Raw genomic sequence first — 144,179 nt, forward strand, 5'->3', positions numbered from 1 at the left:
GCCTCTTCCCACTTCCCTGTCCTGTTTCCCCCATTCCCTTGCTGATTTCTCGTGGGAGTACTTCCATTGTAAGTCACTTGCACATGAATCTTCTTCCTAGGCTGTTTCTGGGGAACCCAACCTAAAAGTGTAGGAAAGCATTTTGAAAACTTGCAAGTAAAACATACACTTCTAAAGAACTACCATGTGGAGCAATTGCAGGACTGACTGTACGAATATTATATCTCTGAATTACTAGGTTCAGGATGGAACAAGAGGTCAAAAGGTGCCCCAAAGCCAGTTGTTTCATGACATCCTCTGTGTACTCAGCCTCCGTGACCACTACACCCCAACTTTGTGTGTGCCGCCTGTCCCCACGTCAACTGGGAGCTGTGATTAATCTTCCGGGGCCTCTGGGGCCTCCACGGAGCTCCATCTGTTCAGCCTGCACCGCTTTCCACCCAGGGGTCGCCAGCTTATTCCCACTGCGCTCCCCATGTGACCTTTCTCAGGGCTCTAGGAAAGAGGGAGAATCCCAAGTACAGGACACTGGCCCAAGCTGTATTCATCCGAGGGCTGTGCGAGGAAGGCACATGCTTTTGGAAATTGTCAAGGGGACAAATCATGAACCCAGATTTTTGATCAACAAAATTTAAATAGAAACAAAGGCTCTTCATTATACCACCAGATTTAGGACTTTTAACAAGAAATACACACCTGCTTCAGCAACAGGCCCTCAAAATTCAGTCTTGTTTTGGTCTCTACTGTGGCTGATGAGTTTCCATATTTCCATGACACCCATGTGAGCCTGGGGACGGGATGAACCCACCAGCATGTTCAAATTTTCAGTGTTCATCTTCCTAATTTAGTGGGTACGTTTCAACTCTCTTTCAAAACTAGGTCACTTTAAAGACATTAGTAGATAATCAAACTTACATCATGAAACCCAGCAGCCTAGCTTTTCTTTTTTTCCTTCCTTCCTTCCCTCTTTCCTTCCTTCCTTCCTTTCTCTTTCTTTTTTTCTTTCTTTCCTTCTTTCTTTCTTTTTTCTTTCTCTCTCTCTCTCTTCCTTTCTTTTCTTTCTCTTTCTTTCTTTCTCTTTCCTTCTTTCTTTCTTTCTTTTTTTTTTCAGAGTTTTGCTCTTGTTGCCCAAGCTGGAGTGCAGTGGCATGATCTTAGCTCACTGCAACCTCCACCTCCTGGGTTAAAGTTATTCTCCTGCCTCAGCCTCCCAAGTAGCTGGGATTATAGGCACCTGCCACCATGCCCGGCTAATTTTTGTATTTTTAGTAGGTATGGGGTTTCGCCATGTTGGCCAAGCTGGTCTTGAACTCCTGACCTCAAGTGATCCACCTGCCTCGGCCTTCCAAATTGCTGGGATTACAGGCATGAGACACCACGCCCGGCCCAGCCTTGCTTTTCTAATGGCCAAATTCTCACATCCTGTTCCATCGATTCTCATACCTGTGTTTGCATGTGTGTGTATGCACAGTACTCCTGTGAATCACGTGTGCCCAGCCTGGCCCCTTCATTTCAGTAAGACAGGGTAGCCTTACTCTGAAACTGGGCCCACCCAAGGGCTGTCAGGTGATGGAAGGTGGGGAAGAGGGTTGGTGGGTGTGATGGTTCATACTGAGTGTCAGCTTGATTGGATTGAAGAATACAAAGTATTGATCCTGAGTGTGTCTGTGAGGGTATTGCCAAAGGAGATTAACATTTAAGTCAGTTGGCTGGGAAAGGCAGACCCACCCTTAATCTGGGTGGGCTCAAGCTAATCAGCTGCCAGCGCAGCTAGAATATAAGCAGGCAGAAAAATGTGAAAAGAGAGACTGGCCTGGCCTCCCAGCCTACATCATTCTCCCATGCTGGATGCTTCCTGTCCTCGAACAATGGATTCCAGGTTCTTCAGTTTTGGAACTCAGGCTGGCTCTCCTTGCTCCTCAGCCTGCAGGCGGCCTATTGTGGGACCTTGTGATCATGTGAGTTAATACTTAATAAACTCCTATATATATATCATATATACATAATATATATTATGTATATATATATACAGTGGGAGTAGGAGGTGGGAGGGAGACCTAGCTGAGACTGGGAGGGAAGCCAGAGAGAGGTTTAGTTTGGGGAATTGAATGTACACAGACATGTAGAATCAGAACCACCAGGCACTTCACCCCAGCCAAGGCCAGGTGAGCTTTCAGCACTGGAGGGGTGTATTAGTCTGTTCTCATGCTGCTAATAAAGACATACCTGAGACTGGGTAATTTCTAAAGGAAAGAGGTTTAATGGACTCACAGCTCCACATGGCTGGGGAGGCCTCACAATCATGGCCGAAGGCAAAGGAGAAGCAAAGGCATGTCTTACATGGTGGCAGGCAAGAGAGATTGCGCAGGGGAACTCCCCTTTATAAAACCATCAGATCTCATGAGACTTATTCACTACCACAAGAACAGTATGGGGGAAACCATCCCCCATGATTCAATTATCTCCACCTGGCCCTGCCTTTGACACGTGGGGATTATTAAAATTCAAGGTGAGAGTTGGGTGGGGACACAGCCAAACCATATCAAGGGTCTAGCCCAGCATGGTCATATGTCCCAAGAGGTGGTCAGGGCAGTGACAGAGAGTCCAGGACCAAGCACTGGGGAAGTCCGTCATAGAAAGGGTTATGGGGGAGAAAGTGAGTGAATGAGTTTGCAGGGAAAAACAAAACTCAGAACCTGTTGATGATGATGCCATGGCAGGTCACCCCTCAGGTGCAGAAGAACAGAGTGTAGACACCAACCTGGGAAATGAGAGGCTGGCTGGACTTAAAGCTGAGAGCCCAGGGCTGGAGCTCCTTAAACCCCCTGGCTTCTGCAGGCCAGGCCAGGTGTAAGCCTTTCCAAAGAAACCAGGCAGGGATTGCACAGGCAGGTGCTCAAACCCAGGTCTCCTGACTTTTGATTCAATGGCCCTGTCAAGTGAAGCCCTCAGGACCAAATGCCAGAAAACTCTCATCCTAATTCTGCTACCCCTGGTCAATCCGCCTCAAGAGACCAAAAAGTATTTGTCATGTGGGTTCTTTCCGGGGGTGAAGAAGCAGGAGAAATGGGCTGGATGTTTATGGAACATTTACGGAGTGTGAATTTGGTAAGGGAGTACAAAACACTCACTGTGGGTGACCTAAATCAACAGATAGCCTTGTCACATAGAGAAAAGTCAAAAATTGTCTTTTTCCAGTTGAACACATCAAGTCACATGAATGCAGATTTCAAAATCTCTAGGTTCTGCTGGAATTTTGTCGTAGCAAATATTGACTGAAGTTGGTGGGCCATCGGCAGGGTCTTGTCAATGTTTTGGTTATCTGGAAACTCAGACGGGCTGTAGTGGAAAGAATTATGGTCATAGGGAGTTAGGAGACCTGGTTGGGTTCTGGCCCTGTCTCTGTTACCAACCAGCAGCATGTCCTTTGATGACCCTCTTCAACTCGCTGCTCTCCCCACCTTTCCTCATTTGTAGGATGAGGAGATTGGGCTCAAAGATCTCCAAGATCCTTTCCAGCTTGGAAAATGTGATTTTATAACATAAATGGGGGTGTCTTGGCTAGTCATCTGATATTAATTTGAACTTCAAATCATTCTGATAAACATTTTCAGGCTCCGGAGGTGGACTGAGGTGCATTTATGAAATCCAAAGTGACCTCTTCCAAACCCCAAGTCTACACAAGGTTCGTGGCCTTGGGGAGCTATTTGGAGTCTCCAGCCAGGGTGATGATCCAGATTTTGGTGCCACTGACAATGAAAGTAGGCTCATATCTGGCTGGATCCTGCAGTAAAGAGCACATGGAGTATTTCATTTCCCTTTTTAGCTGGACGGAGTTCAGTTCAAACAGAGAGCTGGGAACTCCAAATGAGGACATGGTGATTTGACTGATGATCTGTCAGGAACATTAAAACTTTTCCAAGGGATGCTCCGGACCTTAAACTGTACCAGCACAGGCCCGAGTCTAAGCCATCAGAACGGACTCCGAGACCCTGATTTGGTGGTGTTGGGAAGAAATAGGACAACTCCTACGTGGGACCCTCTTGTAGGAAAGCTGGTCTACAGCAGTCTCTGACCCCATCTCCAACATCTGCTGCTGCTGTTTAAAGAAAAGCTCGGGGGGTGGCGGATAAAGTGAGAAAGTTTTTCTTGTAAGAGAATATCATCAAAGCAGCCATGACAATGGATAGCCTTCCTTCTCTTGACTGTAGAGCGAATTCTTCTTTAAGAAAACAGTGTTCACAAAGATTTCAATTCACAAAAGGAAGGGTGAGGGGGAAAGGGGACTCTTCACTCCCCGAAAGGATTTACTGTTAAGTTCATTTAAGTCAGGTGGGGCGTCCTAACTGGCTGCTCACAGGCTGAAAGGAAGCCTATCTGTCTGGTTGCCGCAATGGGCAGCTGTCTGGATTCTTAATTAATTAAATTTGTTTATCTATTTTAGAAACAGGTTATCGTTCTGTTGCCCAGGCTGTAGTGCAGTGTCATGATGATAGCTCACTGCAGTCTCGAATTCCTAGGCTCAAGCGATCCTCCCATGTCAGCCTCCCAAGTAGCTGGAACTACTACTCTGCCCAGCATATCACAATTTTTTTTTTAAAGGGAGGGGAACAGATTAGTCTTTTCATTCTAAAAATGTGTGAGTCTATAATGGAACTCTAAGAACAATATAAGAGAATAATGTAAGTGCCAAATATAAATTATTTTTTGACTATTTGTGGTTTTGAGATATCAAGGTTACTCACTCTTCACGATCATCATCATGGATGAGAAAGACACCTCATTTAATGAGGTGTCTGAGTGTTTCATGAGCCCATTTTTAGCCTTGGGACCTTTGGTACACTGTATACATCATTTTTACTGCTGAGAAAAAAAGTCTTCCCCTTGTCATGAATGTATTGCACACGGTAAACACAGTAAGGGGGCAGCCTCACATTGGAAGTGTTGGAGAAAACAGTTTTATCAGGTGAAGATTGCAGGGTTTTTACTGCACTGAACATTGACTATGAGCAAACTGCTGCAGAAATACAAGATGCCAAGGGAAGGTGGGGGAGCTAGAATGGTCCCTGCCTTTGTTACCTGAAGTCTCCTTTTAGAGAGAGAAAATGTTTCCACCCAGAAATGTCTAGTAACAGGAGGCAGGAAGTGGCCTATGGGGATGAGGAGTGCTTCCAGGAAGGAAAAATCCCTATCAGTTGATGCTTGGGAGAGACAATGAATAGTGAGTCCGGCAGGGTGTGGTGGCTCACATCTGTAATTCCACCACTTTAGGAGGCCAAGGCAGGAGGATTGTTTGAGGCCAGGAGTTCCAGACAAGCCTGGGCAACATAGAGAGGCCCTGCCTCTACTAAAAATAAAATACCTAGCCACATTTGGTGGCACATGCCTATTGTCCTAGCTACTTAGGAGGATGAGGAGGGAGAATCACTTGAGCTCCTTGGGAGGCTGAGGAGGGAGGATTGCTTGCTGGGCAACAGAGCAAGACCCTGTCTCTAAAAAAAAAAAAAAAAATAGCGCGTCTGTAAAAGTTCTCAAAGAGATGTGATTTCAGGGTTTGTGAGCTCAGGGATAGAGGTTCTGAAGGTGAGAGGGCTGGAGAGGATGTGAGGATGATGGTTTTCAAAGCCAATCTCAGAATAGCTGGGGATTCCGGGAGGTCACCTGTTAGGGCTTCCTGACCTCAGGAAGATGCTGGGAGTGCAGGGTCAGGTTACCCAGGATGGGATGCATGTCAGTCTCAGTCCATCCAAAGCCACGTTCAGAAGCATAATGAGAAGGAGGAAATGCCTCTGGGTTCTGATAGATGTTTTTATAGATGGCTATGAAATTGATCTGGAGTACGTTTTTTTAAAAAAAAATGTGTAAATGTTCTCAAACTTCTACAATTCCTTGCCTTGCTAAACTCTTTTATTTATTGAAACACCTTAATAAAGTCATCTTTTAAAAAAAATGTGCAAAGATGGGGCCTTAGGAAATATTGAGAACAAATCTTTTGTCATTATTGAGTGAGATAGATTGTAAATTTTCTCTTGATGAGTAAGGAAACGGGAGCTTGGGGACCCTCAAACACAGAGAGAAGGGTCCTGGTGGAGAGGGCCCCATGGAGAAAAAAAGGCAGGGAGAGATCCCAGGAATGGGAATGGATGCGTCAAGGAAGTGATACCTGATGTTGCATTATTACCGATTCCTGTGCTGTACTCCAGCCCATTACCAAACCCTCGGTAAAATTACATTGCTGTGTCCATGGTGCTGTGGGGGACAGAGGAGGAGAGGTAGGGACTGATGTGGGGCAGACACAGAGAGCAGCAACAGGAGCAGGTCAGCAGCCAGAAGGGGAGTAGGGGAGATGGTGAGTGGGCAAGCCCCTTGGAAGTGCCAGGAAGTTTGAGGATGGTGCTGGGCTTCACGCTGGGAGATGGATACATTTTGTTCCGTCATTTAAGGAAAGGGCCTCCAGAAGGTTGAAGGAGACACGGTCCCTGCCTCTAAAGCTGGCAATAACCCAGTTAAGGGGAGGAGGCATGCGTGTGCATAGAAGCACACACACGAAATGTACCTGGTAACTCAGGCAGCAAATGCGAAATGCCCATTCACTGAGCAGAAAAGATAGGAGGGCTATGAAAGTTTAGATTACTTTGGCTGGGGCCAGTGGCAGTGCTGGTAAATGTTTAACAACTGCCTGGAAAGAAAATAAAAACTCCAATTTGTAGCATTTGCCAGTTTTCACGGTGTAAATACCATACTTCTACCATGGTCAATTTCAAGTTGCCAGGTTGACTCATTAAACATGGAGTTGGGGAGAGACGCACAAGAGTGCCTTGTCACAGAGTAGTTCCACTTTAAAGGTGCAATAGATGTAAATGAACCTGAGCATAGATTATAGCAAAATGTATTATAATTCAGAGGTGATGAGTTCTGGACATTTCCTACCTTAGTTTTTAATACAATTTATTTACTTGTGAGTTTACATAACTTAACTTTTAGTAATGCCTGTGTTCCATAACCAGCTCACAAAATTCATGAAATATTAACAATTGGTTCTTGTGAGCTGGTGTGAGCCATCTCTAGTACATTGCTGGCTGAAATGTCAGGGCAGGCTTTCTGGAGAAGATGGACTTAAAACTGGGCTTTGAAGGATGAAGAGGAGTTTAACAGGCTTGACAGAAGTCACTCTAAGCAAAATAAACACATGGCAAATGAGTGGCCAGAAAGGCAGAAGGCATGAATAACAAGGATGAAGTTTTCTCCTATTTCTGTAATATTTTAAGGTTAATAAAGTACTTTTTAAACAAACAAAAAAGGGATGGAGAGACCAAGTATGCATTAAATACACTTGTTAGGCATTTAAAATACATAAACAAAGCACCAAATATTCACGATATGCTAAATATACACATGATATGAGGCACTCACTATTCATGAGGTCTAAAAATGGTCCCTTTGCTCACACCTCAACTCTGGTCCTCAGAATCCCTGCCATCAGTGGGGAAGGCTGGTGAGGCAGGGAGAGAAACTGGATAGATATACGAATATTGCAAAATCCAGGGCTCAGCTTATGTTGTCCTTCACTCTGCTTACATCTGAACCCATCTCTTTCCTCTTGTTTCTTGCTTTTTAAGTTGATTTAATAAGCTGTATTAGTTATCTATGGCTGTGTAACAATTATCCCCAAACTTAGTGGCTTAAAATAGCAAACATTTATTATGTCAAAATTCCTGACTGTGTCCAGATTCCTGACCCCCAGAAATTATGACATAATGACACAAAGTCTGTCCCAAGGCTCTAGTCAAGGTCTTGGCCAGGGCTGCAGTGATCTCAGGGCTAACTGGGAGTGATCTGCTTCTAAGCTCACTTAAGTGGTTACTGACAGGATCCACCAATTTCTCACGGGCTTTGGCCAGGGGCCTCCCTCCATTCCTTGCTATGTGGCCTCTCCATAGAGCAGCTCACAACGTGGCAGCTGCTTCCCTCCCAGTGAGAGAGAGACACAGCAGCAGAGGGTGAGCAGGACTGAAGCCAGAGACTCTGTAGAACCCCATCTCAGAAGTGACACCCTATCACTTTTGCCAGATTCATTAGAAGTAAATTGTTAGGTCCAGGCCGGGCACAGTGGCTCACGCCTGCAATCCCAACACTTTGGGAGGCCGTAGCGACCTCCTCACTTGAGGTCGGGAGTTTGAGACCTGGCCAACATGGCAAAACCCGGTTTCTACTAAAAAAACATGGTGGTGCATGCCTGTTGTCCCAGCTACTTGGGAGGCTGAGGCAGGAGAATCACTTGAACTGGTGATGCGGAGGCTGCAGTGAGCCAAGATCGCACTACTGCACTCCAGCCTGGGCGACAGAGCAGTGAGACTCTGTCTCAGGAGAAAAAAAAAAAAAAAAAAAAGAAATCATTAGGTCCAGGCAGTACTCAAGGGGAGGGGATTACACAGGGTGTGAATACCAAGAGGTGACCGCTGGGAGCTGTCCTAGAAGCTGCCTACCACACGATGCTCTGTGACCTTTGATTGAGCCTGCTCACTAGTGAACTTGAAAGTAGTCATTGAATCTAGATAATTCCCATACCACAGATCTCAGTCTTTCTCACTCTAAGTCTCACAACAAGCTTGATATGTAGGTATCATCATTATCATCATTTCCATTTTTTTAGCTGAAGATACTGAAGCATTGAGAGTTGAAGTGCTTTCTCCAACCCTACACAGCTAGTAAGTCAAAGACCCAAACCTTGAACCCAGATCTCCTCACCTCCAGGCTGTGGCCTTTGCCTTTTGCCATATTGTCCTGGGTTGAAGTGTCCTCTCACCAAATTCACGTGTCCCCAGAACCTCAGAATATGACCTTATTTGGAGCTAGGGTCTTTGCAGATCCAATTAGTTAAATAAAGACAACGTCCTACTGGATTAGGGGTGGGCCCTAAATCCAATGACTGTCCTTATAAGAAGGCTGGCCAGGCACAGTGGCTCACACCTGTAATCCCAACATTTTGGGAGGCTGAGGCGGGCAGATCACTGAGGTCAGGAGCTTGAGACCAGCCTGCCCAACATGGTGAAAGCCCATCTCTACTAAAAATACAAAAATTAGCCAGGTGTGGTGGTGCATGCTTGTAATCCCAGTTACTCCAGAGGCTAAGGCAGAGGAATCATTTGAACCCGGGAGGCAGAGGCTGCAGTGAGCCAAGATTGCACCACTGCACTCCAGCCTGGGTGACAGAACAAGACTCCATCTCAAAAAAAAAAAAAAAAAAAGAAGGCCATGTGAACACACAGAGACACGTTCGCTGGGAGAGCACCATGTGAAGAGGGAGACAGAAACTGGAGGGATGCCACAGCAAGCCGAGGAATGCCACGGTTGGCCCACAACCACCAGGAGCCAGAAACAGTCATGGAAGTGTTCTTTCTTAGAGCCTTCTGAGGGGGTGTGGCCACACCTTGATTTCAGACTTCCAGCCTCCAGAATATGAGAGAATAAATCTGTGTCGTTTTAAGTAATCTAATTTGTACTAATTTGTCATACCATCCCTGGAAAATCCATACATGTATTATCTCTAAAAAGAGATTCCAGCTATAGACTGCCTCAATATCTACAGTGTTGAGGGAGGACACTGTTCAACCCAGGACAAGATGGCAGAAGGCGAAGGCCACAGCCTAGTGGTTGCGGGCCATCCGTGGCAATCCTTGCGGTGGCATCACTGTAGTTTCTGTCTCCCTCCTCACATGGTGCTCTCCCTGGGTACCTGTCTCCGTGTGTGTTCACATGGCCTTCTTTTTTTTTTTTGAGACAGAGTCTCGCTCTGTCGCCCAGGCTAGAGTGCAGTGGCGCGATCTCGGCTCACTGCAAGCTCCGCCTCCCTGCGCCATCCTCCTGCCTCCCTGCGCCATTCTCCTACGCCATTCTCCTGCCTCAGCCTCCCGAGTAGCTGGGCCTACAGGCACCTGCCACCACGCCCAGCTAATTTTTTTTTGCATTTTTAGTAGAGACGGGGTTTCACCGTGTTAGTCAGGATGGTCTCCATCTCCTGACCTCGTGATCTGCCCGCCTCGGCCTCCCACACATGGCCTTCTTATAAGGACAGTCATTGGATTTAGGACCCACCCCTAATCCAGTAGAACTTCTTCTTTACTTAACTACATCTGCAAAGACATAAAAAATTAAGACAGAATTTCTAGTGGGTCAAAATGCACAGATACCCTAGGTTAGGCCCCATCTTCTAGCCCCTGAGGCTCCATCTAGAACTCAGTCTTCGCTTTTCCTCTCCTGGTCAGCACATATCCTGTCTTCTCTAATTCCAATCCAGCATCCCCAATCCAGGGCTGGGGGAGGAAAGGGGACACAGGGAGGAGATTTGTTGCCTGTGATCTCAGACGATAAACATAACAGGACACAGGCATGAGGATGTGATATTTTCTTTCTTCTCCCATGTGACAGGCCAAAGATTAAAATCTCTCTCCCCTTCTCCCACTCATGCTCTTGAACTTGAATGCACTTGAACAGTTTGTTCACAGCAGCTTCATGTCTGTGTGTGAGTGCGAGAGCATGTGTGTAGTTTTTGGTAGTCTCTGCTGCTTGTAATTATGCTGGCTTATAACAAGAAGCAAAGGTCAGGGTTCTGCTGGAAAAGGAGTGGGTGTAGTGGGACCGCTGTGGGACGTGTCCTTCTGTGCATCCAAGTTGGTAGGCTCACACAGAGGAATCAGCAACATTCTACAAAAGAAGAGGGAGGCCAGGTGCGGTGGCTCATGCCTGTAATCTCAGCACTTTGGGAGGCTGAGGCAGGTGCATCACTTGAGGCCAGGAGTTAGAGACCAGCCTTGCCAACATAGTGAAACCTCATCTCTACCAAAAATACAAAAATTAGCAGGGATTGGTGGTGCATGCCTGTCATCCCTGCTACTTGGGAGGCTGAAGCAGGAGAATCACTTGAATCTGGGAGATGGAGGTTGCAGTGAGCTGAGATCACACCATTGCGCTCCAGGCTGGTGACAGAAAGAGACTTTATTTCAAAGCAAAACAAAACAAAGAAAGAAAAGAAAAGAAAAAAGAAGAGGGAGGCAGAAAGGATGCTCTTCAGATTCAATGCCATGGCAAGGGGTTTGTGCTCAAATTGCAGTTTTTGAAATGCAAGAATTCCCTCTTGTGGGAGCTCAAATAGCTTACCATGTGAAATTATGATTAAGGTTTAAGTATTTTTCTTAAAATGGGACTCAAAAATGCCTGCCACTGTTTGGCTGATCTGGTGAAAGCAGCCATACCACTTAACTTTCACAGGGCCCAGTGACTAGTAATTCACAATTTGTGGTCCAGTGGGCTCTCAAGCTGGAAGGGACCTTAGAGATGATCCAAACCCACTCCCTTGGCAAACACAGAAGCAAAGGCACAGAGATCCACTTCAGTCCCTTCTCTGTCCTCTCCCTGTCCCAACTAAGTGGACAAAGAGCTCTGCTCTCCATTTCTCTCCCTATTTGCTTCTCTGCTATCTTCTCCATAAATCCACTTTTCTGCCTGCACAGTCTCTGACCCTACATCACTCAGAGTTTAAGTTGTGCGCTCCCGTGCAGTGTAACCATCCATCCATCCATCCTTCCATCCATCCTTCCATCCAGTCTCCTGTTACAATGTATCTAGGTTTGGAAGGGTGACACCCTCAACCATGTGTTAGCTACTTCTTCATCAATTACTTGAAGCCCTGCTTTGGACCAGATCCTACATAGGTGACACAAAGCTGCATAAAGGTGTCAAGGAGTGCTGGGCTGTTGGGCTGAACAGGAGGTGGAATATGATGAATATCACAAAATAGGCACCAACAAAATGCTCAGGGGGTATTCTCAGGGGAATTCAGAGCAAGTTTTGGGGATGAGTGGGAAGAAGCTTGGAGGGGATCCTGAGGGGCTGGGAGAGAGGATAAGAGACTCTTTGTTTTATTTTTGAGACAGAGTTTCACTCTGTCTCCCAGGCTGGAGTACAGTGGCAAATCTCGACTCACTGCAACCTCCGCCTCCCCAGTTCAAGCGATTCTCATGCCTCAGCCTCCTGAGTATTACAGGTGGGACTACAGGCATGCGCCACCATGTCCAGCTAATTTTTGTATTTTTAGTAGAGATGGGGTTTCACCATGTTGGCCAGGCTGGTTTCAAACTCCTGACCTCAAGTGATCCACCTGCCTCATTTGGCCTCTCAAAGTGCTGGGATTACAAGTGTGAGCCACTGTGCCCAGTCCAGAGACTCTTTCTTACCCTGTGTGAGCTCTGCTACACTGGAACTCAATGGCTGGGGACCTGAGACTCAAACCATTATAGGCAGAAAGAGTCTTTAAAGTCTTTGCATTTTAGCTTTATAGGTAAAGGCACCCTTACCCTCTCTTTCCCCAACAGCTTAAAGAAAAAATAAGTCAACATTTCTCTTTGGATTCATACAAATCCTTTCTCTCTATGTATGGAACTAAGTGGCTCACTGAGAGGCAAATACCCACTTCATCATGGACAAATTTAACCTGAAATTAAGAAGCATTCCAGGGAATGGCCTAAAGTTATCCAGAGCTTCACTTAGCCTTGTAACCCTGACCTATGTCCCTATGTTATCACAGATGTCTTTATTTCCTCAAAGACTTTGCCTTACTGATATCTCAATTCAAATTGTCAAGGTAATTTTAAAATATGTTATATAATATACATACTTGAAGTGCATATACAAGTTTAAAATAATTTTGTTACAAACAGACATTTTCTTTCAATAAAACTTACTTTGTTCATCCAAACACACTTTGGGGCACCAACTTATACCAAACATTAATGGGGCACAAATGCCAAGAGTCACTGGAATGAAGCATGGTGTACCAGTTTTCTGGAAATCAAGCAGAAACTGTGCCTTCTCCCTACTGGAGGTGTTTCCTTTTTAGAAACAAGTCTTTGAGACTTGAAACCTATTCTATAAATCAAGTAATCAATATAAGCTTTATGGCAAACTCCCTTAAATTCCATGACAAGGAACTCTGAGGCATGGTCCCAATGCTTTTCTTGATTGATATTGTCTGACATAAGGTTCAGTAAACCTTCAGCCTTGAAAATATTTTAACCTGAGGCATGTGGCCTGTATTTGCCTTTCCTCTGGTGCTTCCAGCACTTGGTGGGCTGTGTTCTCTCGTTCTTCAAGCTTGCCCATGCGTTATATGAACAACTTCAGAGCAAGGCCCAGAGAAGTTTGATGACCTTTTCTAAGCCAGGGAGTAAGATGGGATGCCTGAACCTGGCCTCCAACATCACAAGTTTATCAGGTGGTCATTCATACCATCTTGGGCTGCGACGGACCTAAGATGGCCTATTTTGTGCCAACGCTCTTGTTTTTCAGATAAGGAAACCAAGGCCCAGAGTGGCTTTTCTTGATCATCCAAAGCTATGGAATCTCAGATTCTTAGAGTCAGAAGGTACATTAAGCCTTTAGTTATCCAGTTTCACTTCATACCCAAAGGAGAAACACTTTCCACACACTCTCTGCCAGGTGATCATCTGGCCTCTCCTTGCACGCTTCTTGCACTGGGGAGTACATAATTTTTTTCTGACTTTTCTGTTTACGGACATGTCTAATTGTTGTCAAGTTCTTCTCTATAATCAGAGGAAATCCACTTTCCTGCTGCATCCACTGAAAGCTGCATTCCAGAGATTCCAGAACAAAACCTGGTGTCTTCTGGGTTCCAGAAGGGTTGCTCTCCCCCTGGCATCCCTTAGCCTGACTGAACCATTATGTTTCCTGGAGAGTTAGGGCCAGATTGGCTTTCAGTAGCATGGCTTAGCTAGCTATGTTTATTTATTTTGCTTTCATTTATTAATGATAACCATCACCTTCTATAAGTCCCACCCATTTCCCTTCCTTTTCTGATGTGCAGAAAGCTCTTATTAGAACATCAATGAGTTCACTGCACTCTTTAAAATCAAGGTTCAGAAAAAAGCTGGAGTGTGCTTCTCTTGACAAGGCTGCTTGAGTATAATCATAGCTCTGTCACAAAATATGCAGGCTTATAAGGGGTTGTCAAATTTTTTCCTGAAGTGGGAGATGTTTGGGAAAAATTTTTTTGAAAGTTGACTGAAAAAGAACAAAAAGAAAAAATCAAGGACCAAATGATTTTATGCAAGTTTTGCACAGCTACAATTTGCAAACTTTGCTTTGATTAATGAGAATGCAGAAGACTCCTGAAAAAGAGAAAAATGAAGTTCTGAGCTGCACACGTAGTCATGAGTCTTGACCTTTCCATTTGATGAGGTTTCTATTATCTTAACCTAGTGAGGAAGCAAGTGATATGAATGAACTGAAAGTATTAATTTTCAGCCATCCAGATTCAAACTTCTTGTTCTGAAAGGAAAGATATCCAAGGTGATCATTTAATAAACATGCAGGTTTCTTTAAGCAATGTTCTGCTCAAATGATTCCAGTTATTACATTACATTCCACACCATGACTTTGGAGGACTTCTGGATTCTTAAGCATTAAAGTTTTTTAAAAAGTTTCTTTTAAAACTATTTGGATTTATGTCTCAACATAAAGGAGAAAAATTCAGGTCTTTTTGAGTTCTGCAGATGGAATCAGTGAAAGGTGTCCTGGTTTTCTTCATTTCTCAGGCAAGCCTCTTGGATTTCCTGTGGACAGCTGCTTGTACCTCCGAATCCTAAATCAATTCGTCTCTGGCCTAAGCATCTGGTTTCTTCAAGGGCCCTCACAGACACAGCTCCACATCACATAGCCCTTGGAGGAGCAATTTTAAGGAGGACACACTGTAAGTAAACCTGGCACTGAGTGGTTTCTCTATGGCTCTCAGATTGTGACAGGGACAGTCCTGGAGTCCCTGGGGCATTACTATGTCCCTGGGGCATTAATGCATCACTCCCTTACTTTTGAAGTGGAATCTCCCATGCACTCCAGTGATGATTAAGCCTCCTGTGGCCGCTCAGCTTAAGATTTCAGATCTCTTCCTGGCTTAAAATGCACTTTTCGTTTTTCGCCAGCCCTCTTCTGTCACTCCTCTTTGCCCTGAATTAGAAGCATATCAGCAGACAGAGTCACAGAACCTTAAACTGCCCACATGGCAAATTTCTATCTTTTAGTTCTCCAGTTAACTTCTTCTTTCCCTTTCTTTTTCGCCAAACACCAAGGGTAAATGAGATCACTCTCTGGGAAGAGCATGAAAACCAGCTCACCCTTTCCTCCAAATGAGAATGCAATCCCACCCTTTAAATTTCCCAGCAATTGTAATGAGGATTATGAACAAGCACTGCAGACATCAATTTTCAAATGAAATGTAAGAAGAACCCTTTTAAGTTCCTAATCCTAATTGTAGACTAAGGCAGTATTATTGGAGTTGATTTTAAAAACCAGGTTGATGATGCCTCAAAATTAAGTTATATTGTACCTGCACATGCAAAAGAAAGGGACATCAAAGAGGGAGTCAATTTGGATGGCAAACAGAAATAAATGCCGGGCTGAGACATTGAAGACATCTGGCCTTTTTGGAGCCCGATGTTTATTTCTTAGGTGGGGACAGTTAGAAACTTTCGTGAGAGCTGGCTGTGGCTTTGTTATGTCCTCCTCTCACTACTGTGAGTTTATTTCTGTGGTTGTCTCATTTCCAGGGCTGAAATGATGTATTGCTTGTTTAATTTGTCACTCTCTGTAACTTTTTTTGTATTTTAATAAACAAAAGTAGTCTTTTAGGCAAGAAGTCAAGGTTGATCTAAATGCATGCAGTCAGAATTAGACTATTTTTTTTTGTATGTAAGTCTATGCACTCTTCACTTGGATGAAATCCCTAAAGAATAACATTTGGTGAAAATGAAATGGCAGAACAATAAAGTAACATTTTATGTATTCAAAAATATTTACATCAAGAGGATTTCGTTATAGCTTAAATTTAATAGAATTTTTAGCAAGTTAAGCAGAATTTAGGAAGTGTAGTTTCAGCAGTGGTAAGAATCAAATAGCTTTCCTAGATTATAAAATCTCTGACTATAAGTTTTATCCAAAGATTCATGTTTTCAATTTTAAGCAATTAAAGAGATCTTGGGGCTGGGTGCGGTGGCTCATGCCTGTAATCTCAGCACTTTGTGGGGCCAAGGTGGGCAAATCATGAGGTCAGGAGTTCGAGACCAGCCTGGTCAACATGGTGAAACCCCGTCTCTACTGAAGATACAAAAAATTAGCCGGGTGAGGTGGCACGGGCCTGTAATTCCAGCTACTCGGGAATCTGAGGCAAGAGAATCACTTGAACCCAGGAGGCAGAGGTTGCAGTGAGCCAAGACTGTACCATTGCACTCCAGCCTGAGTGACACGGTAGGACTCCGTCTCAAAAAAAAAAAAAAGGAGAGATCTTGGACATTTTAAAAGTCTAGTTTCTTCATCACGTAAAACTAAAGCCATAATTTTACACTTAGATAGTTCTTCGTAACAATTGAGCCACAGAATTAGACTATTTTAAAGGAAATGCAGTTTCATTACTTTCAACCTTGAGCAATAGAAAATTGCTCAGAAGAGGGAGTCATTTTGGGATTTGCTCAAATGGAGATATGACATTTGTAGTTAACATGTCATTTGTTTTATAGACTTTGAAGTGTTTTGAATTTATTCTCATATGTAATTTTAACACTGCCTCCTATCATCTTTTTATACTTTGATTTATCTCTATCCAAAATATGTCAGATCCTAAATTGATAACACTTGAATAAAAAGGGTTTTGTTGCCCATGATGAAGCAGTGTCAGTGGCTCTAGTGTTGGGCAGATCTGGGTTTGAGTCCTGGCTTGGCAGCACTGGCTGGGTGACTTTGGGTGTGCCGTTTACCCTCTCCTGGGCTCCGTTTTCTCAATGGTAAATGGGAATAATGACAGTCCTTACTTCCTGGTGATGTTGTGAAGATAAGATGACCTAATGCACATTGCCACTTACAACAGGCCTGGGAACGTACTGTAAAGAACAAGAGCTGTTATCCTGAGATTTCTGGGAAAATCAGAGAGTCCCTGATTCATCAGGCAAACACCTGAATCTGAAAAGTCTCTACGCGCTGTAGCACCCTTCCTAGGAGGACACCAGAGGGCAAGGGCACCTCCTGCTGTGCCCAGGTTTAAACTCTGGGTGAATAACAGATTTAATTTCATGAGAAGCAAGCTCATTTTGTTACAGGTATGGAAACATTTTATCAATCTTCAGACAAAGTGAACAGTAGATGAAAGGATGCCATTTTTTCCATTTTTTTCTGATGTGTAGGGTGAGAAAATTGCAGTGTGAGTTTCTGAGCAGTCTCAGAGGCCCCTATGTTACAATAAATAAGACCATGCTGGTGTTCATCACAAAGGAAGAGCCCTGGACTGGGCTTTCTCTACACGCGGGTTCTAAACCCAGTTCTGCTGCTGTCTTAGTCCGTTCAGGCAGCTGTAATGAAATATCTCACACTGGGTAATTTATAAACAACAGAAGCTTATTGCTTACAGTTCTGGAGGCGGGGAAGTCACCAGAAGATTTGGTGTTAGGTGAGAATGTGTTCATCATAGATGATGCCTTCTTGGAGCCTCCTTACATGGCAGAAGGGGCTAGGGCGCTCCCTCAAGCCTCTTTTATAAGGGCACTAATTCCATTCGTGAGGGTGGAGCCCTCATGACTTAATCACTTCCTCAAGGCCCAACTCTTAACACTATTGCATTAGGGATTTAGGTTGCAACATATGAAATTTGATGGGACACACATATTCAGACCATAGCAGCCACTAACAATACGGCAGTGGATAAATACCAAGCTCTATGGGCCTGACTCCCCAGAGCATATGATGGTTCCACTAGTCAGTCCCCATGGTCCCTTGGGCTTCTGAGTCCACAAAACAGCTCTCACAGGTGTAACTTCCCACTCTGGGGAGGAATAAAGGCATTAGATGACAACATGGGCCCGTCTAATGAAGCCTGCCTTACAAAAAGGTCTAGGGCAAGAGGTGGTTTACCTCCCAGATATGTAATCCAAGGGAGAGACCCGTCTTGGCTGTGCTCTGGGGTGCCACAAGGCAGGCCTGCCATCATCTAGTGCTGCTGCCCAATATCAGGCTGTTGGGCACTGTGGTTAAATTGGGGTGGAGGCAGGAGGTCCTCTACTTGGCAAAGAAACAACAGTGATTATTCAGATGGATGATAAGACTTACCTAATGCTTGATCAGAGTGATGGATGGTCTTCCAGGAACTTTCCATATTTAGTTCCAACAGGACATCCTTGTCTCCATGTTGCAAGCAGCAGCTATCTCTCAGTGGAAGCACGTGCTGCTGTTTCTTCCTGACATGGGTTTATGTGACACTGTTACACTTGCTCCACCTGAAAGCCAAGTCCACTTAAAATCAAACATTGATCTCTGTTACTTTTAGATGAGGGAGCTGCCTTTTGCAGCTCAAAAAGGAGGCCGAGCTAGGCGGATCGCCTGAGGTCAGGAGTTTGAGACCAGCCTGGCCAAGATGGAGAAACCCCGTCTCTACTAAAAGTACAAAAACTAGCTGGGTGTGGTGGTGCACACCTATAATCCCAGCTACATAAACCCAGCTGAGACAGGAGAATCGCGTGAACCTGAGAGGTGGAGGTTGCAGTGAGCTGAGATTGTGCCACTGCACTCCAGCCTGGGCGACAAAGCAAGGCTCCATCTAAAAAAAAAAAAAAAATTATATTCACCAATAACATGATCTTAAATACAGAAAATCCCAAGGAATCCACTAACAAACCATTAAAGCTAATAAAAGTTCAGCAAGGTTGTGGGATAAAGGATTAAGATACAAACATCAATTGTACTTGTGTACAATTGCAATAAACAATCAAAAAAAAAACTTAAAGAATTCCATTCCCAATAATTCCAAAAAAATCTTAGGAATAAATTTATCAAAAGAAGTACAAAACTTCTCCCTTGAAAATTACAAAACATCACTGAAAGAAATTAAAGACCTAAATTAAAGGAGAAACATGCCATAGTCATTATTATGATGGTAATATTTCCCAAACTGATCTATAGATGCAATACAATCCTTATCAAAATCCCAGCTGGCTTTTTAAATTGACCATAAACGTGACATTCATTTTTCGACTCTCAATTGTATTTCATTGATTCATATGTCTGGCTTTATGCCAGTACCATACTTCCTCGACTACCCTAACTGTAGTAATTTTTAAAATCAGGAAGTATCAGTCTTCTAACTTTGTTCTTTTTTTAAGATTGTTTTGGGCATTTTGAGTCCCCTGAATTTACACATGAATTTTAGGGTCAGTTTGTCAATTTCTGCAAAATAGAAGCCCTTATCTTTTTCCTGATCTTGGGGAAAAGTATTCAGTCTTTCACCATTAAGTACAGTGTTAGCTGTGTTCTTTTTCATAGGTGCCGTTATTGGGTTAAGTTTCTTCCTATTTCTAGTTTATTGAGTGTACTTATTATGAAAAGGTGTTAGATTTTGTAAAATGATTTTCTGCATCTACTGATATTACTATGTGATTTTTTCTTTTTGCTTTTTATTCCACCGATATGGTGTATTGCATTGATTAATTTTTGGATGTCAAACCAACCCTGCATTCCTGGAATTAATATCACTTGGTCATTATTCTGATACCAACTAGTGTGCTACATTTCATCTCTGGCACTAACCAGCCAAACTTGGTTCACATGCCACAAGTTAAAGGACATGGTCCACAACAAGATTGCCCTCACTTCAGATCAACTGACTACAAATTGGGGACTCACATGACCCCATTGGGTTAATTCACTAGAATGATTCACAGAACTCAGAAAAGCACTATACTTATTACAACCAAATATAGAGTCATGTAGGGTGAGGTTTGGGAGGGTCCTAAACACATAACTTCTGTGCTTTCTCCCTGTGGAATCAGGGTATGTCATTCTCCTGGCACATTGATGTGTTCACCAACCCAGGAAGCTCCATTGATTGTGTCCAGGGGTTTTACTGAGATTTTATTACATAGGCATGCTTTATTAAACATTGACCATGTGATTGAAGTCAATCTCCAGCCTCTTCCCAACCTGTCCTTGGAGGTTGGGAAGCCAGGCTAAAATCATATGGCTCCAAGCTCCACCCTTCTAATTACATGGTTGATCTTTGCAGCTCCCATCCTGAAGCTGTCTCGGGGCACACAGTGAGTCACTTCATTAGTACAAACTAAGGTGTGTTCTAAGGGGCTCATAAATAAAAAAAATACATTTTTATCACTCGGAATTCCAAGGGTTTTAGAATCTCCATACCAGGAACCCAGGGCAAGGACCAAAATCTTTATTAGACAACAGTCATAAATTTTTTAATGGTGGCTATTCCTCTTCCCCATACATCTCATCCCCCTTCCCTGCTTGTCAACTTTTTTTTTTTTTTTTTTTTTGAGACCGAGTCTCACTCTGTTGCGCAGACAGGAGTACAGTGGCTCCATCTCAGCTCATTGCAACCTCCACCTCCTGGGTTCAAGCGATTCTCCTGCCTCAGCCTTCCAAATAGCTGGGACTACAGGCACCCACCACCACAGCCAGCTCATTTTTGTAGTTTTTTAGTAGAGACGGGGTTTCACCATGTTGGCCAGGCTGGTCTCCAACTCCTGACCTGAAGTGATCTGCCCACTTCGGCCTCCTAAAGTGCTGGGATTACAGGCATGAGCCACTATGCCCGGCTAACAGTCATAATTTAAAAAATGTGTTACTAGATACAGCTTGCTAGTATTTTTCACTGAGGATTTCTGCATCTATATTCAAGCAATATTGGTTTGTAGTTTCCTTTTCTTGTGACGTCTTTATCTTGTTTTGGTATCAGGCTCATAGGATGAGTCGGAAGGTGTTCTGTTATTTTTTGGAAGAGTTTTGTGGAGAATTGGTATTACTTATTCTTTAAACATTTAGTAGAAGTTACCAGGGAAGCCATTTGTTCTTTTGTTTGTGGGATGTCTTAAAATTACTAATTCAATCTGTTTATGGGTCTATTCAGTTGTTCTATTTCTTCTTGAGTCATTTGCAGCCTTTTTGTCTTTATGGAATTTTAAAAATTTTTATCTAAGTTAAATTGTTCATAGTATTCATTTGTAGTCTTGTGAGGTCAGTTGTCATGCTCCCTTTTATTTCCGATTCTCTATGCCACTGTTCTGGAGATGGGAGTGAAGTCAGTGCCCTGCTATTTTTGGAGTGATACCTGTGTTTTGTGAGCAGGGCACTAGGTGGTGGTGGCAGCCTCTGGTCCTCTTTGCTTGCCTCTTGGTGTGAAATCGCTGTCCTGCCAGCGAGCTGAGATAAGGGTGTCCAAAGCTCCTGTAATCTCAGCTCGTCATGCCTGGGGAAGAAGCTCCACTTTGTGAGTGGGGGCTTAGTGAAGGGAGAGGACCCCTGGACTCAAGGCTGCCCTCACCTGGAGTTTAGCCTTTTCAACACACAGCTTGGGGAGAGGAAGACGCTGGCAGCCTGCCCCTCCTGGGGAACTCCTGTAGCCCTTTACTCGGAACTGGGGAAGGGGGAGTCCCACCTTCTTGGCCACAGCTGGAGTGGAGCTTCCATCACATTGTTCTGGGGCAGGGGGAGGGAAGGAATGGCTATGACTCTGGTGTCACAGATTCTCACAGTTCTTATCGAGGTTTAGATTTTCTTGAATAAATGTTTCATTAACTGCATGCCTTTGGGACAATTTCCAGAGACTTTAAATAGCTCTTTTAAAAATAATTTTTACCAGTTATGGTTGTTCACTGGAGTTCCTCGTGTGCCATTCAGGAATATACCTTCATCTCCACCATTGGCTGTCCTGTCCACAGAATGCATTAATTCTTGGCTTTATAATTCCAGGTGGCTGTGAACAGTTCAGGGAAGGCTGACAGAAAACATAAGACTGGGAAAGTAGATCTAGCAGGCATATGTGTGGGGAATTAATATTGAACTGAAGAAAATGTTAAAAATATGTAATGATTCACTTTGAAATGAGAAAGTTAAGGTTATAAAGAGCTAGGAAATATGTTCATTGAACAACAAGCGAGTGGAATGCTTACATCACAGAGCAGGGTACAGAGATTAGACACAAGGAATCATCTCCTGGCAGGGCTGTTAAATAAGAATATACTTCCCATAAAGTTTGCAGAATAGCATTTTAAAATAGGCTAGATCCTTATCTTCATATAGTTCATCTTATGAGTGGCTAACATGCAGCTTCTCTATCGCCTCACTGCTTGTGGTAAGTTTTGACAGAAGGGCTTTATTAACACAAATTATTAAAATGACTTCAGTGCTGTACCTTCCACCTACAACACTGAACCACAGCAAAAACACCCAAGGGTATCCTACAACTTATAACAGCAAGGTGCAAGGGAACCAAAGAAGGTTCTTGGCCATGTAGATGATTATCTTGTTCTTCCTCCAGAAAGTTACACAAATAAAAGCAGGTGTTTTTTTCTACTTGACTTTCTGCAAGGCTGACTTAAGTTTACTGTAATACTGCCCAAAGACGAGGGAACAGGGTAAACAGCCTCATTAGCTCCCATGCAACGCTAGGAATTTTAGGTCATGTTAGCTTCCTGAACATGGACAAGCTATTGTTCTTCCTTTTCCAGGATGGGCAGATAAACTATACTTCAAATATTTATCCTATCCTCCTTATCTTGCCTACTCTAATAAGGGACTTGGTTGTGATGTCATTTCCAATGAAATGCCAAATATAGAACCATGTCAATTTAAAGAGATAGATACTAATAAATGAGATGACTCCTTTCAAATGAAAACCCTAAACATCTTAGGAGAAATGCATGCTTCTCATGTGTTGGCAGCATTCCAGAACTCAGCCTTTCTTAGGCATCTCCCACTCTTCAATGGCAGTTCAGTGATTTCTTCAATAAGCGGAAGTAACAGCAGACACATTATACAGTGATAACCTGTTAGTTTCTCTGAGCAACTGAAATTAAAATATGCTTAACATATGCAATCCCAATTTTCAAAGTTTGATGAAAGTTACTACTTACTAAAATGATACCCTAAGATTGACTAGAATTGTGACTCTGGCGTCACAAAGCAGAAACTAGAAACTGCAACTGGTCAAATTCACAAGATATATATATATATATATATACACACACACACACACACACACACACAAAATGTTGGCATACATAATTTAGTATACAATTTGTGTATTGTATATCTCACAAGAGAGATATAAGCATGGTTTAAAAGTTGTGGAGATGGAAAATCAAGACCATCCTGGCTAACATGGTGAAACCCCGTCTCTACTAAAAATACAAAAAATTAGCCGGGAGAGGTGGCGGGCGCCTGTAGTCCCAGCTACGCGGGAGGCTGAGGCAGGAGAATGGCGTGAACCCCAGGGAGGGGAGCCTGCATTGAGCTGAGATCGCGCCACTGCACTCCAGCCTGGGTGAAAGAGCGAGACTCCTTCTCAAAGAAAAACAAAAAACAAAAAACAAAAAAACAAAAAAACAAAAGTTGTGGAGCTGTTTTTAAATAAAAAGCTAAATTATCTGAACTAAAATAAATTTAAAGTGGTTTGAGGAACAGCAAAATGGCCCACAGCAGTTAATGTGAAAACACTTTCTCATTTTAGTTTTATTAAAACTAACGATTTTAAAACTGACTTGAAGCAATTCCATTGCTTATTTTGAGGTGTTTATCTCCCTCTTGGAAAGTAACTAGCCAGCACTGACATGCTACTACATGTTGATGAAGGTTGCCTCACATACTAGAAGGCAGATTTCAAAGGGCAGGAGTGTGGAAATACAGTTGTCTGTCAGTTCGGTGATCTTCTTTGATAATTTCTGCTCCTTAGCAGCTGGCAAGATAAGAAAGGAACACAAAATATCATAAAGATCTAGATGTATTCCAGATGTCATGAAAAAAAAAAAATAAAGAACAGTATATTCCTTGGAAAACTGTTAACACTGAGGTCACAGATTTGTAAAATAGCTTGATTATTGTATGCTGAAAAGCCCATGATTTAAAAAAAAAAAACCCTTCATTTTAATGGAGTTTTAAAATAGCTTAAGTTTTATGTATATAAAGAGTTTTGTAAATATTTTTCATGAACTACTTGTACAGAAAAAAGGGAGGGGAGTGAATTTCACTTTTTTCCCTCAAAATCCTTTTAAGTCTTAAGTTTCTTACCTAGTTAAGAGTTTAAAATATAAATCGAATTAGCAAGATTAGAGTTACACAAAATTGTATCCATTAATAAAGTTGCGTTTGATTAAAAGCATTTTAAATAATTTTCTGAGCCCTATTAAAACTCTGTGTATCTGTAAAATGCACTATTACTTGAATTGGTTTGTAGTGTATGTCTCATTCCAAAAAGTATTATAAAATCTTAAGGCATAAATAACAAATTATTGTTTTGAAATAAAACGAAACAGATTTTTCCATAAATATCTCAAATCACGGTCTCTGAGAATGGCTCAGAACTTCAGGTCATCTGGTTCCATTTTTCCCGATGTGATAAATACTCCGATCAGCCACCTCCCAGACTCTATTTGAAGACATTCACTGGCAGAAAACTCACTCCTCTCCATGGCATGAATAATGCAATGATTTGAGCATTTAGTAGTTGTTAGTCACTGTGTTAAGTGCTTTTCTAACATTATCATAAAATAATTCTGGGGTGTTAATATCCAGATACAGATACGAAACTAAATGTCGATGGAGATGAAGCAATTCTGTTAAGTGACAGTGTCGGGTCAGCTGGCACAGAGTTGGTATCTTAGACACTGCACTAAGCTGTGGCATGCTTACTCTCATTTTATATTTTTCTCCCTATATTCTAAGATAAACATCATAGGTTTTTTCCCCAAACATTTATGTATTCAGCATTCTTATATTCTCATTACAATTCTGGTCACCTTTTCCAGAATGTACACAAAGCAAGCCTTGTGACTGTGAGAAACGGAAGCTATCTTCTTCCTACTTATTTTTTGTGGAGACAGGGTCTCCTTATGTTGCCCAGGCTGGTCTTGAACTCCTGGCCTCATGATCCTCCCACCTCAGCCACCTAAAGTACTAGGATTACAGGTGTGCACCACCACACCCAAACCCTTCTACTCAATTTTGTTCTAAAAACATTATTAATCTATGAAAATTCAAACAATAAAAAATATTGTAGGATCAATAAATACTAGTTCCTCCCTACCCCCTTCCCCAAATTCAACTCTATATTGTTAATTAGGAATTTGTTGTGTCCTACTATATTTCTTTTTTCTATTCCTTTATATATTTCCACAGATCTGTGTGTAGATGCACATATATACATATATCCTGCATATATATATGCAGGCAGTCTTTGCTTTGAACAATTCTGACAGGCACAATTTCAGTTACATGGTTTAAATAACACCAGTCCCCAAACAACACAGTTCAAATTTCATTTCCATGGCATATTAGCTGTAATTACTAAGTACAAACTTCACTGTTAGCTCTTCAACCCACAACTCACTAGTAACAGGTGTGTCCCATGATCAGTAACCAATAATGTCACTTATCTCAAAATCCATCAGTGACTGGTCACTATGCATCTGTTATGCACAGACAGCAACGTGTGTAGTTGTATTGCCTTTTTGTGTCCTGGTGATACAGGCACATGACATTTTACAAAACTGGAGAGTTAAAACAGGGAACTGGCCAAAAAAGACAAAAAAATACAGCAAAGAAATGAAAAGCGGTAACACTGGAAATAAAATTTGGGCTAACTGTGGGAATGCTGATACTGTGCTCTTTGATAGAGACTGTAGGTAAGAAGCCAGAGAAACTTAGTGAAAGGGAACTTAACATTTATCGACATAAGTGAAGATATTGGTTATAATGAAAAGATGATGTCCCGAAGGAAGTGATGCTGGCATAAATAGATCATAGAACTCTTAGAGATATTTTACAACTGAAAGGAATGTAACAATTTGCCAAGGCATAGAAAAGGTACTTGCTCTGTATTGCAAATTACGAGATGCAAGCAAGCCCTGTTCAAATGCTCTTGGTAAGTTTGACAACAACTTGAATTCTCAACATTTGCAATGTTTTAAATTATGGCATACTAAATAAATACTAGCTTTACTATGTCTTTCATTTCCCCATTCATTTATAACTGACAGAGAGCTTTTAATATTTTCACTAATGTTTTTAAAGGTCATGAAACAATCATCTTTTCCTTCATTGGTTGTTAAGATTGCTTTGCACAGCTTCAGCTTGCAAGGTTGGTCATGCATTACTGTGCAAAGCAAGGATGGTTTATAGATGTACATATGTGGATGTGTATAGAGCTTTTAAAAATAAGATTTACTTTTATTCAGAAACTTGTTTTTCACATAACATGTGAGTACAAGTAGATGTCTGATTATTTTTAATGGCTGCATTATATTCCATGGTATGGACAGACCATTGTTTACTTAATATGTTCCTATTGAGACATTCAGGTTATTTTCAGTTTTTCACTATTACAATGTTGATACACTTTTGTGCACATAAGTATTCTACTAAATCAATTTCTACAAGTGCAACTATTGGATCAGTGAGAAAATGTTCAGCTTCACTGGTGGTCATGGCAATGCAAACAAACACAATGACATACCATCTTCTATCTAAAGGGCAAAAATTCAAGTCTGACAATATAATGGCGAATACATGGATCCACTGGCTGTCACGTACTTGGCCAGTGTAATTGGTGGAATCCTTTTGGAAAACAAATGCCTACGTGGCCTCTGCACTTCCCGCAGGTGGGTGTGCATGACTTGGGCTTCTCTCATCATTCAAATTCATTTGTGAGGCCTGGACTCCCCTATTTACCTTATTATGGCATTTATCCTTTTTGTTTTATCCATTTTCTTGTCTCTCCCCTCAACTACAACAGTTCTAGAGCAGAGACCTTGTCTAACTTGTTCATCACTGGGCCTGGAATATGGCATAAAACAGGTGCTCAATAATAGCTGAATGAATGCATTTGCATTTCTTGATTTGGTGAGACTGAACATGTTTCATTATTGTATCTCTTTTGTGAATTGCATGCTCATATTCTTTGCCAATTCTCCAATTGGGACGTCTTCCTCTGATTAGTTCATAAGAGCTCTTCAGATACTACACATAGCAATCTTATGTCCATTTTGTGTCTTGAAAATATTTTCACAGTTTGCATTTCCTTTTTTCATTTTTGTTCTTTCATTATACAGATGGTTAAAATTTTTATGGGGTCACACATGTCAACTTTTCCAATCATGCTTTTGGGCTTCAGGTCACTCTCAGGAATGCCATCCTCACCCTCAACACTATAGGTCGTCTCCTTTATCTTCTTCTGGCGTTTCTGTAATTTTATTTTATTATTATTTTTAATTTTATTATTGTACTTTAAGTTTTAGGGTACATGTGCACAATGTGCAGGTTTGTTACATATGTATACATGTGCCATGTTGGTGTGCTGCACCCATTAACTCGTCATTTAACATTAGGTATATCTCCTAATGCTATCCCTCCCCCCACCCCACAACAGTCCCCGGAGTGTGATGTTCCCGTTCCTGTGTCCATGTGCTCTCATCGTCCAATTCCCACCTATGAGTGAGAACATGGCGGTGTTTGGTTTTTTGTCCTTGTGATAAGTTTGCTGTCATGTCATTAATTCCTTTCAAATTTGGTGTGCAGTGTTAGGTAGAGATCTAATTTCTGTTGTTCTTTTCAAATGTTCCCAGTATCATCTATTGAATAGATTACCCTTTCCCAATATATATATTAAAAATCTCTATAATTATGATTGCATGATTTGATCGAGGTATCTGCTTGCAGTTAAAAAAAATTTTTTTAAAACTAAATATTCTCCTTTTCATTTCCCCAAAAGCTCAAGTAAATCATGGCTTACAGGTTTCTAAGTAGTAGAGTTACCTCATGATATACTTAGAAAGCACATTAAAACAGAAACACAGTTTTAGAGAGAAAATATTTAATCTATTTCACGAAAAAAATGTACAAAGCTTTAGAAAAGAGGCATTAGGTTTCCATGTACAGTATAAACACATTCTCACCTTCTATGATGACTTGTATTACACTTCTCTTGACTAGTAAAGAAGCCACTGCACTCTCATTCCAAACAATCTTCTGTTAACACATGCACTTGAAAAAGTCACTGAAAAGTACAGTCTTGAAATAAATGTAGAAATACGATGTTGTACAAAAATATATTAATCTGTCTACATGAAACACTTAAAAATGCACACCAAGTACATTCTTTTAGAACTAGACTCTATCTAGAAATATCAATATATGAACTTGTAAATTGGATTTTCGCTGCATTTGTAATCACTGGAGAAAAAAATATAATCAAGCCTTTGGAATGAGAAACACGAAGTTATTAGCACAGCAGACCAATTCTATTCTCAGAAATGAAACCATAAACTTTATCCATACAAAAGATGGGAAAGAGTTTGAGTTTCTAAAACTGACATATTTATGAAATGTTATAATTTGAAACTGCAATCACACAGCAAACTTTCATTTGTTCATAATCCACATGTAAAGAGATGACGATTACAACATTTCTAATTGTCTCTCAATGCAACTTAACAGTGAGAATTTAAACTTAAAAAAATTAGCCTATATAAAATATAATTAGGAAGGTATACGTCAGAGTAAATTAATTTGAATTCACATGGGGTATTGTTCCCCTCCTTTGAAAACTGAGCTATTATTAAGAAATGCTACGGAAAAAATACTACAACAAAATTGTTCTGCCACATTGTTATTTATAAAATCATAATTTCTCACTGAAACTTCTACAGAAACTACTATTGTTTTTAGTAAGAGGGAGGCCTAAGGTGTGGAGAGGAAGCGGTAGTTTATTTTTTACAAGTATATTTCGATGATGAATATCACAGGCATGCATGAACAATACATTCCAACTCTATACAAACAAAAACTTGCTGGCATTTTGAAAAGTGTAATAAATACAACAGGGAGCCCATGCTGTACATGCTCAAAGAATGAATATATTTCCAGTGGCACTAAAAACAGTGACTACAAATTCTAAAAACAGAAGACAGTTGCAGGACAGAGTCCTTCTAAATGTTCAGGGGAACACGTCTGTTTTTCCCACTAATTAGCATAATTTAACTAATGTTTTGCCCTATTTACCTCAACATACATTTTTCATGAGCTTAGCGCACATTAGATAAAGAAGGAATAACAGGCCAGGTGTGGTGGTTTATGCTTGTAATCCTAGCACTTTGGGAGGCTGGTGGCTTGAGGCTGGGAGTTCGAGACCAGTCTGGGCAACATAGCAAGACCCCATCTCTACAAAAAATTTTTAAAAAATTAGCTAGGTGTGGTGGCACACACCTGTGGTCTTAGCTACTCAGGAGGCTGAAGCAGGAGTATCCTGAGCCCAGGAGTTCCAGGCTGCAGTGAACTATGATCATGTCACTGCTACACTCTAGCCTGGGCAACAGAGCAAGACCCTGTTTCTTAAACACAAAAAAATGGGAAGGGAAAAAAAAACTATTCAAATTGGGCAGATTTAAATCTGAGAGCTGATTTTGTCTACTTCTCAGCATCAGTTTGAGGTCTTTCATTTTATTTCAAATGGCAATAGATAACCAAGTATATTAAAAGCAAAAGGTAGTAAACTATGTCCATAATACTCACACTTTCAAGTTTTCAACATTAAAAAATAACTGACCATTTGCTTAATTCTACATTACTTAAAGCCACCAAGCCTGTGATAAGTTGCTGCTTAAAGAGGAAGGAATTCATACCATTTCCTGACAGTTACAAGAATGCTTTTTGGTATAAGGCTATTTAGTGTTCATTTGTGCTTGTTAATACTTTTTAGTATATGGCTGCTTGTATAGGTAGGGAAGTATGTTTGCAAATAGCTGCAATACTTTCCTTTTGGTCCTGTGGCTTTCAACAGAACAAAATGTCCTTTGGTACACTTGAAAGTGACATGCCAGTGAAGAAGAGGGACACACCAAAACAACCAGGCAAACATTCCACAGCAAGTGTCTAGGGTTTTCACTTTCCAACTCCAACCCTTGAAAAGAATTAAACCAAACCAACACACTCAGAAACAGGTGGGATGCAATCAGAAAAGCCGAGTGGGGCTGCCTCCTGTTCCACCTTACCCAGGCTCTGTGATTGGGGCAGCTTTCTGAAAGCCAGAGGCAACCAGGCAAACCTCCAGCGCTCATATGTGAAGGGGCCAGGTTTGTTAGTCATGGAATACATATAGGTAGATTAGTAAAGCCTCTGACTTTTAATACTATTCTTTATATTATCCTATTGCAAAGACATGGGAAAAAAAGCAAACTCTTAATTATTCAGGACAAAATAGTGACATGATTATTGCTAATACTTCATTTAAATAAACTGTGCCACAGGGGGAAGAAAAGGTAATCTTGGTGATTAACAGTGGATTCTACTTTTAAAATATGACGCTATTATCACTTTCTTATTATCAAATTTCCTTACAGATTTCAGGAGAAGGAGTTTATAACAAAATTAACAAAATTCCTTACTGCACCATACTACTACTTAATTAGCACACTAAGAATGAAAAGTTAAGTCTGCATTCTGTGTTTAGGTGATCATGAATCATAATCATTGGTACATAGCATTTTGCTTAATTCCTTTTAATAGTATTTAGTGCACTGGGCTCAGCGGCTCACGCCTGTAATCCCAGCACTTTGGAAGGCCAAGGCAGGCAGATGCCTGAGGTCAGGAGTTCAAGACCAGCCTGGCAGGCATGGCGAAACCCCATCTCCACTAAAAATACAAAAAGTCAGCTAAGCGTGGTGGCAGGCCTGTAATCCCAGCTACTCAGGAGGCTGAGGCAGGAGAATTGCTTGAACACAGGAAGCGGAGGCTGTGTTGCCATGGCACTCCAGCCTGGGCAACAAGAGCAAAACTCCATCTCAAGAAAAACAAAAACAAAACAAAACAAAAAAAAGTACCTAATGCTAGGCTGGGTACAGTGGCTCACGCCTGTAATCCCAGCACTTTGGGAGGCCAAGGCAGGCGCATCACATGAGGTCAGGAGTTTGAGACCAACCTGGCCAACAGAAGCCCTATTTCTACTAAAAATACAAAAATTAGCCGGGTATTGTGGTGGGCACCAGTAGTGGTGAGTGCCAGCTACTTGGGAGGCTGAGGCAGGAGGATCACTTGAACTCGGGAGGCGGAGCTTGCAGTGAGCTGAGATTGCACCCCTGCACTCCAGCCTGGGTGACAGAGTGAGACTCCATCTCAAAAACAAAACAAAACAAAACAAAACAAAACAACAACAAAAAGTACCTAATGCTGGAATAGGTTGACCATGGTGCAAACTTTACTGTAACAGAATTGCATATTAATATATTTGAGTCACGGGGAGGGGTCTACATACCAGTGTTATTTATGAAACAAGAAAGCAGAAGACTATATTTCTAGAGCTCACTTGGACTAATATTTAATACAACAAAATTTTCTTAAATATGAATAAGCTTCTTTGGGTTTGAGATAGTCCATGCAAAAGGCTCTTTATGATAAGGTCTTAATTACATTTTGAAGACCAACCGTTAGAACTTTTAAAACAACTTTTGAAACAGCATTGTTAGAACTAACATTGGAAAGCTATTTTTTTTAATACATCCATCTGCCAAGAAAAACTCTGGACAATATCTGAAATTAAGAAAAAGTAGTACATAAAATCTTTTGACAAATAATTACAGACTGTTCCAAGGTCTGAATAACAAATTATAATGCAAAGTTGTATAATTAAATGGATTTATTTAAATTGCAGGAACAATCATTGCTAGTACTTTTGGGGTTCTTTGGATTAAGTTACTATAAATATATAAAGTTATGAAAGATTTATGTTTTAAGAAAACCTACTTTAAGAGGCAATACAGCAGAGAGTTGAGCAGACTCCCATCCAGGCCCTGCCATTCCCTAAATTTGTGATTTTGGTTATGCTGGTGTATTTGATTATGCTTACCCTCTCTGTGTGTTTCTTCACCAATCAAATAGTATTTCTCACATAAGGTTGTTGTGAGGATTACATGAGTTAATACATAAAAGCACCTAATAGGTGAGTGCTGGCAAATAGTAAGAACTCAATAAATATCTACTCAATAAATATCTATTATTCTTGTTACTTTATGTGAAGGCTTAAGAAAGTGTCCACGGAAGAACTCTTAATTGAGCAATTTGTTTTCCCTCTGCATCTTGGAGTTAGGAACGAGGAGACCTGTGCCTGAATAAAGGCTCCACCACTCACTACTTCCCCTTGTTTGACAGAACTGAACATCTGCTGGCGCCAGGCACCACTTCAGGCATCGAGCACTATTCCGAGAGTTTTCTATTCTTCAGGTACGTCACCACTATTCCAAAGCTGTCTCCTCCTCTGTAAACTAACATCTACCTGCCCGATTTATAAGGTTATTTGAAGCTCAAATGAGGCAATATACATGAAAGCACTTTGAAGATTTTGTGAAGCACCACCATTGGAGTGAAACTTTTTGGTTAAGATATAAGTACTCTGGTGCAGGTTGCTGGGCATATGTTGTAGGAATGTGGTTCAGGATGAGTATGTCTGGACCCTCTCAAAGCAAGTTCATTACTTGTGGCTCCAGAGTCTTATAAAAAGTTTTTAATAACACTACAGGCATGCTTCTTTATAACTACAATGTTGTTTATAAAATAGTTATATGCTTCATTACAAAACATTTCTCTTCTTGAACCCAACTCTATGAAGAATATTAACATAACCAATAGTTAGTGGGAGATTTTCCTTCACAAATTGTAGTTGCAAAGAAAATGTAGGGTGATAAGTGTTTATGGTCCCAAATTATCATTATAGTAACTAAGCCAATAATTACCAGTTTCATTAATTACTAAGTGCTGTACACACAATATTTCATTGAATGAGGCAGCTATATCAGCCCCATTTTAAAGGATTAGAATCCAAGTTACTGCAAAATCCAAGCTCTTAACCACTATGCTACGTTACACAATAAAAATACCAGAACAAAAAAGCCATAACCATGGCTTTCTTCACAAAATCACGTACTTAAGAGAACCGGTAGATCAAAGGACTCCAAACAATGTTCTGAGCTTTGATAATAAAAATGACTTTTAAAAAGTTATTATTTAAGTGCTTACGATTCAATTAACTTTAACTCTTTAAACTTTATGGGTTTCCCCCCACCGTGATTTTAAAAGTAACAGATTGCTCACTAAAAATAAAAAAAAAAAAAGAAAAAGGAAAAGTAGAATTAAAATAAAAACATCCATAATTCCTTCATTCACAAGAACCATTGACATTTTCCCTCTGCATATATTCTTATCTAACTGTCAACTACAGAATTTAAGTAGATTTTGATGATTGTGGTTAAACATGATGCCAAATCTAACTATAGTATTTTTAACTGGTAGACATAAATTCATAGTAAACTTTGTGCAGGCAGAAAATTATTACATTATAGAGATATGTATTTTCAATACCTTCCTAAATTTTCCAACTACAGAAAAACAAGCAAAGAGTAACTTATCTCAGTTATATAAGCTCAAAAGTATATTGGCCATAAAAGAATCACGAATAATTCTTAATCTTTGTGTATACACACGCCTATATAAATATACACATAGTAATTTTTTTTTCTGGCTGTTAAGATTTATAGCTTTCTGAAGGTTTGATAATATTATAACTAAACATTATTAGAACAGTTAAGAAAAAAATTACTTTCCACAGTCATTGAATTTTGCTAAAGTTACACTTACAGGTGATTAAACTACAAAGTTTTCCCTTGTTAAATATTTGCTTAAGACAGAATGTTCAAGATAAGCTAAACTCTTTACAAGAATCATATCGAGAAATTCTACCATTTGTGAAATAATAAAGGAAGAGGAAAAAAATAGCAACAAACCAGCAGAATAATTTAGGGCAAAGATGCCAGGTATTATACAAAATATGTGCAATGCCACATTACTGGCACTTCAACTGAGGTGACTTACACTAAAATCTTGTTCTTTTTAAACTATCACTGGACATAATAATTTACGCAACAAAAGCAAAAGATAAAAAATATGCAGAAGTCCTTATAGAATATAGATCTACAAGTTTTAAAAATAAACTTTCTAGTGCTTCCTCTTATATGAGAGGTTTATCCTTGTCATAAATTCTAGGAACCTATTTATATTGCTTAAGTGTGATTTATTCAAAATCCTATTAGTCTACTATAAATAATACTTTTAATGTAAAAAACAATGCAGACTGGCAGTGGGTAAGAATAAGAATGTTCAATAAAACTGTATTTTGAAAGTCAAGAAAAGCATCAGCTAAGGCTAACCTAAAACTGTCTAGACAAATGAAGGGAAATAGATTCTAAAAAATGCCTTTGCATTTTCACTGTACATGAACATGTATAACAAACACTGTGTTTGTATATTATACTGAAAAATAAATTGTGAGATATTTCTAAATTAGCAAATTAAAATTGTATATACTTCTTTCAGAGTGTGAAATTGTTTATGTCCTTAAACAGAAAATGATTGGGCCAAAATATTCTCATCCTGTCCATCTAGAAATGAGAAATATAATAAGTCAAATGAGATTAAAAAATAACTAAGGCCGGTAGGGCACGGTAGCTCACCCCCTATAATCCCAGCACTTTGGAAGACAGAGGCAGGCGGATCACCTGAGACCAGGAGTTTGGGACCAGCCTGACCAACATGGTGAAACCCTGTCTCTACTAAAAATACAAAAAAATTAGCTGGGCATGGTGGCGTACGCCTGTAATCCCAGCTACTTGGGAGGCTGAGGCAGGAGAATCTCTTGAACCTGGGAGGTAGAGGTTGCAGTGAGCCAGGATCGCACCACTGTACTCCCAGCCTGGGCTACAGAGCCAGACTATGTCTCAAAAATAAAATAAAATAACTAAGGCCTATTCTCCATAAAAGAGAGTATGTTATACACCCTTTTATTACAGAACATTTCATTTTTTTGACTGCTTGTGGAGAGAAAAAGTTTATGAGGTAATCACATATAATTTTAAACAGGATTCCTTTTAATTTTATATCTATATTTCCCTTTAAAAGTAGCTTCAGTAGATGACTAATTAAATCAATGTCATGATTTATACATCCTTACTTCAGAGATTCAGCTAACCTTATGAATAAAACCAACTAATACTACATTTCAAAAAAAATTAAAAATAGACAATGATACTTAAAAAAAGATTACACTTCAAATTTAGCACTGTTTTTACAGGGAAGGGAAGCATATTATGCCATATTGCCTATAAATATTTATTGAATAAATAAACATGGTTCACCTGATGTTTTTAAAATCTTGTAAGCTGATTAAATCACAAACATGTTGAATAGGTATTAAGGAAAACAAGATTAGGCTTTTAAGTAGTTATAAATTATGACAATAGAAAAAAAAACCTTTCCAATATCTTTTTTTTAGGGTTAAAAAACAACAAAAATTAAAAAATAGTATCATTAAATCACTGTTTCGGCCTTAATATTTTGAAGAGTAATATATTAGGATATACTGTATCTATTAATAGCATGAAAGCACCTCACACTGAAAATTTCACTTTTAAGGCTTAAAAGTGATTTTTAAAAACATCACAATAAATGATCATAATTTAAATTCTGAATATGAGAACAAAAATACCTCAAAACCTAAACTCAACAAATCTGCATTTAATGCTTACAAGTGAAATGTACATTTCCAAAACAAGATACATAACCATCAGATTTAGCTGTCACAATAAATTATTTATCACAGACACTAAGTAATGTGTCCTGAAGTCCCTTTTTCCTTGAAAGTCATAATATTTCTGGGGACTCATTATCTGGTAATGTAGTCACTCATAAACAGGTAAAGGAGTCAGTCCTTAGAGATTCTATGTCCAACTTTATCTGTACAAAGGTTTAAGGCATTCATAATGGTATGTTAAATAACAAATAATTTATAATAAAAATAGATCAAAACTCTCTTTTACAAATATCTCAACTGAGAAAACCACAGAAGAGAATAAAGATCGTATTTACCACCGATGTACTCCTTAAGCTTCTACAGCGATGGAAAGACTTATTTTTGGCTTACAACAGACTTTATGCCTTGAATACTTGGTGTTATACAAATGTGGACTGGAGCTTAAGTTCTGCCTAAAGTTACTGTGAAATTTACATATTCAAGTGTGCTGATTGCTATTAATAAAGGTAGAAAAAGTTAGTTAAAATATCTGGTATTATAATTATCGGTATTTATTGCAAATTATCTTATAGTATTCTCTACTGTAGTGTGAACTTCAGTCTTGTGCCAAATAGCAGCATAGATTACAATATCATGGTTCCAATGATGATCAATGACTCAGCTAGTATCAGCAAAAGCAAAGGAATTTGTTTATAATAAAAGGAGCATAGCTTTATTTTAATATCAGTTGTTAGAACTGAGCAATGGGCATCTTGGTATCCAGAGGCAGAACTGAAGTTTTCTTTCCTTAAATTACAGTGATAGTCAGGATGGGGGACAGTAGGTGGTGGCAATGGGTTGCTAGCTAGCTGGCTGGCTAAAATACATACCTGAGCTCTACTGGAGCTATGCAACCTTGCTGTGTATCTGTTATTTGTAAAGGCTGACTGAACAAAATTGCCTTCATCATGCAAGCACTGCTGTCTGCACTACAGTAATAAAGAAACACGCTGATAGATACAATGGCTTCAAGTGATAAGCAATCATCAGGAATTTGTAGTGAAATTGTTGGTTGACTGGAAATGTTCTCTATATCTCCAGATGGTATCTGTCCTTGAAGTAGCCATTCATTGCCTAAAAATTAAAAATGAAATTATTAAGACTGTATAAGACAAGTAGAAAACTGGGAATATCTTATGAAGACTAGATAAACTCAATCAACAAATATTTATTAAAAAATCTCTAAGTGCCAGGCATTGTAGTCTGTGGGAAGGACATAAATATACATAATATATACTGACCACTCATCAGAAGTTCCCGGTCTGATGATCATTATATCTAATTATTATAGTTCTTCCTTTGTTTGGATACTATAAAATAAATTACACATTTATTCTTATTAAAATCAAGCTGAATATTGCAAATATGGCTATAAAGCCTTAATCTCTAAAGTTAAAAATAAAACCTATTAAATTTTAGAAATAGGGGTGGGGGGAGGGGGGAGTGACAGCATTGGGAGATATATCTAATGCTAAATGACGAGTTAATGGGTGCAGCAAAACAACATGGCACATGGATACATATGTACCAAACCTGCACATTGTGCACATGTACCCTAAAACCTAAAGTATAATAAATAAAAAAAAAAATTTAGAAATAAACATATGACACTTGAGAAAATGGATCATTTTTACCAAATAGATAAAAGTCTTCAGGGATATAAAAACTACAAAATAAAATTTTATCTAGGGAATACAAATGTATGTGCAACTCTCTAGTGACTTTCTGGTTAATAATGAATGATTGAATATCTAAAAATAATTTAAAAATACACACACGCTTTATTTAGAAACAGGTACCATTGCATATCTATTCTCTGTGGGCTTAAGTAATGTAAAAACCAAGAGATTTTGTATATCTTATTTTGATACGTAAAACTCTTCCTAGAAATAAACATTATCTATAACAAAAATCGAAAAAACTACTAACAAATTTTAAGCCCTCAAGAATTAAAATCATCTTTAAATGCTTTTATTCATCTCGACCTTCTCTTGGAACACACGTGTCATACTGGGGAAGCACAGACACATACAGACATTCAGCCTAAGAGGGTGGCAGCCTTCAAGAGCCAGCATTTGGGAAATATATGAAATGCTTTCCCGCCATGTAAATGGAGAACACTGAACATTTTCTAACGACTCCTCTGTACAAAAATTGGATCATCTACTGAGTGTGATGAAATGCTGTCTACTTTTTAGCTTTTCTATCTCTTTTGTTCTCAGGATAAGTCAAGCGACTCAGAGTACCTGCCTTTATCAGTCCTCTTGATGTCTCTTTTAGTTTATTGCTTTAGTTTACTGAAAAATCAAATTTGAGAAAAATATGTCAAATAAGAGTAAGAAGGTGAAAGATAAGTACAAAGCTTTTATGGTGAAGCTTTTAAAGAATTCTTTTTAAATTCTCTTTAAAATTCTTTGGCTTTCTTTGCTTATTCCTGGACTGGAGAGTATCTTTTATCTAATGCATGATTTTGCTAGAGAGATTAGAGAACTTCTTATATTTTATTTATTATTTTTTGAGACAGAGTCTCGCTCTGTCACCCAGGCTGGAGTGCAGTGGCGCGAGCTTGGCTCACTGAAGATCCGCCTCCCAGGTTCACACCATTCTCCTGCCTCAGCCTCCTGAGTAGCTGGGACTACTCTACGAACACACTCGGCTAATTTTTTGCATTTTTAGTAGAGACGGGTTTCACTGTGTTAGCCAGGATGGCCTCGATCTCCTGACCTCGTGATCCACCCGCCTCTGTCTCCCAAAGTGCTGGGATTACAGGCGTGAGCCACCACACCTGGCCAACTTCTTATATTTTAAGTCAAACAAAGAAAATAGTACTAAGCTATTTTAATGTCCAAATCTAGAAATAAAACAGAAAATGTTTCTTTAGATATTTTTCATATATATCACACACACAATTTGTGAAGTTACAATACATGTGGTGCTTTTATGCTGCTGTTCTGGCTTAAAACTTGCATATATTCTAACTTCTTTAAGATTATACAGACCAAAATTTGGCTAAAAATAAGTGTTTCTAAATAACAAGCTAAAAGAGAAAATGTCCTTTAAACATAAGTGTACAAATGTACTCTATAATATTCAAAAACCTTAAATTATTAGGATTATTGCCTGAAAATTATCTGCTACCATATAATAAAAATGGGGCCAATATCTTGGACAAATTAGATAAAGTATCTATAGACTACTTTATTTGAATACTATCTGTATTTTATATCCCGATGACTCAATATTAATTAGTGTGTCTGACAATGCAGACCAATGTTAATTTGTCAATATCCTATTTTAAAAATTAATACACTGCTCCTACAGTGACACCATTTAATACACTGCTCTTACAGTGACTGCTCTTACAGTTACACTGAGAAAAATTAATGATCTCCAACTGATGTAATACCTCCAGACTTAAATTGGCAGTCTAGGACTTGCTCTGAACCTACAGAAGGCTATGGAGTGGCCAGGGTTTGAGTATTCTTCTGTCTACAAAGCAAGCTCCAAAGGTCCTAGTACATGGTTAGCCTTCCCCTTGTGGGAAGTGACAAGGGGTGGTTTCCCTACAGACTCAATCACCCTAGAACCAGCCTCCCAAACACTAACCAGCAGTTCCTCCTAGCTAGTCTACCAAGATATCATTATCCTCTTGGTTTAGACAGTAAGTCGATATTATAATTGCAGGCCAGTGGCTGCTGCCCTGAGAAAGTTGAAGGTAAGAAGGCATGAATTACCCAGGATTTGAGTAATGTACAAAAGCAAAGTGTGTGAGAGGGTATGAAGGAGGAGGAGTTGGGAAGGAAATGGAAAATTGAGTGAGAAAGTGTGAAAGAGCGTGGGAGACCAGGACAGAAGAACATCAATCAGAGACAAGTTGTAATTTAGAAGTTCTGAACTACTAAAATTTCACTTTAAAATTTTTGTCCACCAGGTTAAGATATTGGAAAGCACTACTGCAAGGCAAGCAGTATACTGATTCCTTACCATAGATTAATGAAATAAGGAGCTAGCTCACACTGTGATGCACGAATAGAAGAAAGGGAGGAATGCCTAAGAGTGACTGAAAGGAAGAGTCACAGAAAAAGATGTTAAATAAGAAGGCTCCACTTTATTTCTCTGTTTCAGACTTTTTAACTCTAAGATTCTTTTCAGAACAAGAATAGAATGAAGAACAGGATCAGAATAAGGGATGAGGTATAGGAAAGCCCATATTCCGATAAATCATGCTAAGAACTGACTTGTAACTTTTGGTGAGTTACACTGTTCTTTAATAAAGGGGAGGAAAGACTCTTGATGACTAAAGCAAACGGCCAATGTGGGGTTGGATCTGGATTCATTTGTTCATATGATCTCCTTCAAATCTTGCCTATACAGAGTAAAAATATCACCTAACAAATAAAAAATAACTAGATTAAACATCAAGAATATATGATGTATTAGTATTTGCAAGCTTATACTCATACCTTCAGCTGTTAGAAACCAGCAACTGGGTACTCCTTCAGTTAGCTTTGATCCTGATGGGAGCTCTAATCTGAGTTTGAACTGAAGAGTCTGGCCAGCACATGCAGTCACGGGGGAAAGCCTAATGCTTGGAGCAGATTTAGGCAGTTTGGGTAATGTCTTCTGTTTTTCTACTAGGAATGGGCCATCTACCACAGCATTTTCAGATCTGAAGATGGGGAGCTAGGAAATACGAAAATTTGTTATTAAAACATAAGAACTTTATATTAATTACAGAACGAGAGAGCATGTTTTTAGACTTTAGTAGAATAATGAAGTTCTGTGTCAATGAAATTAATGGCCATTCTAGTTTGAATTAGAATGTGTTAGTTAGATGCCCTCAAGATTATTTTTGTAGATACAGAGAAAGTTTATCTTAGCGACAACAACAAAACCCAACACTTATGAATGAGGCAGAATTAAAGTAACTGTCCAATGTATATAGATGCAGGAAATTAAAGCAAAAGTTTATAAATTTAAACACAGTAGATACACATTTTCTTATAATTTTCCTTGTCAACTATAAGAAAACGTTATTCATCTTATATCAGAGATCTATGTGAACAGAAATGACACATGTTGCAATAGTAATCTGTGTTTTTTATTTTAAAAATATACCATGCAAATTACCAGACTTCAGAAAAAAACTGTTGCATTTTTTTCAGGTAAGTGTCATACATCAAGAGTTAGTTTATAATAGACATTTCTCCTTGAAAATTCTATAAGAAACCATGTCTATATCTTTAAAAATTGACTATAACTCATTTAAGTTTCTTCCACAATCTTATTTTTAACGTCTTGAGAAAGTGGCTTCTAAAGCTTTTGTTAGATTATTTGGTAATGGATTCATCACAGGGAAACAAAGGTTACACGTTAATCTAAAGATCACTGGAAAAAAAAAAAACAAAAGCAAAAAGCTAAATAACCCAACCCACAGAGCAGGTGTATGTAGTGTATGTCAGTATGTCTATACACTTAAAAACAGATCTGAGTCCTCTCTTTTTTTTTTTTCTTGAAGGTTCAGTAGATTCTCTCCAATTTCCAGTATTTTTCTCAAACTCTCAGCACAGATGGAACTTTTATTTTAAGAATAGAAGGACATCCTTAAAGCAGTCCTGCTGGTCTCTTTGTCAAAGAACATGACAGAAGCATCCACTTACTACTCTCCTGGAGATAGTCTAACCAAAAATGCCTCTGTCAGTGCTGTGAGGATCTTAGCATCATTCTTAAAACCACATCCTTTAACTTACGTTTTAAAATTACTTACCACCGATACCATTTTAGTTTCTAAATCCATCACTTTAATTTGATGATTATTGGTGTCTGCTACATATAATAATTGTCCGTTCTCTCCAATACACAAGCCTCCTGGTTCATTAAAAGTTGACTCGGTAAAACTGGAATTGGTAACATTATTTGTATCTCCAGTTCCTGCTAATGTTGTACAGTTTTTTGTTTTTGGATCCACAACTTTAATCTAAAAAAGAAAGAACAAAAATTCATATATCTGAAGATCAATCTCATGTTTGTAGTATGGAAGAGTATAGTATCAAGCAAGCTAATTTCTGATTGCCATTAATATTCTCAATAAATCTCACAAAAGGAATAGTTATTTCCATATTTTCTTGAAAAGCCAAACATCCAAATTACAGTCTAAGGGGAGATATTCTATTATAAGAACTAAAAACAATGTAAAATCCTTAGCTCCATCTTGTCTTCTGGAAGGAATCTTTGATGAAATTATTTCTGGAATTAAAAAAAATTTTTTTAATTGAATTGTTTTTCTTCACAATGGGACACACTTTCACAACTGAACTGACTTTGTCTTCCTGAGCATCTAGCATTGCCTGAGAATTTGCTACCTTTGTTAAACTTAATGACTGCCAGTTATGTCTCAATTATATTAAATTTATGGTCTCACATCATGAAGTACTGTATGAACACTTATTATCTACAGATTTTTGTAAAAAGTAAAAATGCAATAAAACTTAAGACAATTTAATAGACAAAAATGGAAATGCTGCTGAAAAAATTATTTACTAACAGACATTGTAACTATGCAACAGCTCAAAAACATTCATTTGTTAGTTGACATATTAATTTCCCTGCTATTTGCCTTCTCTTGATATACTGAATATGTTACTAAGCAGCTTTGATGGGTTGCAATTCACAACTGTTGGCTATTGCCATTGGAACTGGTTCAGTGCTTTCCCTAGTTCAGAATACCATCATAACCTCCTGGCAAAGAAAGGACCAAGAAAACAGCAGAACATGCTGGGTTATAGTTGTCAAAGACTGTTACTCCTTTCTATATTTTAGAGTGGCAGTTGTAGGAGGCTCACAGATCTTTCAGTATTTTAAATGCCACACACAAAAAGCAAGATATTATATAATTCTGTCACGACTCACCTTGTGATTGTAGGAGTCTGCCACATAAAGTAAATTCCTTTTTTTGTCCCATGTTACTCCAAGGGGGTGTTGAAGCTTTGCATTGATTCCTACTCCATCAACGTCACCAAAAGCAAATAAATTCTTTAATTTTTTTTAAAAGAAAAGAAACAGCAGTTATAATTTTTACAGTGTTTTGTTAGAATATGAAGTGAAAATTCAAATAGTTATAAGTGGTATTTAAGTTAAAAGAGAAAATGCTCATTTTCATATAAATAGGGTTGGATACTTGATTCAGATTAGAAAAAAATGACAGTATTTTGAACCTGTATTAATCGGTGGTGCTTAGTAGTTTTACTCACAATACTACATCTGGTCAGGAATAGGTCAAGTCCACTAGTCTGGTGCTCTTTCCACCCCACTGCCCAATATCTAATTTACATTTTTTCTTTTCTCCAATAATCAATGCTTCATCCTTTCTTTCTCCCTGAAACCTTAACATTTATACATAATAAAGTAGAGTCGGTTGACTTTTCTTAGATGGTGTGTTCCTCATGTTGCTTTATATTCACATTTCCTTTGGTTTGACTTTCATTTTGATTCGCACATACGCCAAGGATGGTCTCTCTTAAATCTTATTAACTTTCTATAATTCACAAAACTGAGAACTTGCTCAGTGTCTGAGCGTACTGTGCAAGAATGACTGTCATTACCATGGGGTCTCTTTCTCCTCCTACGAGGTGCTTCACTGCTCCATCTTTCAGTGAAACGGTTCTCACTGTACTGCTCTCACTATCTGCTACAAACAAGCAGCTCCAGGGATCTTCAGAGGCCAAGGAAAGGCCTGAAGGTTGGGCAAAACCTGCCTTGTGAGGATAGGCGTTGTTTCGATTCTCTTCATTTCCACTTCCAGCAAACCTAAGGCAGGTTCCTTTTGTTAACTCACTGAAAAAGACAAGTTCATAGGTGGAGTCAACATGTGGTATATTGTGTGCAATTTAGTTCTTAAATAAATGAATGTAAATAATCAATAGTGATAAGCCTCATAAAAAAACAAACTAGTGATCTTAGCCTAGTTAAATTGTTCAAGTCAGCTTTCATGATCATTTTTCCAACCATTAACTTATTTACCCACTGTGTAGGGAACTTCTTACTTTACTTTGATATACACAAAACTGAAATCACTTTCAAATGTTAAATGAGAAACCCCTGATAGAGTTAGAATTATAAGATAAAAATAATGATCAGATTATTGATGAGATACGTTGTTTTTACTACCTTAAATTCTTAACTTCTTAGTTTCATGCAATATGAGGTTCTGAAAGGGAACTAAAAAGATTATCTAGCTCTTGATAGTTTAAAGCTTCAATTTTCATTAAAAATGTTTTGTGTTCTTGTATATAAATAGAGACTAGCAAAAGGAATTAAAGAATAATTTTTGAAAGATAGCCAGGTCAGACATTATTACTATTATATGAAAAACGATATAATTGTACATAATTATCTTACCATTACATGGGATAATTATGTACAATTATATCAATTGTACAAATCAATTTCTTATGTACATTAGGGAAATTTCTAAAGAACTATTGCAATGATTCCTTTTGTAATGCAGAGAAAGTTTTAGACCCTGGTTTCTAAGTTTATGCCAGAGAGATTGTAAGGAAGACATGGTAGTGTGTTGTGTTGAGGGAAGGGAAGCAGCTGACTCAGGACACAAAATGAGAGTCTGTGTAAATCGTTTCTGAATATGGTACAACACGCAAAAGTCTGAACTCACCATCACTTACTGGCTGATATGTTCCCATAATAAGTTAGGTAGGGAGCAGGGGACAGAGGCAAAGGGATTTAGCATGCATAAAATATGGCCACTTATTCAAGAAATGTATAAACATAGCAAGTACAATATATGTAATAACTAATATGCTAAACAAATTAATTGAAAGGAGTCTACAAGGAGTCTTAATACTTTAAAAAAGAGTTTCCTTAATTAAATAAAGAAAAGAGTAGGGAGAAACAATAACTTTTAAAATGCTAAGGGTCATTACCACCTGAAGATCAGTAATAAAGATAATACTTCCTTAAAATTAAAATACAGGTCAGTGTGGTCCTAGTGCCAATTTCCCATTATGAAGGAGAGTGACAACTCTATTTATGAGGAAATTTAGGCAGCTCTGGACCATCTATGCCTAAAACAGCCATCACCCAGAACAGCATATTCTGGCAACTTCTGTTTGCTGTTTATAATTATGCCTCATGTAAAATCTTATTGGTAATCTCACTGTTCAGGCTACTATCACCTCTTGCCTGGATAACAGCAATAGGCTCCTCAGTGGTATCTCTTATCTCTGTCTCTAGTCTTGCTGCACTCTGAGTGCTGCCAGTGTTCTTTAAAAAACACAAATCTAATCATGTCACTTCCCAGCTTAAACCTTTCTAGAAAGGCTTGTAGAATATCCAAATCCCTTAAAAGTACTCACAAGGCACAGAGTGATCTGGCTTCTACTGACATCACTAGTGCCAATTCTTGCCTGGAAAACTTCCCACTCTCCCTAACTCCTACTACTTTATCAGGTCACTGTTTAATTGCCTCTTCCAAGAAGCCCTCCTTGACAACTCAAATCTTACTGATGTTGCATCTTCCTCTTACTTACATAAGGAAAAATTTCAATTTTTTTTTTTTTCAAATGGAGTCTCGCTCTGTCGCCCTGGCTGGAGTGCAGTGGCACAATCTCAGCTCACTGCAACCTTCCGCCTCCTGGGTTCAAGTGATTCTCCTGCCACAGCCTCCTGAGTAGCTGGGACTACAGGTGCACGCCACCACGCCCAGCTAACTTTTTGTATTTTTAGTAGAGACGGGGTTTCACCATGTTGTCAATCTGGTCTTGAACTACTGACCTTGTGATCTGCCCACCTCGGCTTCCCAAAGTGCTGGGATTACAGGCGTGACCCACCGCGCCTGGCCGAACAATTTCAATTTGCAGCGATTCCTTCTGCACACACTAAGTTTTTTTTTTGTTTTTTTTTTTTGAGATGGAGTCTCACTCTGTTGCCCAGGCTGGAGTGCAGTGGCTCAATCTCGGCTCACTTCAAGCTCCGCCTCCCGGGTTCACGCCATCCTCCTGCCACAGCCTCTCTGAGTAGCTGGGACTACAGACGCCTGCCACTAGGCCCGGCTAATTTTTTGTATTTTTAGTAGAGACGGGGTTTCACTGTGGTCTCGATCTCCTGACCTCGTGATCCGCCTGCCTCGGCCTCCCAAAGTGCTGGGATTACAAGCGTGAGCCACCGCGCCCGGCCTGCACACACTAACTTTTAATGGTTTGCTGATCTGATTCTTCCTCTGTAAGTTCACTGATGACAACAACCACATCTTTTCATTGTATCCTTAACATAGTGAGCTTGTTATTTCATCCCTATTGCCTAGCATATAGTACGTTTCATAAATATTTGCTAAATGATTAAATGTCTTAAAACATTATATAAATGTGTCCAAAGCAACATGCACAAACATACACACTATTTGGAATATCTGCTATTTTGAATGATCTATATAAATGTGGCTTTCTATTAATAATGGTAACTTGAGATGATCATTTTCCATGGCTATTTGACAGCCTTTCTGGTTAATGGCTTTTATTCATTTATTCTCAAACCCTTACTGAGCTCCTCTTAGGTACCAAATACTGTGCTGGGTACAAGGGACACAAAAATGAATGGGAGAGGATCCTTTCCTTTAAGAGACAGTTTAGTAAGAGGAAATGGCTAAAAACAAGAACAATCAAAAAGAGAGAAGAGAGAGAAAGAGGAAGGGGCAGTGGGTTGGGGCAGGAAAACTTAGCGCAGTGATGTAACTATATACCAGGTACAGTGAGGTCACAGAGAAGAGTATGGCCAGTTCTGCCTGGGGTATTGGGGGAAGAGGAAAGGGTCTAAGGAAAAAACATGAGAAACTTTGCAGACACTACCCTTTCATCCTTATATCCTTGTGACAGCAAAGCTACCTATGTTTACTGTACATGTTAGGCACTATGCCAAGTTCTCCACATGTATTATTAATTCTCAAAGCAAGCCTATGAGGTAATATAAATAAGGAAACTGAGGCTTCAAAAGTTAAAGTGGCTCTCCTAAACTCACACAGATAATAAATGGCAGAGCCAAGATTCAGTCTCAGGCCTGACTACAAAAACTGAGTTATTAAGCACTCTGCTATGTGGTATCCAACTATTTGAATGAATGATTAGAGATAGTTCAACTATGTCTTAAAAGATAAGGGTCCACTGAATATTCTTAGTTCTCTTTCTAGACAGTAAGGAGAATGATTCTTTGCAGGTTCCCTGAAGTGAAGTGTGGCCCTAAGACTTACTCTGGCTGATAAAATGTAAGTAGAAGTGATGTGTGTCACTTCTGAGTAGAAATTTTTAACAGTCACTGAGTGACTTACTACCTCTTTCTCTCTCACTGTGCCAGGACGACTGGCAAAGCTCCCGACAGCTCCAGGCTGTTTCATCAGCCTGGGCGACAGAGTAGCGCTCCCCAGTGAACTCACGTGAGTGAGCAAGAAACACGCCTTGTTTTAAGTCACTGAGAATCTGCGTTGTGTGCTATGGCAGTACAACCTAGCACATCCTGACTGGTACAGTGAGGATGGTGATTTTGAAAAAAGAAATTATATGAACACCAAGTAGTACACTCTACTCAAAGAGAGAGGCTGTCACTTACTTTTTCTTTGGCAGTTTGCCAGAGTCCAGTAGGAGTGCCCATATCTGATGAGTCCCTGCCATGGCTATCCACAAAATGTCACCTCTTTGGACCTCTGAACCTTTATAAAAATAAATCATTATTATTATAATATACATATCTGGTTAATACAAACACTCCAATGGTTTTAAAATGTTAAATTTATGGAGGATAACAATATGTTTATAAATCATCTGATAAATAAAAGGATCTGCAATGTTTCAAGTTATCTTTGAAAATTTTGTTTTCTTGTGAAAGGTTTACTTTTTTAGACTTGTAATTTTACCCACAACAATTTCACAGGTATCCAAAGTATTCTTACTAGCAATACGTCCTCTGCATCTCTGCATCTGAACTCTGCCTCAGCAGTTTGTTAATTTTACAGTGAGTATTAACAATGTTTTTAAACATCTGATTTCTTATTTTACATGACATAAACTATTAAAAGTGACACTGGCACACATATATTCTGGGGACTGTCTCTGCTTAATCACCTTAAAACTACATCAAAAGCTTTCCACAATTAATTTTTTGCATACCACAATGTTCCAGTTATTCTAGAGCCACAACCTGGGACTACTAAAATGAACAGGAAACCTAAGCTAATAAAATATTCTGTTATGTTAGATATACTGACATTCAAATAAAAGGCTCAAAGCATATGATGCACTCAGAGTAAAGCCTGGAGGCAACATCGCTCAAATGTTAGCCATGATCATTTAGTGAATCTGGACCTTAATTTTACATATTTATACTAGGAAAATATAAATACATTTACAAACTGAACAGCCCTTCAATAGACACCATAGAGGGTAAAAAGTATAATACAACCTCTTCCACTTAAGAAGTTTGTTAATTTTACAGTAAGTATTAACAATGCATGTATTACCAACAGATGGTATTTGGTACCTAAGAAAGCACTCAGTTTAGAATTGCTTATTTCTGTTAAATCTACCATAAATCTAAGATAATAAATTTTTTAGTATTAAACAATGAAAATGACTTTTATGTTCCTGCATAGTCAATGGTATTATCAACTATGGAAATGACCAAGAAAAACAAAAACTTCAGTAGGTGGTAGAAATAAAAACATGGAAAGCCCATGAAAATGAATAATCTTATTCATTCTAACTTAATTTGGAATGTTTTCCATTCACAATATTTCAAAGCCTTTATTGGTTCAAATTTTTTTTTTTTTTTTTGAGATGGAGTCTCACTCTGTCCCCCAGGCTGGAGTGCAGTGGCGCAATCTTGGCTCACTGCAAGCTCCGCCTCCCAGGTTCACGCCATTCTCCTGCCTCAGCCTCCCGAGTAGCTGGGACTACAGGCACACACCACCACACTCGGCTGATTTTTTTGTATTTTTAGTAGAGATGGGGTTTCACCGTGTTAGCCAGGATGGTCTCGATCTCCTAACCTCATGATCCACCCACCTTGGCTTCCCAAAGTGCTGGGATTACAGGCATGAGCCACCGTGCCCAGCCGGTTCAAGTATTTTTAAAATGCTACATGAAAAAATGTAAATGATTATGTTTTCAAGTCCTCTACCCTGTTCTCCCATTTCTCTGAATGAAATGTAATTACTCTTATGGTAATGTGATAGACCACTAAAAGAAGAGGGCTCCTGAAAGCATTCCTTTACCAGTTCCTTAGCTTTGGAACCAGGTGGGTCTGGATTTGAATTGTAGTAGCTACATCACTTTCTAATGTGTGTGCCTCAATTTCCTCATCTGTAAAATTAGCACATCATCACTCTCTACATAAGATTACTGGAAGGAATAAAACAGTATAAACAAAGCACCTGACATGGTGCCAGACATCATGTTAGCTGCTAAACAATTTGCTGTCTTTCAACTTCTATACCTTTCTTATCCTAGAAAGCTTACACCCAGATATGAACATTCAGATCTCTGCTCAAGCTTCTCCCCTACTCCCCCATCTAATACCCCCCCACACACACCCATCATTCTTAGCTCCTTACCTTGCCTATTTTTCACTGTAGCATTTATCACTATCTTACATGTTACTTATTTATTAATTTACTGCCTTTCTCCTCTACTGAGCATAAGGTCTAACAGGCCAGCAACTTTGTTTTATTCACAGTTTTATTAGTAGCACACAGAATAGTGCCTGGCACATGCCAAACGCTCAGCAGGTATTTGTTGAATGAGTAAACTTTCCCCTAGAAACCACAAAAAAAGAAAGCCCTAAAACTATCCTAATGATGGTTGGTATTTCCTAATAGTACTAATGATTCATCTCTAATCCCAGAAGTCTGCTATAGATGTAAACCCGCACTATTATCCTCTCAAACAATGATGCTGAATGGGAGTGGCAGCCCACCCTAAAAAATGCTGTGGATATTTGATGGGTAATATATCAAATAATATAGTCATGCCAGATCATTTACATAATGACTACACTATTTTATTATAAATTATGCTTATTTCTTCTCTATATTTATAATATGTATATATCAATATACGGCACAGGTGGATTATATTACCTATGAATTTCACTTTAGATATGGTAAAGCAGGCTTTTCATAAAATGTATTATAGGAAGGGGATTTGGGATCTGATAGGGCTGAGAACTCCAAAGCCACGCATAACAGTAAAGCCTTTCAACATCTCTAACAAGCTTCCATTCATGATAAAAACTCTTAGCAAACTAGGATCAGAAGGCAATTTATTTAATCTTATAAAGAACATTTTTAAGAGAGTCACAGCAAACATCCTACTTAAGAACAAAATCCTACAAACATCCCCCAAGAATAAAAATGAGACAAAGATACCTACTATCAACACTTCTATTTAACACCTTATGGAGGTCCTAGTTTGTGCAACAAAGAAGGAAAAAGAAGCAAAGTACAAAAAGATTAGAAATAAAACTGTAGTTATTAGCAGATGACATAATTATGTACATAGAAAATCTTCACAATTTTATACAGGAATTTAGCAATGTTGTTGGGTACAAGCAAGGATAAATTCTTTTATCAGTTTACAGCAGCAAATATAAAAGAAAATTTATAACGACATTTAAAAACATCAAACACCTAAGGGTAAATATAACAAAAGATTTATAAGCCTTCTACACTGAGAACCATTATTGAGAGAAATATAGACAGATATTTTTATACAACTTATCTTGATTGGAAAGTCAGCCCCAGCCAATGTTAGGACCTTATGGGTAACAAGACTGCAAGTTTGACCAAGTAAATGAAAATAAAAGCACTCCATCCTTTTAGCTTCTCAGGTCATAAGCCTTGGAGTCATCTTTAATTTCTCCTTTCTCTCACATATCACACATGATCCATCAGCAAATTATGTAGGCTCCTTATTCAAAATATATTCAAAATCTGACCACTTCTCACCACCTCCACCTTGACCTAAGCCACTATCAGGGATTACTGCAAGAATTCCTTCTGAACTGGTTTGTCATCCTGTTCCCACCTTGAAAACTGCCTTTTTCTTTCTCTTTCACATCAATGTCCCACCCTAAGAAAATCTCAGAAGGGTGAGTTAGGCAAATTTAGCTCTAAGCTTTAGGAACAAAAACATTTGCTTTTCTTAGCTTGCTTTTAGAGCCTCTGTCTTGGCAAAGGAGAGCTATGTTGGTGCATAGCTGAGTGAAAGATCAAATTTAACTTTGTTATCTAGTTCTCCAAACAGGTCGGTCTAGCTCAGCTGGGGCTTACTATAATAAGGCAAAAGCTTCCCAGTGATAGATAAAGTATGGGCATTGGTTTAGTTTTGGTCTCTGCGTACTTATTTCCTTCAGATGCCCGAGGAAGGAGAAAAAGTAGAGAAGCAGCAGCAGTGTCAGGTCAGGGTTCAGGTGTTTGGAATTCTAGATAGCAACTTATGAGGATAATGATAATCATCACCCAGGTCACTTTCTGTGTTGATGGCACCGAGCTAATCATTTTACATGAATTACTTCCTTCAGTTCATTCAACAACCTCAACAAGTCTTATTATCATCATCTTCATTTTATAAAAAGCCAGCTTCAAAGAGGCTAAATAATTTGCTGAAATTCACCCAGCTAAACTTGGAAAATGATTCATTAGTGAATCTGACTCTAGATTATGAATGTTCTGATGAGAATGAAGGAACTATTTGGTTCAGTTCTCTGCTTGTCCCTTTTTCACTCTCCCTTCTGCCTCTGATCCATGGACTTAGCTCTGGTAACAAGTACTCAAGTGCATTTCTGTCCGTGATCAGAAACAGGGATCTGATTAAATGTACCCACAGCCTCCTACTCCAGGATGCAGAGTGAGGTTTACCTATCTGCCTTTCTCTCCCTGTACCCCTGGGAATGGTCGATGGTTGGATAATGTCTTTAAAGTTATTTTCTAGTCCCTTGTCTTCCCATTTCCTGTTTGGTTCAGATCATCAGCATCTGTTCGTGACACTTTATGACAAAATTCTTATCTTATAGAAAACAGTGATAATAGCAAACACGTATATTATATTATGCTTTCTGTGCACCAGACACTGTTCTAAGTGCTTTACATATATTAATTCTTATCCTCATGGTAAGCCTTTCAGGTAGGTACTATTTGTATCATCAATTTAGATGGGAAAGTTGAGGTATAAAGAGGCTATGAAACTTGTCCAAAGTCACACAACTACTAAGATGTGGAGCTGCAAACCTAGCTGTTCTGGCTCCAGGGTCCCTGCTCATAGCCACCGTGCTAGACCACTTCTCCAGAAATTTTTACCCTGAGCACTGAAGAGTTTGTTTTTGTACAAAATGAAAGTTTAAAAAAAAAAAAAAGTGGGCTAGCATTTATAATATCTATCAAAGTAACAAGAGTCATATTAACAATTTACAACTGTTCATCCTGGAGTGTGGTCTCCAAAGCACACAGTTCCATCACTGAGTATGGGTATTAGATTTGTTTCCTCTAACAAGAATGTGGTAATCATGAACATTTCCATTTTAAATTAAGAGTATACTTAGACCTACACAACAAACCTGCACACATACCTCCCAATCTAAAATAAAAGGTAAAATTACAAAAAAGAGTGCACTTAATATTACTGACTTTCAACAATCACAAATTAAAAATTTTTTAAAACAACAACGACAGAGGCTGAAAAGGTTCTGAGAATATTTTTAAAGGCAAAACTCACTCATAATTATCAGTAGAGATTAGACATATTTTTAGAAAACAGAAATAAAATCAACAAATGTCAACATGAAAATTACCTGAAATCCAGCTTTAAAAAAATTCTGTCATTTTAAGTACCTATGACTAGAACCTTCCTAACAGCATCCGTGAAATTCTCCATCAGTGCTTCTACACAGATTTGTTTCTACAAAGTCTCTAAACCTCTTAGGAATCAAAGTCTTAAGTCACTAGGGAAGGGCAGCAAAGCCTGTCACTTTGCACAGAGCACAGGAAAATACCATTTACAGCTGTGGAAAAGGTAGATGAAAAAATGCCCTACTGAAACCAAGCAGAGTTCTCATTCTGCTAGGGGAGAAACAGGAGACTCCCCAAACCAATCACAGACACAAGACAGAGTCTGGCTGCCAGAGAGAGGAACAGCAACAATGAAAAAGCTCCCCACATCCTTTCCTCAAGGCCTAGGCACTCAGGGCCTTCCCAAGGCTGAGTCTGAACAACAGAGAACATCCCCATCCACAACACAAGCCTGGGGCAGAATAACAACTAGTAGCAGTCTATCCCTGGGACGGCTGCAAGAGTGGAGAGAGGGAACCACCATGTGGCTTTGTTTTACAGGGATGACTGAGGGCTGAGGGTAGAGGACTAACACTGAGAAAATCCTCCAGCTAATCTTGGCCCATGTACTGAGGCAAAATCAGAAGGCAACAGCTGCCCAGCTAGAGGAATTTAAAACATATGGTGCACTGACATAGCAATAATAAAACCAAAGCCCAGCTCAGCTCCTGACCAAATTGACTCAATCTTCAATAATTATAACATAAGTACTATTTATCTCAGCCTCTATTGTTTTATACAAGATGATTGACATACAATAAATCATGAGAAGAGACACATAAAAGCAAAAACATTACCCACTTCTGAGTAACAAAGGAATGATCAGAAACAGACTCGAGGATAGTCCCCAAATTTGGAACTATCTAATACAGACTTTGAAATAACTATGCATAGTATGTTAAAGAACCTAGAGAAAAAGGTGGTCAACACACCTAAATGGATAAGGAATTTCAGCAGAGATGAATCTGTAAGAAATGCAAATGCTATATTAAAAAGGCATAATATTAGAGATGAAAAATTCCTTCTACAAATGATATTGTTTGGCCGTGTTCCCACCCAAATCTCATCTCGAATTGTAATCTGAATTGTAATCCCCACATGTCGAGGGAGGGACCTCGTGGAAAGTGATTGGATCATGAGGGTAGTTTCCCTCATGCTGTTCTCATGATAGTGAATGAGTTCTTACAAGATGTGGTTGCTTGGTAAGTGTCTGGCACTTCCCCCTTGATACTCTCTCTTGGCTGCCTGCTAAGTAAGATGTGCTTTGTTTCCTCCTCACCTTCTGCTGTGATTTTAAGTTTCCTGAGGCCTCCCCAGCCATGTGGAACTGTGAGTTAATTAAACCTCCTTTCTTTATAAACTACCTAGTCTCAGGTAGTATCTTTATAGCAGTATGAGAATGGACTATACAACAGGCTCATCAGTTGACTAGACACAGCTGAAGAATTAATGACTCAAGATTAATTGGTAGAAATTACCAGTACAAAAAGAAAAAAAAGAAGAATAAAAAAAAAAAAAAAAAAGAACAAAAGAAGAATGAAAGTAAAAAAATACAAAAATAGGAGTATAAGAACACAGATATGACCAAGAGAGTTATTGAATATAATATTAAGAAGAAATCTAACATGAGTAACTGAAGTCCCAGAAAGAGAAAGACGGAAAGGGGCAGAAAAAAATATCTGAAGAGATAATGAGTGAGAATTTCTTGAAAATAATGAATGTCAAACCACAGATTTAAGAACTCCAAGCAGGATAATTCTCAGATATATCAAACTGCTGAAAACCAAAGATAGAATCTTGAAAGCAACCAGAGAAAAAAATACACTTTACATATAAAGAACAAGAGATAATATTAAAACAGATGTCTTGTGGAAAACTATGTAAGTCAAAAGACAATGGAGTAATATCTTTAAAATATTAAAAGAAAAAATGTTAATCCAGATTCACATATGCAATAAAAATAATTTTCAAAAATGAAAGCTAGATACTTTTTCAGACCAGAATAAAGGCAAGAGAAATCACTGCCAGCAGACCTGTGTCATAAGAAGTTCTTCAGGCAGAAGCAATGACTCCCAACAGACATTTGGGACTTTAAGAAAACAGCCACTGTGGAAAACAGTCTGGCAGTTTCTTGTACACATTCACTTACCATATGACCCAGTAATCTCATTCTTAGGCATTTGCCCAAAAGAAGAGAATGCATATTACCACAAAACAAAAACCGTGCACAAATGTTTATGGAGGTTTTCTATAGCCACTGAAAACTAGAAATACCTTCAAATGTCTATCAACTGGTGAATGAATAAACAAACTGTGGTACAGCCATACAACGAACTAATACTCATTGATAAAAGAGAACAAATTACTGATACATGGAACCACAGAGATGAATCTCAAAAACATTATGCTAAATGGAAGAAGCCAGACATGAAAGATGACAGAGAACAGGAAAGAGATCACTGCTGCCAGTTGCTGGGGTGAGTGTGATGGTGGTCGGGGGAGAGTCAACAACAGGCTATGAAATAACTTTTCGGGATGAAAATATTCTGTATCTTGACTGTGGTAAAAGTTACAAGACTGCACATATTTGTCAAATTTCATAGAATTACATACCTAATAAGGGTAAATTTCACTTTATATAAATTATACCTACTTAACCTAAAGAAAACTCAACACCAAGTCAACGTGATAAGGCAGTATAAGAATCTTCTCTCAAATTTTAGACATAAAGATATAACTTCTTATTTTAACAAAATAAAAATATATTAGTCATACTGCATCAAATTTATTCCTTCAAAACTCCCTGTGTCGTCTGATTTTTTTTAAAGCAAAAATATTTTCATGGTATTTTGTATCATATTAATAATGGGAGTCAGAGAAGCATTTATTGAAGTACATAAATACGAACACTGTAGATTATCAGACTAGCATACTAAATAGTTGGATTTCAACCATTAAAGGTTGTAGAAGAATGGCTAAACTTCTATCCAGGGAAAATGTTGATTAAAGGGCCAAGAAAGGTTAATGGGATTCTGGCACGTTATCCTTTCTACAAATGACTCAAAATCAGGTAACGTCTTAAAGTACTTAGATACTGATACGGGTTTTGGCTGGGCGCAGTGGCTCATACCTGTAATCCCAGCACTTTGGGAGGCCAAGGCGGGTGGATCACTCAAGGTCAGGAGTTAGAGAACAGCCTGGCCAACATGGTGAAACCCCATCTCTACTAAAAACACAAAAATTAGCCAGGCATGGTGGTGCACACCTGTAATCTCAGCTACTCGGGAGTCTGAGGCAGGAGAATTGCTTGAACCCGAGAGGCAGAGGTTGCAGTGAGCAGAGATCACGCCACTGCACTCCAGCCTAGGTGATACGGCGAGCCTCAGTCTCAAAAAAAAAAAAAAAAAGATACTGATAGGAGTTTCAACCTTTATGCTAAACGTCTTTCAGGTTGTTGTCTGGTACAAATGGAGTCAACACAGACCTGACACACATTTTAGAAACATTACAATGTATCTGCTGAAAAAATGAACTTAGTGTAGTAATTATTTTTGGTGCATGATGTTCTGACCATATTAAGAATGACAATTAAAAAACGAACACAGATAAAACGTAATTTTGTAAAAGTCACTTTATATTATTTTTATAACTGTACAGCATAGTTAGGTTAAATATTCAGACACTATTTAAAATACATAAACACATGCATTTACATACTACATGTAGATTTAAAATAATGAGATATTTCTAGTCCCTTTCCTACATCTCTTTTTTCAAATTTTTAATTGACCAATAATAATTGTGTACATTTGTGGGGTACAATGTCATGTTTTGATCTATGTGTACACTGTAGAAAGATTCAATCAAGCTAAATAATATATCTATGACCTTACCAACATTTTTTTCTGTGTGGTGCGAATGTTAAGTATCTATTCTTTTAGCAGCTGTGAAATACATAACTACAAGTCAGTCACCATGCAGTGCACAATTATCTCTAAAACTTATTCCTCCAACTGAAACTTTGTACCCTTGGATCAACCTCTTCCCTTTCCCCATACCTTCCCTTATTCCTAGCCTCTAGCAACCACCTTCCTATGTTCTTTTTCTGAGATTTTCTTACAATTTTTTTTAATTTATTTTTTATTTTAAAATTTCTTTTGTAGAAATAGTGTCTTGCTATGTTGACCAGACTGGTCTCAAACTCCTAGCCTTAAGAAATCCTCTCACCTTAGCCTCCCAAAGTGCTGGGATTATAGGCATGAGCCATCATGCCTGGCCTAAGATTGACGTTTTTAGATTCCACAAGTAAGATCATACAGTATCTGCCTGTCTGTGTTTGGCTTATTTCACTTAGCATAACGTACTCTGCTTCCATCCATGTCGTCATGAATGACAGTATTTAAAGCTGTATAGTATTCCAGTGTGTAGATATACGTTTTCTTTTTGTTTTTTTCAGAGACGGAGTCTTGCTCTGTTGCCCAGGCTGGAGTGTAGTGGTGTGATCTTGGCTCACTGCAACCTCTGCCTCCTGGGTTCAAGTGATTCTCCCACCTCAGCCTCCCAAGTAGCTAGGATTTTTACAGGCATTTACTATCACACCTGGCTAATTTTTGTATTCTTGTATAGACGGGGCTTCACCATGTTGGCCAGGCTGGTCTTGAACTCCTGACCTCAGGTGATCTGCCTGCCTCAGCCTCCCAAAGTGCTGGGATTACAGGCGTCGGCCACCATGCCCAGTCTTAGATATACATTTTCTTTATCCATTCATCCACTGATGAACACTTGGGTTGCCTCCATATCTTAGCAATTGTGAATAACGCTGAAATAAATATGGGAGTGCAAATATCTCTATGACACAGCAATTTAAATGCCTTTGTTAAGTCGGACTACTGGATCATATAAATATTCTATTTTTCATTTTTTCAGGCACCTCCATACTATTTTCCAAAATGTATTAATTTACAATCCCAACAGTGTACAAAGGTCCTCTTTTTTCCGCATCCACATCAACATTTATCATTTGTCTTTCTGATAAAGTCATTCTAACAGGTGTGAGGTAATATTGCATCATTGCTTTAATTCTCATTTTCTTGACGATTAGAGATGAATATTTTCTCATATATCTGCTTACTATTCATATCTCTTTTGAGAAATGTTTGTGAGACCCTTTCCCTATATTTTAGTCAGGTTGTTTTCTTGATATTGAGTCACTTACATATTTTGGACATTAGCCCTTTATCGGTTATATGCTTTGCAGATATTTTCTCCCAACCCATAGGTTGTCTCTTCATTCTGTTAACTGTTTTCTTTGCTGTATAGAGCTTTTTAGTTTGATGCAATCCCATTGGTCTATTTTTGCTTTTGTTGCCTGTGTTTTTTGGAGTCCTATCCAAGAAATCATTCATTGCCCAGATCACTGCTGTGGATCTTTTCCTTTCTTCTTGTAGTTTTACCGTTTCAGGCCTTGTGAGTCTTTAATCTATTTTGAGTTGGTTTTTGTATATGATATGGTCCAATTTCATTTGTCTGCATGTGGATATCCAGTTTTCCCAACACCATTTATGGAAGGAATTGTCCTTTCCTCATTGTGTGTTCTTGGCACTTTTGCTGAAAATCATTTGACTGTAAATACTTGGGTTTATTTCTGGGTTTTCTATCCTGTTATATTGGTTGATATGTGTGTTTTTATAACAGTACCATGCCGTTTCGATTACAACAGCTTCATAGCTTGAAATCAGGAAGTGTGATGCCTCCAGCTTTGTTCTTTATGCTCAAGACTGTTTTGGTTATTCAGGATCTTTTCTAGTTCTATACATATTTTAAGACAGTTTTTTTCTATTTCTAAGAAAAATGACAACACAGTTTTGATAGAAGTTACACTGAATCGGTATAATGCTTTGGGTAGTATGAACATTTTAACAATATTAATTCTTCCAATCCATGAACATGGAGTATCTCTCCATTTATTGTCTTCTTCAAATTGTTTCATCAATGATTTATAGTTTTCTGTATACAGATCTTTCTACCTCCTTGGTTAAATTTACTCTTAAGTATTTTGCTTTTTTAAATGCTACTGTCAATGAAATTGTTTCCATAATTTCCTTTTTGGATAGTTCACTGTTAGTATACAGAAACACTATTAATTTTTGTATGTTGATTATGTAATCTTCAACTTTACAAAATTTATCAACTCTAATAGTCTTTTGGTGGAGTCATAAGGATTTTCTATACATAAAATCATGTCATCAGCAAATAGAGACAATTTCACTTTTCTTTTCCCATATGGATGCCTTTTATTTGTTTTTCTTACCTAATTGCTCCTCTTCCCATAAGGAACCACTAGTATAAAAATGTGCATTTATCATTCTTCTTACTTTTTAACTTTATTATGTCTGAATGGATCTCCCAATGCTTGTATTAAATGCTATTGTACTTGCTATAAAAGAAATCATATTGTAGATTTCTACATACAAAGAAATTATATTGTACATATTCTGTAACTTTATCACTCAAAATATCCCTTGTTATATTTGTCCATGCTGCTAGATGTAGCTGTAGTTTGTTTACTTGCACTACAGAACAGCTCTTGTAATAAATAACATCATGCTAAAATATGATTTAGTAAAAATAATCAAAAGTAGTGCAAATAAGGCAGGGAGGTAAAAGTGAAAAGTACTGGTGAAGATTTAGCACTGAAATTATTTAGAATTGCTAATGCATGGTAATAAAACGGAGACTGAGTTTTAGTTCACTGTATTAATATTTCAAAATTCTCTACATATGAAGTATCCCTTTAGTCGGATGCACTGCTCCTACTACACCATCCCCCCCTTGGTGAGCTACAAAACAAATTATAAATGTTTACAACATACAATTCCATAAATAGAATTCTCAAAAATAACCTACACAAAATACTTAAGTGTTAAGGGCGGGTAGTACTAGAAGTTCACTCATTTATTTTATGAATATTAAGTGCTTCATAAAAGTTAATAACGAAAAAGTAGGGTATTTCAATCATAATTAAATTGGCATCATAAAAGAAAATTACCTCAAATGTAAAGCCTTTCAACTAAGCTGGTACTTATATACTCTTTATGAAGACAACACCAACCATTTAGTCCAAAATTCCATTTTCAACGTATTCTAACTTTGTTTACTCATCAATCCAATTTTAGACATGTAGATGACCATCTCAGTATCACTGAGAGCCAATAAAAAATAAGAATACTAATAAGAGTACTCCTGGATTTCTTTTAGTCAATTAATATAGTTAATAAAGATAACGTTAAGTTTCATTCATTATCAATGTCTACACAATTCAGTAGGGTAAAAGTTTAAAGAAGCTATCATACTTTAATATAAATTTTTTAAATCTAAAGCAAAAGCAGCTGCCTCTGATTTCTTTTTCAAACTAGAGTATATAACGACACTGTAAGTTCCTTACTTATGAATAAATTTATTTTTATTATTACTGATTACTGTTCATGAATAATCTTTTGAAGTTCTGACAGTATAATCCTTTCAATATAAGAAATTCAGAACTACATTAATTGGAGGGTGCATCTAATACATAATTCTTTAGAGTAACACACAGACTATCTTATAGATAAAATATGTAATATTATATATAATACATACTCTAGTATATATATCTATATTACTGCTAGCTTTGTTTTTACACAATTAACGAACTCCAAGGCATAGGTATAAAAGTATAAAATAAAGTAACTAGCAATGGAATCCAAATGACCACCTCAAGAATATTTTTAAATCTTATATGAAGTAAAATTTACTTTTACACTTAATATCAAAAGTTCACATACCTGATGTTCCAAAAACTACATCCCAAGGGGAACTAATGGGTTGTTGTTCTCCTTTTGCTCCACCTTCTTTATCTGTACCTTGAATTCCAATGCCAGCTACAGTGCTCACCTTCCCAGCTTCTAGGTCAATCTATAGAAATTCAAAGGATGGTTTTATGCAATGAATGTTACTTTTGCTTTTGTCTTTTGCTGTGTAAAGATTTTCAAAGTCAATAGAACATTCAGAGCGTATGTGCAGTACAAAGTTTTATTTTAAAAAAAGGCCAATCAATTATAGAATGAACTTCTTATTCAAATGCACATAATCAGTCCATTTCATATCCCCACCTGTCCATTCCTCCACTTTTCCCCTCTTATCCCCGTCTCCCATCATGACTCCAGCAGATCTGGCATTGACCTCATCTTAACTAAACAAAAATTTTAAAATGAAATTTTAAAACACAATGTAGCAAAATACATGTTTCTAAAAATTAAATGCACATATTTCAGTTGTGCTCAGCTAGTAACAGACACACATTAAAACTTATATGTGCCAAGCACTGATCCAATAGTGAGCAAGCCAACCAGCCATCCAGCCATGCTCATAACTATGAGACGATTTTAATATTTTAGAGAAAACTAAAACACAGATCGTTAAGTAACTTTTTCAATGTCCCACAGTTAGTAAGTCAAGAATCTGGGACCTGAACCCAGGCAGTTCCATGACACTTTATCGACTTTACTTCATAAACTGAAAAACTAATGTATTCTACTGGGAAAATATGTTCTGCTTTCATCTCCTGAGACCCTCTCCCCAACAATGTATTGGGAAAATTTTCAAACACACAGGAAAGTTAAAAGATTTTTGTAATAAACATTCATATACCTACCACTTAGATGATATTCAATATTTCACTTAATTGCTTTATTGCATATTTTATCCAGCTATCAATAGACAGAAATTTTCCTTACTTCATAGATATCTTATTCCTCAAAGCTAGAGCAAATATTAAACTTCTGGAGAAAATTTACCTGTATTCCCTTTAAGATTATAAGCATGACAAGATACCCACCATCATTGCTAATGCTTAAAAGCAAGAGAGGTACTGGCCAGCAATATAATAAAAGGAAACAGGAAGTTTAAAAATCAAAAGGGAATTTGTTTTTGCAGACAATATGTTTACATAAGAAACAATCAAAAGATTTTGGCAGAAATGGACAAGCTGGTCCTAAAATTCTTACCAAATTGCAAGGGATGTAGGATAGCCAAAATAATCTTGAAAAAGAAGAAAGTGGGAGGACTTATACTTCCCAATTTCAAACGTTATCAAAAGCTACAACAATCAAAACAGTAAGGTACTGGCATAAAGACAGACAGAGAGATCAATGGAATAGACCTGTCCATACATCTATGATCAACTAATTTTTAACAAGGCTGCTACGGCTTTTCAACGGAGAAAGAACAGTCTTTTGGACAAATGTTTCTGGGGTAACTGTATATCCACATGTAAAAGAATGAAGTTGAATCCCTACTTCACACCATATACAAAAATCGACTCAAAATGGATCAAAGACCTAATTATAAGAGCCATAACTAAAAGACTTTTAGAATAAAACACAGGGGTAAATAATTGTGACCTTGGATTTAGCAATGGATTCTTATGACAACAAAAACATAAGCAACAAAAGGAAAAAATGGACAAATTAGTCATCATCAAAATTTAAAACTTCTATGCATCAAAGAACATGATTAAGTATAAAGGCAAGCAGAAAAATGTGAAAAATCATTTGCAAATCATATATCTGATAAAGAACTTGTACCTAGAATATACAAAGGATTCTTACAACTCTATTATAGAAAAGACAACCCAGTTAAAAATTTGGCAAAGAATCTTAAGACACTTCTCAAAGATATCAAAATGGCCCATAGGCACAGGAAAAGGTGCTTGACATCATTAGTCATGAGGGAAATGCATATCAAAACCACAATGAGATGCCACTTCATATCCAGTAGGATGGCTAGAATTTTTAAAAAATGAAAAATAACAAGTGACGGTGAACACGTAGAAAATTGGAACCCACATATATTTCGAGTGGGAAGGTAAGATGGTGCAACTGCTATGGAAAATAATTCAGCAGCTCTCAAAAAATTAAACATAAAACATATAACTCTACAATACCAGTTCTAGGTATCTACCCATGACAAATGAAAATGTATGTCCATGTAAAACTTGTGTATCAATGCTCACAGCAAGATTATTCATAACAGCCCAAAATAACAAACTATACAAAATAGCCAAAAAACAATCTAAATATCAATGGTGAATTGGTAGATAAAATGTCATATATTCACACAACAGAATACTATCCAGCAATACAGAGGAATGAACTACTGAAATGCTACTTCACACATGAACTTTTCATTACGCGAAATGAAAGAAGCCAAATACAAGAAAATATATATAATTCTATTTAATAAAATGTTTGGAAAAGGCAAATTTATAGAGACAGAAAGTAAATTAATGGTTGCCTAGGGATGGGAGGGGACAGGGACTATCTGTAAGTGGTCATGTGGGTTCTCACTTGGGGGATGAAATGTTTTAAAAACAACGTACTTACAGTTGCAAAACCTGTTAAATTTACTAAAAACTAATGAATTGTAGATTTGAAATGGGTTAACTTTATGATACATAAAATATAGCACAATAAATTAAAAAATATACACAAAACATTATGTTTCACAAGATCACATACAAATAAAAACATGCATTAAACATATCACAATGGCTGCTTATAGGTATGTTAATGTAAGGGGAGTGAGAGTGGGGGGTATGGGGAAGTAGGAGAATTTGTAATTTAAATAAATTATTCTAAATGAGAAGGGTCTGCATGAAACAATGTTTGTGAGCCATAAATGTAGAAGTATAATCAACTCAATCCTCTGCAAATGAGGTCTTAAACAAAAATAAAACACAATAAATATTCTTGTATTTTTAAAAGGAAAAAATTCTACTTTCCATTTCTGCAGACACCATATTAAGTCACAGAATATAGAACAATTTCAGGTAACCTAAATTTGTTGTGATTATGCTACTTACATGCATAAATATTTGAAATGGAGCACATGGTCAATACTCCAAAACCCATTAAGTTGTAAAGCAAGAGAAATGACATACGATTAAAAAAGGACAAGTACTCCCTGAATGTTGCAGGCTGGCTATTTTACTAATTCAATACACCATTAGAGGTCTAGCCCCTTTGATGAATTATAGAGGCATACAACCCCAAAAAGATAATGATAAAGAAATATTAATCATTAAGAATTTAGTAATAAAAAAACCACTTTTCCCTAAAATATACACCATGGAAACATTAGTCCTATGAGCAGCTCTGCTTATAAAGGGTTCTCTGGTCAAATAAGTTTAGAAATGCTGCCCAGATATCCCCCCATTAATGCACTCAACAATACATTAGCATATTTAAGTCTGGAAGAAGAAAGTCTGCAAGACTTTAAAAAACACATCTGCTTTAATGTATTAACCCACAAAATCTGTTTTTCATGTAACACTTTTATACTAAGAGGAATACACACTTTCAAAAGTGCTTCATGAAACAGTATTATTTGCTCATAAATTCATCCAACAAATATCTGCTGCACACCTACCATAGGCCAGGTCTTTTCTAGGTGCTAGGATTCAGTAGTAGACAAAACATATTTCTAGCCCTCAGGGAGACTTACAGTACAGTGGATATTATTATATATTATATGTATTTTTTTCTGCTATGTGTATATAGGTGATAATATTGTCAAATAAATGAGGATAAATGTCAATACTGAAAGAAACAGTGAGAAAAACAAGGAAGTATCTGAACAATGTATTTAGACAGGATGAGTATGATGAACTTGGTTACTTATTTTCCAAACACATGGCAACTTAAAGACCAATGGTTTAGCCAAAACAACCATCAGTAGGAAATGTTTGAAATAACTGAGTACATCTACAATGGAATGTGATATAGTCATTCAGGTGACTAATACGCAAAAAAAAAAAGTTAGAAAAACCTGCAAAACATTATGTATGCATAGTATCATTACATTTGTTTTAAAAAATTCTCTACAAATAGGCTTTTTAATATCAATTTATAAGAGTAGAAAATTTCCAAAAAGACACACACTTTAACAGTGGATGGTTACCTCTGGGAAACTGGAATTGATGGTCAGCGAACTTTTTTTTTACCTTTATGTATTAGCTGACTTTTTAGAAATAAGAACACATAATAAAATAAAACAAGTTTTAAGACGAATTGGCTAATCAGTATTTCCTGCCAAAGCATAAGAGTTGAAGAGAAGCAGGAGTGGTATGATTTTCTTTCTAGTTTGAGAAAATTCAACTGAAAAAGGACAAAGGATCATTGTAAACTAGTGGTTAGGAAAATACTTCAAAATGAGGAGCTTTTGAGTGATTAGGGATACAGCTTTGAAACAAGGGTTAAAAAAAGAACTGAATGGGGTTTTCTTTTGTGGCAACTACATACTGACACAAATAGAAACAGGATACTTGAGAATAAAACTAAAGTGAGTACCTCAAGAAAAGCAGAACAAGGACATTGACATACGTAAGCATCACGCTTTAACTTCAAATATTTAATGTAGCAAATACATTTCCTTTTTCTGATTATAAGTATTAAAACAAATTTAAAATGAAAATTACCTTTCTTATAAGGTGGTTTTCAGTGTCTGCCACATATATGATATTATTCATTATGGCTACACCCTGTGGAGAATTAAAAGTTGATTCTGAAAATATTCCATCTTTTCTTCCAGGGTTGGGTCCTAAAATAAGATAAAATTTCCCACTTAAAAAGTGATCTCAAGGTAAAACAAAACAAAACAAAAAAAACTTGTATTTAATGCTGGGATTTTAATATAAAAACATGGTATGTCCCTCTAAAAACTAAAATGTTCCCCAAGGAACATTTTTCTTAAGAGTGAGTTTTGCTAATGACAGGGCTCATAGTATAATTACTAGTGCACTTAAGCATAGTAGCATATAGCGAAGAAAATAATTTTAAAAGCATTCTAATTATCCATTACCTAGACTACAAAGATTTAAAAATAACTCCAATTGTTCAACAGATGAACAATTTTTAACAATTTTGAAAGATATGCTCCTTGGATAATACAACGAAAATTATGAGCCCTTTCCCTAGAAAAATATACATGGCCAAATTGTTGCAAACAATCCTAGATCCTGAGGACCACTGAAGCCTTTCTTAGGAGTCCAAGGACCCCAGATTAAGAATCCTTCTTATCTACTATTTCACTTTGTCACAAAGTCCTATGATATATCATACACACTGTAAGAGAGAGTGACTCTAGTCCACTTCTCAGTTTTTACAATTCATGTAGAGTTTCAAGGGTGGAGAATATAACACAATAAAACGTACTGTTATTTCCGTGGCCAGCAGACAAGCCATTCGAGGCTTTGTGGAACTCCATTGTCCTAGGCAACCATAAAAAGGTAGTGTAACGGTGTGGCTAGAAAACAAACTCAAGGCCTGACACAGTGGTTCACGCCTGTAAGGGTTCAAGACCAGCCTGGCCAAAACAATGAAACCCCATCTCTACTAAAAATACAAAAAATTAGCCAGGCATGGTGGCAGGCACCTATAATCCCAGCTACTTGGAAGGTTGAGGCAGGAGAACTGCTTGAACCCGGGGAGTGGAGGTTGCAGTGAGCCGAGATCATGCCAGTGTACTCCAGCCTGGGCGACAGAGTGAGACTCCATCTTAAAAAAAAAAGAAAACGAACTCAAGAGCCCAACAGACCCTGTCTAAATCCCAGGTCTGTCTCTTTCTAGCTGGTGATTTGGGCAAGTTCTTTGTGTCTCAGTTTTTCTTCTGTAAAATGGAACTAATTGCCTAACCTCATAGCATTGTGCAGGCAAAAATGAGTTCATGTAAGTAAAATGTTTCGAATAATGCCAGACATATAGTGTCTGCTGTAACTACAATTGTTAATAATACTATTATTGTTGTTATTGATAAGAGTTCCCTGAAAAAAAAGGGAGAGTTCTGTGGTTACATGAGATTGGAAAATATTGTGTACTATACCCCCTCTCATGAGGAAAATTAGGAGAGTAAAAAATTTGAGAAATATTATGATACCATCACCAATACAAATCTGTTAGATAACATTAAACTAGTGTTTACCGAGTGTATCGGACCAAAGAATTCTTTTTTAAAAATTATAGAATAACTATATCAAAATATAACAGTATTTCTAGAAATATGTTTGGGTAGTGTAGCTTGCTGCTGGTTTCTCTTTTAACAAAGAATATTCACCTACACTATTTTGAAAATCACAGAATCTATTAAACACTTTAAAACCACTTAAATTCAAACTGCTACAAAAGACACTTTTTCAGTAACAATTCAATTCTCATAACTGCCTGTCATAAATCAAAATACCAAGTAGCCAAAACAAAACAAACACCACAAAACACAACACATACTGTATCTTGGTATATTAAGAATAACATCAGGGCATAGGACCACAACTAGCTTTTTTATATTAGGAATTCAGACATTCCTACTTTATGTACTAATGCTGCATATATTACTAAGCAGGATTGATTGCAAAGAGATGAATTACTTTTGTCTTTGACTAACATGTTGTCAGATGTCAGCTCAGTTTAGATAAGCAAGATTAATAAGAATGTACTCAAGTAGAGTTTATTAATTATGTAGATGTAACCAAGAGGTAGTTTTAGATCTAAGACCAGGGAGATATAGAACAAAATGATCTATGCTTGCATGATACTTATACTCTGCTACACCTATTTCTATTCTGGAAATAGATCCAGAAACATGTTCAAGTTCTTATGGAAGAAAGGAGAGAAAAGTAAAATTATGCACAAATTCTAGCTTATTTATTTTATAAACTACTTCTCAAGTTCATGGGGCACTGACATGATCTTTAAAAAGATACGGCTATATTTTGTTGGAAAGTGAAACATAATACTTCTACTTAAAATGTCTGCAATCCAAAACATATGTTTTCATAAGAAACAGTAAGTACAGCAGTTTAAAAAAAAAAAAAGATAGAATATACGAATATACCTAAAAGCTAAACTATGTCCTCTTTTTGACCTGGAGCTTTTTCAGTGTTTTTGTTTGTTTTATGAGGGAGTGAGAAGAGGTTAATTCAGACATCATACATTAATTAACAAAAAATTTTTGTTAGGAAATTAAGTCAGTGTATATCACTTTTCTATAATTAGTTTTCATTTAGACATTTCAACTTTTATATTTACCTTGAACTATTTTTTTACTGTAAAACACATTATATATCATAATCAGAAGCAAGCTTTACCTCCAATGCTATATTGAATTTGTCCATTCTTCCAAACGACCAAAATTCTATGATGTCCAGTGTCTGCTATTACCAATCTATTAGTAACTTGGTCTACCGTTACTTTGCCAGGAAATAGCAATGGTGAAGGTGGCAAAGAATCTTTATACAGTTTTATTCCAATTTTATTATCTCTGATCTGCCCCCTGTCTTTGTAATACTTTAAAGCAATTGAAGTATATAAAAATAATTTATCTTTGTGTCCCTCTCCAATCAAAGAAAACAACATGTTTCCGCGAGGTCCAAGTATGACTAGAGTTGGCCAGCAGGAAACTTCTAGTTCTTGCCAAAGGCTGGCATCTGTATCATTAACCATAGGGTGGGTGATGTTGTATCGAAGAACAGCATTCTTAATGTTATCCAGGACTTTTTCATTTGGAAACTTAGCCGAGTGAACACCAATAATGAGAAGACCATCTGAAAGGAAAAAATTTATGTTAAACATTATTAAATATTTAAGTTTGAATATCATCATCCACACATTAGGTTTTGGGTCACAAATATTAAGTCCGTAGATTAAAAAAAAACAAAAAGTAGAACTACGCTGATCTTCAACTGCATTTTAACACACATATAAAAAACTAACAAATTTAAATATCATAACAATCTTGATTACTACATAAAAACACACATGATCAAATTCATATGGCTATTGCAGGATTAAAACTTTTTTTCTTTTATTTAGATAATGCTATAAAAATTATCTTTATTTTCTTATTAAATGTTAAAATTTTTTCCACCTATAATAAGCCCCTTTGAAATTCAGAGTTGACTATGCCTGCTTTTGGGAGGTATTTATTGTTATATCACTCTCTTATATTTTTTGATCTAACTTTAGATTACAGATTAACAGAATAAATATAAGCAAGATGTTTCCTTATAAGGCTTTTATTTAAAATTCCTATTCTATGGTTCTTAGAACAAGCCTTTCTGTAGACACAATTGCTGAAAACAACATACTTCTCTTATCTAATCAATACATTATTTCAAGAAGTTAGTACCAAAAAACAAACAAACAAACAAACAAAAAAGAAGTGTTAGGCTGGATTCAGTGAAAAAATTCAATATCAACTACCAAAGTAGTAGAGATAATAACAGCTAAGTACGTTCAAATCTCCCAACACATCCACCAAAAACTACTCAAACCTGCAAGATGAATAAAACCACACGAATCAGGAGGTATAATTTCCCAGCAGCTCATACTTCTATTACAACTATTAATTCCGAATCAAAACACAAACACGCATGCTTGAAGACACACTCTGTTTGAAGATAGAGAAAAGTAAACACGACCAGGTAGATTGTACAGGAGGGCCAAAACTCAGAAAAGCAAATGACAGAAGATCAAATGACAGAAGAGTGAGCTGCCAATTTTATTTTCTTTTCCCATCCTTTTCTAGCTTTCCCCTGAGAGTGGGTCAGTTTTGGAGCTGTATGGGGAGCCAAAATTCCAATAGAAACCCCACTGCAACTCTGGCCCAAGAAACCACATAACCTGGACAGTGTGGGAGAAACCCTGAGGGGAAGAGCTGGGGAAGGCGGCTCCTTATTTCTGAGTATGAACACTCACAAGTGTTAGTTTAACCTCTAAACTACAGTACATGGAACAGATTTTTAAAAGTGTAGCAAATGCTTGGGGAGCTGAGAACTGAATAACTGGGTTTACAGAAGGAGAGAGAGCTGATGGAAGATGAGACAGAAGTTATAATTTGAATTAAGAAGGTTGAATGACTACTAAAATAAAGCTACCAATATTCCCTACAGGACTATAAGAGAACCCAGAGTTCACATATCATATATTACAACGTCGAGGATACAATTCAAAATTACCTGACATTCAAAAAGAACAAGAAAATATGGTCAATTATCAAGGGAAAAAAAAAAATCAACAGATATTGATGCCAAGATAAAGCAAATGTTCGACTTACCAAAGACTTTCAAGCAACTAGATAACTATGCTCCATGAGGTAAAGAAAAACACAAATGAAGTAAAAAGATAGGAAATATAAACAGAGAAATGGAAATTATAAAAAATAACTAAAAATATCAGAACTGAAAAATACCACAAGTTCACTGGACGATCTCATTGGCAAAAAGGACATGACAAAGAAAAGGTTAATGAACCTGAAGACAGCTCAACAGAAATTAATCCAATCTAAAGAACACAGAAAGAAAGAAGATTGAAAAAAAAAATAAACAGAACCTCAGGGACCTGTGGAACAGTTTCAAAAGATCTAAATAAGTATAACTGGAATCCCAGAAAAAGTGAATAAATAGATTGGGGCAGAAAAAAACAACTGAATAATGCCCAAACTTTCAAAATTTGATTAAATATATAAATTTAGAGAATTCAAGCTCAGCACACACAAAATAAATTAAAACCATGTCTAGACACATCATAAACAAACTGCTGAAAACCAAAGGCTACACACACACACACACACACACACACACACACACACACACACACATCCCTTGAAAGCAGCTGGGAAAAAAGATGCAGTGAGGAATGGTTGCCTGGGGAATGTGGGTAAAGGTGGTGGGGAGGAGTGGGAAGGACTGCACACCTGTTACCTTGGGCAAGTTACTTAACCTGTTCATCTGTTTTCTCATTTGCAAAACGAGGAAAATAACAGTAAATGCCTTATAAGTCAGGTGGATTAAAAGAGATAATCTGTGTAAGGCATTTAACATAGTACCTAGTGTAGAGTAAAATTTCAACAATTTTGCTATTATTATTTTTTAAAGTTGTAAGTACAAAGATTAATAAAAGATAAATGTAAACATTTACAAATATCAGAAGAGATTAGGAAAATAAAACAGCAAAGAAAGTGCATCATGTTGATAAACACAACAAATATAACCAAATACACATAATACTTGTACATTACCAGTCATATGAATAAATACCAATGGGCTTAACTCATTATTAAAAGATTTGGATAAGTTCTTTATATAAAAGACACATCTAAGAAAATGTGAATCAGAAAGGCTAAAAATAAAGGGGTAGAAAAAGATATGCGAGGCAAATGAAAGCAGTAAGAATATAAGGGTTGTAGATCTCCTCCTTCCGCATCTCCAGTTTCTGGGCCAGATGAGTGTTTTGCTCCACTTCATCATCTAAACTGAAGCTTACATCGGTTTCAGTTTATCCTTGTGAGTTCTAGTTCATGTTTGCAGGTTCTTTCTGGTTTGCCCTTGTTCTCTGCTACTTTATATCCATCTTTCCTTCTCAACTGCCTGACCTGCCATCAGGAGATATAATTTGCCAATAATTACAACTTCAATTCCAAACGAAAGCACAAGAACATATGCACACACACCTCTGCTTGAAGACTGTGAAAAGTTAGCAAACTCAGGTAGGTTGTAGGAGCACACAGAAGGAACAGCCTCACATATACTAGTTAGCCATGTGGCTCCACAATAACGTAAGGTCAACTACCTATAATGAATTATGTGTTAGTTCTTTCATTATTATACCCAGTTGTTGTGCTTCTCTGATCAAACTATGACTAATATAGCAAAACTCTACATCCTAGTTTTGGTGTTAGCTCTACATGTATAAAATCTCCACCCATCCATTAGCAGTTTCCCTACTCACCCATGGTTCCCTAGCTCTCCCTATAGTAGATTCACCAGAAAGGGCACATGTGCACAGTATTCTCTGAGTTTTTGGACATTCAAACTGTTTTTCTTTAACCTTGATTGATTCTTGAAGGACAAATGGTTGGATATAATCTCTTTGGTTTATGGTTTACACTCATTAAGATTCCTGAAATGTCACTCTACTGTTGCCTTGCTTTGTACATTATTTGTGAAAAGCATGGCCAGTCTAACTTACATGTCTTTGTAAGTTACGTTCTTTGTTTTTCAATGCTTAAAGTATAATAATTTTACTAGGATACTTCTTGGACTGTTCTGGGTCAATCTTCCCTGGTACCTTGTAGGCCCTTTCAATATGTAAATTCAAGGTTTCTTTTCTTTCCAGAAAGTTTTCTTGGATTCTAATTTTAGATATTTGTTCAAGTCAGCTGTTCTGATTTTCTTGAGGGTCTCCAAGTAGTTTTATGTTGGACCTCCTCTGCCTGCTTTCCAATTCAATCATTTTTTTCTGTAAACCTTTTAACTTTTTTTTTTTTTTTTTTTTTAGCTCGTTTTCATTCTCTGGGGTTTCCCTCCCTGCTTTTAATGCCCCTTAATAAATTTTTATACAAATTTATTGTCCCTTGGACAAATTTAGTTTTCATTTGTAATACAATTTTGAATTTGTCTTCTCTTTTCTGGATTCAATTAACACTCATTTCCCTGTTTCTTTTTTGTCCATTTCTTATTTTCAAATTTCTGATTCAAGCTGCTGTTTTCATTATTCCTAAATGCTGACTGAGGATATTTAATCCAGTATGAAGCAAGGTGTTACAGTTTTGTCAACTTTGTATCAGCATTTTAACTCTGAATTGCATTTTCAGCTTTTTTTGCAGTAGTTTTTATATAGGTGTGATCTGCTTTTTTCTATTCCTCTTCATTTTGTGAACAGGGTTCCTAGTTTGAGAGTGCCCTTTTCTGACAGTTCCCTTTTTCTGGGCAGTTTCATTTATGAATAGCATTGGTGGAAGGTGGGGTTGATATATCTTCTTTCTCTTTTGTTTCCATTAGAACCTTACCTTTTCCCTCATATACCCTTTTTTCCCTTCAGTGGCCTATCTCCAAGGGAAACCGAGCAATGCTTCTCTGAAGCTTCGATTCCTCGTCCTGCACTCTTTTAAGAGCTGGTGATATGGTCTAGTATGCCCAAACCTGTGTTCAGTATTTTCTACTTTGTATTGGAGCTTCTCTTTCTGGGGGTAAGGAGACTATTCTGTTTGTGCTTTGTCTAAGTACTCTGAACAACTCTACTTGTTCTCAGGGAGTCTTTTTAAGTCTCCCCTACACTTGTTCTTGGCATCCACAGACTTACAGCAATAGAACCTTTATGGGAATTTAGTTTATTTCTGAACTTACATGTAATGTGAAGGCCATGATATTCTCTGTCTCCTAGTATTGTGAAATGCAGGGCCAAGTGTGATTTTACTTGCTCTCCCCTTTTTTATTGTTTGGAACAGAGGGGAGGGACAGTGGGGAGATTCAAGATCGGGTGGCCACCATCCTCCTCCAAACTCAGAAGTAGCAGAGACAGATTCTTTTTAATCATTAGGTTTATTGACATATAATTACTTACGCTAATCTTTCATACTTTGTTAATTGATTAAATAAATTTAACTGAGTATAAAACCAGAAACTGGTATAAAAATAGAAGTATAGTATAAAATAAGTATTTCCAATAGCATAAAAACGGAAGTACTTCCAATATGATAAAGAATAAGGAAAAAATGCCTACTATCTCTATTATTGTTTAACAATAAATTGAGGTGGGGCATGGGGGATTAGCCAACATAATTAGACAAGTGAAATCAATTAGAGGCATAAGACTGAAAAATTTCTATATGGAAATATAACAGTATATCAAGAAAAGTCTGGAGACTCAATTATAAAACTAAGTCAAATAATAAAAAATTCAGGGCCAGGTGCAGTGGCTCACGGCTATAATCCCAACACTTTGGGAGGCCGAGGCTGGCAGATCACCTGAGGTCGGGAGGTCGAGACCAGCCTGACCAACATGGAGAAACTCCATCTCTACTAAAAATACAAAATTAGCCGGGCGTGGTGGCACATCCATGTAATCACAGCTACTCAGGAGGCTGAGGCAGGAGAATTGCTTGAACCTGGGAGGCAAACGTTGCAGTGTACCGAGATCACACCACTGCACTCCAGCCTGGGCAATAAGAGCAAAACTCTGTCTCAAAAAAAAAAAAAAAAAAAAGATTCGGGAAGGAAGAATACATAATTAACACATGGAAATCAATAGTCTTTATATACTCAAACAACAACCAGTTAGGGAATATAATGGCAGACAAAACTCCATATACAATAAATAGCCATATAAACATAAGATTAACCCAACTCAAAAATGCATCTTAAAATTACACCAAGATACCATTTCCTATTAGATTGGTAAAAATTAAAAAGTATGTCAAAAATGTCAAAACAGTTTATTGAAGCAGCATCTGAGAAAGAGGTACACTCACACACTGCTAGCAGAAATACAAACTGGTACAACTTTCCTGATGGAGAATTAGGCAATACCTAATGAAACTACATATGTACTTAACTTTGACCCAGCAATGCCACTTTTAGGAATTTATCCTCAAGTGATTCCACCAGCAAGACAAAAGCATATCAACAAGATTATTTATTGCTTATAATTGCTAAATATGGAATGATCTAAGAGCCAACATACAGGATAGGAGAGTGGCTGAATGAGTTATGGCACACACACAGTGAAGTACTATGCAGTTACTTTTAAAAGTCAAGAAGTTCTCTATGAACTGTTATGAAGTGACTCCTGGGATAAATTTTTACATGAAAAAAGCAAGTGCATAAAAATGTCTACAGTATGTCACCTTTTGTTTTAAAAAAAGGAAATTTTTAAAAATATGGGACAGAAATGGAAAGGCAAGAACAGTTAGAAGGGATGGGTAGATAGAATGAGTATCTGTTTCATCCTCACTTTGAAGACCATGTTGTCTTACACACCCAAAAACTAAGTCAACAAAGATGGGGGGGGGGACTTAAAATGAAATACAAATAGAAAAAAACAAATCTAACGATACTTCAAATGAGTAACATAATTTAATGGGGAAGCTGAGAAGTGGGAAGGAATAGCCTAAGTAATTTCTGAATTATTTGAGAGACTAGAAGCAAAAACACCATAGTAGCAATGAGCACATCTAGTTCCCAGACCTTGGTTTCTCAATACCATTCCCTTCTAAAAGGGATCAAAGCTCCTTAAAGAAATAGCTGACTCAGGGTTGGGCTGGAAAAACACAAGATACATCTGGAAACATTTTGGTATGTTTAGTAAGGAAGGGCTCAAAAAACGACAAAGAAATACCAAAAGATCACAGAAGACAGCCTGAAGGGGATCCTATTAGTCAAATCTTGGACAATTTGAATACCAAAATCAATTATCACAGTAATGATTTATAACCCAATGAATTTTAAATAAGAATCCATGAGTTAAATCTGTATACATTTTATGTACATTATATATATGCAATATTTATCATAAAGTATATTATCATGTATCACACATTTTCCTACTGACGAATATATCCCAACATTTCCTTGAAGAAGTGATGACTGAAGTGAGATATGAATGATGAGGTGTTAGGTGCAGAGAACACTGAAGGAGATTCCAGGGAGAGACAACAGCACCTACAAAAGAGGAAGCAGGAAGGACAGAAGAAACTGAAGAAGGTAGGTGACTAGGCACAGAGAACAATGGAGAATGTGGGACAAAATGAGAATAAACATACAGATGGGATCAGTCTTGTAAGTCATGGTAAAGATTTATATCTTTATCCTAGGAAAAATGGGAAGTTATATGGAGAATGAGAGGCAAGTCTCAAAGATATTTCAAACTAAACTCATAACCTTCCCCTCCAAATATGACCTTTTCAGTGTTTCCTGTCACTGAATGGCACCATCATCCATCCAATTATAGAAGCAAAAAACCAATCTAGGACATCTCTGCAATAATCAAATCAGCCCACTCTCATCATCCATACTTAATCCACAATCAAGTCCTATTGCTCTTATCAGCTATGACTAGTTTCAAGTTGTTATCCTGTTCACAGAGAGCACAATAGCCTTGTCACAGATTTCCCATATCCATTCTTGTCCACCAAGTAGTTATCCATCCTGAAGTCACTGATCTTTCAAAAACGCAAATCTGATCATGTCACCTTGCTGCAGAAAATCCTTCATTGGCTTTCAATCGTTCCTAGTATAACAAATCTCATCTCTCCAGTATCTTCTCCACACTCTTTTCCTCCTGCAGTATATTCTAGGACTTCTTTGGTTCCTCAATAATATTATTCCTTTGGCTTTATAGGGTTGGCATACAGTGTTCCCTCTGACTGGAATGTTCTCAACTACTAAAGCCACACTTGTCTTTTAGAACTGAAGTTCAATTTTTACTTTCATAAGAAAGATTTCTTCCAGATTAAACTCTATAATGTCATCATAGCAGCCTATGATGTTTCCTATAGATCACTAATCAGAAATTATAAAAATATGTATGATTATTTAATTATATGCCTTCTCTTGTTAGACTATAATGCCTACTAATTACACAGGTCCCATGCATGTTTTATTATTCTCCAGTGCCTAGTACGTAAGTAGGAAACGAATGATTTCACAGGACATAAATACTGAAGGAATTTATAAATCTGTATAATAAACCACATCATATTGTCCAAATAGGAGATCTATATTGATCTACATACAAACACAGTTGCCAAATATCCACTCCCATTTTTTTCTGTAAGAACCTCAATATGCAGATTTTTCTTAAATTATTTTGCTTTTTCTGTTAATCATGCATACTAAAAAGTGGATGTAAAAGATTCTTCCCTTTATGAATCCTTTGCCAACATGGGGATCAAAATTACTCCATTTAAGAGAAAATACAGAAGAAAGGAAAGAAGAGAGGGAGACAGGAAAGAGGGAGAGAAGAGGGCAAGGAAGAAGGGAATGAGAGGAGAAACTATATCAAAAATTGTAACTTCCTTCTTCTCAGTGAAGTAAAACACCACCACCACCACCAACAAAAAAACCACACATCCATGGTGGCTCAAGCTATTTGTAATACCAGCACTTTGAGAGGCTGAGGTGGGCAGATCACTTGAGCCCAGGAGGTCATGGCTGCCGTGAGCTGTGATCACACCAGTGAACTCCAGCCCAGGCAACAGAGTGAGACCTTGTCTCTTGACTAACAAACAAAAAACATGATAAATATATAACTGCTTCTAAAATATTAGTAATAAAACCACTTTCTAAAATACATATTTTTAAAGCTTCAAAGGTCTTACTGAGAGATGTATACTTCTAAATGCACTCAATTACAATTGTATATACTATAGTAGAACGTGTAGTTTAATCACAGGCAATGTAAAAACCTAGTTAAATGCAAGGATTGAGACTATTTGAGGCATTTCGAAAGATGCTAAAAACAAACAAACAAACAAACAAACAAAAACCTGTAATGGAGACATTCTGAGATCCAGAAGACAACCATGGCTTCACTAGACAAAAAGGATGAAACGATGATTCCAGGCAGAGGGAACATTGTGTCAAGGTGGTAAAGCAAGAGGAATAATGATACTTAGGAACTGAAGGAAAGCCAGGGAGGCTAGAACAGCCTTGAGGAAGGATGAGAAGGGTGTGGAAAAGATGCTGGAGAGGGAAAATTTTCGTTTTTATACTAAGAACAATGGAAACATAAAAATGAAAGGATCAAAATTGCTGAACACTAAATTGGGAAATAAATGAGAAGCAAATTTGAAAGCCAATCAAACACCGATGTCAGGCTGTTGCTGTTGTCCACACTAAACATCTGAAAATGTGCCATAAATTGGCAATGTTTTCATAGTCCTTTAAGAACACAGAATAGATGAACTACTGAATAAAGAAAATATAAAGTGTGTGCAGAAAGAGTTAACATAGTAGCCCGGACTGCCATCCTTTAAAAGGTGTGCAGACAAGATAGGCTCTTGCCTGGCTTCTGGGAGCTTAGATTTCGGGAGGGTTTTCACCATTCCTAGAACTGATAAGAGTGGCTCACTATGCCTAAAATGTTTGTACAAACAATATAGCTTATACTGAATACCTGCTTTCCTTCTGAGAATCTGAGCTTTTGAAACATGACAGCAGGCAGAAGCTGCCTACATGACCAGACCCCAATAAAAGCCTTGGTTATTTCTGAGCTTCTCTGGTTGGCAACATCCCAAATGTGCTGTCACAACACATTGCTGAGGAAATTAAGAGCATCTTAGGTTGACTCCACTGAAAGAAGACTCTAGAATCTTGTACCTGGTCTCCCTTCAACTCAGCCCCATGCATCTTTTCCCTTTCCTGATTCTGCTTGGTATCTTTTTGCTATAATATAGTCATGAGTACATGAGTACAACTATATGCTGAATCTTGTGAGTACTCCTAATGAAAACTATCAAACCTGGTGAAGGAGCCGGGCGGGTGGGGGGGAGGGGGCGGGCAGGCGAGGTTTGAGAACAATGACACAAAATGAAATTATATATAGACTTATTTAAAAGCTTAGTTTTACTATAAAATTAAAAGTGCATTCTTCTAATTTTTAATAAAGTATAAAACAGAAAAAAGCATATACTATATGACAATACTAGCATTTACTCAACAGTAATATGAAATTCAGATTTTTAGAAGTCTGATTTAGTTATACATTAACATACACCTAGCAATCACGTTAAACACACAAGGCTTTCCTAATAGATGTTTTCTTATAAAACAAAAGTGCTTTTCCTTAGATAATAGCCATTATGTTCAATTTCAGTACTATATAATAACATACCATTAATGTATACACCATAAATAAAAAACTTAGAAGTTCTCAAGTAGAAAAGGGTAAAATATCACTTGCAGTTTAACATAAATACGTACTAAGTTATTATTAATTAATAACAATATTAGGGCATAGTTACTTCTTTAAAAATGTTTAAACATCAGAACAATTCATTACTATTAAGTACGTTTTGCTTTTTGCTTTCAAACCTTTTGGCTTTTGTGATTTCTCATTTGCTGCTGTGAAAGTGGCACTGGCCCCTATTACAAACCTGCGTTTAAAAGCTGATTTAGAGGAAGCAAGTTGATTATGAAATTGGGCCTCTTTCAAGGTGTTTTGAATTAATAAACACTTCCTTATTCAGTGAAACATTTTTGGCTTTATGGTAAAATGAGTGGAACATTTCATGGAATTTTAAATATACTACCAAATGTCACTTCGAGAACATAAATAGCACTGCTGCAGACACATTCAGAAGTACATCAAATAGTAATGGGAGAAGATATTTAACTACAAAAAAGCAAATTTAATTTAGCGACTTAGTGACAGCTTATTGAGCTGTCATGTGATCATTTCTGGGTATGTCTGCTTTTATGAATATGAACTGATCTTCTAATGAATATGAAAATCTTTTAAGTTATCAGGATTTTCACATAGTAGCATATTACAGAAGTAATGTTTCTTTGAAATACAATGTTGAGACTACTTACAAAATATTTTTTAACAGTTAAAAATTTATTCCACTATATAACAAACCTGCACGTTCAGCACATGTATCCCAGAACTTAAAGTAAAAAAAAAAAAAAAAAGTTGAAGTTATATTAAAAAAAAAGAAAAGAAAGCCTCTGTGAACACTTATCCCAGTGGCATTCTCAACCATTTCTCATGCTTTTCCTTTTTTCCAATATTCTTCACAAACCTGTGGCAAATTAAAGAAAAAGTTCTACGGTAATCTCAAAAAATATATATTCCACAAATGATATTCTAAGCCAAATACAGAAAAACACTAGTTAGTATTCTCTACCACACTAACAAGTGAGTTATTGGGCCAGCAAATCATACGCAGTAATATGCTAATAAACCAGCTCTATTATATGGTGAGAGGAATCGGGGGATGAAAAGCGATTTTTAAAAATCTCTGATTTGTGGCCAGGCGTGGTGGCTCACGCCTGTAATCCCAGCACTTTGGGAGGCCAAGGCGGGCGTATCACAAGGTCAGAAGATTGAGACCATCCTGGCTAACACGGTGAAACCCTGTCTCTACTAAACATACAAAAAATTAGCTGGGCGTGGTGACGGGCGCCTGTAGTCCCAGCTACTCGGGAGGCTGAGGCAGGAGAATCGCTTGAACCCAGGAGGCGGAGCTTGCAGTGAGCTGAGATGGTGCCATTGCACTCCAGCCTGGGCGACAGAGCAAGACTCTGTCTCAAAACAAACAAACAAACAAAAAAACCCTCTGATTTGTAGCATTTGTTGATTTCCATGGTCTAAATACTCCCACTATGGCTGGCTTCAAGATTACCACTGGCTCATAAAATTTCTTACATATTTAACAAATGGCTCTCATCAGCCTACAGGAGCCAGCTCCAACACACCACTGACTGTACCCCTCCCAGTGGTGCACAATTCTGACCCTGTAAGGTTCATTTTTAAAATAGTTGTTAAAAACCCATTTTTGTGTGTGTGTGGTTTTTTTTTTTTTTTTTTTTTTTTTTTTAGACAGAGTCTTGCTCTGTTGCCAGGCTAGAGTTCAGTGGCACAATCTCAGCTCACTGCAATCTCTTGCCTTGTGGGTTCAAGTGATTCTCTTCCCTCAGCCTCCCTAGTAGTTGGGATGACAGGGGCATGCCACCACACCCAGCAATTTTTGTATTTCTAGTAGAGACAGGGTTTCACCATGTTGGCCAAGATGGTCTCCATCTCTTGACTTCATGATCCACCTGCCTTGGCCTCCCAAAGTGCTAGGATTATAGGCATGAGCCACTGCGCCTGGCCCATTTTTGTGTTCTTATAGTTTCTTCCATAAAATTTACTATTTTAACCATTTGTAAGTGTACAGTTCAGGGTATTTAGTACATTCCTATTGCTGTGCGACCATTGCCATCCTCCATCTCCAGAACTCATTTCACCTTGCAAAAAACTGAAAATATACCCATTAAACAATAGCTCCTCATTCTCCCCTCTCGCTAGTCACTAGCAACCACCATTTTACTTTCTGTCTCTATGATTCAGATTACTCTAAGTACCCTGTGTAAGTGAAATTATGTAGTATTTGAATTTTTATAAGCGGCATAAATTGTGAATTTTTTTTCACCTAACATACTGTCCTCAAAGTTCATCCATGTTAGAATTTCCTTCCAAGGTTGAATAATATTCCACCGTATGCATACACCACATTTTCCTTACCCACGATCCATCAATGGACACTTAGGTTGTTCCTAAATCTTGGCTATTGAGAATAATGCTACCAGATATAGGTCTATTCAGGTTTTCTATTTCTTCATAGTTTAGTCTTAGTAGGTTTTGTTTTCAGAAATTTGTCTATTTCATCTAGGTTATCCAATTTGTTAGTGTACAATTGCTCATAGTACTCTTATAATAATCCTTTTTATTTCTGTAGAACCAGTAGTAATGTTCCCATTTTCATTCCTGATTTTAATAATTTGAGTCTTCTTTTTTCTTAGTCTAGCTATCTAAAGGTCTAGGAATTTTTCTGGTACTTTTAGAGAAACAACTTTTGGTTGGTTGTACCCAAATTGATCTTTTCTATTACTTTTCTATTATCTATTTTGTTTCTCCCTGCTTAAATCTTTATTTCCTTCCTTTGGTTAGCTTTGGGTTTAGTTTGTTTTTCTTTTTCTAGATCCTTAAGGTGTAAAATTCTATTGATTTAAGATATTTCTTATTTTTTAATATAAGCATTTATAACCATAAATTTCTTCCTTAGCCCTGTTTTCACCATGTGCCGTAAGTTTTGTTACACTGTGTTTTCATTCATCTCTAAGTATTTTCTAATAATTGCCTATGTGTTTTCTTCTTTGGTCCACTGGTTATTTAAGAGTGTGCTGTTTGATTTCCACAAATTTGTGAATTTTCCAATTTTCCTTTGGTTATTGTTTTTTAACTTCATCTGTGATCAGAAAAGATACTTTAATATTTATCTTTAAAAAAATCTATTGAAATTAACTTGTGGCATAACTAATGGTCTATCCTGGAAAACGTCCCATACGCAATCCTGTTGTTGTTGGGTAGTGTTATCTTGTTGGGGAGAGTGTCCTGTATATATTGGGTATAATTCTCCGACTACTATTGTAGAATTGTCTATTTCTCCCCTCAATTCTGTCAACTTTTGCTTCATATATTTTGTCTGTTATTAAGTGCCTAGGTGTTTATAATCATTGTATCATTATAATCATTGTATCATCTATGTATTAATTTTTTTATTTTTTAATAAATGAGGTCTTGCTATGTTACTCAGGCTGCTCTCCAACTCCTGGCCTCAAGTGATCTTCCTGCCTCAGCCTCCTGAGTAGCTGGGATTACAGGTGCAATCTGTGCTCGGCTTGGGCTTTTCATTAGTATATAATGTCCTTCTTTGTCTCTCATAACCGTTTTAGATTTAAAGTCCGTTTTGTCTGATACTAGCATAGGCATCCCAGCTCTCTTTTAGTTACGATTTGCACACAATATCCTTTTCCATCCTTTCGATTTTAACCTGTTTGTATCTTTGGATCTGAAGTGAGTCTCTTGAAGACAACATATAGTTGGAGTATGTTATTTATTCATTCTGCCAATTTCTGCCTTTCAGTTAGAGGACTTAATCCATTTACATTTAAAGTAATTATTGACAAAGAGGGACTTATCTGTCATTTGGCTATTTGTTTTCTACACGCCTTAGAGCTTTTTTGTCCCTCATTTCCTACATTACTGTTTTTTTTGTTTAGTTGATTTTTATTTTGTAGTGAAACATTTAAATTCTTTTCTTATTTCATTTTGTGTATATTCTTTTTTTTTGTGGTAACCAGGGGAATTACATTTAACATCTTAAAGTTATTACACTCTCATTTGAATTTATGCCAGCTTCAATAACATACAAAAACTCTGCTCCTTTAACACCTCCATCCCATCCCTTTCAGTTGTTGATGGCCCCAAATTACATCTTTGTAAATTATATCTCCAAATATATAAACTAATAATTACTTTAACGCATTAGTTTCTTAAATTACATAGAAAACAGGCCGGGCTCGGTGGCTCATGCCTGTAATTCCAGCCCACAGTTTGAGAGGTTGAGGCGGGCGAATCACCTGAGGTCAGGAGTTCGAGACTAACCTGGCCAACATAGCAAACCCTGTCTCTACTAAAAAACATACAAAAAGTAGCTAGGCGTGGTCGCAGGCACCTGTAATCCCAGCTACTTGGGAGGCTGAGGCAGGAGAATTGCTTGAGCCTGGGAGGCAGAGGTTGCAGTGGGCTGAGATGTGCCACTACACTCTAGCCTGGGGTATAGAGCGAGACTCCGTCTCAAAAAAAAAAAACAACAACATAGAAAACAAAATGTGATGTTACAATAACATTAGCTTTTAGAATAATTTTAAAAATATAGTAGTCTCTTAAATCATGTGGAAAACAAAAAGTGTAAACACCAATGTTACAATAACACTAGTTTTTATACTTGCCCATTATTTACTTTTACTGAAATCTTTATTTCTTCACAGACTTGGAATTAATGTCTAGTGTCCTTTCATTTCAACCTGAAGGACTCCTTTAGCATTTCTTTCAGGACAGGTCTATTAATGAACTCCCTTAGCTTTTGTTTATCTGGAAATGTCTTACTTTCTCTCTCACTTTTGATGGACAGTTTGCCAGTCATAGAATTCTTGGTTGACAGTTTTGTTCCTTTAGTACTTTGAATATATTGGCTCACTGCCTTCTGGCCTCCAAAGTTTCTGATGAGAAATCAGCTGATTATTGAAGATTCCTTGTATGTGATGAGTTGCTTCTCTCTTGCTTTCAAAATTCTCTCTTTGGTTTTAGGCAGTTTGATAATAATGAGTCTTGGCGTGGTTCTCTTTGAGTTCATCCTACTTGGAGTTCACTAAACTTCTTAGATGTTTGTGTTCATGTTTTTCATCAAATTTGGGATGTTTTTAACCATTATTTCTTCAAATATTCTCTGCAAAAACGCATATGCTGGTCTGATTGATGGTGTTCCATGGTCCGTTAGGCTCTGTTTTCTCTTCTTCAATCTCTGTTCTGTTTGTTCCTTAATCATTTCCATTGCCTTATCTTCAAAGTTCACTGATTCTTCTTTCTGCCTACTCAAATGTGTCTTCGAATCTCTACATGGCCCGACCTATGAGGGTATGACTTATGATTTTTCAACTTTACGATGAGTTTATCTGGACATAATCCACTGCACATCAAAGAGCTCCTTATGATTTAGGAAGTTATGATTTCTACTGAGTATCACCTTTCCACCATCAAGTCAAAATATTTTAAGTCGAATTATCATAGGTCAGATACCATCTGCTGTGCTACCAAGCATTAAACATACTTTCTCAACTTCATGGTATTTTCAACTTACCATGGGTTTATCAGCTGCCCTGTAAGTCAAGGAGCCTCTGTGGTGAGTTTCTCCTCTCTGTTAGTCCACTTTTCAGTTCCAGAATTTCTTTCTAGCTTCTGTTTAGGTTTTCTGTCTCTTTATTGTACTTCCATTTTCTTCATACACTGTTTTTTGAAAACTTTTTCCATATTTTCCTTTAGTTATTTGGGCATCTTTAAGACAGTGTTTTAAAGTGTTTGTCTCATCGATATGCTATCAGGTATTTTTTAGAGACAATTTCTATCGGTTTATTTTTTTCCTTTGAATGGGCTGTACTTCCCTGTTCTTTGTGTATGCTTCATGATTCTTTGTTGAAACTGAGAGTGAATTCTTGCTCCACTTACAAAGTATTTTACTTTTCAGAAGTGTATTTGTATATAAAAATATTTTTAATTTTTTTGTCACAATGTGCTATAAAAACAATGTTTCCAGTAAACTGGTAGGAGATTATAAGGATCCATTCTAGGAAGTTACTGAATCTGCTTAAGGTATGGGGTTAACCATGAGTTCACCAAACAGTCTTTTAGGGGTGATCTTAGGTATGGAACTGGTAAACTTTGAGATTCTTAACTCCATGTGTAATGCCATTCTAAAACACAAATGTCATCCGTCTACTAAAAAACAAATCAAAAACAAACTTCAATATCTCTGTATCCTCACAGAAGGAAAAGTCTAAACTATTAAGAACGCTATACAATGCATTTCACAATGTGGTCCTAACCGAACCTACCTTTGTCTCCTTTTACTTTTACCATGAACCCTTACAATCTTACCATACTAAATTATTTACCTGTTCTTGGAGCAAGAATCCTACTCCTCTGTGCTTCCATGCTTGTTTACCTGACGCTTCCTCAGCCAGGAGTGTCCCTTCTGCCCCATTTTCATTTTCAGCTGCACTCCTGCTCATTTTTCAAGTCCTAGCTCAATTGTCTCCTTCTCTGAGAAATCTTTTCCAACATTTCTAGGCAAAGTGACTTATTCCTTTCCTTAGGTTCCATAATGTTTTTTATTCAATTTTGTTACATATTTCCTCAGCAGTTAGCAGAGTACCCTGCACATAACAACATGTTCAATAAATGTGATGTCTTGAACAAGAAACCCTGGCATCTAAAACCTAGGAGATAAGATATCCATATTTCTTAAATCCATACAGATAAATTTTTAATAACAGGATTTAGCTAATAGAAATATTTGAGTTCTTGATAAATCATTTGACTGGTAATTTTAACATACACTCTATTACAATTCAAAAGCATCTGAAGTTTCAGTTGCACTGAAGATTTCTCTATCACTTCCCCTTTAAAGTTAAGTTTCAGAATATCCTTTACTTTTGTACATATATAGTCTATTCTCATCTTTACTATCACAGGATCGGTGACCCTATCTCTTTTTTTAATCCACTCCAAGATTAGTGCTTCAATTCATTTAAACCTAATTAAATGGTAGTTTTAATTAATTTCATTTACTCCCATGCTCTTTTTTTAGAAAGTAGACAAAAAAAAATCTGATTAATTTCTCAAACTTCTAAAGCCAATAAGTATTATCTCCCACATCTTTAGAATTTGTAATACCATTAAAATGGATTTCCTAGTGTGCTCTGAAAAACATTAGCTGTAACAAATCATTTTTTAATGAAGCAGGGTCAAAGAAAGAGTATCTGTTATGTTTTGCATTCCACTGCAGTTCATGTCATTCAATATTAATGAAAGCCTAGTCACATTTCCTAATAAGAACTTTAAACCTTTATATCACAGTGAAAACAGTGTAAAGTTAAGGTCATATATTTTATTTTTTTAATAGAACAAATTTAAGTCAGCCTCAACATACAAAAAGACCTTTTAAAATATCTGACCATGAAAAAAAGCAAATTATGCCCCTATCCTCAGAGAAAAACCACATACTAATGCTGGTTCTTTAGATAGGCAAACCACTATCGCTAAGCTTAACCCTTTATGAAAAGGTACATGAAGTCTTTAATTCATAGATTAGAGATTACTTTTAGAATCCCTGAAGTCTTGCCAAATGTTCATTCTCCTATGAGCTAATGAGTCAGCCACTCTTCCAGTGACTATGCCAGGACAGTCTGTTAGAAACTAATTAAAGAGCAGATACCTTTATCAGAGTATGTGTGTTCTAATGCATGGAGATCAGGCAATAGGTGAATACAGTTTATGCAGCAGTAGGTGAAGAAATCAAGGACGACTATTTTTCCACATAGATCCTTGTAGACAGAAATAGGTTCTTCTGTGTTCAGCCATTCTAATCCTGAAATTTACATAAAATAAATTACAATGATTAAAGAGAAAGATAAAATTTACCTAAAACTTTCCATTACAATGTGACCTTTTTTTTTTTTTTAAGACTAATGCAAATAAACACTTTAAGAGAGAGTAGCACCATATAAAGGCTGTGGCGGTTGCATGTATTTATACTTATTTACTATGAACCATCATTTTCTATCAACAAAAGAAATAAAAGATATATCTTTATGACTGTGACTAAACAGGTATTTGTGGTTTGGAAGAACATACCAAGAAGGCAAATTAGTAGAGATCAAAAGCCCAAAAAGAGAAGAAAGAAAAGGAAGGGATGGGGGTACGGGTGGGGGAGCAGGAGGAGTAGAGGATGGGAAAGCTGCTATTATGATGCCGTCTGCAAATAAAGCAAGAAAAAGCTACTAAATTTTTTCAGAAATAGGGTAACAGTCTGTGAAAAGGAGTAAGGGCAACACACTTAAGCAAAAAAAAAAAAAAGGGAAGAAATATCAAATAGTAAATGAACCTAATTACATAAACAATTAGATACAAATGGGCTACTGAGAATAAAGGTCAAGCTTAAGAATAGTAAGATATAACTAAACATCAAAAAGGAGTGAAATGTGTATAACGATAAACATACAAAATGCCTAAAACAGTTTCCTAAAGGAGAAGAAACTGAAATATTCTGGATTTGGATGAGACCGTAAATACAAAATAAAATACGCTAAATGTAAAGTTAAGCAAAATACACTTATTGTTACAGATTTCATTGAGGTAACATTAATATTAATGAAGAACATGTTCCTTTTCCTCCAAAAAAAGAAAGCTCTGTACTATGAAGAAAGATTTTGTTAACTAATAATAAAGTACAGCATCCCTATTTAACCAATTTAGGAAAACAAAGTTTACTGCTTATAAATCATTCGATGCAGCTATTAAACTATTAATTATACCTTGAAGCAGGTATTTAGAATAGCTTGTAGCAACTGAAAGCCAAAGTTGGGAGGAATAAGTACACAGTAACAGCTAATGACTAACAACAATAACTGTAGTTACTCAATTGTAACAAAATTCTAGAAAAAAAAATCTGCAGATCAAACTAGTATTTGGGCCAATTAGTCCAAACTAATGAGGTTTCAGGGTACAGTGACCTTTTAATTATCCATTTTGTTAAAGTATTAATTATATACCAGATCCAGTGATCACACAAAACTTCACACTAATTAATGTATATTTCATATCCTACTTGCAAAATATTAATCTGTCTTCTGTGACTTTTCTGTAGTCAAGAGTGGCTTAGATCGGGGGTATAGAAAGAATGACTACATCTCAGTTACTGTGCTAGATACTTACCAGGCTTAATAAAATGTATTTTACAATAACAATAATTGCAATGAATACAATAAAAAGCTGCTAACATTTAGTAAGCTTTTCTGTGAATTAAGAATTTTACATATATTACTTTCAATACAAATAATAATCCTGAAAGGTAAATAATAGTTCAGTTTTGCAAGTGAGAAATATAAGGCTTTGAGGTCAAGTAACTTGCTCAAAATCACACAACCAACAAAATGGAAATAACGAGGATCTAATTCCAGGTCTCTGTGAATCTACCCATTACACTGCACTGTCTCCTATAAACATGTAAGTCTCCTAAGAAATGAACAAAGCATACAGTTTTTCAGATAAAGTTATGTTTACGACTTCTTGATTATAGTTTACTGCTAAACAAACCAAGAAAATAGTCATTTCTAGAATTCTGTCCTCAATAATCGGGTCCAGGAGAAAAACATACTATGTTAAACACAAAGCCTGAATATTTTATTATTTTTTTTAGTTATGAGTCACAGAGGTCAAATCTCATGGGAATAAAATACACGCCCTGTAAATACAAACAAGACTAGAAAATAAAAAACATTCCCCAAATCCCAGTTGATGGCCGGCTTGTTTATAATAGTGTACTTACTATATAACTACCTTCTGTACCAAAAATTTTTTAAATCATATATTTGTATAGATGTAAACAATATTGTAAAGTTTATTTGATGGGATAAGCATTCATGTACCCAATTCTTTTGTAAGAATTCCACAATATTTCAAATCCAGTATAAGATTAATAGCAGGAAAAATAAGCACTTTTCAAGGTGGGTAGTGCAAAAGGCTTGGAAAAACACCAAATACTCTGTTGTCAGAGGCAGGTTCCGATATACCTCCCATGAGATAACTGAACTCTGCCACATCCAACCAATTAACTATACATGTGGTTTCAGTGTCACGCCAGGACACATGCCAGCACCACCAGGCAAAGCAATGCTACTCCCATCCAAAGAAGGTAAAATACGTTTTCATTTATCATGGCAAGATGTGCTTCACAAACATCCCTGCTGGGAATATCTATTCCTTCAGGCTCCAAAAGCTCACATAGCCAGGATTTAAACCCTGGAAATAGGCTATAATTGATTCCGATTTTTAAAAGTATTAGTTTCACGACTTTGAACGGAGAAGCACAGCACAGCTAAGAAAGCAGCAAATCTTGGGTCTGTATAATCCAGCTGGGGCAGTTATCAGCTGTGAGGCCCTGGGCATGTTACTTAACCTCTCTGTGCTTCCATTTCCTCAACTGTAAAAGGGGAATGATAAGAGCACCTCACTGGGCTATAGAGGTAATTAAATAAGGTAATATCCCCTCAAGTGTTTAGGTATCCCCTCAAGTGTTTAGGACTGTGTGTGGCAGGCTGGGCGCGGTGGCTCACGTCTGTAATCCCAGCACTTTGGGAAACGGAGACGGGAGGATCACTTGAGGTCAGGAGGTCGAGACCAGCCTGGCCAACATAGTGAAACGCCGTCTCTACTAAAAATACAAAAAACAAAACAAAACAAAAACAACTAGCCAGGCGTGGTGGCGCGGGCCTGTAGTCCCAGCTACTCCGGAGGCTGAGGCAGGTGAATCGCCCGAACCTGGGAGGCGGAAGTTGCAGTGAGCCAAGATCACGCCACTGTACTCCAGCCTGGGAGAGCGAGACTCCGTATTAAAAAAACAAACAAACAAACAAACAAACAAAAAACTGTGTGTGACACATGAAAAAGTGATCAATAAATGTCAAGATGATGCAGAAAGATAGATGACGAGACGACACTGGGGAACCAGATTGAATGGACAGAATGGTGTGGACGTTGCAATCATTGCCACCGGGGACACTAAACATTCACGGAGTGTCTACTTGGCTAACATCAGACGCGGGCGGGACTCAGAATACACAGACGAGTATGTGGATCCTCGTGCCAGGGAAACCCCCGTCGGTGGCCGCTTGGGGACCCCTGGGAATTGCAGAGCACGCGAGCAGCGGCCCAAGTTAGGCGAAGGGCCACTCCCCGGGGCGCCAGCGACACAAACCCGCCTAGCCCACCGCTTCGGGCGAGGGCGCCCTCCCCGAGGAAGGGGAGGTGCCGGGAGAGGCCCCCACCCCGACGCCCGCCCCTCACCTTCCGGAAACTCGGGTACTGACAAGTCCTGCTCCCAGCCGTCCACCTTCTGCAGATACTGGTAGACCAGGCTGTCCTTCTCCTGCTGGGTAACGGCGTCGAGCAGGGCGTACTCTAGCGAGGTCTGCGCGGGGAGCAGGCCGGAGAGGCTGCGGCCCCGGGCTCCGGGCGCCGCCATGTTTCCGCCGGGCTCCTGAGGCGGCCGCCGGGCCCGCGGGAGAGTCTCGCTGGGAGAGACGAAACGTTCACTGTCCTGTGGCTTCCAAACGGCGCATTCACCTCACCCTCCACTAGCCCCACTCCACGCCAATGACACTTTTTTCTTTTTAAAGCATAGGTCCAAGTGCCAAAAGTCCAAATCGGCGCAGTTCCCGGGGACGTAATTAAACTGCCGTCCCGACCCACCCCGCCCCTTCTCGGTCCCCACGCCGCAGCCGAGCCTGGACATTGAGAGCGTCAGATTCAACATGGAATAAGACCTCAGGGACAGCGTCCCAGAGGCGCTAAGGGAACCATCTCCCACCCTCCACATTGGGAATTAGCGGGCTTTCGAACAAAAATAAAATACAATAAATCCGTAGGACTTAAATGGGCAATGTATTTTTAAAAGTTATTTTTAAAGTCTCCCTCTTTGACCAGCATCCGCCGATTCGACACGGCACTGGCAGCGGGAAGTTGTTCCCGCCAAGACACTAAAGGTAAAGGGGGTAGGAATAACCTCCAGAAAGAAGGCTTTGTAAACTGGAAGTGACTGGCTTTCACTTATACACAAACACAGCGTTTTGTCATCTGGGAGTGCTGAAAGTGCGGGCGCGAACACATTTTTAGATGGGGGTGCCGAGAGGAGCGGATGCAGCTGGAGCGGCTCCCTTAGGGAGCCGAGTGGCAGGTGGGCGGCGGCGAGGGTCCTTGAGGGCGGGTCTGAGAGTCTTCAGAAGGGGAGGGCTCTGAGGTCTTTTTGAAGCTGGCTGTGCTTAACCTGGAGAGGGTTAAGGCCCCGCTTCCTGGCCTTCCAGCCTGTAATGCCAAAAGATAAGGGAGAGGCTGTCGTGTGACCCCCGTTTTGAGTCAGGTGGACAGAGGGCTGGCCACCTTCGGAACCATGGGTGCAATACGGAGTCAGACCTCAATACAAGCACACTCTTTCACATATCTGAACTTTTTTTGTTCACTGTGCAGGGATTGTTCATTGCTGCTGGAGGAAGATCATGGACTGTCCCGGGAAACTGAAGTGGTTGAGTATCCACTAATCGTGGATGAGGACAGTGACTTCGCAGTTTTTTTGCGAATCACATCTCTTTGATTATGTTGTGACTAGTTTTGTTAGTAAACTGAGATAGCCATTCAGTGTTTGGGATACCTGTTAAGCCCCTTGTCCAGGGACTGTGGTTGGATTTATGAATTATTTGGACGGTTGTCCACTTGACAGTAGCTTCATAACACTGTTACAAAGCTCGTTCTAAGATTAAGCTGTTGAACCTATATTTCCCATTAGTGCTTAATTTTTGAAGTATTCTTATTTTTATGAATCAAGTCCTGGAAAAGGACAAGATATTTGAATGAAATAGCACCCATAATGGAGAACTTCACAGTTGCTACTCCTGTGATAGGTTTATCTTAGTTTATTGAGGTGTAAATGGAATAGCAGGTGTTGTCAGGTACAAGGTTTGTAGCTTGCCGATATGTTCTTTACCAACACTGCAGATTCCCATTGAGTTGGTGGGAATTTTGTTACCTTTTTTTTTTCTCAACAAAATAATTCTATAACTTTTTGTGACAAGAAATGGACTTTCAATTTACTTAAGATTAATACTTCTTGAATGATAAAATCATTTTGCCATGTTAGAAGACATTTCCGAAGAAGACATTTGGGAATACAAATCTAAAAGAAAACCAAAACGAGTTGATCCAAATAATGGCTCTAAAAATATTCTAAAATCTGTTGAAAAAGCAACAGATGGAAAATACCAGTCAAAACGGAATAGAAACAGAAAAAGAGCCACAGAAGCTAAAGAGGTGAAGGACCATGAAATGCCCCTCGAAAATGCAGATTGTCAGACTTCTGTAGCTTCTAGTCAGAATTCAAGTTGTGGAGATGGTATTCAGCAGACCCAAGACAAGGAAACTACTCCAGGAAAACTCTGTAGAACTCACAAAAGCCAACACGTGTCCCCAAAGATACGTCCAGTTTATGATGGATACTGTCCAAATTGCCAGATGCCTTTTTCCTCATTGATAGGGCAGACACCTCGATGGCATGTTTTTGAATGTTTGGATTCTCCACCACGCTCTGAAACAGGTAAGACTGCAGAAAAGTTAGCAGTTTCTAAATAATCTAAAACGTCTTCATTGGGTCAGACATACCAATTCAGTTAAACAAGGAAGGCAAGCAGTAAACTAAAAGGAGACATTGGGAGACACCATACCAGTCAATGGTATAATTGTAAAGCAAATGGCAGACTAGAAAACAGTTTCAATACACTGTGTTATTTCATAAAAGTTCCTAAGTATCTGGATTATTTTCCATAAATGTTAACTGAATCCTTACTATGCTGGGTACTTTCACACTGTCTACTTACCCAACTTTCACAATCACCATATAAGGTAGATAGTATTGACATTTTATAGATGAAAGTTCTTAAAAGTCAGATAACTTGACCGATGGGTTATTTTATTTTATTTTTTTTTTTTTTTTGAGACGGAGTCTCGCTCTGTTGTCCAGACTGGAGTGCAGTGCTATCTTGGCTCACTGCAAGCTCCGCCTCTTGGGTTCACGCCATTCTCCCACCTCAGCCTCCCGAGTAGCTGGGACTACAGGTGCCCGCCACCGCACCAGGCTACTTTTTTGAATTTTTAGTAGAGATGGGGTTTCACTGTGTTAGCCAGGACGGTCACGATCTCCTGACCTCTTGATCTGCCCACCTCAGCCTCCCAAAGTGCTGGGATTACAGGCATGAGCCACCGCGCCCGGCCCCAACTGGTTATTTTTATGGAACTCCACAGAAAACTATAAATAGGCTGGGCACAGTGGCTTATGCCAGTAATCCAAGTACTTTGGGAGGTCGAGGCAGGCGGATCACTTGAGCCTAGGAGTTCAAGACCAGCCTGTGCAACATGGTGAAACCCCATCTTTACCAAAAAAATTACCAAAAATTAGCCAGGCGTGGTGGCCTACTTGGAAGGCTAAGGTGGGAGGATCACCTGAGCCCAGGAGGTCGAGGTTGTAGGGCCCTGTGATCATGCCAGGGCACTCCAGCCTGGGTGGGGCGACAGAGTGAGACCTTGTCTGAAAAAAAAAAAAAAAAAAAACTATAGATATAGTGTGGTTTCTAAATATGGTTATGTTTTAGTCATCATGCTAATGTATACAGGAAGAGGAACTGTGAAGGAGTCCTAGGTGATTAAGATTCTAACAAAAAACGTGTCAAGTGGTAATAAAAGTATGCTATGTTTTTTATCTTTTAAAATATGTAATAAGTATTTAACGTAGAAAATCCTACTTGGAATATATATGGAGAACGGGTTGTTGTGATGATTTATATATTTTAAAATCATTTATATTCCATATATAGATTTTTTAATCTAAAAAAAGTTAAAATTCAGTAAAATAAAAAAATACTCAATATGGCTTTCATGTTAGCTATGATTCAGAATACATTTTATTATTAACCTGTAGTTATTTTAAAGTACTGCATGAAGATACAAAAAAAAAAAAATCTTCTTTAAATTTGGCATTAGCCTTTCCCAGAAAAGGATAGCAAGTGAAAACCTCATAAATTTGCTAGTAATTTGCTTTCATGTAACTTGAAAATCAAGAATGGAAATTGGAGTCCATGGATGAAGACCTTAGGGTGAAATGTCTTATAGATGAAACCACCTCAAAAAATTTTTCTTTTGGTTTTTCACTAAACTCCTTTGAATAGACTCTCAGATGGCTCTCGAATTAAATTCCATTCTATAACAAATGCTTTTAAGAGGCATTTTTAAGTTAGGTTGTAAGCCACGAAGTTTTCTAATTTAATATAACAAATATAACATCTTTTTTGAGGGGAGGGAAGTGTCATTTTTTGATAAATCTGGAAATTAACATACACAGGGATATGCCAAGATGGCTTATAGAAAGTTTCTCAATCATGGTAGTATGATAGGGAATAGTTTCCAAATTAGTAAAGCCTTATAATGAACCAACTTCTCAAATTCTATTCTTAGAATAGAATCTAAAACTTGTTCAGTGTATCAACAATTATAACTAATCTTATTAAAATTGTTACTTTTTATTGTATGCAATGTGAATGTTAAATAATGGAACCCAATTTATACTGCTAATGTTGTCAAAGCTTAATCTATGCTTTGATCCTGTAATTTTTTTTTCTGTATTAAAATTTCAGAGTGTCCTGATGGTCTTCTGTGTACCTCAACCATTCCTTTTCATTACAAGAGATACACTCACTTCCTGCTAGCTCAAAGCAGGGCTGGTGATCATCCTTTTAGCAGCCCATCACCTGCGTCAGGTGGCAGTTTCAGTGAGACTAAGTCAGGCGTCCTTTGTAGCCTTGAGGAAAGATGGTCTTCGTATCAGAACCAAACTGATAACTTGGTTTCAAATGATCCTTTATTGATGACACAGTATTTTAAAAAGTCTCCATCTCCAACTGAAGCCAGTGAAAAGATTTCTACTAATATCCAAACATCCCAGCAAGCTCTACAATTTACAGAACTTGTTGAGAATGACAAACTGATAGGAGTTGCTTTGCGTCTTGCAAACAACTCAGGACACATAAATTTGCCATTGCCAGAAAATGACTTCAGCGACTGTGAAATCTCCTATTCTCCACTTCAAAGTGATGAAGACACTCATGATATCAATGAAAAACTGGATGATTCACAAGAACAACTATTTTTTACCGAAAGCTCAAAAGATGGCACCCTCGAAGAAGATGATGACAGCTGTGGTTTTTTTAAAAAACGACATGGTCCCTTACTGAAGGACCAGGATGAGAGCTGCCCCGAAGTGAACAGCTTCTTAACTCAGGATAAGTATGATGAAGGATTGTATAGATTCAATAGTCTAAATGATTTGTCTCAACCTGTTTCCCAAAATAATGAGAGTACTTTGCCTTATGATCTGACATGTACTGGTGGTGATTTTGTGTTGTTTCCACCTGCATTGGCAGGGAAGCTTGCTACTTCTGTTCATCAGGCAACTAAAGCAAAACCTGATGAGCCAGAATTTCACTCAGCTCAATCAAATAGACAGAAACAGGTGATTGAAGAATCATCTGTTTACAATCAAGTTTCTCTTCCGTCAGTTAAGAGTTTAATGTTGAAACCTTTTGAAAGTCAGGGAGAAGGGTATCTTTCTTCCCAACCAACCCAAAATACAATTAGAAAATTATCAAGTGAGAACTTGAATGCTAAGAATAATACTAACTCAGCACGTTTCTGTAGAAAGGCATTAGAGGGTGTGCCAGTTGGTAAAGCTACAATTTTAAATACAGAAAACTTGTCTAGTACACCTGCTCCGAAGTATTCGAAAATATTGCCTTCTGGTCTTAAGTGTAATGCAAGACATCCTTCTACCAAGGTAATGAAGCAAATGGATATAGGTGTGTATTTTGGACTACCTCCCAAAAGAAAAGAAGAGAAATTGCTAGGGGAAAGTGCATTAGAAGGGATAAACTTAAATCCAGTTCCAAGTTCTAATAAAAAGAGGTCCTTGCAGTGCAAGAGGAAAGCAGAAAAATCTTTAAGTGATTTAGAATTTGATGCAAGTAATTTAAATGAGAGTCAGCTTTCTGTGGAACTTTCTAGTGAGAGGTCACAGCGTCAAAAAAAGAGACGTAGAAAGTCAAATTCACTGCAGGATGGAGCGTATCAGAAGAGATCAGATCACCTTATTAATACAGAATCTGAAGCAGTCAATTTAAGTAAAGTCAAAGTCTTCACAAAATCAGCTCATGGTGGGCTGCAAAGGGGCAACAAGAAAATCCCAGAGTCATCTAATGTAGGAGGATCGAGAAAAAAGACATGTCCATTCTATAAGAAAATAACTGGTAAGTTGAAATATCAATACTCGATATACCAACAAAGACAACGTTTTTGAACTTTGTGTTTATTGCCAGTTGTGTGTGTGTGTGTATGAGACAATTTTTTGTATGTGTTTGCTTTGCTTTTGTGATACTTCATGAGCCTCTAACATAGATTTGGTTTTTGCTTATTTGATTTTTTTTTGCTCCATTCAATTCATCAAGTTTCTATTAAACGTGTCCTCTATGTAAGTGACTGTACTAGTTAGGTAGATATTACGGGCTATAGAAAGCTTAGTAAGAGAGGAGTAGGGATTCAGCTTAATATAAAAGGAGGAAAGGCATCTCTGTAAATAACTTTAATAAAAGGCAGCCTCTAAGTGCTTGTGAGAAATACAAAGTACTAAATAGTTTCAAAGATGGGAAATGTCACAGGTTTTACATATCATAGTAAATGCCAAAAATTTTAAAACCATATTAGAACTTAGTTTCTCTGCCCTTTCATATACTTGGTTGCTGCCAAAATATACTTGGTTGCTGAAAGATTTTTAAAGTGCTTTATTGATGTTCTAGATCTATAATTTGTTCAATATATTTATGTAAAGAATAGCATTTATATACTTCATAACATCAGTGGTGTTTTTAATAATTATTTTGATTAATTTTCTGTACTTCATTTATTTATTTATTTATTTATTTATTTATTTAGAGGCAGAGTTTCGCTCTGTCGCCCAGGCTGGAGTGCAGTGGTGCGATCTCAGCTCGCTGCAAGCTCCGCCTCCCGAGTTCATGCCATTCTCCTGCCTCAGCCTCCCAAGTAGCTGGGACTACAGGCACCCGCCACCACGCCTGGCTAATTTTTTGTGTGTGTTTTTGGTAGAGACAGGGTTTCACTGTGCTAGCCAGATGGTCTCCATCTCCTGACTTCGTGATCTGCCCGCCTTGGCCTCCCAAAGTGCTGGGATTACAGGCGTGAGCCACCGAGCCTGGCCAGTTTTCAATACTTTAAATGATCCTAAAACCGTGTGTTGATAAGCCTCAATAGAATTGAGAAGTTATGCTTATTTATTTGCACATCACCAGTCAGTACACTTAATTATTTCTTGCATGAGCACACTTTAGAACAGTATTTCTCAACCTCTTCTTCATCAGTGCTCCTGTAAGGAGCCTTTTTAGGCATTTTTTTTTCTTGTTTCCCACCCCTGTCCTCCAGTTCGACTGTGCAGTGAAATTCAAAGATGATAGATATATTGTTTGTCTCATATGTGAGATTATGTTTTCCCTCAACCATTTTGGCTTCCTTAGATCAATACTGCCCCCATTGAGAATTCATGTTTTAGGAGAAAGTTAATATTCTCCTTTTGCTGTTTTACAGAAGTAAAGTGCTAAGTATAATGAAAGTATTAGTTAAAACAAATAAGTAATTGGTTTGTAACCTAGAATTAAAAAAATTTTTTTTGGTGCAGTTATTCATAAATAAAAGTCTCTATACGAGATACTTGGTAGAAACTTTTAAGACATTCTCATCTTTAGTGTTACCTTTTGCTAAATTTATGTGGTATAAGTTTTTAAATATAGTTAAATTGGAAATAAGAGGTAAAGAGGATAGACGGTTCATTCAGTATTTATAATCAAATTGGGTATCTTTGTTAGCTCTTGCTCAACCTACTGTGTCGATATTTTTATTGCAGGAACCAGCTTTACAGTTGATGCCTTTCAGTATGGTGTGGTTGAAGGTTGCACAGCCTATTTTCTCACACATTTTCATTCTGATCATTATGCTGGATTGTCTAAACACTTCACATTTCCAGTTTATTGTAGTGAGGTAAGTTTTAGTATTCTAACTTTTGACTTTGTAGAATGCTGTGAATTTCTAAGCAATTTGGTTAAAAAATAATAATTAAAACAGTAAGATCTTTCATTCTACTAGAAAAAAATATGAGAAAACATATTCCACATAAAAGTTCTAAACTTAAACGAGTTAATGTCAAGTTTCAGTTTTTAGAAAACATGTTTTATTACATGGAAACAAAAGATAAACTAGTTCACGATGTACTAAAAACAAGAAGTTTCATTTAGTAAACATTCACTGAAAGCCTAAATGGATTCTCAAGGCAAAATACAGTCAGCCTGCTGTATCTGTGAGTGCCCTATCCACAGATTCAACCAACTGCAACTGAAAAGATTCAAAAATAAAAAATAATACAACAATGAAAAATAATGCAAATTTAAAAATATAGTATAACAACTATTTACATAGAATTTACATTGTATTAGGTGTTATAATTAATCTAAAAATGATTTAAAGGGGGTATGCATAGGTTATATGCAAATACTGTGCCATTTTATATAAGGGACTTGAGCATCCTGAGATTTTGGTGTCCTCAGGGGGTCCTGGAACCAGTTCCCTGCAGATACTGAGGGACATGACTCTATCGAGCTTCAAGGTGCTTATAACCTCCAGAGGAAACATTCATAAATAATGCCACATTGGGATTGTATTATAATAGAAAAATGAATGGAGTACCTAGGAGTAGGGAGAAGAGAGTGCTTTACCCTGTCCTGGGCTAAGGTTAGGCACAGTTTTGTGGTAAAAGATACCTTGAACTAATTATTAAAAGGTGAACATTTTAATGCTCATTACTAAGGGCTTGAACTAGAATTTGATTTAATCCTCACAGCATTCTTGAAGCATGCTTCAAGAATTCTTTTTATTAATGAAGCACCTGAGGTTTGGAGAAGTTAAGTGACGTGCCCCAGGTCACAGAGCTAGCAATGGCAGAGTCTGAACTTGTATGCAAATTTGTCTGATTCCAGGACCAGGCAGAGGAAAGAGCATTCTAGGTAGAGAGTAAAGTTTATGTAAAGGCACAGGCACCTGAGAAATATGATCCACCCACTTCGGCCTCCCAAAGTGTTGTGATTACAGGCGTGAGCCACCAGGCACTTCAGATAATTCAAAATGGCTAGAACTTAAGGTAGGGAATAACAGGAGACAAACCCACAGGAATGGGCTGGAACCAGATCACTCAGGCTTTTGTATGTCATGGTGGAAAGGATGGACTCTTCACAGATGAGGCGAAATCTGTGACAATGTTCAGGCAGAGTAGTGGCACAGCCATTATAGGAAATTCTTCCTGGCATTGTGGAGTGCTTACTTAAATATAAGCAGGAAAAGGGACGTTATTAAGATGTTATGGTTCTACACTAGATCTGAAATAAAATATTTAGTGTTTTACTGCATCAGCAATAAGTACGTCCTGTTTTGCAGATAACTGGCAATTTGTTGAAGAACAAGCTTCATGTGCAAGAACAATATATCCACCCATTGCCACTGGACACTGAATGTATCGTGAATGGTGTCAAAGTTGTTTTGCTTGATGCCAATCAGTAAGTATTAAAGTCATCTTAATAGCACATTTTTTAAATGTTCAAAAGGACAACACATTGGCATGATTATTTAATAACTTTTTTCATTATAATTAATATGCTTGATATTTCTTAAAACTTGAGTAAGATGTTTCTCCTTTTGAAAAATAATGTGCCCAATTATAGAATCAGAGATTAAAAGTAAAGGGATCTTCTAAATGTTATCTAACCCATTTTTTATCCAGTTTAAATTACTACACTTGACATCTGAGATTCCATCTTATTTTTTAAAATACTTTAACATATTGTTTCTGCTGTTCTTTGCAAGATAACATTTTGCCATTTTCTTTAGTATCATTTATCATTTATATAAATTAACAGCTTGTATTCCATTCAGATACTAGAGGGTCGGTTTTATCTCCCCCTACCCCTCTTTAAACTAAGAAATCATTCAGCCTTTAGATCTTAAAGATTTGGAAGATTTTTTTTTCTTGGAAATGGCCTCCATTTTTCCCTCTTTTTTTCTTTTAATATAAAGTACTATCAGCATTCATGTTGTCAAAACACAACTATCAACTCTGCTTCTTTCTACTTTCCATAGAATGTTAGCCCTCTGTACCATAGAGGTCATCGATGAAGAGAAAGAAGACTAAATCTAGGTTTCCTAAAATCCAGGCCAAGCTATTACATTAGGTTGCCTTTAAGTTTTTGTCTGCTAACTTTGCTGCTGTTTTTTTTTAATTGCCAGTTTGAGTTCTGATTTTTTATTTTTTATTTTATTTTATTTATTTTATTTTATTTTGAGACGGAGTTTCCCTTTTTTTGCCAAGGTTGGAGTGCAATGGCATAGCCTCAGCTCACTGCAACCTCTGCCTCCCGGGTTCAAGTGATTCTCCTGCCTCAGCCTCCCAAGTAGCTGGGATTACAGGCGCGCACCACCATGCCTGGCTAATTTTTGTATTTTTAGCAGAGACGGGATTTTGCTATGTTGGCCAGGCTGGTTTCGAACTGCTGACCTCAGGTGATCCACCTGCTTCAGCCTCCCAAAGTACTGGGATTACAGGTGTGAGCCACCATGCCCGGCCGAGTTCTGATTTTTAAAGTCAACTTTATAGGGTTTTCACCATAGATCACAAAGTTAGCATCAAGCTAGTATCACATAGTTCAATGTCTCAGGCATACAAAACAGTCTTACAAGGCATAATATTCCTAGGGTTCAGAGTTCATTTCCCAGGAGCCAGCCAAGGGCCAGTCCTGAAAACATGCTTTTCTTGGGAATGTCTGGGTCTGCCTTTCCTGCACACCAGTTCTTTTTATGATGTAAATTTCCTTGAGTTGAAGTGCCACATTTCCTGTAGTGCAATGCTATGTCATTGTGGTCACTAATAAAGTGTGCTAACTTGTTGATATTGAAATAGATACTGTTCCTTTAGGTGCTTGCCTGTGTTAAGAACATTCCTTTGAAATTTGTGTTCAGCTGTCCAGGTGCTGTCATGATCCTCTTTTATCTTCCTAATGGTACTGTCATATTACACACGGGAGACTTCAGAGCAGATCCCAGCATGGAACGTTCTCTTCTTGCGGACCAGAAAGTCCATGTGCTGTACTTAGATACCACGTAAGAGAGGCTTTTTGTGTGTGCTTCTTTTTCCCACTGACAGTCTTTGCTCTCTGTATTATGGTTATCAAAACAACAGCTTATTGCCAATTATTATTTTAAGGCTCTTTATCAGAAGGATGCTGTTTGAAAAGTATATATATACTTGCTTAAGGGCAAATTTGAGATTGCATGTGTTAACTGACTACAGCTCATTTTTTTGTGTGATTTATTTTTGAAAATATGTTATATAAGAATCCTGTTACTGAAACAAGGAAGAAAAACTTAGGAGCAAACTTTAGGAAGACACCCTTTTAAGTTGTCCTTTCAGAGTAACTGTGTAGCTATTAATTGTGAAGAGAAGACGGGGTCAAAATGTGATTCTGTTTTTGAGTATCCAAAATTGCTGTTGTTCTTTTCTTAAAAAGATAATTTATAAGTGACAGTTTTGAATTCCTGAGTACTATAAATATAATGGCATAAGCCATTACATTTTAACTGTGTATGTATTTCTCCCTAGCTTTATTAAGTAAATAAAAATTGTGTATATTTCTGGTATATGATGAGATTTTATATATTAAAATATTTCATCAACTTGTTAGAAATTATCTTAACCATTTCAACCTGTTTCAAGGAGAAGTACGTTTGGATGCGATATTTTAGTAAAAGATGGTCTTTCCGCATCCAGTTTTCTCACACTGTAACTGATTTTTCCATTCTTCTATATGAGTTTTAAGTACTGGATAAATTTAAAAAGTAAGTTTTAAAAAAAAAAAAAACCTTTTTTTGTTACCTAGTTCTATTCTGATATGATTCTGAATTTCCTCATGGGTTTTTAATGAGAAAGGTTTTTCTTCTTCTTCTCTAGTGGTTGACTAGCAAAAACAATTCCAAAAATTGGGAAAAATGTTTGTTTTTTGTAGCTTATTACATTTTTAGTGAAAAAGTGCTTACTTTTCATCCCAAATATAGATAGATAATAGCTTAGAGTTTATTTTTCACTGGGTTATATTGTATGGAGATAGACCCAGCTGGATCTGTTGTATTTGTGTGTGTGTGTGTGTGTGTGTGTGTACACATATACATATATATACACATAGTATATATATTTTGTGTCTGTAAGAAACGATATTAATATCAACCATGTCAATATTAACTGATTTAAAACTGTTGCACTAAATTCATGTTTAGTTTCATTACTTTAATCATTTTTTATTAAGTCAGTCTTTAGTCCAAATATAATCCTTATCAATATGATTTGTTGATAGTGTTTGGAGTTAAATAAAAGATACTGAGGTTTATAATTTATAACTAAAATAGGAGGCTTGTTAGAAATATTCTTGGAGAAAAAAAGTCTCCAAAAAGACCATTTTTTGAGAGTGATAAAAGAAATATAATGAAAAAGATATATTGAAAACTTACAATTTGATCATAAGTTAGTAGTAACTGGTAAATAATTCCAACCACAGGCAGTGAGATAATTTGTGGTGTTAATATATTATACTGCTGTTGTATGTAAGTTGCTAACGCTTGTTTTCTAAAATAGCATCCAGCTTAAGGTGATGGCTTTTTTATTGTTCTTTTAGTAAGTACCATGTTTCCATATCACAGATATTGTAGCCCAGAATACACCTTTCCATCACAGCAAGAGGTTATCCGGTTTGCCATCAACACTGCCTTTGAGGCTGTAACTCTAAACCCACATGCTCTTGTTGTCTGTGGCACTTACTCTATTGGAAAAGAGAAAGTCTTCCTAGGTGAGTGGTAGGTGTATCTAATTTACATTAATATATTATAAAGATCAGATTCTTTTTGCCTAAAGCCCTTTCAGTTTCTACTTTGCATTTGATAATTATTTCCTGTAATGATTCAATATTACCTTTGAAGTTGAAGGAAAATTTGATAGTTTGAAACATTTAATCTTTGAAAGGTTTGACTTTAGGGAAACATTTGATAAGTGTGTTTAATTTAGGCTTTCTAGATATAAGAAATTTATAGAGCAGCTGCCCATGCTACATTATTATTTAGTAAACTTTGAAAGATGATTAATGCATAGTTGTATTGCTGCATTCTTTGAGGATAATAATTATATTAGCAATCAGTTTTAATTTTTGTTCCTAAATGATTTCTGGATGTATAACTTAGTTTGTCCAGGTAGTATTGTACTAATTTGCCAAATACTTTCCATTTCTTCTTACGTATGGCCACATTATATCAAACATTAAAGATGGTAAAGCTGGGGCTTTTAACTTCTTCAAATTTAGTTCCTTCCCTTCCTCTACCCACTTTCTATACACTTTTGCAGTTTTTAAATAGTAAATAATAAGCCTTTAAAAATAAATTATTTGGTTTTCTCACAATTTATTCCACACAGTAAACTAACAAAATGATTCAGCCTTTTTGAGATATCATGGTAAAAATGTGAATGTTTTGAATTTCCTTTTATTTGGTAAATTCTTACCTTAAAATTTGCTTAAGCTGTAACTTTTTTTCACGAGCTGTAAGTCTACTATTTTTAATCTTTTCTTTTGCCCATAGCCATTGCTGATGTTTTAGGTTCAAAAGTGGGCATGTCCCAGGAAAAATATAAAACTCTACAGTGCCTCAATATACCAGAAATTAATTCAGTCATCACTACCGACATGTGCAGTTCATTGGTTCACCTTCTCCCAATGATGCAAATTAATTTTAAGGTAAGCATTCAAGAGATATGTCTTTTAGGGTGAACAAAAAAGGTAATCTGATTATTTTAAACTACATTTAACTTAGAGGAATTCAATTATAATAGAGTCACCCATAATAAAATTTGCCCTAGACAATCTTTTAAGAGGAATTTTAAATGTTCATAGTTTTTCTAGATGTGCAACTCTGTAGAGTAATTCATATGCCCACCAGAAGTTTAGGAACTAGAGAACTAATATGTAGGAAGGAACAAAAATGGAAAGGTATGCAGCCATCTGGACATTCAGACCTTCAATTTTTAAGATCATTTTCCAGTTCTTTCTGGGTGAGTGGGGAAATGAGTGAAGAATCTAAGAAGTTCTTACTTTACTTCGGGTCTGTTCTATTCTGTATTAATATTAAGCCTTTCTAGATTGATAAATATTGAAAATTTACTTGTTGCGACAATTAAATGAAATAGTGGAAGTGTATCCTAAGAGGAAGTTTGAGCATTAGTTCCAAGGTGTAAGTTAAGACATGTGATATGACCTTGCTGGGATTTGGGGGCTTATTTGTCAGATTTATTCATATACTAACTAAGGTTTATTCCATATACTAACATTTTGACACCTGGCAATCGAATACCTCAAACCTGTATATTAAAATAAATTCAGAACATAATGCATGAAACAATGTATTTTCGCATTTGCTATTGTGTTTATGAAATAAAAAGAATGAATGAGAGGTGTGGCAATGGAGACAGGAAGACTAGAGCATGGTGTGAAGAGGGGCTGGATACTTTGATGGCCTGAGGGAGGAGGGTTGCTTGTTTGTTGGCCATCAGAGATGAGGATTTTTATGTTGTGAGGGACAGGGAGAATCTAAGATAAGACAATAATTGATGAAGTAAGATTTCTGAGCAAGATCTGAAAAATAGGTAATGAAGTGCATCCACTTTGAACAGGAAGAGGGCCACCTCTTCCTGACAGTCCGTCACAACCTACCACTCTACAGACTGTGTGTTCTGATGCATATGGCCTTCTTGTAGACAGCATATATTTACAAATCCCAACTTAAACAAGATTTAGATTTTCACTACTACAAACTCAAATGTATTTTTTTTTTCTTTTTTTGAGACAGAGTCTCGCCCTGTTGCTCAGGCTGGAGTGCAGTGATGCAACCTTGGCTCACTGCAACCTCTGCCTCCCAGGTTCAAGCGATTCTCATGCCTCAGCCTCCTGAGTGGCCAGAATTACAGACATGTGCCACCATGCCCGGTTAATTTTTGTATTTTTAAGTAGAGATGGGGTTTCACCATGTTGGCCAGGCTGATCTCAAACTCCTGAGCTCAAGTGGTCCACCCGCCTCAGCCTCCCAAAGTGCTGATATTACAGGTGTGAGCCACCACTCCTGGCCTAAGCATAACTTTTTAATACAGGAATTCAAGTTGGTTTTAATAACTCAGAAATGTTGATTCTGAATGATTTTTTGAGGCTAGTGTCCTTGAAGGAGTGATCTGGAGTCATAAATCTATATTTTTGATAGTCGTCAAGTCTGTATGTTTCCACGTTTAGGATTTTATAATAAAACACAAGTTCTTTGTGAAAAGGTCAGTCTGTAAGGCTCCTAGGTGCTGATGGTGTAATAAATGATGAGAGATAGAAAAAGCTGAGAAAGGGCAGGTGGTTTCCATTAGAAGGTGGGGTTTACTGACCTCCTGCCCACTAGGCTGTAAGCTCGCAGAAAGTGAAGTCTGTATCCTCTTGTCCTCCACACTGACCCTAGCAACTGTGTAATACCAGAATGGATATTTACTGGTATTGCCTTCAATAGTCCCTCCTCTTCCTCCATTAAAGTGACTGGGTATTGATCACATTTTCTGAAGACTTCTTTTTTTTTCTTTTAATATTTATTAAACATTCTAGCAATGATAATAGAAATATATATTTTAAATGTTTTTGAATAGGTGATACATTCACAACGGTAAAAACAAAACTATAAAATGGCATATTGTGAAAAGTTGTTTTTCCTGCCCTGTCCCTCATTTACCCACATATTTTCGGAAGATTTCTTTTTTTTTTTTTTTTTTTTTTTTTTTGAGACAGGGTCTCGCTCTGTCGCCCAGTCTGGAGTGCAGTGGCTTGGTCTCCGCTCACTGCAACCTCCACCTCCCAGGTTCATGCCATTCTCCTGCCTCAGCCTCCTGAGTATCTGGGAATACAGGCACCTGCCACCACGCCCGGCTAATTTTTTGTATTTTTAGCAGAGATGGGGTTTCACCATGTTAGCCAGGATGGTCTCGATCTCCTGACCTCGTGATCCGCCCGCCTCGGCCTCCGAAAGTGCTGGGATTACATGCGTGAGACACCACGCCTGGCCTCGGAAGATTTCTTACCTCCCAAACACAGATGAAGCAGAAGCTGAAGTTTGTAATTAGAGCCAATTTTTTTTTTTTTTTTTTTTTTTTACCAGCCAAAAGTTGTGTTTCATGAGAGATAATTACTTTTTGTGAAAAGGTAATCCTAATACAGTTTTCAAGGTGCCCAGGGCATGCCTGAAAGCCTTTGAAAGGCTATAAATACAATTCATGCTCTCTAGTTCAACACCCCAAGTTCACGTATGTGCTACATAGTTGACTACCACCTGATTTAAACCTGATTGATTGATTGTGGTAAAATGTTATAACAATGTTATAGATGATTATTTGCATGCTGAAAAAATAATTCTAGTAACATTGCTAAAAGTATTTTTCTCCCAAACTGGTTACCAATAAACGGAGAGAGACAAGTCATAAATCAGGGATTTCATATTGACTAAACTATTCTTAATAAATTTCCTCATGAGAATAGTTCTCAGATTGTGGTTAATGGACTACTCGTAGCTGCTGGTAGTCTTTTTTTCTGTAGATTTGGCTTATATGATAGTATCTGAAGTTTTTGTTTATGGTACAGGTTAATGATGTTTTTGTGGTAACTCTAATTTGTCCCACAAAAAGCAAATATTAGTTATCATTTAATTCTTCTGGATGGTTTTGCAGAGACAAATAGGAATGGGCAGGTTTGAAGATGTGTATTGAAAGTTGGACTCAGTATATGTATTATATGTATAATTACTCTAAACCTCAGTTTCTTATTATTTTCTTTCTTTGTGAGGACAAGGGCAGAAGGAATAGTGATTAAATAATATTACATTAGCTAGGTCCTAGACTAAGCAAGGCAAAAACTTGCAAATTTGCAGAACCAAGAATATTGAAACGGAAATTTAGTTACGTATCAATAACTAACTTTTTTCGGTGTGCATAGTAATTGGTAAGAAATATGGCTGTCTTATGGTGGGTATTTTTATATTCACTTCTAATTAATAAAAGGCTCTTATTTGATACAAAAGAGAAATCAAAGGATTGTTACCAATTCATCAATAAAATTAATTTTATTATTCATTCTAAGTCTTTGAAACTATGGGTTTTAGTCTTCAGACCAAAAGTATTAGATTTTTTTGTATCCCTTGTGCCATTATTATTTATAACTGGATTTCTCTTATCTTTCGAAGACTGAACTTCGGTCATTGATTTTCTAAGAGTTTTATCAAATGTCATCATTTATATTAGTTTGGGGAAGTTTTATTCTACTCAGGACTTATAAGGGGAGCATATTCCAACAATAGTGGTATGAAAAGTTTTAAAATAAATCTAGTTCATGTTTAAAGGGTAAAAGGCATAAACACCTGAAAAGAATGCTATTAAGCAGCTATAAAATGTATCTCTGTGTTGAGTATAATGCTATTCACATAAAATTATTTCTATCCACCTAGCTACCCCCTTTTGGTGTATATGCATGGAGATATGTTTGCATTGGTGTTTACCATTGTTAATATTATTATCTCTGTGGAGTAAGATTTGGAGAGTAGTTTTGTTTTTGTTTTTGGTAGCTATCAGAATTGTAATTTGTTTATACCTAATTGCTTGTGTTTAAAGTTGTCTCGCTGTACTTTTTTTTTTTCCCAGACTGTACTCGTTTAACTTCAGATAAGTAAAGGAGAAAATATTTTATATATATTTTTTTAGTGATTATTTTTAGAAGCATAGCACTAGGTTGTTGAAGCTAATGCTTAAAAAGTGAAAACTCCCCATGCCTGTGCCAATATAACATCTTTAATCAGTCTGTTTTATTCTACATAACTCGTCTCCATTGACCTCAATATACTATTTTTATTTAACAGGGCTTACAGAGTCATTTGAAGAAGTGTGGTGGGAAATACAATCAGATTTTGGCGTTTCGACCTACAGGATGGACACACTCTAACAAGTTCACTAGAATAGCAGATGTTATACCCCAGACCAAAGGAAACATTTCAATATATGGTATAGTTATTAAATTTTCTCCCTTTTAATGTTTATAATTACTTTACATTTTAAAAAATGTTGTAAAGTTCAAATCCAACAAAAACAGGCACCAAAGAATTTAATAATTCAAGAGCTTTCAAATCTCTCTACAACTCTAATCCTGTATCTAGTCCATTGTAAACTGATATAAAGGAGCTTGACTAGTAGATAGACATTAACGAATACAGATCATTTCACTTTGTGATCAGTGATATTGAGAGGAAATTGCAGAATTACTTGAAAGGACTACTGTGGGTGTATACTGGAAGTATAGATGACAATGTGAGATTGGGAGCAGGAAGATGATGGGTTAGATGTGGTGACAGCAGGAGATACAGACTTGCCTGTTTTCATCCTTGAAGGAGGTTTACCACTGCCTTCAGAGTTGGCTTATTGCAGTGACAGCTGATGGAAACATGTTTGGTGTGTCACCAGACCAGTGATTTACCCTCAGCCTCTAAAGACCCTAGTATACTGAAAATAGGACCCTTTTCACCTTTCTCTGTAGTACTCGATCTTCAATAAAGAAGATAAAGGGTGTGTTTGTTTTTTTTTTCCTAATTTTTTATATGTGCAAAGCTTGGGGACAAATCTGCTTACCTGCTCTGGAAGTGAGAGTCTCCTGCTTGTTATTCTTCACATTTGACTCATATTTCTTCCATATTTTCCAGAAACCTGTAGCTAAGTAAAGTGTCTAAAGGAAGAATTGTTTAATAAGAAAAACCTAATTAAATAGGACTCTCTGGAAATGCATATTATTAAGTATACACACAATAAGGTAATAGATTTTTGAACGTTCCAAGTTTCATATCTGTATTAGTCCATTCTCCCACTGCTTTAAAGAACTATCTGAAACTGGGTAATTTATGAAGAATAGAGGTTTAATAGACTCACAGTTCCACAGGCTTAACAAGAAGCATGACTGGGAGGGCTCAGAAAACTTACAATCATGACAGAAGGCAAAGGGGAAGCAAGCACATCTTATCCTAGCGAAGCGGGAGAGTGAGAGAGAGCACAAAGGGGGAAGTGCCACACACTTTCAAACCATCAGATCTCCTGAGAACTCACTCACTATCTTATTATTTTTTTTTAATTTTTTGAGACAAGAGTCTTGCTCTGTCCCCAGGCTGGAGTGCAGTGGCATGATCTCGGCTCACTGCAACCTCCATCTACCGGTTTCAAGCAATCCTTCTGCCTCAGCCTCTTGAGTAGCTGAGATTATAGGCGTGTGCCACCACACCTGGCTAATTTTTGTATTTTTAGTGGAGACGGGGTTTTGCCATGTTGGCCAGGCTGGCCTCGAACTCCTGACCTCAGGTAATCTGCCTGCCTCGGCCTCCCAGAGTGCTGGGATTACAGGTGTGAGCCACCATGCCTGACCAAGAACTCACAATCAGAAGAACGACAAGGGGCAGATCTGCCCCCATGATCCAATCGCCTCCCACCAGGCCTCTCCCCCAACACATAGGGATTACAATTTGAGATGAGATTTGGGTAGAGACACAGAGCCAAACCATATCAGTATCATTTTAATGTCTTAATCTTTATCATTCATAAAAGATATCAACAAGTTTTCTCATCAGAACTAAAGCACTGAGGAGTTTTTGACAAAAATACTGTGGATTACTTTTCTTTTTTGTTTTATTCTATTTTATTTTAGGATTGTGAATGTTTAAATTAGTTTGATTTTAGTGTACAACTTGGTTTCTTTGGTGTTATAGGAATTCCTTACAGTGAACACAGCAGCTACCTAGAAATGAAACACTTTGTCCAGTGGCTGAAGCCCCAGAAAATCATACCTACCGTAAATGTTGGCACCTGGAAATCTAGGAGCACAATGGAGAAATATTTTAGAGAGTGGAAATTGGAAGCCGGATATTGATGATACCTCCGAGGATTCAGTAGTAGTTAAGTTCGTTGGATGTAGCTTGTTAGTAGTTAAATCTATAGAAATATGAAATACACTTTGTGTGGAAAAACCTCATGAAGATTGTTCAGATAGTTTATTTTCTCATTTATGTTTGAACAGCATGTTCATGGTGCTGAATGCCTCTCAGCATCATCAAGGATAATTGAAACTGGGTCTCCCTGGGACCCTTAATTTCTTGTCCCCTGCCCTCCATGGGCAGTTATATTCTGCATCGAGCCTTAGAAGAGGAAGCAAAGGCAGATTCAGGGACCAAAAGGATTAATGATAATTAATAAAGTAGATTGAAGCATTATATATATAAGTAATTATGTGTGTTTAAAATTATTAGATAAAACTTTTATATGACATATATACTTAAATAAAATTAATATAAAATTTACTCTGGTGTCTTTTTTGTTTGTTTGTTTTTAAGAGATTTTATTTTATTTATTTATTTATTTATTTATTTTTGAGATGGAGTCTCACACTGTCGCCTGGGCTGTAGTGCAATGGTTCACTGCAACCTCCACCTTCCGGGTTCAAGTGATTCTCCTGCCTCAGCCTCCCGAGTAGCTGGGATTACAGGTGCCCGCCACCATGCCCAGCTAATTTTTTGTGTTTTTAGTAGAGACGGGGTTTCACTATGTTGGCCAGGCTGGTATCGAACTCCTGACTTCATGATCTGCCTGCCTTGGCCTCCCAAAGTGCTGGGATTACAGGTGTGAGTCACCACACCCAGCCCAAGACTTTATTTTTCAGAGCAGTTTTAGGTTCACAGCAAAGTTGAGTAGAAGGTACAGAGATTTCCCATATACTTCCTGCCACCCCCATATGCTTAGCTCCCCTCTGATCAATATTGCTCACCTGAATGGTACATTTGTGACAATAGATGAACCTACGTTGACACATAATCACCCAAAGTCCGCAATTTACATTAAGGTCACTCTTGGTGTTGTACATTCCTTGGTCGGTATAATATATAATGACATATCCATCATCGTAATATCCTACAAAATTTTTGCTGTCCCAAAAATCCTTTGTTCTCTGCTTATTCATTCTTCCATCCCCCAAACCCCTGGCAAACAGTGATCTTTTTGTTGTCTCCATATTTGCTTTTTCCAAAATGTCATGTAGTTGGAATCATACAATAGGTATCCTTTTCAGATTTTTTTTTTCACTTTGTAATATTTAAGGATCTTCTATATCTTTATGTGGCTTGATAGCTCATTTCTTTTTAGCACTGAGTACTATTCCTTTGTATGGATGTATCACAGTTTGTTTATCCATCATCTACTGAAGGACATCTTGATTGCTTCCAAGTTTTGGCAATGAGGAATAAAGCTGCTATAAATATCCCGATCCAGGCTTTTCTGTGGGCTAAGTTTTCAACACCTTTGGGTAAATATACTACTCAGCAATCTCAATCCTTTATAAGAGTATGTTTGGTTTTACAAGAAAGTGCCAAACTGTCTTCTAAAGTGGCTATATTTTATATTCCCACCAACAACTAATGAGTGTTCCTGTTGCTCCACATCTTCGCTAGTACATGGTATCAGTTTCCTAGATTTTGGTCATCCTCTTAGGTGCATCTCATTTTTGTTTTCATTTGTATTTCCCTAATGACATATGATATGGAACACCTTTTCATCTGCTTATTTGCCGTCTGTATGTCTCAAATGAAGTGTCTGTTCAGATCTTTGGCCTACTTTTTAATTGGGTTGTCCATTTTCTTATTGTTGAGGGTTTTTAAATTTGTATTTTATTTTTTTGTATTTTTTAAAAAATTACAGTACTTTGAGTTGCTGTTTTATTTTATTTTATTTTTAAGAGATGGAGTCTCACCAGCTTGCTCATGCAGAAGTGCAGTGGCTATTCACAGGTGCAATTATAGCACAGTACAGCCTCAAACTCCTGGCCTCAAGCTGTCCTCTTGCCTCAGCCTCTGGAGTAGCTAGGACTACTGGAGCATGCCACTGCACCTGGTTATTGTTGAGTTTTAAGAGTTATTTGTATATTTTGGATAACAGTCCTCTATCAGATTATCTTTTGCAAATATTTTCTCCTAGTTTGTGGCTTGTCTATTCATTCTCTTGGCAGTGTACAATGTCTTTTTTTTTTTTTTTTTTGAGACAGAGTTTCCCTCTTTCACCCAGGCTGGAGTGAAGTGGCACAATGTTGGCTCACTGCAACCTCCGCCTCCCGGGTTCAAGCAATTCTTCTGCCTCATCCTCCCGAGTAGCTGGGACTATAGGTGCCCGCCACCACACCTGGGTAATTTTTGTATTTTTAGTGGAGATGGGGTTTCACCATGTCGGCCAGGCTGGTCTCGAACTCCTGACCTCAGGTGATCCACCCGCCTCGGCCTCCCAAAGTGCTAGGATTACAGGCACTAGCCACCGTGCCCAGCCTACAGTGTACAATGTCTTTTGGAGAGCCGAAGTTTTTAATGAAGTCTGTCTTATCAATTATTCCTTTAATGGATCATGCCTTTGGTGTTGTAGTTAAAAATTCATCTTCATACCCAAGTTCATCTAGGTTTTCTTTTATAATGTCTCTTAGGAGTTTTATTGTTTTGTGTTGTACACTTAGATCTGTGATCCATTCTGAGTTATAGTGTAAGGTCTGTTTCTAAATTTATTATTTGGCATGTGGATGTCCGGTTTTTCCAACATCATTTGTTGAAAAGACTTTTCTCCATTGCGTTGCTTTCATTCCTTTGACAACTGACTATATTTATATGGGTCTATTTCTGGACTCTTTAGTCTGTTCCACTGATTTATTTGTTCTTTCACCAATACCACACTCTCTTGATTACTGTACCTTTATTTTAAGTCTTAAGTCAGGTAGTGTCAGTTCTCTTAACTTTTTTCTCCTTCAGTATTATATTCACTTTTCTTGGCCTTTTGCCTCTCCATATAAACTTTAGAATCAGTTTGTCAATATCCTCAAAATAACTTGCTGGGAGTTTGATTAAGATTGTACTGAATCTGTAGATCAAGTTGAGAAGAACTGTCATCTTAATATTGAGTCTTCCTACCTATAAACATGGAATGTTCCCATTTATTTAGTTCTTCTTTGATTTATTTCATCAGTTTTATAGTTTTCCTAATATAGATCTTGTGTACATTTTGTTAGATTTATACCTAAGTATTTCATTTCTTTTCTGCTAATGTAAATTGTATCATGTTTTAAATTTCAAATTGCATTTGTTCATTGCTGGTATGTAGGAAGACAACTGGCTTCTGTATATTAGCTTGTATTCTTCAGCCTTTGTATAATCTAGATTACCTATATAGACAGTTACGTCATTTGTGAACAAAGGTGGTTTTATTTCTTCATTCTCAATCTGTATACCTTTTACTTCTTTTTCTTGACATTGTATTAGCTAAGACTTCCAGTATAATATTGAAAAAGAGGGGTGAGAGGGGACATCTTTGCCTTATTCATAATATTAGTGGGAAAGTTGCTATTTTCTCACCATTAAATATGAAGTTAGCTGTAAGGCTTTTTTTAGATATTATTTATTAAGTTGAGGAAGTTACCCTCTATTCCTAGTTTACTGAAAGTTTTTATCATGAATGGGTGCTGGATTCTGTAAAATGCTTTTTTTTTGCATCTATGATCTTGTGACTTTTCTTCAATCTTTTGTTGTGATACATTACGTTAACTGATTTTCAAACAAGCTTTGCGTACCTAGGATAAATCCCACTTGATTATGATTTATAAGTCTTTACACATTGTTGGATTTGCTGTAATGTTTTGTTAAGGATTTTTGTATCTATGTTAATGAGAGATATTTGTTTATAGTCTTCTTATAATCACTTTGTCCAATTTTGGTAATAGGGTAATGCTGGCCTTTTAGACTGAATTAGGGAGTATTCCTCTGCTTCTATCTTCTGAAAGAGATTGTAAAGAATTGGTGTAATTTCTTCCTTAAATGTTTAGTAGAACTCACCAGTGAACTGATCTGAGCCTGGCACTTTATGTTTTGGAAGTTCGTTCATTATTAATTGAATTTCTTTAATTGATATGGGCCTATTCAGATTGTCTATTTCCTCTTGTGTGAGTTTTGACAGGTTGTGTCTTTAAAGAATTGGCTCATTTCCTTGAGGTTATCATTTGTTTTGTTTTTGGATTTTAGGATTTATAGCTGTGCCATTCATGACATTTTATAGAATCTCAGTGAAAATAATTCAACCTGTGGCTTTGAACACGACAATTCAAAAAGCTTAGATAATCACCCAATAGAGGATGCAGAAACGTTTGCATGTTTATCTGAACTATTCAACTTAAGACATCAGAAAACTAGAAGTTTAAGTTGCAGTGTTTTATATAAAGTGAGATTATATAATTTATTTACGGTTCCTAATCTCTCCAACATAGATTGAATAGTTGATCCAAAGTGAAAATTTGCAGCTAATGCATATTAAAGATCTTTTTATGTGGTCTAAATAAGACAATAGCTAGTACAATGAATGTATGCATGTGTGTATTTGTGTATTCTTGCATTAGCTCTAGCAACGAAATTAAGGAATTTCTTAAAGTTTTCACAGAAATAGTCATGGAACATTTTCAATAAAAAATCAGAAGGATGGTATTCTCCATGAACTTTATTTCGTAGGTTTGGATTTTACTTTGTAGAGGCAGGAATTATAGGGGATCACATTTAGAAGAACAGAAGCTTTTGGGGGGCACAGTGGTAGTGTTTATGTTCTCAGTTAACTTCAATTACAAATTTAAAATATTTTAGCTTGTCTTGATGTTTTAAACTTTTTGTAAGCTATTAAGAGTTATAATTAGAAAAACTTTATATTTCGGTAATTATAGATATTCTTAACATAGGGGAGATAGTCAAGTCGTCTGGGGTTATTTTTATTTATTAATTGAATGATTTTTCCCACTAGAATTGTCATTTTTCGTTGGTAAAAAGATTTTTTATGATTTTGAACATTTTTGAAAATCCAAGCATGTTATTTTAAGAGCAGCCTCAGCCTCAGCCTTTTTATTATTCTATGCAAAAACATCTTTCTACGTGAACATCATCATTTGTGGCAGCTTGGAATAATGTCCCGCTATTGCTGGAAATGTAAAACCTCATTTAAGGGACATACCAAATAGTGTTATAAATAAATCACAACCACAACTAAACTTTTCTAGCTTCTATTGACAGCATATATGAAATTCTTAGTTCTGATCCATTTTGGTAGGTAAAAATTTTCCATTTTTAAGTGAAATGAAAGAAAAAGAAACCTACCACCAACCCAAAATATCTGGCAGCACTTAATGTCCTAAAATATGTGGAGAGAAGGGGAAGTAGAATCAAGCCAACGTGGGGGAAATGTTTTGCTTTATATTTACTTGGAACTTTTCAGAAAGCTTTTTTTTTTTTTTTTTAGATGGAGTCTTGCTCTGTCGCCCAGGCTGGAGTGCAGTGGCGCGATTTCAGCTCTGCAACCTCCGCCTCCCAGGTTCAAGCAATTCTCCTGCCTCAGCCTCCCAAGTAGCTGGGACTACAGGTGCACAGCTAATTTTTTGTATTTTAGTAGAGACGGAGTTTCACGATGTTGCCCAGGCTGGTTGCAAACTCCTGAGCTCAGGCAATCTGCCGGCCTTGGCTTCCCAAAGTGCTGAGATTACAGGCGTGAGCCACTGCTCCCGGCCTTCAGAAAGCTTCTTTACAAGTTTATCTGACAATGAACATTGTATTACCAGGTGTAGTGACAATTGAAAGGCTGATTTCAAATTCTTTTAACTTTGATCTAATGGGAAAACCTTTCCTACTTAATGTCAAAGCCTTTTACATTTAAATTATCACTTATTCTATATTTAATAATGTACCTAAATATGAAACTTCTCTTTTGGACAACAAATTTAATTTTAATTTCAATTTTAAATTTCATTTAAATGTAAAATTTAAATGAGTTGTATTCCCATGGATCAAAGTGCATCCAGAATTTCCTTATTCAGTCTTGAATAACCATCAACAACTACACTAAGGAATTAAGAAAATAATCTGCAGGTGCTAATCTCCAAAATAATCTGTCTTAAAAGAGTGCTGATATTAGCTTGTAACTTACTGTTTTTTTATTCATTTAGTTCATTTGGTATTGATCTTAGAAAAATGATAGGGTTGGTTGTGTCCCCACCCAAATCTCATCTTGAATTGTAGTTTCCATAATCCCCATGTGTCCTGGGAGGACCAGGTGGAGATAATTGAATCCTGGGGCTGGTTTCCCCATCCTGTTCTCATGATAGTGAGTTAGTTCTCACGAGATCCGATGCCTTTAAATGGGGCTTCCGCCTTCGCTGGGCACTCGTCTTCTTCTCTGCCACTCCGTGAAGAAGTGCCGTCGGCCATGATTGTAAGTTTCCTGAGGCCTCCCTAGCCAGGCGGAACCGTGAGTCAATTAAACCTCTTTCCTTTATAAATTACCTACTCTTGGGTATTTCTTCATAGCAGCATGAGAATGGACAATTACAGATGCCAATACAAGTTATTTGAAGTTAACAAAAGCATAAGTTAATGGTTATGAATAATAGTAGAACAGTTTAGTCATGAGCGTTACTTCCAATCTGAACACTTGAAAGCTTTTAACTTGGCAGTCATTTTAATGTGCTAATTCTGTTTCATTTCTCCTTTTCCCTTAGTATCTACTCCTTCCTCCCAAAAGTAGACATATTCCCTTTGCATCATAATGCATTCCCTCCATAATTTCACAGTTCCATTTTCTGTAAATCAGAAATAATTTACAAAGCATTTGTTATGGAGTATACCAAGTATACGCAACCAGGTATAACACAAAATTACTAATTTCTTAAACATTCATAGCTGGGCCAGAGCTAAGGTAAGGCAGAGGAGGCGACTAGGGTCATGAATTTAAAGAGGCACTCCTTTTTAAGGTTGACCCTGTATTTACAGGACCCTGAGAGTGAGTGGCCTCATGAAATTTTGCTCTAGAAAACCTCTCTTTACTCACCCTAGTCCCAGCCCTGAGTCATAGCATCTAGTTATGTTCTTTTGCTGTTTGCATGAATAAAAATGGCTTTCTAAATAAAATATTATTATACCTTTGTTTTTAGTACACATTGAAACATAAACATTTAAATCTGAATTTAAAAGAGTACTTTTTAAAGAACTTCCAAATTCATCAATATCAAGGTAATTAGTACCAGTTTTCTGAAGCATCAAACACAGATTCCTTTGAGATCCTTCACCTAGTGTACTGTAAACACTTAAGGTCAGAGCCTGTATCTTATTGATGATTCAGTACCTTTTTCAGTGTCTGCCCAGAAACAGTTCACTTAAGTGATAAATACTTGAATGAATCTTGAATAAACAGTGACAAAAATCCATGTACATTCTAAGAATTGACTTCCAAAATTATTTTACATGTATTCCTCAGATGAAAATAGTTTTATTCCAGAAGGAACACTGGAAATAAAAATATATTGAAACTAAACACTCAGCTAATTGTTTTGGTACATTAAAGCCTCTGTTACTTAAGCCCAATTCAGTGTAGGAACAATTTAGAGAATAAACTTTTTTTGGTGATGATCTATCACTTCACTGTCACTAAAATCAGTCATTGAGCATCTGAATCTTTGCCCCAGGAATGTATATTCTATCAAGTAACATTATTTATTGATTAACTGCTGTATGCCCCACACCATTCTTGGTGTTTTGGGAAATTCAAGATAAGAATAATTCAATCTAGCAAGCATTTGTTTTACTTTTCTTAAATTTTACTTTAAGTTCTGGGATACATGTGCTGATTGTGCAGGTTTGTTACATAGGTATACATGTGCCTTGGTGGTTTGCTACACCTATCAACGTGTCATCCCTAGCAAGCACTTATTGAGTGGTTTTCTTTTTGTAAAGGGTGAAGGGGATACAAGCACGGTGCTTTGGTAGTTGATTCACACATAAACAGTTGCAAACATCAGAGAATTAATACTAGGAGAGAAGGCATGTCTTTGGCACCATGTAAGTCAAGCTGTGATAAGGAGTATAGACAAAGTGCTATGAAGGGATTTAAAAAGGAGAAATTCTGAAAAGGAAGGGTCTATACAGAAGATGGCTCTTGACATGGACTTAAAAGTGTAGCAGATTTTTCGTAGACTGGATAGCACTCCAAGGGACAGCAGAGGCCTGGAGGTGCAACAGCAGAGGGGTGGAAGAGGAGCTGTAAGTAACTGGTGTGTTGGCATCTGATGCTCAGGCTAGAAAGGGTAGATGGGGAAGTTGACAAAGAGCTTTGAAATCCATAGGAAGGTGTTTCGGGGTTATTCTGAAGAAAATTGGGAGTTCTTAAAGATTTGGGGGCAATCAATATATTATGTGTTGGAAATGAAGTATAAAAGAAAAACAGATGGTAGAAGGATAAAGATATATAGATATAAACTTGATACACACACATATATATACCTTAATAATATATACAGTATATTATTGTAGCTTGACTGGAGAACTGGCTCATGCCTTAGACCTTGAGAAACACATTTCAGTTGTGGGGTCTCTGTGAAGTGTTGAAGCTTAAGACGAGGTCCTTGCCTTTAAGGAACTTAGAGTTTCCTTAGGAAGCTGGACAAAAGCCAATATATGTAAAATACTTAAGAAATTAATCAGTGTGGTTTCATATCTTGAGAAGTGTGAGATTTAGGGTAGACTGAAATTGTATGATCTAGTTGATGAAATAGAACACACAGGAAACTAATTTAGAAACACAAAAAGTATGTAAAGTCATAAGTGATCAATTGGACTGATTTTTAAACAACTTATTTGATTTAAATCAAACTTGGTTTTACATAAGTGCTACTTCTGTACTTCAGACTGAATTTGGGGGGTTTAAATCCTGGTAGAACTATAGTAGATTATGTAGAGATTCAGACACCGCTTTGTCCCAAATATGATAGGCTTTTTTTTTTTTCCAAAGAAAAAGGAAGTTTAGCAAAGTCAAATTTCATTATCTGTGTAAGCCCTTCTGTTATTTCAACATGGAAAGCAAGTGCTTAAGATCATAAAACGGCATCAAAGCAGGGCTTTAATACACCATTAGATAATGTTACTAAACTGTTTTTTAAGTTTGTTTGAAAGGACTGTTACAAATTTCCTGCTGAAGCCCTGAGCTCTGATTACATATCACATGGGATAAACAGATAAAATTGTAAAATAAACTAAAAGCAACAGTATCTGGAAGCAGGGAATAAAGCCCAAATATCCTTGTTTGCTAAGTCAGCCAGTTTTTTTTATTAGTGTCTTTTATCTGTGGAGAGTGCTGAACTCTATTTTTTTTTTTTTTTTTTTTTTGAGACGGATTCTTGTTCTGTCTCCCAGGCTGGAGTGCAGTGGCGTGATCTCAGCTAACTGCAACCTCCGTCTCCGGGGTTCAAGCGATTCTCATGCCTCGGCCTCCTGAGTAGCTGGGATTACAGGTGCATGTCACCATGCCCGGCTAACTTTTGTATTTTTAGTAGAAACGGGGTTTCACCATGTTGGCCAGGCTGGTCTTGAACTCCCGAAGGTGATCCGCCCACCTCGGCCTCCCAAAGTGCTGGGATTACAGGCGTGTGCCCGGCCCCAAACTCTATTTTTTAGTTTTTTTTACACAGTTTTATTGAGAAATGATTCACATACCATACGATTCACACATTTAATGTGTACGGCTCATTGGTTGTTATTATGTTTACATAGTTGTGCAACCATCACCACAATCAGTTTTAGAACACTTTTATCATCCAAAAAGAATCCCTAGGCCGGGCATGGTGGCTCATGCCTGTAATCCCAGCACTTTGGGAGGCTGAGGCAGGTGGATCACGAAGTCAGGAGATTGAGACCATCCTGGCCAACATGGTGAAACCCTGTCTCTACTAAAAATACAAAAATTAGCTGGGTGTGGTGTCGCACCCCTGTAGTCCCAGCTACTCGGGACGCTGAGGCAGGAGAATCGCTTGAACCTGGGAGGTGGAGGTTGCAGTGAGCCGAGATCGCGCCACTGCACTCCAGCCTGAGTGACAGAGCAAGACTCCATCTCAAAAAAAAAATAAAAAAAAAAGAAGAATCCCTGGACCCGTTAGCAATCATGCCCCAGTTCCCTACTACCTGCCTTCTCTGGTCCTAGGCAACAACTAATTTTCTGCCTGTATAGATTTAACTGTTCCAGACATTTCTTATAAACAGAATTATATAACACATGGCTTTTTTCACTTAGCATATTTTCAAGGTTCGCCCATGTTGTAGCATGTGTCAGTACTTCATTCTTTTTCATGGCCAAATTATATTCCATTGCTTGAAAATGCCACATTTTGTTTACCCGTTCATCTGTTGGTGGATATGTGGGTTGTCTCCACTTTTTGGCTATTGTGAATAATGCTGCTATGAACATTGGTGTATAAGGTTTTGTGTGGATATATATTTCATTTCTCTTGGATATATACCTAGGAGTAGGATTGCTGGGTCATATGGTAACTTTGAACTTTTTGTGGGACTGCCAAATTGTTTTTCAAAGTGCTGCATCACTTTACATTCCCACCAGCAATGTATGAGAGTTCCATTTTCTCCACATCCTCAGCAACATTTGTTATTGTTTTTGCTTGTAGTCATCTTGGTGAGTGTGAAGTGGTATCTCATTGTAGTTTTGATTTGCGTTTCCCTAATGACTACTGATGTTGAGTATCTCTTCACTAACTGTTTTGAAAGGGAACAATGTATAGAAAGCTCAATTAAATGGATGTTCTAAAATGTATTTAAACCCAAGCAAAATAGTTTTATAGACTTTGGCCTTGAATTGCTATATGATTATGATGTTTAATCATGAGAAGTCTACAATTTTGGTCCAATGAGAATTATTTGAATTAATAATAGGGTAAAGTTAAAATGCACAGCAGCATTCCAGGTGTCATGAAGTGGTTGTATGCAGTGCAGGTAGGACAGTTACTGCTCCAGATTGCAGAAAGTAATGAAAATGAATTCATAATTGTAAGTTGGAATGGAAACCTTGAGATAAGGGAGTTTTAAATATCAAGGTAGATAACATCAGCTGACCTTGAATAAGCAATGTCATTTTTAAAAAATGTTGATGTGAATATATAAAATGTAAATCTTTATTTTTTAAACTTTAAAATTGCGGCAGGCTCTTATAGATCTTCTCTGAAAGTTGGATAATGAAATTGATAAATTATTTGAGTTACTTTTAGCTCCAGAGTCTATAATTATATAATTCCTGGTTAAGATCAAGTTTTTTAAAACATACATAGTAAAAGCATAGAGTTTTAAACAACTCAACTATTCACATGTCATGAGAATAGATAAGCAGCCAAGAAACTTATCTTTTTGTTTCCAAGGTCTTGACTTTTATATAAGAACTCTATTCTTATTCCAGGTTGTATCCTAGTACTTTATTCATAGGTATTAAAATTTTTAACAAGTTTTTGACAAAGAACAGGTAAGATAAGTCAGGAGTCATTAGAAGTTCAGCACAAAGTGTTTTTGGTCAGCATTTGAAATCCCTGGAGGAGAGGAAACAGATGGGTTTGGTTACATTATCATTGCTGTGCCAAATAAACAGTTGGGGAAAACATTAAATATCCTTTTGCTACATATCAGCTTGGTGTTTGATGTTAACAGTGGTAGCCTTTTCATCTAATTTAGTGATAGAAGCTTGAAAATGTTTTTAAATATATAACATAAAAAACAAAGTTTATTTCAATCCTCATCAGGTGACTTAGTTTATTCAGGAAACATTTGCTGAATGGTAATTATGTGTAAGACACTGTGACGGAGAGAGGACAGGAACTTAGATTCATTCCTTTGGGAAATCTTCAGGGACAAGGTAGCATTTGAGGTGCAATTTTATTTTATTATTTATTTATTTATATTTTTTGAGATGGAGTCTGACTCTGTGGCCCAGGCTAGAGTGCAGTGGCGCCATCTCCGCTCACTGCAACCTCCACCTCCTGAGGGGTTCAAGCAATTCTTCTGCCTCAGCTTCCCGAGTGGCTGGGACTGCAGATGCGCCACTGCGCCTGGCTAATTTTGTATTTTTACTAGAGACGAGGTTTCACCATGTTGGCCAGGCTGGTCTCGAACTCCTGACCTCAAGCGATCCACCTGCCTTGGCCTTCCAAAGTGCTGGTATTACAGGCGTGAGTCACCGTGCCCGGCCCTGAGGTGGAATTTTAAACACAAGCACAACTGGGATACTCATAGGGGAGATAAAAGCTAAGAATGGCAATTATATCTTTAAAAAAAATCAAAGATGGTTGTGAGTAAAACCTTCATCTCAGGGAAGAGTTGGACAGAATCCATATATGCAAGAAATATTTAAGTGTTCACTGAAATAGTTCGGGCAATAAGGTGAGCAGTTGAAAAACACCCAAAAAGGCCGGGCGCAGTGGCTCACACCTGTAATCCCAGCACTTTGGGAGGCCGAGGCAGGCGGATCACGAGGTCAGGAGTTCGAGACCAGCCTGGTCAACATGGTGAAACCCTCTCTCTACTAAAAATACAAAAGTTAGATGGGTGTGGTGGCACGAGTCTGCAGTCCCAGCTACTCGGGAGGCTGAGGCGGGAGAATCGCTTGAACCCAGAAGGTGGAGGTTGCAGCGAGCCGAAATCACACCAGTGTACTCCAGCCTGGGCCACAGAGTGAGACTCCATCTCAAAAAGAAAAACAACCAAAAAGACAGAGATGCTGGCTATTAAAGGGCTAGTGGACTATACAAAGAAGTGAGCAGATCAGAATTTGTTGCTGGGGAAGGAGAATGGTGTGGGCAGAGGTGATGTCAAAGCTGGGAGTTGAATGATAAGGAGAAGGACAGCCCCATTAAAACCAAGCCACCTCACCATCTCCCCCTGTCATCAGTCATATTCAAAGAAACCACCATTTCACAAAGACATATGGAAAGCCATTTAAATCTTTTCTGTAGCCTCAAAAAATGTCAAAAGGGAGTCTCATAAGGTATAGTACAAGGTTAACAGTCATTGTTAAATAGGAGAATTCTTAAGCTAAAATGTTAATAGAATTTCAATTAAATTGGTACATAGATAAGGCTTATTTTCCTCCTCTTCATGCCAAGATTCATTAACATGGCAGGGAAGATATTAAAAAGGAATATCTTCACAAGGATAAGAAGATAGTAGAGGAGGCATCAATCAATGAGAGATTTCAACTAGATTTTGGAAGACAGGAAAAAACTACAGAATAAATGATTTGGTAGGTGACATGATGGATAATCTGGAGTGAGTTGAAGCTGATATGCACACAAATAACAGCTTCAATTCATTCCCGATTCCCCACCATATCACCTATCAAGCCACTTATTCTGTAGTTTTGTCTGTGTGTGAGAAACAAAGTATATTATTAACTTGAGGCAAGCTAAGAGTTGTATAGAAAAAGAAATGTAATCTCAGCATACTACTTTTTTCTGCAGTGAACAATATTTATATACTAATGATGAGGTTGTGAAAGGAAAATATCTTGGGCCCCCAAAATCACTAAGCTAAAGGAAAAACTCAAGCTGGGAGCTGCTTAGGGCACACCTGCCTCCCATTCTATTCAAAGTCATCCCTCTGCTCCCTGAGATAGATGCATATCTGATTGCCTCCTTTGGAAAGGCTCATCAGAAACTCAAAAGAATGCAGCCGTTTGTCTCTACCTATCTGTGACCTGAAGGCCCCTCCCCGCTTTGAGTCTTCCTGCCTTTGCTTCAAGTTGTCCCGCCTTTCCAGACCGAACCAATGTACTTCTTATGTATATTGATTGATGTCTCCTGTCTCTCTAAAATGTGTAAAACCAAGCTGTGCCCTGACCACCTTGGGCACACGTCATCAGCACTTCCTGAGGCTGTGTCATGGGCCCGCGTCCTCAATCGTGGTAAAAAAAAAAAAAAACTTTCTGAATTAACTGAGACCTGTCTCAGATGTTCTGGATCCACCGTATAAATAGTGATTAATAATTTAGTCAAAATTAAGGCTATAATGCTATTAAGAAATGGGAAAGAGGTAGATATGAGAGAGAATGGTCGAATCAGTTACCCACTGAAAACTCTCCCATGGAAATTCCTTAGCCTGGTTTTAAAATCTCTGCATTGTTCAGTCCTATCTGCTACCTGATTTAAGATCCTCCCACTCTCCCCTTCTTTAACCTCTGTTCAGTGTCCTGGACTTCTCTCTCTCTTTTTTTAAATAACAAGAATGCTTGGCACAGAATCAACAACACAATAAAGTGGCTGCCGTTACTGCTATTAACTGAGACACCAGCAAACCCTTCCCCAGTCCTTTCCTTTGTGATCCTGACACGGTGTGCAGCATGAACCAGCACACACCAGACCTGATCCATCCTCTCACAGGCTCTTAAAACTCACTAATGAAGGCTGCTCCTGGTGAAGGCACTCTCTACCTTCCCACTGTCCCTTCAGACCCCTAGTGGCCAGCCCAGCGCGAGGGTCAGAAATCCCACTCACAAGGCCCGCCCACCCTCCCAGATACCAGTGAAGGAAAACAGATGCCAAGTCCACAAAACAGGAGTGTCAGACTATTAAACATTCAAACATTCACGGGGCAGAACGCTGAGCATAGACACAGCCTCTCTAATCGCTGCCACCTAATGACACAAATGTGACACAGTAGCCACATCTGCAACGCCTCTAGGGGCAGTTTTTTCTCTTTAACAAGGCAAGTTCTTTCCTTCCTCGGGGCCTTTGTCTTCAGTCTTTCCTCTGTGTAAAATGTTCTTTTGGCAGAAAATCAGTTGGTTCCGGATAGTGTTCTCCTCCTCTTCCACAGTAAGAGAATTTTCGCTTAGCATGTAGCTGCCCAGAATAGAAATTACATTTCAAGTTTCTCTTGCAGCTAGGTGTGCTTATGTGACTAAGGTCTGGCCAAAAAGATGTGAGCAGAAGAGATGGGAAATTGCTGAGTTGTGTCCTTATAAAGAACTGCCCTTCTTCCTCCATCTTGCTGTTTGGAACACAGAGGTGGTGGAGCCACCTGGGACCTTACAGATAAAGGACTGAAGGAGCCTGGGTCCCTGGATGGCCTATCCTCAGACTACTACATGAGGCAAACAATAAACTTACTTGCTTATGCCATTGTTAGAGGGTCTCTGTTACATGTGCTGATGCCTATCACGGCACTTCCCATAGAGCTTCACATGGCAGGCCCTGCTTATCATTTAGGGGCTCAACTCTGATATCATCTTAGAGAAATGTTTCTGACCACCCTACTGAAAGTCAGGCGGTTAAATTTCTATCACTGTCTTTTATTTTCTTGATAGCACATAGCAGTATATGGAATCGTTTTATTTTGTTGTTTGCTTTTTTCTTGTCTTTCTCCTCGATTTTAAGTTTCATGAATGCAGTGACCTTGTCTTGCTCATTGCTGGATTCCTAATGCCTGGAACAGTGCCTGGCACATACTGGGTGCGCAATATATATTCGCTGCATGATTAACCTCATCAAACAGGGAATTCAGTAGATGGGAGGTCAGTAGATAAAGTAAATAAATCAGTAAAAAGTGACGTACATATACTGTTCGGACATACAGAGATACATTAGGAAAAGCAACAGCTAAAATATTCTTAAGTGGTTGCTTCTGGGGATCAGGGCTGAAGTGAGAACAGGTGAGACAGACTTTTTTTTTTTTAAAAAAAAACCTTTTGATACTATTAGATTTGTAAACTTGTGCATATATTATTTTGGAAAAGACCAAATTTAAGAAATAATTAAGAGGCCACACACGGTGGCTTCATGCCTGTAATGCCAGCACTTTGGGAGGCCAAGGCAGGCGCATCACTTGAGGTCAGGAATTGCAGACCAGCCTGGCCAACATGGCAAAACCTCATCTCTACTAAAAATACAAAAATTAGCCAGGCATGATGGTGCGTACCTTTAATCCCAGCTACTCGGGAGGCTGAGGCAAGAGAATCGCTTGAACCTGGGAGGCCGAGGTTGCAGTGAGCCAAGATTGTGCCGTTGCACTCCAGCCTGGGCAAAGAGTGAGACTCCATCTCTAAATAAGTAAATAAATACTCTGTAGTCATTAAAATATGTGGTAGAAGAATGCTTAAATGACATGGAACGACATCTATGACAGTATATCATATGTAGAGCAAGACTCAATTGTTATACATGTATGAAGCACACAGCTTTAAAAAAATGCTTTTATAGTTCATGCACAATTAACTTCCTAACTTTAGATATAAATGAATATTCCTAACTTTAGATATAAATGAATATGCTATTTTTATTAATAGAACCAGTGTTTCCTGGTTAACAATGTTGAATGAATACTAAAAGACTTCAGGTTCGAAGGGACAATACAGTGTCTTCCTTCCCAGAACTCCTACGGGCCTTTGTCCAACCCTTCTTTTTAGCCACTTCGTGAGGAGTTTGGCCCTTATCCTAAGAACAGTAAGGAGCCAGTGAAGTATGTTTAGCAGCAGTGGTATAAGATTGTTTTTAGGCAGATTTGCAGAAATGGCTTTAAAAGGCGAGCTTGGAATCAGAAAAATAATTAGGAAGCTATTAAGTCAATCAAGGCAAGAAATGATAGATGCTTAAAACAGGAAAACAGCCGTCAGGTTAGAGAGAAGAGGACTGTCTGAAGAACAGCACAGAGGGTTGGCAGTCTTGGCGGAAGTGAAGAAGGCTCCAAGGCTATAAGCTCCATGAGGGCAAGGACCACTTTGACCTTCTTTAGTACTCTGTCCTGGGCCTGCCTAGCACAGTGCGGGTGCATATTGACACTCAGGAAATATTTGTGATCTTAAGAAGAAAAAATGATGAAGGATGCGGCTTGGAAGTCTGGCCAGGTTGCCTGGTGAACCACAGGTTGTTCACTGAGCATGACAGGAGGACCAGTGTGGGTAGAAGGAGATACTCTGGACCTGCTGGGTTGTAGATGCCTGGTGTTCATTCCAGGGAAGGTAATCAGTGAGCAGTTGGCTGTCCAAGTCTAGAAGATCTTGGCAAGGGATAGGCTTAAGATGGTACCTTTAGGCAGAGAGTGCATAATACTTTATTAGAAGAGTGTATAGGCCACTATAGGCCAGGCATGGTGGCTCACGCCTGTAATCCTAGCACTTTGAGAGGCTGAGGCGGGTGGATCACTTGAGGCCAGGAGTTTGAGACCAGCTTGGCCAACATGGCGAAGCTGTCTGTCTCTACTGAAAATACAAAAATTAGCCAGGTGTGGTGGCGGGCAACTGTAATCCCAGCCACTTGGGAGGCTGAGGCAAGAGAACTGCTTGAGCCCGGGAAGTGGAGGTTGCAAGTGAGCCGAGATTGTGCCACTGCACTCCAGCCTGGGTGAGAGAGTGAGACTCTGTCTCAAAAAAACCCAAAAAACACAAACAGTATATAGCATTGAGAGATGAGAGACGATAGGACAGAACCTCCAAGCAACTCCAAAATTAAAGGACAGGGGGCCTATGGAGGAGAAGACAAAGGAGCAGCAGAAAGGAAGGAGGGACAATCTGCTGTCACAGAAGAAGAAATGCTACCGATACAGCATGAAGGTGGGCTCTAAACATCGTCCGTTGTATTTAGAACAAATAAGTTGTTAGTGATGATCACTTGAGGTGCTTTGGAATATATATAAAAAAATTAGAGACTGGGAACCATTTTATTGTGTTAAGAAGGCTGAATGACTAATCTGTCACTTTTCTCTCGTTTTTAACTTTTTTTCTCCTTTAATTTTAATGAGTCTCTGAACTTGTACCCACCACTAGATTGTCACCTTCTTATCAAAGTTCCAGTGACTAGTTTGGCAGCAGGGAAGTTTTTCCACTTGGTCACATTTCTAATCAGGTCACTATCAGTAAGCTGACAGAGACTTGTTTGTGCTGGTTCAGAACATGGGTCCCATGAAACTAGGCCTCCAAATACTTGGCTTTCTTGCTTTATGATTGCATTTACAGTTCGTGTGTATCTTTTTCATCTTTCCTAGAACAAAGATACACACACACACACACACACACACACACACACACACTCCAGAAAAGGACTGACATGAAAAATTATGGCATGAAAAATTATGCTGCCATTATATTCTTGATTATTGATTGACATTTGGATTGTGTATTTTTCCAAATTTTCTTGGCCAAGAATATTCTCAGCACATAGTTATTTCCTGAATACAGCTTTTATTCCCCTCTTCTTTCTTCCTTCAATATATTATTTCTATTTTTATCACCACCCCAGAACAGGACTTTTTCCCTTACAATTAACCAGCCTGTTTCTTGCTTCCACTTGAATAGCATGAATTCTGTCATCTTTCTTTCTTGTGTTTCATGATTTTTTCTTTGTAAATAACTTTTTTTTGGTGAGGGTAGGCAGAGTCTCACTCTGTTGCCCAGGCTGGAGTGCAGTGGCGTAATCTCAGCTCACTGCAACCTCTGTCTCCTGGGTTCAAGCCTCAGCCTCTCAAGTAGCTGGGATTACAGGTGTGCACCACCATGCCTGGCTAATTTTTGTATTTTTAGTAGAGACAGGGCTTCACCATATTGGCCAGGCTGGTCTCAAACTTCTGGCCTTAAGTGATCTGCCTGCCTCGGCCTCCCAAAATGCTGAGATTACAGGTGTGAGCCACTGTGCCCGGCCCCTTTGTAAATAACTCTTGGAAGCAACAAATTATTTGGCAAATTGCATAGGAATATTAGGAGCCTGATTGTTTTGTGGTAGAGTATACTATGTTCAAACAAAATGTTTTTAATTGTATACTACCTGTTTTGTCATAAATTTATTCGAAAACACTTTATTGACACCACCTGGGTGGTGAGTACGTACCCTGTACATACTGTAGATTTATTGACACCACCTGGGTGTTGAGTAAGTACCCTGCACGTACTGTAGATATCAATAGCAGATACAGGTCTCAGCTCAGTACCTTGCACCTAGTAGCTGTTCAATTAGTCTGTGATAAATGAGAAGCCTCAGGCAGCCATGAATACCATCAGGAGGTTTTGGGGGAGAGGAAGAGATGAGGTTAGACCCTCACCCTTGGAAAGCCCTGGAGATAAAGCCATGACAGCTTTCCTCAAGGACATGGTGGTCTCTGCCAATAGATACTCAGACAGGGGCAGACAAAGTGGTAGATGGCAGGTCCTGGGGACCTTTTAAAGATGTCCACGAGTGGGTAAAGCACCCCCACTGCCCTGCCTGTCTCTTTAGATGACTAAACACTTTCGGTTGAAAAGGCCACCAACCAAAAGAGGAGGAAAATTTTGCCGGCTCCAATTAAACAAGGTGAAATTAGCCAAATGAGCCGGGGGCATATCTTTAGTCTGTTTGTGCTGCTATAACAAAATACCTGAGACTGGGTAATTTATAAGTAATAGAAATTTATAGAAATAATAGACATTTATAAATAATAGAAATTCCAGTTCTGGGGGCTGGAAAGTCCAGGATAAAGGTGCCAGCAGGTTCAGAGTCCGATGAGGTTCCTGTCTTTGTGTCCACAATGGCACCTGGAAGGCTGCGTCCTCAAATGGTGGAAGGGATAGAAAGGCAAAAAAAGCCAAATCCTGTGAGAATCCCCTTTCCTAGGGCCCTAATCCCACTGACTAGGAAGGAGCTCCCGTGACTGAATCACCTTCTAAAGACCCCACCTCTTAACACTATTGCATTGGAGATTACATTTCAACATGAAGTTTTGAGGAGATACAAAATTCAGATCATAACAGGATGTTAGCACCATTTCATGATGATCAGAGGGTTCAGGGGTTAGCTCTGCAAAAAGGCCATCAGTATGATTTATTTTCTATTTTTTATTATTTTTATTTTTTCTTTATTCTAAAAAACAAAAAACAAAACAAAAAAAAGGGATACATGTGCAGAACATACCAGTTTGTTCCATAGGTATACATGTGCCATGGTGGTTTGCTGCACCTATTGACCCGTCCTCTAAGTTCCCTCCCCTCAACCCCCACTCCCCCAACAGGCCCTAGTGTGTGTTGTTCCCCTCTTTGTGTCCATGTGTTCTCAATGTTCATCTCCCACTTATGAGTGAGAACATGGTGTTTGGTTTTCTCTTCCTGTGTTAGTTTGCTGAGGTTGATGGCTTCCAACTTCATCCATGTCCCTGCAAAGGACATGATCTGATTCCTTTTTATGACTGCATAGTATTCCGTGGTCTATATGTACCACTTTTTCTTTATCCAGCCTGTCATTGATGGGCATTTGGGTTGGTTCCATGTCTTTGCTATTGTAAATAGTGGTGCAATAAACATACGTGTGCATGTGTCTTTATAATGGAATGATTTATATTCCTTTGGGTATATACCCAGTAATGGGATTGCTGGATCAAATGGTATTTCTGGTTCTAGATCCTTGAGAAATGGTCATACTGTCTTCCACAATGGTTAACCTAATTTACATTCCCATCAATAGTGTAAAAGCGTTCCTAATTCTCCACAGCCACGCCAGCATCTATTGTTTCCTGACGTTTTAATATTGCCATTCTGACTGGTGTGAGATAGTATCTCATTGTGGTTTTGATTTGCATTTCTCTGATGATAAGTGATGTTGAGCTTTTTTTCATATGTTTGTTAGCCACATAAATATCTTCTTTTGAGAAGTGTCTGTTCAGATGTTTTGTCCACTTTTTGATGTTTTTTTTCTTCTAAATAAGTTTAAGTTCCTTGTAAATTCTGGATATTAGACCTTTGTCAGATGGGTAGATTGCAAAATTTTCTCCCATTCTGTAGGTTGCCTGTTCACTCTGATGATAGTTTCTTTTGCTGTGCAGAAGTTCTTTAGTTTAAGTAGATCCCATTTATCAATTCTGGCTTTTGTTGCAATTGCTTTTGGCATTTTTGTCATGAAGTCTTTGCCCATTCCTATGTCCTGAATGGTATTGCCTAGATTTTCTTCTAGGGGTTTCATGGGTTTGGGTTTTACATTTAAGTCTTTAATCCATTTTGAGTTAGTTTTTGTAGGAGGTATAAGGAAGGGGTCCAGTGTCAGTTTTCTGCATATGGCTAGCTTGTTTTCCCAGCACCATTTACTGAATATAAGATCCTTTCCCCATTGCTTGTTTTTGTCAGGTTTGTCGAAGATCAGATGGTTGTAGATATGTGGTGTTATTTCTGAGGTCTCTGTTCTGCTCCATTTGTCTATATGTCTATTTTGGTATCAGTACCATGCTGTTTTGGTTACTGTAGCCTTGTTAGTATAGTTTGAAGTCAGGTAGCTTGATGCGTCCAGCTTTGTTCTTTTTGCTTAGGATTTTCTTGGCTATATGAGCTCTTCTTTGATTCCATATGAAATTTAAAGTAGTTTTTACTAATTCTGTGAAGAATGTCAATAGTAGTTTGATGGGAATAGCATTGAATCTATAAATTACTTTTGGACAGTATGGCCATTTTCACAATATTGATTTTTCCTATTCCATAAGGATGGAATGTTTTTCCATTTGTTTGTGTCCTCTCTTATTTCCTTGAGCAGTGGTTTGTAGTTCTCCTTGAAGAGGTCCTTCACATCCCTTGTTAGCTGTATTCCTAGGTATTTTATTCTCTTTGTAGATTTGTGAGCGGGAGTTCATTCATGATTTGACTTTCTGTTTATTATTGGTGTATAGGAATGCTTGTGATTTTTGCACATTGATTTTGTATCCTGAGACTTTGCTGAAGTTGCTTATAAGTTCCAAGAAGTTTTGGGGCTGAGATGATGGAGTTTTCTAAATATAAAATCATGTCGTCTGCGAACAGAGACAACTTGCCTTTATTTCTTTCTCTTGCCTGATTGCCTTGGCCAGAACTTCCAATACTGTGTTGAATAGGGGTGGTGAGAGAGGGCATCCTTGTCTTTACCAGTTTTCAAAGGGAATGCGTCCATCTTTTGCCCATTCAATATGATATTGGTTGTGGGTGTGTCAGAAATAACTCTTATGATTTTGGGATATGTTCCATCAATACCTAGTTCATTGGGAGTTTTTAACATGAACGGATGTTGAATTTTTTCAAAGGCCTTTTCTGCATCTATTGAGATAATCATGTAGTTTTTGTCTTTGGTTCTGTTCATGTGATGGATTACATTTATTGATTTGTGTATGTTGAACCAGACTTGCATCCCAGGGATGAAGTCGACTTGATTGTGGTGGATAAGTTTTTCGATGTGCTGCCAGATGCAGTTTGCCAGTATTTTATTGAGGATTTTCACTTCGATGTTCATCAGGGATATTGGCCTGAAGTTTTCTTTGTTGTGTCTCTTCCCAGTTTTGGCATCAAGATGATGCTGGCTTCATAAAATGAGTTAGGGAGGAGTCTCTCCTTTCTCATTGTTTGAAATAGTTTCAGAAGGAATGGTACCAGCTCCTCTTTGTATTTCTGGTAGAATTCAGCTGTGAGTCTTTCTGGCCCTAGACTTTTTTTGTTGATAGGCTATTAACTACTGCCTCAATTTCAGAGCTTCTTATTGCTCTATTCAGAGATTTGACTTCTTCCTGGTTTAGTCTTGGTAGGGTGTATATATATAGGAATTTATCCATTTCTTCTAGATTTTCTAGTTTATTTGCATTATAGTATTCTCTGGTAGTAGATTATATTTCTGTGGGGTCAGTAGTGATATCCCCTTTATCACTTTTTATTGTTTCTATCTGATTCTTCTCTCTCCTTTATTAGTCTAGCTGGTGGTCTATTTCGTTAATTTTTTCAAAAGACAGCTCCTAGATTCATTTGATTTTTTTGGAGGGTTTTTCATGTCTCTATCTCCTTCAATTCTTCTCTGATCTTAGTTATTTCTTGTCTTCTGCTAGCTTTTGGATTAGTTTGCTCTTGCCTTTCTAGGTCTTTTAATTGTGATGTTCGGGTGTCCATTTAAGATATTTCTGGCTTTCTGATGTGGGTATTTAGTGCTATAAATTTCCCTCTTAACACTGCTTTAACTGTGTCACAGAGATTCTGGTACATTGTCTCTTTGTTCTCATTGGTTTCAAATAACTTCTTGATTTCTGCCTTAATTTCATTATTTACCCAGGATTCATTCAGGAGCAGGTTGTTCAATTTCCATGAAATTGTGTGGTTTTGAGTGAGTTTCTTAATCTTGAGTTCTAATTTGATTGTACTGTGGTCTGAGAGACTATTTGTTATGATTTCAGTTCTTTTGCATTTGCTGAGGAGTGTTTTACTTCCAATTATGTGGTTGGTTTTAGAATAAGTGCCATGTGGCACTTAGAAGAATGTATATTCTGTTGATTTGGGGTAGAGAGTTCTGTAGATGTCTACTAGGTCCACTTGATCTAGAGCCGAGTTCAAGTCCTCAATATCCGGTGGCATGGGTTCACAAGTAGGATCTTCTGATCTGTGGGTTGCACGGTTCCATGAGAAAAGCACAGTTTTCCCTGCTGGGTAGCACACTCACTCACTGCCTCCCTTGGCTTGGGGGAGGGTGTTCCTCTTCCCTGTGTGGCTCTCAGGTGGGCTGCCGCACCACACTGCTCTTCCTTCCCTCCGTGGATCACGCCAGCTTCTAGTCAATTTTGATGAGAGAACCTGGATACCTTGGTTGTCAGTGAAGGATTCACGTGCTTATTATGTTTTTTCCCAATGGGAGCCTGCAAATGCTGCTGCCTCTAGTCGGCCATCTTGGCCCCACCCCCTGGCCATAGATATGATCACACAACTTCTAATTATTTAGGATTCTTTGAAAAGAGATACTGCTTAATCAGCCAGTATAGTAATGAAAGCTGTTGACTTAGTGTTCAGAGACTATAATTTAGGTAGGCCTGGTTCTGCCACTAACTTTGTGACATTGGGCAACTTAGTTCACTATCCTGAATCTCAGTTTCCTCCACGAGAATGAGAAGTAATTGATCTTAGGTTCTGCCTGGAAGATTCTATGAGTCTGTTAGCTTCGTTGCTATTTTTTTTTTCAAAGTATTGCATGGTTTGCCAGGGCTTGGACATGATTGTATTTTTCAAGTTCATTATCACAATGGATGTATGCGATAATATTAAGATATGTCAGGTGAGAAAATGTTTTGAGCCAATGTGTTTATTTTACTTATTGATATGTATTTATCTAATGCTTTTTGATATAGAAATAGCAGAACTGGCTGGGCGTGGTGGCTATGAGTTCAAGACCAGCCTGACCAACATGGTGAAACCATGTCTCTACTAAAAATACAAAAATTAGCTGGACATGGTGGTGCACACCTGTAGTCCCAGCTACTCGGGAGGCTGAGGCAGGAGGATCACTCGAACCAGGAAGCGAACGTTGCAGTGAGCTGAGATCACACCTTTGCACTCCAGCCTGGGCAGCAGAGCAAGACTCTGTCTCAAAAATAAAAAGATAAAAAATAAAACAGCAGAACTTCCTCCAGCTTGGGTTTGGGGCCTGGAGGTACAACAGTGGAAGAATCAATCCCTCATGGTGGTGTAAAGTGTAAAATGGTTGTATTAACCATAAAATGAGGCAGTGAGCTGACAGCAACAGAGCAGCCCAATAGTAAGTGAGTGAAAGAGTTCAAAGAGCACAGCACACTAGCTCTTCAGCACTCCCAGGGTGAGCACACAGGCACTGAGCACATCCATCAGTACAGATTATTCATTCTGATTAACAATGTGTTGATATAAATACCTGGTGAAACCTATATATCTTACATCAGTTGCCAAACAATGGCTTACAGTTCAGAACTGCAGTTTCCGGATTCGAGTCAGTGGTGCAACACATGAACAGGCTTTAGCAGCCTATGGAATGTCTTTGGTGATTCCTGTGGGACAATAAACACACCGCAGTATCTGCGCCTCCCCTGCACGTGGAATAAATTGATGGCCCAAGAGACATGAACAGAAAGGATACATTTGAAGGTTTGGCATGGCTTTAGGGAGAATCAGAAGTTGAAACCTATAGAAGCTGAGTGACCCTGAGTAAGAATTGCTCATCTCCTGCTCACAGGTGAGCCCCCTTTCATGCCATTCCCTGCGACGTACTCCAGATACCCTCTTTTGTCGTAGGAGAGCCAGGTTCCCAGATGGAAAATGGGTTAATTCCCTATCTGGCAAGTCCATCCAGGGGTCTGACTCCTAGTGAGGGCACAGAGGACAGAGCTATTCCACTTCTTGAGAAAAAAAAAAAAAAAGAGTAGTTGTTAAAAGTTCTCTTTTCTCTCCCAGGACAGCACCTTTGACTGCAAGGAGGTGAGTACAGACACTGCCGGGATTCAAACCCCACTGTTCATTGTTCACCCATTTTTTGCAACTCCTTTCTTCCCTTTCCAACAGCTAAATGTTCAAAAGACAATGAGCCCTCCTTCCCTCAACCCACCCATTTATCCCTCAAGGGGTCCATGGAGATACTTTGTCACCATTTCCTGGTTTGGTGAGAGAGATATTGCTAACCGTCTGCTCAGATGACAGCATCAAGACTAACAGGGCAGCAGATTTGCTTCACTGACAAAAGAATGAAGGGCCTTGCTTGTAAATAGGTTTGTCTGTGTTCACAATCTCTCTCTCTCTCTCTTTTTTTTTTTTGAGATGGAGTTTCCCTCTTGTCACCCAGGCTAGAGTGCAGTGGCACCATCTCGGCTCACTGCAACCTCCACCTCCCAGGTTCAAACGATTCTCCTGCCTCAGCTTCCTGAGTAGCTGGGATTACAGGCACCTACCACCACTCCTAGAGTTTTTTGAATTTTTAGTAGAGGCAGGGTTTCACCATGTTGGCCAGGCTGGTCTCCAACTCCTGATCTCAAGTAAGCCACTGGCCTCAGCCTCCCAAAGTGCTGGGATTACGGGCATGAGCCACCTTACCCAGCGCACAATCTCTTAAATTAGTCTTGCTACCCTCCCATTCCCCAATGGCTCCTTCAAAAGCACTGCTCCTTTCCTAGGCTATGAGTTACTCTGGTGCTAATCCTGATAATCAGTTCCTGGAGGATACTACTGGGGTTGCCTGAGAATCTTGTGGCAGCCTCTTCCTTAGCTCCTGTGTGTGATGGCTTTGAACTTGTTTGAATTTAGGGGCACTCCAGACTGCCACCTGTTTGCCTGTTCCTGTTATGGTGTATGGAGTGGGATGGCGAGCAATGCTCCTTTGCCAGGATCCAAGCAATGGTGCATTCCTGAATTTCTCCACTATTTTACATCATGCCTATCAGATTCATCTTGAAAAATAAGAAAGGTGATTTATTCCCAGCCAATTCCAGGACTCTGGAGAGAGTGGTCTCTTAAGTTCTGCTTTAACCTTTAACTTCTGCTAGCAGTAGAGACGTACCTACCTCATCTTCTTAGACTTTTGTGGCAGACTTCAGCCTCTGAAAAAAGAGATTGGATAAGGAGAGGAGAAAATCACATTTGCCCAAATGAACCAAAAGAGGAGAAGGAGGAAGAAAGGAAGAAGAAAGGGAAGAAGAGGAAGAAGAGGAGGGATAAAGGAGACGAGGAAGAGAAGGCAAAAGAAAAGGAGGAGGAAGAAGAGGACAAGAAGAACAAGAAGGTAGAGCATGAAATAAGGCTACTTTTTTGAAACAAAACATTTGCCTTTCTCTATTCCAAAGGCATCTAAAACCACTTATTGTAGAATATTCAGTTCACTCACAGAAGGACTCGTGTGGGTTTCTTTCTGAACTCAGACCGAAATTACGCTTGATGGCAGCTGGACTATTAGGTGAGAATACCTTAAACCACTCGTCTTCATTCTAGGGTTTCTCAGAGCATGGTCTGTGAGTCTTTCTCAGAATTACCTAGGGCCCTAGCTTTAAAAAAAATAGACAAATTCCTGAGCCTAAATCAGCATCTCTAGGAGTGGGGCCTGGGAATTTGTAATCTGCAGGGCTTTTTTCTTTTGTTTGAAAGAGACAAGGCCTTCAGATCGTTCTTGATGCCAATAAAAATTCGAGAATCTGCTTTAATCCATAGGTCCCAGAACTCTGCTTTTCTCCTTGTAAAAGATAAAATTTAGTTCTGCTTAATTCGGCAAGACTTAAAAAAAAAAAAAGAAAAAGAAAAAAACACATAAAATTTAGCAGTTTTTTTTTTAGCACTTGAATCATCAGGCAAGAAATGTGGGTGTTGCTTAGCTCTAAGCCTCCTGAAATATTAAAGAAATATGTATGTGCAAATACCGAAAGAGGAAAAAACTTCTGCATTGCTACGCCACAGACAGCATAAAAGATACCAGCATAACAGGTCTCTAAAGAATAAGATTTGGGAGCCTCATCTGCTGGGAGCTTAAGAATATAAACATGTATAAATAAGAAGATAATATACCTGAAACGAAGTTTTTTTTTTTTTTTTAGAATCAATTCAACTTAATTGAAACAAAGTTTTAATAAGGAATTAAAACTGGAGTGCAGCAGTGCTATCTCGGCTCACTGCAACCTCCGCCTCCCAGGTTCAAGTGATTCTCCTGCCTCAGCCTCCCGAGTAGCTGGGACTACAGGTGCACGCCACCACGCCCAGCTAATTTTTGTATTTTTAGTAGAAATGGGGTTTCGCCATGTTGACCAGGATGGTCTCAATCTCTTGACCTCGTGATCCACCCGCCTTGGCCTCCCAAAGTGCTGGCATTATAGGCGTGAGCCACCACACCTGGCCTATTTTTTTATTTTTAAGATGAAGTCTCGCTCTGCCACCCAGATCGGAGTGCAGTGGTGTGATCTCGGCTTACTGCAACCTCATCCTCCCAGGTCAAGCAATTCTTGTGCCTCAGCCTCCTGAGTAGCTGGGACTACAGGCACGTGCCACCATGCCCGGCTAATTTTTGTGTTTTTAGTAGAGATGGGGTTTCACCATGTTGGCCAGGCTGGTCTTGAACTCCTGACTTTAAGTGATCTGCCCACCTCTGCCTCCCAAAGTGCTGGGATTATAGGCCTGAGCCATTGTGTCCGGCCACAGCCAACTTTTAATAGTATTATGAGGTGGAAAGACATTGAGATTTAGTGTCCAGCCAGGTGGCTGGCTTAGCCTCATCATGGAACCCATGCTGCTGTGTTTTCTCTACTGTGGCTTAATATGCAGGAGCTACTAGAAGATGATCATAAATGACCCACACAGGGGAGGGAAGGGAAGGGAAGGAAGTGTCAGGGGTGAGGACCCCCCAGCTAACAATGTGGTGAAAGAGAAAATATCACCAAACACACCTGAAAACCTGGCATCTGAGAATAACCCAAGGCGCAAAAAAGAAACAAATAAAAAAGCCCCTGTGCTTTCCATTTTATATTCCTTTTTTTTTTTTGGTATGGGTGGGGGGGGTCTTGCTCTGTTGCCCAGGCTGAAGTTCAGTAGCGGGAAGATGGTTCACTACAGCCCCCAATTCATGGGCTCAAGCCATCTTCCTGCTTCAGCCTCTTGAGCAGCTGGAACTACAGGCGTGCATCCCCATGCTCGGCTAATTTTTGTATTTTTTTTGTAGAGATGAGGGTCTTGCTATATTGCCCAGGCTTGTCTCAAACTTCTGAGCTCAAGTGACCTTTCTGCTTCAGCTTCCCAAAGTGCTGGGATTACAGGCATAAGCTACAGCGCCCAGCCTATTTTACACTCCTTAATGACCTGTTAGACTTCATTTTTCATGGGTAGGAGTAGAAGACTCGTATTTTTTTAAACTTAAACCAAACTGCAGTTTATCAAAAATAAGCTGTTTTAAATAAATAATTGAGATGAATGATTAAAAAGTTAAAGAAGACAGTTCTCTGCTTTTTATTTATAAAAGTTTATGTTGCTAAACTGTTTTCCATTATTACTCAATCCTAATAAGTTTTGGGAAATAGTGCTCACTTCTTGGCCCCCTACATGTATTTTTTTTTGCATTTTGGTTTTTCTAAAGAGGCGGTAAACGAGAAAGATCTAGCTGGCAAAGGGAGAGGAAGAAAAAGCTGGAAAGGAAGAGGGAACAGCATGTACAAACAGCTTGCTGTGGGAAAAAAGCTTGAAGCATTTGAGGTACAAACGGAAACCAGTATGGGTGGAGTGTGGGAGCTCTGGAGACAGTGATGATGCTGGAAGCAATGTTATTGTGCAGGACCTGGCTGACTATAGCGAGGAAGTTTGGTTTTATGCTGGGGGTGATCGAGTGCTAACAGAGCACTCCGGGAGTAACCTGATCCAGATCCACATATTCAAGATACAAACTTGTTTCTCAAAATTTGCAATAAAGAAAAATAGAATAAGGCCAGTGCAGTGGCTCATGCCTGTAATCCCAGCACTTTGGGAGGCCAAGATGGGTGGATCACTTGAGCCCAGGAGTTCAAGTCCAGCCTGGCCAACATGGTGAAAACCTGTTTCTATAAAAATACAAAAATAAACTGGGCATGGTGGCACATGCCTGTAATCCCAGCTACTCGGGAGGCTGAGGCAGGAGAACTGCTTGAACCTGGGAGGCAGAGGTTGCAGTGAGCTTAGCTGTGCCATCACACTCCAGCCTGGGTGACAGAGCAAGACCCCATCTCCAAATAAAATACAAAGAATAAGAGGAAAATGTAATAGCCCCTATTTTGTTGTTATCTTGATTTTTAGAGTTGGTTGACTCTTTGTTGCTACTAATTGAGTAGACCTTGTATTATTTTGAAATAAATAAATTCTTAAAGCAATGACCACACTTTGGGAATAACTGAAAAGGTAGCCAGCAACTAGCCCAGGACCCCAAGTCATAGGAGATGCTTGCTGACTGCTTATGGATAATGAAGATCATACTTCAGTCTGAGAAGGAGACATTCAGATAATAAATGTCAATCAGCAATGTCTGTAAAACATTATCAAAAGAAATGCATGAGGAGGAAAATATGACTCCAATGAATGGAAACAATGGAAAATGTTGTCATAAAATAGCTACAGAATTTCAGAGTGGTTAACTACATGTTTTTTTTTTTTTTTTTATACTCTCTGCCCAAAATTGTTGATGCTCAGGATCCTAAGGAAAGCTAAGGAAAAATTTTCCAGCTAGGCTAGCCTCTAAATTCATGCAGTGTAAAAATGACCTTCGATAGTAACACTGAGGGATGTGATTTCCATTTCAACACTATACATTTCCAAAGGATTAGAGATGTCCCTCTGACATTCCCTGTGTCCTCGAATAAGCCATTTGGACATATCATTGACTCAAAAACTTATTTAAAACTTTCTTAAACTCATCTATGTTTTCAACCTGCACCTCCCCATGGGATGAGGAGTTTCTTGATTTTTTTTTTTAATTTTTTTAGGCATTCAAAAATTTGTTTATCCTAAATTCACTTCTTTCAAATTACACTTTCAAAATATCACTAGTGCTCTACTGTGTCTCTACCCAATCTTAGTGGTTCAGTGTCTCCTCTTTCTGGGGAGCATTGCAAGAAGAAGGGAGAGCAACCCCTTTTGTACCTTTTTGAAGAGAAATTGTTGAGGATGGGAAGGAGGGGATGCAGGAGGAGGGCAGTTACCCAAGCACAAATCAAAAAGGAGCCACTGATTACTAATGGCTGGTTTGGACTCCCTAGAAGAAAGGAAATCAACATTTTATAAAAACCCTAAAGAAAAGCAGTTTAGTGTCATCAGCTGCTTGGGAGTCAAACAGCCTTGGTTGGAATTCTTGCCCCTTAGTAGAAGGTTATTTAACTCCTCTACACCTTAGTTCCTTCTGTAAAATAAGCTGCTAATTAGTCCTCACTCCATGGAGCCACTACATTATAAGTGCGAAGATTCATGTGTGCTAGGTGTTTAGCACAGAGCAGGTGCAATCAGCACCCTGGAATGTTTGCTCTGACCTTCCCCAGTCATGCTCCCACTTTACAGAATGTCATGTCGAAGGCCCCTCCAAGCTTTCATCCTGAGGAATCTTGATATGGCAGCCCGCACTCCCAATTCCATTCAGACATTCAGAGGCATTCTGACTCCTCTCCAATGAGTCTTGGAATGTGGCAATTGAAATTGTTTCAAAGATTCTAGGTACACTGCAATTTTCAGAGAGTTTAGCTTGTATATTCCTTTCTGAGGATGCTTTACATTTAGTTGACGTTTGTTTTTAGTTCCAGTACTTTGAGCTCACAGGAAACTCCATAAGGAGAACTCATGGGGATTGCTGAATCCCATAATTATTTAAGTGTGATTTCCTTGTTCTCTTGCTTACCTTGAAATTTTCTACTTCTATTCTGGCTGCTCTCAGAACTTAGCAAGCTCTTTTGCCATTTATTCTTAGTAGCTTGGCATTCTGCTTCGAGAAAACGTATCGTGATGTGCAAACTTGGAGATTTCAATTCTGAATTACTTATAGAAATTTAAGACTAATTCTAGCACAAATGCCTGGGAGGTCATTAGTATTTGCAGTTTTTCTATTCAAAGAAGAATCATCCATCTTTCCCCAGTCTTTGGCTGAGTTCTCAGTTCTTCAGGCCTGGATTTATTTTGTTTTAGGCACTAAAACAAAATGCCTGAGCTAACTTGCATTTTAACGTTACGTGGTCACTCTATCCATAGCTGAGATTTGGCTTTTTGCATGATTAGATTCTGGCTCCTGAGCCCCACGATTGGGGATAAGCACAGCCTTCAGTCTAGATCCTCAGTAACACACTCAGGTTAGCTGTTCCTCTAATCGTCTTTTTGCTGGGCATTGTGCCAGCACATCCACGCTAGGTCTTGTGCTAGGGAGACATGAATTACAACCCCAGTGTTGTTTTCCTGTCTTTACTACCTCAGGGATTTCTTGTCATGAATCAAGCAACAGAGCTGAAATTGATATTTAACTTTGTAAACTTCCCAGTGCCAGAATGCCCCAAATGACTACTTTAAACAAGAACTACTTGCAAAGCTGTTCTTTTGTTTGTGTGTTTTGTCAGCCTTTGAAAGATTAACCATGGGCGGATGTGAATCCAATAAGAGATACGTACTTCCTATGTACCGTGGAACGAGGAAGTAGCAAGGGAACTTCACTGATAGCAAGCTGGGTCTCTCTTGTGATGAAAATAACACTGTAGGCCACATGTGGTGGCTCATGCCTGTAATCCTAACACTTTGGGAGGCCAAGGTGGAAGGATTGCTTGAACCCAGGAGTTTGAGGCCAACTGGACAACATAGTAAGATCCCATTTCTAAAAAAAAAAAATACAAAAATTAGCTGGGCGTGGTGGCACATGCCTGTAGTCCCAGCTACTGGGGAAGCTAAGGCAGGAGGATCTCTTGAGCTGGGAAGATCAAGGCTGTGGTGAGCTGTGATCACACCACTCCATTCCAGCCTGGATGACAGAGTGGGACCCTGTCTCAAAGAAAGAAAGAGAAAGACAGAGAAAGAGAGAAAGAGAAAAAGAAAAATAGCAGTGAGGCCATTTTGCATTTTAAAAGCCAAGATTGATTGAATTCTGTAACATTCTTGGTACTGTTTTGTTCTGACTCCAAATTCCAACAGTACAATGAAAGCCAAGCCTTTTTTGGATTAAAATAAATGACGGACATTAATCTCCCTCTTGCTCATCTACTGCTTTATTTACAAAACCTTGCCCCAGTCGTCTCACTTAGCCAAACCCAGACCAACCTGTGCAGCTGTCCTGATAGCCCTTACTCAGAGCTTTGGTAAACCAGTTTGTTCTTTTCTTTCCAGAACCAGGTTTGGACCAGCTAAGAAAGTTCTAGAAGCAGGCTGGGGTAGAAGAATTCTTCCACTTTCCCCCCCATATCCTTATCTCTTCCCAAATGCTACTACTCTGCTTTTGTTTGTTCTACTCAGGCGTGTAGCTTAGTGTTCTTCCATCATAGGGGGCCTGCAGAGAACCAGGAGGGGAAGAAGGACTCCACACCCTTTACTCCTTTTCAACAGCAGCCTTTGAAATCACCAGATCATCTTCGAGCTTCTCAGTGCTCCCTATTGATTCAAACAACAACAGATCTAGAAGTTAGGAGTCCTAGGTTCAAGTTCTTATTTTGCTACTAACTGAGTACTTGGGCAAGTCTTTCAACTTCCTGGGGTCCTTAGACCTCATTCTGTAGATGAGAACGTTAGATTGGATGGCCTCCCATACTCCGTCCAATCCCAGCGTGCCATGTATTATAGAGAAGCTTTGAGTGCCTGCTGTGAATGAGACAGAGTCTTAGTACCTGCTCCTCAGTAACTAGAGTGCGGCTGGGGAGTGAAGGCACCACACACAAGAGTCCAGTGTCATCAGTATGAGGCTATGTGTCATGGAATGCCCAGGCTGCTGACGGCTGAGACTCACAATTTTGACTGCAGCACTGGAAAATAATACTGAATGCAGTTCGTAAACAAGTCTGTGAGCTCTTGGGAGGCCAAATATCATCAAGTCTTTTGCAATTTGTCAGCGTAGGGACAGATGTTTGCAAATTGTAGATATTTACATAGATGAAATACAATACTCTAAGGGGATTTTATTGGAATGAAATGTCCAGTCACCATATTGTAAATTTAATTCCAACCAGAATCTTTATTAAGCCTTTGGGGCAGGCGGACATGGGGATATAAACATTTTAAAACTCGGCTGCTCTCCAGAAGCCAGCACTCGGGGATGCAGCGGTCTTCTTTCCAGTTGCTGAAAAGTTAATGTCCTATTTTAGTCACATTCAAGTAACTTTAATTGAACCTTAACTCCTATTAGCTAGTTCATGAAACACCAAGAGAAAGTCAAGGCATGCACAGGTATTTGGAACAATAGCTACGTTTTGGGTGAGTGTTCTTAGCCACACTTGATAATGCACCAGGGTTCCCATTAAATAACAGCCCTTAGTTTAGGTCTCTCCACATGGAAGACCCTCAAAAAAATTATTGTTAGGGGATTTTCCCTGAAATTCCAGTGTACCTGAAAGCCAACTTGAATTAAAGAAAATAGGCCAGGCTCGGTGGCTCTTGCCTGTAGTCTTAGCACTTTGGGAGGCCGAGGAGGGTGAATCATGAGGTCAGGAGTTCAAGACCAGCCTGGCCAAGATGGTGAAACACTGTCTACTAAAAATACAAAAATTAGCTGGGCATGGCGGCAGGCGCCTGTAATCCCAGCTACTTGGGAGGCTAAGGCAGAACCTGAATCCAGGAGGTGGTGGAGGTTGTAGTGAGCCAAGATCTCGCCACTGCACTCTAGCCTGGGCAACAGAGCGAGACTCCATCTCAAAAAGAAAAGAAAATAATTAACACTGGTGCACTTGAACATTATAAAAGTCATTTGCATTTCCATTATTTTCTCATCTAAACCCTATTTTAGAAAGGAAAAAACTTAGATTTATGGAGATTAACCCGCTCAAGATCACATTTTCATGGCATCAAGAGTCCTCTACCTTTAACTTAAAATTCTGTGATTCTTTCCAAAGTGCTGATGATTTGAAACACAGATAAATGCAGACATAAACATAGATAGAGATGTTGGTTAAGGGGTACAAAGCTTCAGTTAGGATGAATAAGTTCTGGAAATCCATTATACAGCATGGTGACTATAATTAATAATAATATATAGATAGTATACTTGAAAACTGCTACGAGAGTAGACTTTAAATGTTCTCATCACAAAAACGCTAGGTATGTGAGGTGATGGATACATCAATTATTTGATTTAATAATTCTATAATGTATACATATATCAAAAAATCACCATATATATCTACATAAGCATCACCATAAATATCTATATATATCACCATATCTATATCTATATAAATATATATATTTTATGCATACTATAAGAATAGATAAATAGACAGA

At 38.1% G+C, this 144,179-nt stretch overlaps 2 protein-coding genes and 1 non-coding gene across 5 annotated transcripts; 1 reads left to right on the top strand and 2 right to left on the bottom strand.

Moving 5' to 3' along the window:
* Window positions 1-27,911: 27,911 nt before the first annotated feature.
* Window positions 27,912-90,069, bottom strand: NHLRC2 (NHL repeat containing 2). Of its 2 annotated transcripts, XM_030806859.1 has the most exons (12): window positions 89,645-90,069; window positions 86,016-86,168; window positions 67,786-68,241; window positions 65,122-65,243; window positions 60,431-60,560; window positions 47,339-47,438; window positions 43,327-43,558; window positions 42,635-42,757; window positions 41,493-41,702; window positions 40,189-40,408; window positions 36,967-37,035; window positions 36,723-36,799 (listed from the first exon to the last, which is right to left on the bottom strand). In XM_030806859.1, the coding sequence occupies exons 1-11, from the start codon at window positions 89,820-89,822 to the stop codon at window positions 37,004-37,006; spliced, it is 1,956 nt and encodes a 651-aa protein (XP_030662719.1). In that variant the 5' UTR covers window positions 89,823-90,069; the 3' UTR covers window positions 36,723-36,799; window positions 36,967-37,003. The 2 variants fall into 2 exon arrangements, with proteins under 2 accessions (XP_003255539.1, XP_030662719.1); XM_003255491.4 differs by lacking the exon at window positions 36,967-37,035 and having other exon boundaries at window positions 27,912-36,799.
* A 407-nt stretch (window positions 90,070-90,476) lies between these two features.
* Window positions 90,477-109,987, top strand: DCLRE1A (DNA cross-link repair 1A). Of its 2 annotated transcripts, none has more exons than XR_004028697.1 (9): window positions 90,477-91,943; window positions 94,033-95,697; window positions 97,362-97,495; window positions 98,942-99,060; window positions 100,517-100,657; window positions 102,248-102,393; window positions 103,175-103,329; window positions 107,301-107,657; window positions 109,400-109,986. XR_004028697.1 is itself a non-coding variant. In XM_030806862.1 (9 exons), the coding sequence occupies exons 1-9, from the start codon at window positions 91,484-91,486 to the stop codon at window positions 109,558-109,560; spliced, it is 3,123 nt and encodes a 1,040-aa protein (XP_030662722.1). In that variant the 5' UTR covers window positions 90,587-91,483; the 3' UTR covers window positions 109,561-109,987. The 2 variants fall into 2 exon arrangements, 1 of the variants encoding a protein (XP_030662722.1); XM_030806862.1 differs by having other exon boundaries at window positions 90,587-91,943; window positions 107,516-107,657; window positions 109,400-109,987.
* Window positions 109,988-124,109: 14,122 nt separating this feature from the next.
* Window positions 124,110-124,241, bottom strand: LOC115834570. Its single transcript, XR_004029510.1, has one exon. It is a non-coding gene; the product is annotated as a small nucleolar RNA SNORA17 (small nucleolar RNA).
* Between the last annotated feature and the right edge of the window lie 19,938 nt (window positions 124,242-144,179).

Source organism: Nomascus leucogenys, chromosome 3 (genome assembly GCF_006542625.1).
Source record: "Nomascus leucogenys isolate Asia chromosome 3, Asia_NLE_v1, whole genome shotgun sequence".
NCBI classification, from domain to species: Eukaryota; Metazoa; Chordata; class Mammalia; order Primates; family Hylobatidae; genus Nomascus; species Nomascus leucogenys.

Coding starts and splice junctions, on each gene's coding strand:
- NHLRC2 (XM_003255491.4), bottom strand. CDS start 89,822: ATGGCGGCGCCCGGAGCCCGGGGCCGCAGCCTCTCCGGCCTGCTCCCC. Junction 86,169..89,644: donor AGTACCCGAGTTTCCGGAAG/GTGAGGGGCGGG, acceptor TGTAAATTTCAG/GATTAGAATGGCTGAACACA. Junction 47,439..60,430: donor TGTAGTTTTTGGAACATCAG/GTATGTGAACTT, acceptor ATTTTTATAAAG/GTTCAGAGGTCCAAAGAGGT.
- DCLRE1A (XM_030806862.1), top strand. CDS start 91,484: ATGTTAGAAGACATTTCCGAAGAAGACATTTGGGAATACAAATCTAAA. Junction 91,944..94,032: donor TCCACCACGCTCTGAAACAG/GTAAGACTGCAG, acceptor TTAAAATTTCAG/AGTGTCCTGATGGTCTTCTG. Junction 107,658..109,399: donor AGGAAACATTTCAATATATG/GTATAGTTATTA, acceptor TTGGTGTTATAG/GAATTCCTTACAGTGAACAC.